The 144,179-nt window shown below is 44.6% G+C and overlaps 2 protein-coding genes across 2 annotated transcripts; one reads left to right on the forward strand and one right to left on the reverse strand.

Annotated features, from left to right (window-relative positions):
- The first annotated feature begins 15,406 nt into the window (after positions 1 to 15,406).
- Positions 15,407 to 20,037, forward strand: LOC147904472 (uncharacterized). The gene is made up of 2 exons (XM_087386734.1): positions 15,407 to 15,553; positions 15,637 to 20,037. The coding sequence occupies exons 1-2, from the start codon at positions 15,515 to 15,517 to the stop codon at positions 19,408 to 19,410; spliced, it is 3,813 nt and encodes a 1,270-aa protein (XP_087242860.1). The 5' UTR covers positions 15,407 to 15,514; the 3' UTR covers positions 19,411 to 20,037.
- Positions 20,038 to 59,109: 39,072 nt separating this feature from the next.
- LOC147904473 (mitochondrial thiamine diphosphate carrier 2-like) lies at positions 59,110 to 118,567 on the reverse strand. The gene is made up of 7 exons (XM_087394467.1): positions 118,331 to 118,567; positions 118,040 to 118,156; positions 95,429 to 95,540; positions 81,716 to 81,843; positions 81,462 to 81,614; positions 60,043 to 60,195; positions 59,110 to 59,736 (listed from the first exon to the last, which is right to left on the reverse strand). The coding sequence occupies exons 1-7, from the start codon at positions 118,484 to 118,486 to the stop codon at positions 59,518 to 59,520; spliced, it is 1,038 nt and encodes a 345-aa protein (XP_087250593.1). The 5' UTR covers positions 118,487 to 118,567; the 3' UTR covers positions 59,110 to 59,517.
- Positions 118,568 to 144,179: the final 25,612 nt, after the last annotated feature.

The following is a 144,179-nucleotide window of genomic DNA, read 5'->3' on the forward strand; positions in this document are numbered from 1 at the left end:
CTCCTCTCTTTTTTGGTTACCAGATTTTTTGTTTCCCACTCTTAGCCAATGGTTTTCTTGTATGCAAAATAGAATTTCCTCTCTAGAGGAGAACATTTTGTCAACTCTTGACATCATTGTACAAATCATATGATTATAATATAATCAACTTATTTTTGGCCCAAAAAATGTTTCACTACGATAGCACAGATTTCAAGTGTAACTGCCATAATGCCGCTAGCTATGTAGCTCTGCTAGACCCAGAAATAGACCCTCTTCTCTTGGCTATGGGCTAGTAGCCTACTTTCCATGTTACCTCAATCTCTCCACCATCACTAGGTTCTTGACAAATTTCCATGATGTGACAAAGATTAGCTTTTTGGATGGTTCCAATGGTAAACAACTACACAAGAGGGTAACCATCGATGGGATCCAAAATGCATTTAGATCTCCCATGATGACAACGCTATTCAAGAAGTACAGAGATATGCAAAAAAAATTAGGGTTTCTTGTCGACTATGGCACAAAGAAGCATAGGGGCGGAACTCCAATTGAAGACATTAAGGATCCTCGAATAGCAAAAGCAGCCTGAGTGGTCAATATTCTCCTCACTGTCAACATGGTGGAGCACCACATCAGTATCAATCCCAACTTCCTCATAGGGCTCCTCAACAACTACTCCCACCACCAGTATGGGGTGGGAAATCCCATACTTTATCAATTGTTGAGATTGATTACTTCTTTGATTGACAACAATTGTATAATAACTACAGACATGCGGAAAAAGTTTGGGACCTCCTCTCTTCCGCAGCCTCAGCCAACACTACACCCCAGTGAAGTATACTCCCACCCCAATACAACAAGATGCAAAGGCCAAAGTAGCCTTAGAAGAAAAGTTGTAGGCAATCGCTCTTGCCGAAGCGAAGGCAAAGTAGGACCATAAATAATAGGTCTAAAGGGAAGAGGAGTTGAAGAAAAGAGCACAAGAAGAGAAGGAATGGCAATAGAGAGGGGACACAAAAGATTTATTAGCACCTCTAAGCCCACCTCCAAAATGTTCCTGTATCAACTCCCACTATACAAACATCCTCCGTCCCAGAACAAGCTAGCCCCCTAACTCAGTAACAATTGCATGCATTCTAGCATTGTACTTGTGAAGGCTACAGTTTGTTGTCCAAGTATATGCAACTTTGCAAGGACAGAGCCGATCTGACAATATGGAGTCACAATTTATCGATATCCTCCCTAACATGGCACAAATTGCAAAAATAATCGTTGCACATAAGATAGAATATGAGGCCCAATTATGGCTAGAAACCTAGGGGGTGCAAATGCAATAGTCCTTGATGAAGTAGGACCTAGAAGCTAAGAAAAAAAAGAGGGTAATGGTCAAGGAAACTATAGAGCTTTTAGTCTCAACGGCAGCAAACTTGCGAGTATCAAGACAAGTTCATTAACATGTAGACCGTTGTTGCCACTGAAATATCTTGAAATGATGCACTTATAGAGTAGTATGCCAAGCTCTAGCAATAGCTAGCTATAGACCACCACAAATATGCAGGCCTTGAAGCTCATTGCTAGGTAGTGGAAGCACAATGAGAGAGATAAGCTAAGTAGATCAAGGACCTCCACAAGCTGCTTTGGGAATAGAAGGCCCTCATCTTGTGCCTCCAAGAACAACTTCAACAACAATTGGACCCATCGAAATACTGCTCTCTAATAGATCCTCATCAACATGCCACCAAACACACATGGCTCATGTCAGCATCCACCCATGCCACATCACTTGCACTCGCACCATGCACATCATCCTCCACATACGACTACTATTTCCATACACTCACCGCCTCCACTGCATAGCACCACCTTGACCTAATAGATGTTCTCACTACTCCTGACTTTCACCTTCTTGAATGCCGCACCCTTGCTAAACTCCATCCCATCCTTGCCATGGCCTACTTTCATGAAGATCTTGTTTCAATGAAAGATTTTGACATTTTGGTCTTATCACTACATCCTATCATCCTAAACTTTCATGCATGGTGCTTACTATTTCGCAATTCTTCAATCTTCACTGAAACACGATACTTTTTGGAATTAGCTAAGCCCACTAATCTGACAGTCATGCCCTATAGTGCACATTCCTTGAGAAACGCTCTTGGGTGGTTGGAGTCACTAGGAAGCTATAGCCATTCGTAATTTTTTGCTCAATCTACAATCTCTCGCATACCACCCTAAAGGTATAGTTAGAATCCATGAGGCTGTGACTAACATGCCACATACTGGATATAGTGCCTTTAATGATAGACCTGTAGCCTATCCTACTTCTATATCCGATGAGGATGGAGAGACAATCAAGGCCATTTTTGCTTCCACACAGCCCTTCTCACAACCGGATTCCATTCCCCCTTCAGATTCCCCCACTCCATGGCCACACACCTCTGCCAACCACACCGGTCCACCCGCATCAGGCACATCAATCCAACATAATTGCCCCTTCGCCAATGTTGGAGATGGAAGGATTTTGAAATAATGCAGCAGTCCAACAAGGACATTAAGTAAATCTTCCCTTAGCTCAACTTTCCAACAGTCACCACCTCCACAGCACTGGTCGATCAAATGTTGTATTTCAACCACACATTTGCTCAAGTTCTTGATCCAGCGGCTGTAGCAACTATGCACTTTTTTAGATTGCTGATTATTTTGTTGTGGGACATTCCTCAACAAGCACCAAGGAAGAGCGAGTCAACAATATCAGGCTCGAGCTCATTTTGACCTCAACATGGGCCCTAGATTTTCTCAAATGGTGCGACTATTTTTGCATGTACAAAATCTGCATGCCCACCACATCCAAACCTTTGAAGACATGCAAGACACACAATTTTGGTCACTGCTCCATCCTTTTCATTGTATATCATAGCGTCTACTCGACTGCCACCAAATTATGAACACAGCCCTAAAGTCCAACTTCATGAGACTAGATGTAGTGATTCAAAACCCCCTTTTTCTCCCTACCAAATTTGCCTAGAAACCTATCCATTTATCTAGTTTGTGCCCTTGAATCTGTCTAGGAACCATTCCCACCTATCTTTCATAGTGACATCAAAAACCCTAGGAATACGTAGGAGTCTTAAGACCTTTCCTTTAGGAATTTACTTGCACCCAAGATGTTTCAAAGTCTCATGATCACTACCATCTAAAGTTGCATACCCTATTTTGGAATGATTAATTATTGATCCAGAAGCCAAACAAAAAGTTTTCAAGGCATTGGGGAACTCCTTGTATATCTTCATGAGTGTTCCAAGCAATGAGGTTTGTGTAATTCGCAAATTTTTTTTAGATGAGTTACTTGTTGCCAAAAGGAAGTTCAATAGTTTATCTTCCCTTTAGCTACATGTTCTTATAAAAGGCAACCCAAATCATCTACAACAATTACAAAAAGAAGAGGGGCTAGAGGGCAACCCTGTCTTATGGATCTCTTAAGAGAGAAGGAGCCAGTCATCTCACCATTAGCATAGATCTCTTGGCTATAGCATTGGTTAAAAGGAGTCAGAAATCTCCCTCCCAAACCTAGATCTTAAAGAGATTGAATCTTAAAATCTCATTCTACATTTTTTGAATCCCAACCACCATCAGTTCAATGAGCAGACTTCGGATTTTTTCAAAGGCATTGACCGATTGATCAGAGGGCAGAGTGCACATTTGTTCATTTTACATGCACATGCCACCATTGTAAAGGCTATTTGGCAATTTTTTGGCATTGTGCACATCATTTTGAGCCTTGTAAAGCCTATTGGCTATTCATGACATCATTTTCCACAAGCCTTGTAACTGATTGGATTATATATTGTAGTATCTTCACCGATAATTTAGATTTCAGTTGATATAGACAGTGTGTTACAATTGATTCAGATAATAATTTTCATAGGTATTTGAGTACTATCGTACACCATGTCTACCACTAGCAAGCTCAATTTGGAGGCATGTACTAAGCTAGACAACTCTAATTACAGCACATGGAAATACCAAATGGAGACCATTCTTGTACTTCAAATACCAAATGGAGACCATTATTGTACTTCTAGACAAATGGGACTATATCGATGAGTCTACACCTAGACCATCAAACAATCTAGCAGTAGCTCCCACCATTGCCGTACCACAAGCAACGGGATCTACACCTGCACCACTATTTTTTGCATCTACAGTAGATCCTACCATTGCCTAAGCACAAGCAGAATAAGACAAGAAAGACAAATATGCATATCATTTGATCAAGAAGAATGTGCAAGATGTCATGCTAGGACAACTCAACACCATGAAGACATCAAAAGAAGCATGTGATATGTTCACAGCTCTTTACGAGTCCAAGAATACATCCAAGATTCTCACACTGAGTAACCGGATCAAATAGAGTTTCCACAACAACAATGAAACTAGTCATGCTTACGTACTCAAGATCAAGGATTACAACAATCAACTCGTAGCAGTAGGAGAGACTATGAATCCTATGGAAATGGTTCAAGTCATCTTGAATGAACTAGGAGAGGGATACGAGCATCTAGTCCAAAGTATTTCCATTGAATGATGAATTCCAACATTGGAAGAGCTATAGTATGTGTTACATGATGAAGAATTCAGGACTCAGACCATTCACACACACAAAGGTCATTCCAATGATCAAGCATTCACAACTTCAGATAGAAGCAAAGGTAGAGGCAGAGGCAAAGGTAGAACATTTTAGCAAAGTGGTCATCATCAGCAACAAAGTCAAATCGAAGTCAGCAGCATTAGCTTCAGCAACAACCAAGAGGAGATCATTCCAATAGAGGAAGATTCCAAGGACAAGGGAATGCATCCACCAACATGTCAAACATTTAGTGCAACTACTGTCATAAGTTTGGACACTATGAAAGAGATTTCCGTAAGAAGAAGTATGACCAAAGAGGTCAATCTAGCAGCAATTGAGGGAATTTCTAAGGAAGAGGAAATCATCACAATGGACATTCAGGTCACATTCATTATGCCAATGGACCTGAGAATATGTTTCTTGCAAGTGAGGATATGCAAAAGACTAAAACAGTGTATGTTGACATAGATTGCAATTCAAAAGCGGAATGTAGTTATCAAGTCGATCAAGTAGATCAAGATCCTTGGTACATCAATAGCAGTGCATCATATCATGTGACAAAGCATCAGGAATGGTTCATAGAGATGAAACCATTAGAAGGACAAAAGAATGTCATCTACATGGTAGATAACACACCAAATCTAGTTCAAGAGAAAGGCCTTGTCCCTATGAAAAATTTCATTGGACAAAAGGATTGGTGAAAGATGTACACTATGTTCCAAAGCTCAACAAAGACCAATGACGAAACACAACTACCGAGTCATTTTGGATGGAGATGAATGCATGATCAGAGACAAATTCAGAGGATATCAATTAGTAGGAAAAGTAGTCAAGGAAGGATGCTTGTTTAAAATGCTAGCTTCAGTTCTAGATTTGCATGCCATGTCAGCTCAACCACAACAAATGCCACTTTCCTCATCAGTATGGCATAAGAGATATGGACATGTCAATTTCAAAAGCTTGATACAGCTCAAATATAGAAATATAGCAATTGGAATTCCTAAGCTTCAGTTTCTCTAAAAAGTTTGCGAAGCATGTTGCTTCGATAAAAAAAGGAGAACCAACTTTGATAGAAGCACCTCTCGAGCAAGAGGTATTCTTGATTTGATTCATACAGACGTATGGGGCTATGCATAGAGCAGCAGCATCAATGGTTCACTTTACTACCTGACTACCATTGATGACAACTATAGTAGATATTGTTGGGTCTACTTTCTAAAAGAGAAATATAAAGTCTTTTCTAGATTTCAAGAATTCAAAGCCATGGTTGAGAACCAGACAGGCAGAAATATCAAAGCCATGAGATCAGACAGAGGAGGTGAATACATTTCTTCTGCATTCATGAACTTTTGGAAAAGTAATGGCATTTGAAGACAATTTACTTGTGCAGATACTCCTCAGCAAAATGCAAGAGTTGAAAAGAAGAATTCTACTTTAGCAATAAGCAGTGCTAGAGCAATGCTTAGTGAGAAGCATCTTTTGAATCAGTATTGGCCAGAAGCAATTGCCACTGCAAACTACTTGCTTAACGACCAAACCGATTCAAGGTATGACACCTTAGGAAGCATTCACTGGACACAAGCCACACATTGGGCATCTATGCATATTTGGTTACATAGCATATGCCCACATACATGATGATCATCGATGAAAGTTGAATGTGAAGTCATGCAAATTCATCATGGTTGGCTATAGCGAAGAAAACAAAGCATACAAGCAATATGATCCCATCAACTGCAAGGTCATTATCTCCATAGAAGTAATCTTCGATGAGGAATCATAATTGACAAACATCCAAATTCTCAAGAGATCAACATGCAGATTACTCGGTCACCTACAGAAAAGGTTGATGAAGAAGAGCAAGAATTGCCAGAGACACCCTGAGAAGAGCAACAACTTAGATGGTCTACTAGGGAAAGCAAGCCACTAGCCAGATTGACATATGTTCAAAAAGGAAAAGCAATACAAGGATGATGTGTGTTTCACTTTAGGAACTATGGGAGCAATTCAAGAGGCGAAAGAGCAGATGGCAATAGGTATTTTTGAAGACAAAAACTTATGTACAATCCACATCATAAGAGTAGTAGTGATGGACAAGGACCTTGCACTCACCAAGTGCATCCGCTTTGATCCCTCCCTTAGGCCCATAGATGTTGTTTAGGTTCACTTGGTGTAATCTGAATCATTGTGTAAATCTCTTCCCTTTGAGGCCAATTAATGAAATATATTTTTATGTTCTATTATTACTCCCATGTCATTATACATGTTATGCGATGCTTTCCATCACTTTATGCAAGTTCAATGTGAATTTGAGTGGTAAAATGAAGTTTTTTTTACATGGCACAGAAGGGAAAAGTGCTCAGCATCATGTGGGGAGCTCAAAAATGCAAAAACCTACCACAACACACATGGAGCATGTTTGACCGACCAAGTCAAATAGTGTCCATACGTGCTATTGTAAGTTTTTGCATTTTGTGCAATGGTGAACACTTTTCCCTTTTGTGCCAAGGTGAGATTCTTGCTGGATTGCTAAAAAATGACCATTATAGTGTAAAAAGTTATCTGACAACATGCTTTTAAATAGAATGATGAATGAAAATATAAATGCTAACAACAATTAAAGTTACATAATACACTGACAACATAAAAGAAAATTTGTAAAAGAATACAAAATGGGACACTATAGAAAAATGATATTTGTATTCATATAGAATAAAAATTATGTACAATAAGCTTCACAGCATGTCTCTCTTCCCTAGAACATTGAGAATATTGGGCTTTGAGTTCCCGAATAGATTCCTAGCTCTAACCCAGTTGATAGACTATCAAGGTTGTTATCGTTTGCTGGCTAAGGACATGGCCACTACCATCAATGCCATACCTTGAAAGCTGGTTCCAAAAGCATTGAGGGTATCCATGCGGTTCACCAAAATAACCTTGTCAGCATTTTGATTGATGTTATCATGACCAATCACTTGTGACAAGGCCACGGCACTTCAAGAGGTCCTTAGTGCCTCAAGGAAAAAAATTTTTGTCGATAAACACAAAGTGCCCTTCTTCTCTCGGCCAAGGTATTGTGCCAGTGAGTGATCTCGACCAAAGCTACTACAAACAAGACGTTGCCGAGATGAGAAGAGGTCGACCTCAAATGCCCCTTGCAATAATCCAACATTACATTAGAAGGTCGATAAAGCAAAATTACACCAAAAGAAGAAATTCTTTATTCAATCGTTGGCTCTGATCCTCCTCTAGTGCAAGATTATGATGATCGGTTTTGCGAATATTTCTAGAACCGACTTCTACTATGCTCGAGTTGTATGAATGAGATTTGCTTCAACGCCCCTTCACCGAATTTGAATTGAGATACGTGGTTTCCACCATGGCATGAGGGAAAGCTCCTGGTCCGAGATGGGATTCCAATTGATTTTTATCAGTACTTTTGGTCTTTGGTTGGTAAGGATCTAACGGCTTTCTTGAATCATTGTTGTGCACTAGGTTCTCTACCGGCCTCGCTGAATCTAGGGGTTATCAAGCTAATTCCTAAGTCTGTAAAAGGATGTTGCCCTCTAATTGGCACCTCTGACCATGCTAAATGGAAAGCTCATAGTTTCTTATTGCTATGGAGTCATCATACTTGATCCCTTCCTCTTTGTCGATGAGGATGGATCTAGGGATCTCCTACTATCCGGGTGAGATGTGGAGGCTTCTTCTGGCACATCAGGTGGTCAGAGTAGACTGATTTGTCTACATCTTTGACTGTTGCTAGTGTGAAAGCAAGAACCTCTTTCTATTGAATCATCTGCTCCCAAACACCTAGGTTCTTGCATAGTGGTGTCCACCTTGTATCGACATAGGACACCAAGAGCTTCATCCTCCTGTAGACCAAAATAACCTCGATGTCGTTGAGAAAGAGATATTGTTCTCCATCAATAAGAAGGGGAGCAAGAAACCATATCTCTATTGCAAAGTCAATAGAGGTGGTGCCCAGGGTAGATGGAATTTTTGATGTGGAAGAGGGTTTAGGAGGTCTCTAGAGCACTTCCAGGGCTAACACAGCTTCCCACTCCTCAACTTCTCTTATCAATGGACTCTTCATTGTAGATGTTGGGCTCATCTACAGAAACAAGAGGATTGGCAAGGGAAGGGGTAGGGTCAGAGCTTGAGGTTGAAGCCTCCTCTTCCATTTGTCCCTCTTGGAGAAGGAAAATAAAGGTCATTTCCAAGGATAGGAACCTATTTCCTATGTTTTCGATGACTCCGCATGCTAGGAGGTCATCAGTGTCCACGTCCCTAAACCCTTGAGGTGTGAGTTGGGCTCAAAAGCGATCTAAATGCTTCACAAACTTGGGTTCTTGGTTGAGTAGGTACTTCCAAGTAATCAATTGGGACCCATCTTTTTGTAGACTCATCAAGTTGATATGCAAAACTCGCAATGTGGTCTTGCATATTCTTGATGAGGTCTTCAAAATCATCTCAAGCTCCCAACTAGGTGCCTAGGACATCTATTCTCTTATCAAAGGCTAAAAATAACTCCTCCTCCCTATCAAACTAACAGAGTACGGGAGATGAAACCATGGAAGGTAGAGCTAGCAAAATCCATGGTAGTTTGGTAGCTAGAAGAATTATGGCTATGATAGTGAAACTTTGAAACTAAAGTAACTTTATAACCTATATATACCCAAATGTTCTAAATCTAAATAATAATATAAATTCCATTTCTTGGGAAAATTTTGACATTAACATGAAATAAACATCAAAATACATTGCACCACTATGTATTGGAAAATGTCAAATCCAAATTGTTCCACCCCACATTATTTACCATCTTTAGTATTGCAGGATGGATAAAAGTGGCACTCTTGTGCTTCTCTACACCCTTGCCTACCTTTTCACCATTTAAGGTAAAATGGAAGGACTTAGACATGCCATCCTCCATGACCAATAGGTGTTCCTGCATGTCCCTGAGAGTCCATTGTGATGTGATGGTCACATTCTTGACATCTCCTAAATGAGAATCAATACATAAACTTACCCCTATATTATCATCATTGTTAGAGTCAAGGGGAGCCAATTGCCACCTGTTTTCTTCCAACACCTATATTGGAAATGTAAATATAACATTTGGTGGGAGATGTGGTACTTGACCACCACATTACCCTTACATACATGTTACTGAAACAGATCACCCTTTTGTTCACTTGACCTGCTTTCCCAATTCACCCCAAGAAATTCCTCAAGGGCATTCTCATGTAGGCGCTTGCATGACCACATGGTTTTTGTTTTGTGCATTTAGATATTCTGAAAACAACAAGCAAAAATGTCCACAGGCATAAACCAAGATAATCTTTCCCATTTAGAGCCAAATGTAAACTTCATGGTCATCCTTTGCAATCTTTTCCTTGTACGATTTCATTGTTCTTGTGTCCACCATGCTGCAATCCATGTTTTCAAGTTGTGGTGGTGCAATGCATTGAAGATGGCCATAGCCTGATGCCATCCTTGGAGTAATGTATGTGGCATTATACCAATAGATATTTCTCTATTTCAAAGCAGAGGACTTCTCTCTAGCATGCATTTTCCTTCCTCAATCCTCATGAATGTTAGTAAACTTACCTAAGAAGCAGTCGACTGGTTTCCACTCCTCAAAGTATAAAGGAAATACATCTGCTATGCATAAGTGCTATTTCAAAATACAATTTCAAAACAATCTTACACAAAATGCAAACTTACAATGTGATAGTACTGCTGATTGGTTGCTTGATGGAGCAAGGCACACATCCTTCCCCATGTAGACCTCTCTTGCTTTTGGGAAGTTTATGTGGACCTTTGTCAGATCCTCTCATGACTATCCAATCATTCAAGCTATAGGTGCAAGGCACCCATTCACCCAATGCATTTTTGCTCCTGTGGGACATAGAGGACGGGTATGGTCTCCTCACCATGCTTGTAGAGAGGTCACAATAGCAAGAGTGGACCTGAAAGTGCATCTTGGAGGGAGAGAGAAGCTCTAATAGAGGGGGAGAGAGAAGCTCCAATGGAGGGAGAGAGAAGCTCTAATAGAGGGGGAGAGAGGGAGCGGGGTGGGTATAGAGGGTGCAACTGAAGGTGGAGAGCAGCTCCAAGAGGTGTTGTAGCTAGGAATGGAGGGAGAAAGAGCAGAGGGGGATGAGAAGCTACTGCAAGAGGTGTTGTAGCTAGGAATGGAGGGAGAAAGAGCAGAGGGGGATGAGCCGCTGTTGCAGGAGGTGTTGTAGCTAGGAATGGAGGGAGAAAGAGTAGAGGGGGATGAGCAACTACTGAAGGAGTGCTATAGCTAGGAATTAAGAGAGAAAGAGTTGGACTAGAGTAGAGGGGGATGAGCAACTCTGGGAGGTGCACATGGGAGGAGGGTCAAGCATGGAATGAGGGGGGGGGGAGATGGTTTGAGTGGTCCCCCATGGAAGAGGAGTAGCCAATAGGGGTTGTTTGTAGGTCTGCCCACCCTCCACCTCAATAGGGCATTGCCCCACAAAAACGAGCACTCTCATTGGTACACCTCACTAATCCCTTGAAATTAGGAATCACTAATTGGAGCCCCTTTGGAGACCCCAATTCTCCACTGATGTTTAGGAAGGAAACAAATGCAAAAAAAAAAGCATACCTCTAGACTCCCTAGTAGCGGCACCAAAAATGTGTAGTCGGTGGTGACTCACGTGTCATGGGGACTTTGAAGAATGCCATCAAAGACGCCTCTCCCAAACTACTCCTTGTGGGAACCTTGCAATGTGGATGCCGTCATTAGTGTCACTCTAGTGTCTACCGAATTGTGACCACTTGATGTTCAATTGGGTTGTGGTAGAATTTTTTGTGTTCACAATTTTTTGTGCATGCCTATGCAAGATGAATTCCCACATTAATGAACCTTCATCAAGTGCATGTTCAATTGGGTTGTGGTAGAATTTTTTGTGTTCACAATTCAAGAGTGAATGGTAATGAGGTCGTGAAGGTATTATTTCTACATAGGTCAAATGATAACGTTTAAGGATGATCGAATCTCTTCTTGGATGCTAATGATCTATGTTGAGAAACATTGTCTTTAACATATTTGATTTAGGGAGAAAAAAACATACACATGTTTCATACTTTAAGACAAACTACAAGATGGACTATGGGGTTGAATTGGGAGAAGAGCACAAAAGGGTGCACTTACAAGCTCTCATATAGAGACGATGAACAAAAGTGTCATAGATTTGAGATGATCATTGATTCCATATACAGTGTTGCAAGAACAAAACTCGTTTTTATGTGGCAACAATTAAGGGGGAAAGGCTGTAAACAAATGTGAATGAGAGGATGCATAATGCTAAACAACCAACCAATTATTTTAGCTTTGAATAATAGATATGGGTGCAAATGTTATGAGAATTGGAATTACTTATAATTATTATAATTAATTAAATCCTTCATTATTCGGATTTGATTACATGGTTGAGGCATTTGTGCTCGCCGATTGGTAGTGATGCATGTGTGCTCCTACATGGTTGGATATATAGTTGCAGCTGTATGAGTGGTGTGGAATTAAGTGCACCACTTTTGTGATGAGTGTGTGGCATCATGTGCACCACTTATGTGATGGCGGTAGCATGTTTGCACCATCCCCATCTATGTGATATTATGATGTGTAGCACTTGTGCACCATCTGATGGTATGTGTTGTATGTGTGCACCATCCATCCATGATTATATATATGTGTTGCATGTGTGCACCGTCCACCCATGATTGATATTATGCCATGTGCAATTATTATTGATAATTGATTTGGTGATTCAATTAATTAATTGCTACTAACAAGGTCATATGCTTGAGTTCAAGTGACGAAAATGCATGATGAGGATGGACGGCCATGCAAGGATACTGCTCGAGGTGTTGGTTGCATGCCAAATTTTGTATTAAATTGATATCATAAGCCATGGGCAATAATTAGTGGTAGAAGGCTTTATGGCTTGAATAGCAAAAGGCTATATGTGCATCCCATTATTGGACAAGGGATAATTTTGTATATGCTATTTTTGGCTCAAAAGGCATTAATAGAATATGTTAAATACTCTAGGTGAGGGAGCTTGAGCTAACTCACCTAGGGGGGGAAGATTGCACCCAATTTGCATCACCATCTTTACTCTTGTGCTTGCATCAATTTCTGGTATTTGGTAGCTTGTGGGTTATAATAGTTTTGGGTTAACATTACAACAAAAGTGGCATTCGTGGGATAGACTCTAATACTGGCACAATCAAGCAATGTCTCATGCAAGAAATACATGCCTTTTCAAGCACTTTGATTTGCCTAGATCTTTGGCCAATCAAGTTTGCTTATGTTTTTGAATTCAAGCGCCACCAAGATCTTGAGGTGGACTAGGTCCTTAACATGAATCTCAAGTTTGGCATGCTAGCTTTTGTTTATTACTCCTTCAAATGACATATTTCATCCCTTCATGTCCTTTACTCATATGTGCCATTTGAAGCCTTCCGTCTACTTGCATGTTTCCTCCTCTTGCTTTGCTGTAGAATCTTTTTATGCATTCCTAGCTTGCATGTTCTTGATGTATTGTTCATAAGTTAAAAGGGAGTTTGTGTGATTCATGAGGAACTGCATGTGCTCTCTCACGTTGACCTCTTTCCTAGGCACCTTGAATGTTGACAAGATAGGATCGATGTCAATTGCTATGGCTAGTTTGTGCAGAAGGTACTTAAAGTATTGTTGTGTATGAAGTCATTGGGTGTGTGCCATCATCTACAACCTCTCTCTTCTCGCCATTGAACATAGACACCCCTCTTGCCCCTAACTCACGTACATGGCTTGCTTGAATCCTACATGCCCACAACCTGTAAGCATAGGTTCCTGACGTGAGGGGAGGGCAAGGATATCTCATTTGAGGTTATGAGAAGGTTATGCTCTGGTTGCTAGAGAAAAAATTAAGGGTGATTTTAGCCCAATGGCTAATTTAGACTCTTCTCCAAGTTGGATGGGGTAATATTTATAGCTTCAAATTTCATAAATTTGCCCAAAAAATACAATTGGGCTAACATTTAAGCCTCAAACATGATAGATTTACCCTAAAAACGGTAGGAGGGCTAATACTTGAAACTCTTTATGGTTAAAGATTCACCCATTGACCTACATACTTCCATAAATGTGTTCCCCCCTTATTTGTTACCATGGCTCAGAAAATAGTTCATAGCACTCACCCTAGGTGGAAGAGGTGTGAGTAGGAGGGTTGGGTAGGTTAATGAGGATGGGAAAGACGTTAAAACTAGCATTTTGTTCCTCTCCTTTCTTCATTTCAAAGATGAATGCTTCTGTTGTCAACTTCTTGTTGTTGTTCCACACCACATTTCAATGGCTTCTGCCTGCTCCTCTTGCATGTAAGGATAACTCATTTGAGGTTATGCATGTAACGATACCTCATTTGAGGTTATGAGAAGGGTTTCATAGGTATAAGTGAAAAATAGCGATTACACTAGTAGAGCTGTAACCCCAATGACACGTGGCTGGTCTCCCAACTCACCTTGATGGCTGGGAAGGGCCATGTGTCGGCCATCACAGTTAGAAGCAACCCGGATTCCCTTTATTTTTTGGGACAAAGAATCAAGCCAAATTTTGGCTCTAGGCCTAACAATTGGTCGTCGAAATGTAGCTGGATTCCTCTCGGGAATGGCCTCCCCATGGCTCCCTCCCCTTCGTTGTAAAGATCTGCAGTCTGCTCAGATCTAATATGGCCTCCCAACTTTTGATGTACTAGGGGTAGTTTATGTTGCAAATTAGGCACTGCACGTGCACCGTTTGATCACAGATCAAATCGCACGATGCAAGAAATGATTGCACAAGCGTTGTTCGATGAAGCCATCCAATGATCCATCGCATACACATGGCATGTACTGACGCCTCCCCATGGCCCTCCATATGGGGGGAATTGGTGGACATATTTTAGCCCATTCCCCTATACTTATTTTCTTCTTCTCACATCTATATCATCACCACATTCATTGTCTTATGTCTCCCCCTCCTCCATCGCCAAAATAAGTTCCTCCTTACTCCACGTCCATCGCCATCCCTAGCTCCTCACCATTCCATCGCCAACCCCCATCCGTTGATGACCGTAAATTTGTGTTGGGTGGCTGTTACTAATGAAATCGGCTCCCGCGATCGAGAGTCGGTTTCATTGGTTTCCAACTGGTAATGGCCACCTGGTGGCTATTCCCTCCTCACATCTATATCATCGTCATCTCCTCTTTCCAATTGGTAATGGCTGGTCACTGGTTTCCGTTGGTAACAACCATTGTGTGCCCATTTCCTCCTCCTCCTCCTCCATCTATATCACCACCGCATTCCCTCCATTGTCATAATGAGTTGCTCCTCCTCCTTCCTTTGCATTCCATTGCCAACCATTGCTTCCTCTCCTCCTCCACCTTGCATCGCCATTATTAGCTCCTCCTCTAGCTCCTCTCCTGGTGCTGTGATGACGGTAGTGAATCTGCACCGAGTGGCCATTACCGATGAAACAGACTCCCACGGTTGAGAGGAGGCGAGAGCATCGACTGCTGATTAGAAAAGTGCATCCGACGTTGATTCCCTACTCCGTCCTCAACTTCTCAAATCATCGTCTCTGTTGAGGGCGAGTTAGAGATGTCCGACCGGGAAAGGCCACGCGGGGTCGATTCCCTACTCCTACTTCTTCTCACGTCTCACATGTACATAATATATATAATATAATATGATAATATGAAGAGGGCTAGTGTAGCCTTGTCCGTAGCTTTGTCCATGGTCAGTATGAGCTCCTTCTTCTTCTTCTTCTTCCTCTCCATTCAATCGCCAGCCATCGCTTCCTCTCCTCTGCTCAAATCATCCCATGCCTGAGCACCTTCATCGCCATGATCCAAGATCCTTCCCTTCATCGGCCTCCTTTCCAGGTACCCTCCCTTTCCTCTTTTTCTCGTTCGCATTTGTATTTACTTCCCCTTTTCCTTGCCTTTATCCCCCCCTTGCCATGCAGGAGCTCGAGGCCCATCCCCCTCTGCTCGACTCTCCAATTTCCACCAAATGCGTCAAAGGCCGGATCATCAACGATGCTCGGCGAGACCTTGACGGCTTGCGCTTCCAATTGGGGGACATGGTTTGGGCTAAGGTCAAATCGCATCCCTGGTGGCCTGGCCAGATATATGATCCGGCTTTAGCTTCATCCCTTGCGCGGAAGTCGAAGCGAGAATCGCATAGACTGGTTGCTTTCTTCGGAGACAGTACCTTCGGATGGTTTCCGGAGTCGGAGCTCATTCCTTTCGAGCCTAACTTTGCGCAAAAGTCTAAGCAGACTACGGCCAGTAATTTTTTGGAAGCTGTTGGAGATGCTTTGGACGAGATCCGTCGAAGAGTCAAGTTAGGGTTGAGTTGTCCGTGCCGCATTTCAGTTGAGACAGACGAAAGAAGGCGTAAAGCGGCAGGGCTTAATCTTGAGAGACAAGTCGGAGAAGTTAAGAAATCCTTTGAACCGTCGAAGATGATTTCGTTTGTCAAGGAACTTGCCTGCTCCCCCTTTTCATCTGCTCGGCATGTACTGTCGACAAATGTGGCCGAAGCTCAAGCACATGCATTTAGAGTCGCTTCTTTTTCCGCTCGCAATCCCCAGTATGAGGAATTTTTCAGATGTTTTCTGCAAGGCAGGGGTGGCGCAAAAACTCGTAGGGCGGACATGCGATCCGATGTGGAAATGCTAGATACAGACGTCCAAGCGTTTCCGGAAGATAAGCTGGAATCACAGAAACCGGAGGAAACAGACGGTAAGGCCTTATTCGATTCGTCTCTTAATTTGCGTAGGTTTCCTTTGGAGAATTCCTCAATCAATAACTCCATTCGAGTTGAGGGAAAGCTTGGTTCAGAAAACTTGCCAAAAGAAGTGGTTGCTCATTCAAATTCACAAGCGAAGGAAAGGGACAGAGTTTCAAACAAGCTCCATGGCAAGGCAAAAGTACGTGGTAAAAGCACTAGTATATGTCAGACAAGCAAGATCAAGAGAAGCACTTTGGAGGAGAAAGCTCAGGGATCGCCTGAATGTATCATAGCTGGGATAGAAGGTAGAATGGGTACGAAGGGGACCGGTCTGCCAAGTGGAGGCAGGACAGAAACAGGAACTGGAACAGTCAGAAGCAAGAAGGTGAAGGGGACCGGTTCGAACAGCAAGGGTGCTCTGCCAAGTGGAGGCAGGGCGGAAAAAGGAACTGGAACAGTCAGAAGCAAGAAGGTCAGCACGGCATATGCCAAGGAGGCTTTTCCTGACAAGGCTGGAAGTGACCTTGGCCAAACAGGGAACTCTGAATCTGAAAATGATCTTAGCCGTTTAGAAAAGTCGAAGGATGTAGTGCATGGCACAGAATGCCCTAAGTTGCAAGTCATAGACAAAAAAACTAAGGGATTTAAGAGGTTGGTAAAAAAGTTCAAGCCAGATGTGCAGTCTGCAGATGTGGAGCGGAGCATGGAAATTGGGGTTGCTGGTGCGAGCAGGTCAGAGGCCCATGAGAGGAAGATCAAGTTACATGAAAATAAAAGGGAGAGGAAATCATCAACACAATCGGAACGTGTGGATGAGAGGAAGAAGTCAAATGAGAAAAAAAGGGAGAGGAAATCACCACCACAGTCTGAACATCTGCCTGATACTGATAGGCCTTCAAAACGGAAGATCATGCCTTCTGTTACACAAGTTTCAAAACCTACTGTGAGCTTGCAGCAATTGGCAGAAGAGGTTCCTGCTGATATGAGTGTAGTTGGTGGTTTCAGAGCTCAAAACGTTGAGCAATTGGTCTCCGTTGCTGGGGAAACTGAAGGGGTTGCTTTGGGAGGCAGCCAGGAAAAACAAGTACACAGCATAGAAATTGACCATTTTGACAGAGGAGAAATGAAATTTGAGGAATCAAATTTCCCACATACTGAGGATAGTGAAAGGTTGCTGTTGGCTCCTGATGGTGTTCGTGTGCAACCTGCAGGAAGGATTGACAATTTGGAGGGGTTGGAAGACAGTAGCCAAACTCAGAAGGTCTTGTGTCCTCCGCCAACGGTGGTTCCGGAAGAGATGGAGTCAAATGAAAAGATCAGTGAAGCGGGAACTATGAAGAGTCTTCTCAAGAAAAGAGGCTTTGCAAAAGTGGATGCCACTCAAAAAGATTCTCAGCCGAAGAAGAAAAGGTTGAAAATGGTTTCTTCAGGGGAGACGTCCAAATTTCTTCAACATGCTAATGGAGGTAGAAATACTGGTCTTCATGCAAGACCAACTTCTTTGAAGAAAAAAGTGTGGAGCAGGTCAGTTGATATTGATGTCCACAAATTTGATGAAGACAAGTTGGATGGAGAAGGGTATGTTAAGAGGTCTGAAGATGGTGTAAAAGTCCAGGAACTGTATAAATATCTGATGTCTCTTGCTGCTAACCCACTTGATACAAGAAAGGGAGAATTTTTTTGCGCAGTGCAGAGAGCACTCACAAAGTTTAGGCAGGCTGTGTTTCAGTCAGATCATGGTTCTTTCTCACCTTTAGAACATGCCCAAATTTTTGTTTCTGTGTTATCTGAAGCAACGCAAGAGGGCAGACAACCTCAAGGAAGCAAAGATTGCTCATTTGTAACCAATACAAATGAGCAAGCTGTTTCAACTGCAGGTACAGGTGTTGTATCTCCTGAGGTTGAAGGTTTGAATGTTGGAGATGCCAGGCCTAAAGTACGCGAGGGACAAGATACAGAATTAGAATGTCGGAAGCGAACAATGGAAGAAAGCTTCGTCAACCCTGTACAAAAGGTGAAAAAGTCAGCTTCATCTATGTTTTCAAAAAAGGTTTCACTTAGTTCTGTCTCTTTGAGGCCTACGGTTGATGCCAAACTTCAAGTGCGCAGTCCGAGGGATGTCTCAAATCATTTTGGTCCTGTCAATCAACGTGTGCGCAGCTCTATCACTGAGAGAGATGTGAATACTTCTAAGGTTAATAGGTTATCCCAAGAAACTGCTCTTCTGATGAAATTCCCTCAGGGCTTTGCTCTGCCATCAGAGGCTCAACTGAGAGCAACCTTTATTCGTTTTGGACAGTTGAAATACTCTGGAACGAGAATATACCGCACTAGTGGGAGTGCTCAGGTTGTATATGAACATGCATGTGATGCAGAGGCAGCTTTAAAGTATGTGAAAGAAAATCCAATGTTTGGACAAGCACCTGTAAGTTTCAGGCTTAGACAATTTCATCAGACAAGGGATATGGATGTGGCACAGAATCCTTGTAATCTTAAAGAATCCAAGTCTATTGGAAATGAAGAGAGACCACCTTTGTTAACTGTAGCTCAACGAGACACAAACATTGCTTTTGAGGAAGGAACTTTGATGTGTAGGGGAAATCATATTATCTCTGATAACCACCCGCAAATTGAGAGGAGTCCCCTGCCCCTCAAATCGTGCCTAAAGAAAGCAGATGAGCCAATGTTCAACACCGCAAAGAATGGTGCACGTGTAACTTTTCACTTGAATTGTGCAATTGATAATACACAGTCAATGGCAAGCAACATTATTGCAGGAAATCTTCTGATCACAGATCAACTGGCTGCCAACACAAGTTGTGAAAAGCTTTCTGGCATGCTGATTGATCCAAATTCATGTGTTGATTCAGATGCTTCACCTCATTTTCCTGTCCTTGATCAAAGACCTTTTGGTTTATCTGTTTCTACTGATATAAGTGACCGGATGATGTCTTTACTGCATCAAGTGAGTGACCTTGTTGGCTCTTCAGCCATTGTAATATAGCTGTCATGCAGAAGCATTACTTTCCTGGCATTACTAATGTCACTTGTCCCTTATCTAGGTTCTTGCATATGGAAAGAGGGAGTACATATTTTTGTGTAATACTTTGTGCAGTGCTTGGGCTTCCAAGCCCACCTTAAGAACATCTCTGAGCTTTATGATCAAGAGTAGCCCAGTTTAGATTGCGTCGGAGTATGGCAAAGCCCTCTTCTGTGTTTTCAAGGTGTATTTGGAGAGGGAATGTCCAACATGTATTAATCAAGTGCTTTGATTTGGAGGCGTAGCATACAATTGAGCTCAATCTCCATCTTGTACAGAAGGCGGCAAGGCACAATTTTTGAGTGAAGGGCGGTTGCCTCACACCAACAGCAAGAAGCATTTTGGAATTACTGCTGCCCAAAATTTCATTTGAGGGGAGAGGATTCTGCAGTAGGGAGTCTCTTCTGGTGAATCATGGCACTGACATGCCTTTTGACAGGTTGTTGACGCTGAAGTTGAGGATTGAAAACTTATCTAGTCCACCTTGCCCGGTCTAATGGATACTGTGTGACTGCCATTGTTTGTAGCTGGTCAATATAAAACTCTCTATAAAAATGATGCAGTTGGATTCAAGTATCTAAGGTCTGCGTTATTTGGCCCACTTTCTCTTTTACTGCTTGACTAGTTTTAGCTGCTTGTCTAGTTTGTTGTCTTCATACAATTTTGTATCTTTTAAAGATTCATAGTTCTACATTTTGATTTTTGCCTGGTGGCTGGCGTTATGCACTTGGCTCTGTAGGCAGTGTTACAGCCCCCAATTGTTGTGAAACCATGGTGTAATTCACCTGTTGGAATCTACCACAGATCATCTTTCATGGTGGTTCTGTCCAAATTGTTCACCAGTGGCTGGCTTTATGCGCTTGGTTCTAGAGGCAGTGTTACGGCCCCCAATTGTTGTCAAACCATTGCATATCCACACTTTACACATGCCTCCCGGCTGCTTCTCACACCCATGTCTCTCTCTTGGAAATACAGCCTAGAAGCAAGCTCGAGCAGTGAACTACAGCATAAATGTTCCCACGTGAAAGATAGTGTGAGTGTAATTCCAACAGGGATTTTTTTACTGCAACAATGAGAACTTTGCGATTTTCATCTCCCATTAGTTTAATGAAAATTTTAGGAGTTATACAAGATCTTCGATATTAATAAAATAAATTCTCTCTGTGTGAGTTTTGGTGGCATGTCTAAACTGCAGCCACTGTGTGACTCACATGAGATAGTCGTGATACAGTGCGGACCTGGAGGGGGTGGTTTTGCTACATTTGTGAGAGGACTTGATTTCAAATAAATTCATTTATAAATAACACATTCCTTTTGATATATGAGACACTGCTTTTCAGGACTTAACCTGGAAATAAGATAAAGGCTGTCTTTGATGCCGGAGTTACGGCCTGCTGGTATTGCGATAATTCTTTCTATCTTAAATGGTGCGTTGCCCTATCAGCTAGATTTAGATGCTCGTTTGGGAGAGACTAATATGAAATCGTTTAGACTTCACAAGCAGTTGTAGCTTGAATGAAGAGAATTTGGACTACTTTTGGATTAGCCTTCTCCCTTTAGTGTTAGCCTTCGTCATGGAGTTTGCCCTTCACCTCTGGAGTGCTGATAGAAACTCAGTACGAAGACTTTGTATAAATGGATGCTCAAGTATGTGTGGGTGTGTGGATGTGTATGTGTGAGAGCATATTTTTATACTATGGTCTACACCCACTGTTGGGCACTGATGACGTCAGTGGGGATGCCATAGTAGCTAGTCCTTGGTATGCGTGATGGAGTTTATGGTTTTCAATCTTATATGAGTGACTATCGTGAGATTGAAACTGCACTATGTTGTGTTTTTAAAGGATGAGTTCGGGAATGTTCTTGGATTCATCTAGGTATATGTCTTTGATGCCGGAAACATGTAAAACATGGCCGAACTTACGGGGAAATTCCTTAACTCAAGAATCAAATCCAAAGTGGGTAGCTTCGAAGCCCATTTCTTTTTAGTGCTTATGCTGGATTGTTTTTGGATGTTGATAGGCCCCCCTCCCCCCCAAAAAACTTGAGTTTGTGTTGTTTTTTTTTCTGGTTTGTTGTGGTTGCACTGTTTTGTCTTTGTGTCCTTGTTAGCATTGGTGTGTGTTGGTTTTACTAAATAACCTCTCTCTCTCTCTCTCTCTCTCTCTCTCTCTCTCTCTCTCTCTCTCTCTCTTATTTCTTTGTCTACTCTTCTTGTTGTCTTCCTTTTTGATGTAGGAGTTTGTTGACTAAGCCGAGTGCTGCACTCAAGAAACTCAAAAACTTTTGAAACCTAGATGGCGGATGAGAACTCAAACATAGTTTTGCTTACTCCTCTTTTTTACTTTGTTTTGTTTATCCATCTCTCTTTCTCTCTGCTGGTTCTTTCGCTCATTTCTAAAAAATGTTCAATTTGTAAGATTGGATATATTCTCGTCTTATGTAGGCTAGTACGACCGAGGAAAACGATCATGTGCATTGCCATTGTGAATGTGAGATCTATACTACGGATTGCAAGGCTGATTCAGTTCTATAGTCAATGCTTTTACATCAAAGTGATCATGTGCATTGTAATAAATTATGTTGCCAACAATCTGTAACGTCTTATGACAATGTCACAACCTATGAATGAAGTAGTTGATTTGTTGAAAGTTGGTGTTCCATTTGGCATGCAAATTGAATATTTGTTGTGGATGATTTTAGATGAACTCATATTCAATTTCAGCTCATGCTTCAAATCTCTCTCTCTCTCTCTCTCTCTCTCTCATACTCTTTTTCAACCTTGGCACATTTAGTGCCCTCTAACCCCACTTTTCATCCTAATGGTATTGGTGACTCAATATTGTTGCCTAATTACCACTAATTGTTACGGCTTTCTTTAGTTGGTCAAAAGTAGTCCTCATGCCTTGATTCATTGTTAGTTATAAAAAAGAGAAGAGGCAACTTACATAGCTTGTTATACTCCTTTTTTTGGCCCTATATTTTGGTTGATTGGTTCCCAAGCACTATTTTCACCAAGGCATCTATTCATTCCAGGAAATCTATTTTACCAATAGGTTGAAGATTGCTTATAGCTAAATTGATGTATAATGCTCCCTTCTCCCTCGTGAGCCCATCAGTTATAAATTATTTTTTGGATTATTTTTTAAGCGAGTTAGGAGGCTTAAATGTTCAACTAAGCTTAGTGTTTTTGGTTGAACACTTTAAATACATTGTCCTTGGGCTTAGAATTTTTTATATCATATTCACATAGCCCAAGGGCTTGATTGATGTTACTTTGAGGTGACCCCATACTTGGGTAACAATCAATCCTTGCTTAATGATTCTAGTTTCACCTAGATGTTAATATTATTCTATAAGAGAGAACTTGGGTGGTTATGAGTCCCTTCACTGTTACTTTGCTTTTGCCTAAAACTTATTAGGGAGTTCTAACACTACACTTTGGCGCATGTTTGCTTAGTAGACAAGTGTAAGTGCTTGGCCCTTGTGTAGTACATTAGCCTTGTTGAAATTTTTTACATGGGAGAATATGCCCTATTTCCACTATGAATTTCGATGGCTCGTAGGAGATGGAAAGTTGGCACATGCTTCCAACTTGCCTTGGTCCTTTGAGAATCTACTCTTGCTTACTCTGCTCATTGCCTTCAACGGTTGTAAACAACAAAAGTATAGCAAATTCTTGCCCGTTTTACATTTTATTTCCTACAAATAGTCGAATTTAGCATCATCTTGACTACTCTTTAGACTCGTACTTGAAGTCCTTGATGTTGATGCTAATGAAGATCACATTGATTATCCTAAGCCAACCCCAAACTAAGCTGGCACTTCTACTAAGCATGACAAGGTTCCAAGTCAAGTAGCTTGACCATTACTCTTTTTGAGCTAACAAGCATGCATTTTTGTATGCTCAAGACCTACCAGTAGGATATTGACTCTATGTTATCGATGACCAATGGTATTGTTTTCTCTTAAATCAAGTTATTGTTTTATGCCATGGTAGATTTCGTACTTCTCAATGGATGGACTTTTTTGCTTATTAAGGTAGCCATTCTTCTTTGTTGGTTGTATCTTTGGGTGGTGGTGTTATTTGCCTTGCTGGACAACCTCCTCCTACAACTCATCACCTCTGTCTTTAGCCCATGCAACCTACTGATTAGTGAACTATGCAAGAGAACAGCCGTTTGTAGTCCTTTGGTTAAAAATGCTATGGTCGTCATACAAGAATTGTTAGCCCATATATGTGGTTTCAACGCGATGGTTGTTTTGCGGTTCGTTACTGCTCGCACCTCAAACCTTATCTGCTCACAGCCCGATTAGCAGGGTTGGGATGGAACACGTGCATGGAAATGCGAGCCTAGCCCTAAGGGTCATGGTCAATGCTCAAAAGCATATTACAAAGCGTTAAGCAGTTTCACTTGCCCCGGTTTCATTCTGTTTCGCATTTGCATGCACGTGGTAAATAGTTGAAGACCAATGCTTGTCAAACGGCCTAGTCTCATTGAGGTGATTATCAAGATACATGTTGATTAGCTGCCTCAACTAGAGAAATCTCTTATAGCTCTCAACAAGCAAGACTATTAGTATGGGTGAAGCTAAGGAGCCAACTCCGATTGAAACATAGACGAAGTAGCCATCGAACTTTTGAATCAAGTGGCCCAACAACTTAAGGGACGATTGGTAAGAGAAGGCCCTAGCAATCCTCACCTATTTCCTAGGAGAGGGAGGATTGGTAAGAGAAGGCCCTAGAAATCCTCACCTATTTCCTAGGAGAGACAATTTGTGGTGCAGACTATGCATGGGCAACCATGCCATGAATGAGTGCCCACACCTTAGGGCTAGGTTGGCACTCTACTGTGCCCATTGTGCCAGATGGGGGAATCATGAAACCTCCCAATGTCGATTTTGGAAGGTCAACAATCCCCAACGGATGTAGCAACAGAGACCACTGCTTGCTCCCACCTAACCAGTTTAATCAAGGTCAACTAGCAATACAAGGGGCCCCTTCTGCAACCAAGGGCAATATAGGGCTCAAAACCTCCCATTGCTACCACCTGTCTCAGCCCTCAAATCACTCCCATGAGCCAGTTGATTATTGAGGAACCCCCAAGCGAGTGGTAGGAACCGCATTATGCCCCATCGGCAAGTGACTTTGGCCCATACAAGATTCTTTATACCAACCTAGCTAGATAAGTCACTACATTTTGCAAGATGAACAGTACATTCCGGTGTACCAAATGGCTCCTATCTCTCAATGGGCTGGGGACATGAACACCTTGACGCGAAGGCCCACATAAGGCCAGTGAGTGTCCCTACAAGAATCAAGCCAACCGGCCGGTCTCCTGCTTTAAGTGTCAAGGAACTCACTTCCTATGGGACTACCCCAAAAAGTGTCAAGGAACTCACTTCCTATGTGACTACCCCAATAAGGAGGACCAACCCTTACCCTAGCAAACCACTTCTAACAGGAATGCTCCGTTGTGCTCAAGTTGTGGGGTGGATCACCTCTTCAATGCCCAATGAGGTGAGCCCAAAAATGACCCCAAATCTCAAGACCAGCATTAACCTGCTGAGTATCGAGTGGGGCCAAGTCTCTTCAGTATCGTTGAATGTGATCAATAGGGCCTAGGCTAAGGCCATGAGCAAGGAACTTAGAAAATAGGATCGGTGGGATAAAGCAAATTTGACACAGTCTAAAGACAAAATCTGTTCAAGTGCAATTAAAATAGGGAAGGGATCGGATAATGAGAACAGTGCCACTGTATCCACTTCCACCTTTATGATTCCAAGGTGTTAAAGGATGACCAGGGGGTACGGAAGGTGAAGACAGATCTTCACTGGTTGAGATATGTGGGTGTTTTTATTGCACACCATGAGTTCTCAAACTAATTGGGGAGCCAAGCTGGATAGAATCAAGGCTCCCCTAGGATCCCTCAAAGAAGAGGGGACCCCTATAGCTATGACTAAGCCCCCCAGAAGTTAATCCATCATAGAAAGGCAAGGCTCCAAAAGCCAAATCCTCCAAGACTTCTCCTAGGGAGAAGTAGCCTATCTCGAAAGTTTTGTAAGCAATCGAAACGAGTTGTAGAAGAAGGGACACATTAGGGGTATGATGCTCCGCCATCCAAGGTCAAGGAGGTGGACCTTGCATCAGACGACGAAGACCCTAAGCCGGTCTATATAGCCAATGACCTCCCCCCCAAGCAAGAAGAGGCTCTAATTACCCTCCTACAGGAGTGTCAATATTGCTTTGCTTGGAAGTATACCAATATGAAGGGCGTGCCACCCGAGGTCGTACAACACACCATCATAGGTGATGGATGATATTGCACTGATGCAACAGAGATGCTACCCAATGAATCCAAAGTATGCGACGATTGTACAAGAAGAGATACAGAAATTAATCGACATAGAGTTCATCTATGAGATCGAGCATACGTACTGGGTATCCCCCATCGTCATAGTGCTAAAAAACAATGGCAAGATTAGAGTATGCATAGATCTCAAAAAGTTAAACACCATGACTCGTAAAGACCACTGCCCACCACTACCTTTTATGGAGCATGTGTTGGAACTAGTTGTTGGAAAGGAGGCTTACAGCTTCCTAGACGGGTTCTCTGGATATAATTAAGTATCCATAGTGCTAGAGGATCAACACCAAACTACCTTTGCCATGGAATGAGGAGTTTATGCTTCAAAGGTAACGCTCTTTGGCCTCACCAATGCTCCCACAACATCCCAAACTCTAATGATCACTGCCTTCAAAGAATATCGAAGGGATTTCCTAGAGGTTTTCCTAGATAACCTGTGTGTTCATTCCAAATGGGATGATCACCTTAATAAGTAACTGAGACTTGTCTTTGAGAGATGCCATCTCTATCAGATCTCCCTCAACCTTTAAAATGCCAATTCTAGGTCGAACACGGGGTCATCCTTGGACATGTGTCCAAAAATGGAATCTCCACAGATTATAATATAATAAAACTTACCATGGAGCTACCCCCCCCCAATGCAAAGGGTGTACAAAGGTTCAGTGGGCACATGGGCTGTTATCGTAGATTTATCTACAATTATGTTGAGATCACCCACCCATTGTATGGCTTATTGATCATTTTCCATTGGGTTGAGGAGTGCCAACTTTCTTATGAAACCCTCAAACTTGTTTTGGTTTCATCCCTAATTTTGTGAGCACCTAACTGGGACTTGATATTTCATGTCCACATTGATGCCTCTAAGTTCACAATAAGGTGTGTCTTGGTGTAGCCAAGCAAACGCAACTTCGATTACTTGATATATTTTGCAAGCTGCCAACTGAATGATGCAGAAACGAACTATACCATGACTGACAGGAGGGACTTACCATGGTATACACTGTAAAAAATGTTTAGGCATTGTTTGTTGGCAAACAAGATTGTCTTCTTTGTAGATTACCAGGCCCTCCTCTATTTAGTCAATAAACCATGTATGACGAGACGCATCACACGGTGGATGTCAATTCTTCTAGAGTTTGACTTCACCATCGCTATAAGGAAAGAACACACCCACTTTATAGCTGACCACATGTCCCATATTCCCAATGGAGAACCAGCAACAACATGAGTCGAAGATGATCTTATAGATGCCCCACTATTCCTTGTAAATCTAATTCTGGAATGGGCTCAGATATCGAACACTTTTTAGTCAATGGATTCCCTCAGGACAAGGCCCTCAATAAAAATAGGGCTAGGAAACTCATTAAGATGCATCACCAATCGCATGGGCAAGGACACCATAATGCATCGATGTGTCCATGAGGATGAATATAAAATCCATCACATGGAAAAAGTCACATACTTTGTTATCTACTTTTTAAAAAACACAATAAATGCCTTTTGGGCTTCAACAAACCATCATTTAATTTAAGCAATTTACCTGCACATGTTAAATGAAAACGTCAATATAGTTATGCCTTGGATATCTAAAGCTATCAAAGACATGGAACTCTCTTGGTAGGATTTGCAACTCTCTATCAATTTTACCACATAATGTCCATATTCTTTTGCCTTATATTTGCCTAGAATATGAAGGGCAAGCATAATATGTCTCCACTTTATCATCAACCATGGGGGGAGTGTTGTAATTCAAAACAACTACCAGCCATGTTGAAAAGCATTATCCATAAAGATTCACAACATCCATGATAAGGGTAAGATGCGAGTTATGTGGCTCCTCTATAACTGTGACCATATGTCATCTATGTGCTTCCATGTGGCACAATCTAGAAGAATATATAGAGCGCCATTAATGGAATGATTCTAAGCATGACATGTCATTGATTTTGCCATGGACCTAAACTTGAACATATGTTATATCATGTCAATGATCAAATAGTATCTCAAGACCCCTTTTGGTACATTCTTGCCTTGCAATCCTACCTATATTGAAGTATTTTTTTGGCTAATGGAATCCCCAAACTTATGCAACCATTAAAATGTGGATGGTATCATAGTCCATGCACTTGTAAATGTCTTCTTTGATTCGTCCCTTATGCAAGCATGGTTTTTTGTTCTAGCAACATCTTTTGAAGCAATCTACACAAAAACCATATGCACAAGGCTTAACATTAGAAATATCTTAAAACATATTGCTAAATTAGTTTCCAAAAGTGATAAACTAAACAACAATGAGACACATGTCCTACCATCCATAATTCATTTGTAAATTTAGGTTCAAAAGACAACCTCATAGCTTTGACATAAACATGTTACCATAAAGGGGTGTTTACTGCAATTCCCTAATCAGACTCTTTGACTAAAACATGGCATGTACATGCTCGACCATGCCTTTGAAAATTGCATCCATCATGTCATCAATCCTTGATCTCATACATCTGACAAATCCTCTAGGTCCTAATACTATCTTTCTCCAAGCATGCGCTCCTCCCCCTACCCCCCCCTCTCTCTCTCTCTCCCCCTCTCTCTCTCCCTCTCTCTCTCCCTCTCCAGCTCTTTCTCCCTCTCTCTCTTGCTCTCTCTCTCTCTCTCTCTCTCTCTCTCTCTCTCTCTCTCTCTCAGACACATGTATGTGCTGCTTGTTCACAATACATTTCATTATTTCACGAATGTAGACAAAGAAACCACATGCAAGCACTGTACATAAGTCCATGCTACTTGCTTTTAAACAAAAAATTTAGTACTTCGAGTCTCAAATAATATTAATTTTACTGACATTTCAAAGTAGCATTACAATTCTATTTATTCTTCATGGGCAGCACATGGAAGGGGTTTTTGGACACAAAATCCTCAACTATCCCAGCATGGTTTGCTAATCTGTGTAGATAGGGCAAGAGACTTGATTGGAGATATGTATCCATACAATCCCCCATAAAAGTGGGTGGCACTATGTATGTGTTTGCAGGATTTTGATCCATCTTCTCCACATCATCATCCACAAACAACGTTTCCAAAGGGTCAAAGTGTTGCCAATCAATGTCGGCCAAGCATTTCCCAAATTTGGGCTTCGCATGCCCCTATCCTCTTCCTACATATCTTTGGCCTGTGTGGTACATCTATCCTAGCTGTACTCAAACACAAAGAAGGGCGTGTAGTGAGTGGCATTCTCCCTTTAGTAGGTCCAACAATCTCTGCAGATTGTCATGTTGTACTGAGCTTCAAATAGCCACATCAAACTGCCTCCCCACCTCATGTAAGAACTCGGCCACACCGGGCCTTAATAGGACCCAAGTGGCTCCCCAGCTCTAACACCTTGGCCAGCAAGGCACTCTAAGTCTTTAGCCTCCTATGCAGCAACACCCCATTCAAATAAATAATCACTAGCTTCCTCGAAGCTAGGGGCAACTGTTCATAGCCACAAGCTCGATGAGATTACAAAAGTGCAATATTGCATAAAAGAAAAACCAAATTGTATGTAGTTGAATTTTAACAAACATTCATGTAGATGTCAAATTCGAATCCATACTCTGCGTCTTAGAAATCATGTTTCCCCTCCCTATATGGTGAGGCACAAGACTCTTTGCCCCTCTTGCACTGTGGGTTTTGCCAACTCTCCGCACCCTACATTGTAGTTGAGAAGCATGTCTCCATGTTCTGAGAAGGCCTACAAAAACCTCGTCCAAAACAATCGTCTGCGTTGCATGCCACCAACCATAACATTAAAAATCAATCCAATCCTAGTTATGTTTCGAACTTTGCCAAAGTTAATACACAATTGCTAAGCAATACCTCGCACGAGGATATCATTCACATCATGCACCCATTCTATGGCGGTGATGATCCCATCCTTCATGGAGTCATCCAAGGGGGTGTCCCTATGCTCCTTACCTTGGCGCACGCACACCATTACATGCATCACATGGACCTGCATACAACACATACACGAACAAAAAAGAATACATGTAACATATGCACCACATGATCATGTCTTCAAAAACCCTTTCATGATTACAGCATGTACCTCTCTCTTTCGCTCCACACATATTGTGGTTTCTGAGTGCACCACTTGTGAACAAAAAAACCTCCACTACTAGCATCATGTTGCTTCACGCAGATGACTATACGAAAAGGGACTCCAATCATTTCATTGTCCTTGTGAATATAAGGACACCATTGTTTGCAAAAGCACTCGATCTACAAGATCGAATGCATTGCAAGCATTCTCTTCAAAACTGTTCCACCACTAAATGGCATCCCCCAGTCCAAATATCGGCAATGCATTAAGGAGGCGAACCACCATGATTTTGCATGAGTTTTTTATGCTCTAACCATCTACCTTTGAGCACTTCCCATGGTTATTGGAGTTCTCGTATTTCCACTCGTTCTGTAGCAAACTTCCTACTTGGAATGGATTGCATATAACAACCCGCCATTTTGGTGGCATGTGGTTGATGGATGTCTCCATGTATGTAGACATCTCACATGCAACATTAAGATGCCTCTCTCGGACCTCCTTGCCCCTAGCTGTGTTCAAGAAACTCACGGTTACAAGTGCCTCAACAACGGATTATTGATTTGCATGGATCTTGTTGCTTCTAGACCCTCTTACAAGTGGATTTTTCGCACTCTCTTGGCAGGTCCTCCTCGTTCTCTTTGCGTCCACCTGATGCTTGTATGTTTGCATTTGTGCCCACGTCAACTGTGGCTGTAGTAGCTAATGAAAATTATGTTTTAGAATGTTGTTTAGGACAATAATTAAAAAACAAAGGAGCATGCTACTTGCCTGTTTGGGTTGGATGTGTGGACACGATTGTACCCCCACCTACACTGTTGGATTGAGGGCCAACTGGCAGTGGTCCCACTTAACTACTTTGTGTCGGTAATTTGTTAAGCACCTGCCTTGCTGCATCTAAGAATTCTGCCACATGAAGCTCATCCTCACATTGATCTCCACATTGAGCTTCTCCCCCTATAGCTCCTATTTGGGTGCTTCCAACTTGTGCGGCCACTGGCTCTATTTTTGCAGAAGATAATACATTGCCAATTATTTGAGGCCCTCTAAAAAATAAAAAACGTCCATGCGACTCTTAATCCAACTCAATTTTTATCACAATCTTGTCTCGTACCTTTAGGTGCAGGACTGTCCATGAAAAAACCCAAAACCTCTCCTCCTTTCTCACCTTCAGTGAGTCACCTTCCTCCAATCTCTTCCCCACACTCCTCACCCTTACCTAGCCCCTCTCCCAACACTTGTGCTCCCTCTTCTCCCTTCTCCCTCTCTACTTGCGTGAAATGTCATTTCCCAAGGTGTGTCTATTTAAACAATGTAGGTTTTTTTCTTCCCCCATTTCATTTTGTGAGTATTGAAGCATGTTTTTCCTTGCATTGCTAAGCTTATGTGCTCATTTTCATGTTTTATTTTTAGAGTTGAAGGATAAAAAACGAGATTTGGTGAAGGAAAGAAGGCTCACCTCTTCTGTTTTTGGTATTTCTCTTGCTTTCCCTTGCTTTGCTTGCTTTGTGTGTTGTTTTGCATCTCCTTTGCTTCTCCTTTGCTCTCCTTGTCTCTCCTTTGTTCTCACGGAATGGTTTATTGCCCTTTTTCCTTGATTTTGTAAGACTAAAAGGAAACTGGCCAACCCTCAATCCTAAACTTTCAAGTAAGTCATCTCACCCCTTTCGTTTGTAATTTTTCATTTTGTTTTTCCGCGGGATTCTTCGTGAGGCATTTGGGTTTGCAGGTACCATCCAATCACTCTTAAGCATTGCCCTCTTCCCCTATCCTATCACTCATAAGCTTGCCCTTGCCTAAGCATATGCTTGCCTTGCTCTCTTCCCCTATCCTGTCACTCCTAAGCATTTGCCCTCTTTGCATTGCTTATGCCCTCTTCCCTAATTCCCCTACCCTCTCACACTCATAAGCATATGCAAATGATTATGCTTATGCATGAGAATATGCTCATATGCTCATGCATATATATATATAAGCCTAAGCATAATCATATGCTTTCCCTCTCCCCTATTTCACTCATAAGCTCTCTTTCCCTATACTATCACTCCTAAGCATTTGCTTATGCCCTCTTCCCTAATTCCCCTACCCTCTCACACTCATAAGGATATGCAAATGCTTATGCTTATGCATGAGCATATGCTCATTTGCTCATGCATATGAATATGCATATAACCATAAGCATAATCATATGCTTTCCCTCTCCCCTATTTCAGACATAAGCTCTCTTTCCCTATCCTATCACTCCTAAGCATTTGCTTATGTCCTCTTTGCCTTGCTTATGCCCTCTTCCCTAATTCTCCTACCCTCTCACACTCATAAGCATATGCATTTGCGTATGCAAATGCTTATGCTAATGCATGAGCATCTGCTCATATGCTCATGCATATGCATATAAGCATAAGCATAATCATATGCTTTCCCTCTCCCCTATTTCACTCATACACTCTCTTCCCCTATCCTATCACTCCTCAGCATTTGCTTATGCCCTCTTTGCCTTGCTTATGCCCTCTTCCCTAATTCCCCTACCCTCTCACAGTCATAAGCATATGCATTTGCATATGCAAATGCTGAGGCAGTTAATGAGCCACCATTTCAAGAACGGCATAACACTTGACTGGTGGCTCTAGGATAACGACAAGAAGGATGCAATCTTGCAAGAATTGAGAAGACAATTCCCTAACCCACCCACCCCCCCCCCGAGTACGGATTCGATGAGCACTACATGCGAGAGCGCATGTGTGGTGTCTTGAAGCATCACAGGTGGAAGCTGCGAGATGCCATCGTGGCGAAGAAGCCTAAACCCAGCTGGGCAGATAAAGGTGTCTGGAAGCTTTTGAAGAAGGAGCTGAGGGACACACCCATAAAGTTCGACAATCAGAAGAAGGCTGCGAGGAGAAGGCTGGACACCGTAGGTGCTTCGTACCTCGGTAGTGGCGGACAGGCCGCATTTGAGGCATGGGTGGTAAGTCTACTTCTCATTTAATTTATTGTTCTATTTGTTTTATTACATATTGCATACACTTTATCTAACTCTCATAATTTGGATCCACAGCAATCTATGATTGGTCATCGTCCCATAGACGAAGAGCAAAAACACGCATTCCACATAGGAGCGAGAAAGTGGTTCTTTGAGATGGAGGCACAGGGAGTGGTTGTCGATTGGGCTGCGGTGGCTGCTCGTGGGGTATAAGTCTACTCCAATTTGTAATCTCACTTTTTAAATTGTTTTATTCTTTAAGTTCCAATCTAATTTCAAATTAAAATGGTTTCACTCTTAGGGTGCAATATCAAGCGTCCCATCAATGAAGGCGAGCGGTGATGACGAAAATGTAGTTCTCATGAGATTTAGCATAGACGTCGACAAGAGACAAGGATCAGACAGAGGTCACGAGGGCCAGGGATCAGACACACCTGTATACAAGGAGGGCGAGGACGACGACGACGATGACAAGTCAGATGAGCAGCAGCAGTAGTAGTAGTATTAGTGGTAGTTTGTATATACTTCAGCATGTATATGCTTTTGTTTATCGGCTCATTTGAGCGATTTTGTATCACTCTTTTTGAAAGTGAAATTTTATACAAACAAGGTTGTATATACTTCGGCATGCCAAACAAGGTTGTATATACTCTGGCATGTATATGCTTTTGTCTGTCGGCTCATTTGAGCGATTTTGTATCACCTTTTTCGAAAGAGAAATTTTGTAACAAACAAGGTTTGAGAGTTTTATCTCGCATGTTTTCTTGCAAATATTCTTTTGTGATGCAAAAAAAAAAACATTAGTGGGGCAAAATGGGGCTACAGCAGGCCCTGTTTTGCCCCATAAAATTTTTTTGGTGTTATGTTAAAGGTAGGTGTATACCGACGGTTATTTAATACAGAGTCGATATATAGCGACCTTTACTGACACCACCAACATCGATATATACCAACGCACATTTTTCGACACTAATCCCGACGTAATTACTGACCTTTTTACCATTTAATTAAAAAAACTTAGTGTAAAAATGGCTGGTAGTTGTATCGAAAAATGGCCTATACCTTGTAGTGAGCTTCAATTTGATCAAGTGAAGTTGGTCAAGAGAGTTATTGAAGATCATGATTGCTTCACTGAGTCTTTCCTGTTCCTGGACCACCAAGATTTAAAGCCATTTCTGGATTAGTATGGACATGATTGAATATAAAATTACATCTAGATATCCATATCAACCAAAAGCATGAGCTCTAATTAGCATCCCCCAATAAAATTGACTTCCAATTTAGAGGTTCCCCTATATTTATTTGAATATACTTCTAGACTGGCCTTGCTTGTGGGCATGCAACAAAAAGGTAAAAAAGGTCTTGCTTATAGCTACTGCACCTCTTGCAGATTCCACCTCTCTTTCCTATGAGAAGACTCTTAGCATCAGCCCACACTGCCATGTAACAAGGTGAGCCAAAGAAGGGTGGAGTGTTTCTCAGGAATGGTCTTATTCCAAATTTTGTCAAACCTAGTCTTCCATTTTTCTCTACTGTCTTGTAGTTTCCACCTGCCATTCAAGGCCCAAAAGATCTCCCCAATAGAGGAAGAGGGTATAGGTATAGGCAAAAATTGTCAAATCTAGTCTTCCATTTTTCTCTACTGTCATGTAGCTTCCACCTACCATTCAAGACTGTATAGATCTTCCCAATAGAGGAGGAGGGTGTAGGTGTAGGGAAAATATGGGGCCTACCTATCCATCTAAACTCCTTACTATAGTTGGGGGGGGGTCTTAGGTGTAGGGAAAATATGGGGCCTACCTATCCATCTAAACTCCTTACTATAGTTGGGGGAAGACCCCCCTTTGGCACTTCTTGCTTTTGTGTTTATCTATAATCATTGGCATGTAAGAGGATCCCTTCTTACTTTTGAGTTTCTCTAACATATTCAGTGCTACTTGAATTTTGTTGATCTATAAGCACTAGTGTGTAGGAGAAACCCTTATTGATTTTGTATTTCTCTAATATAGTTAGTGTTGCTTACTTTTTGTTTATTTATAATCACTAGTGTGTAGGGGGAGAAGGGGTCCTTTTGTTGGCCCTCAATGAGGCAATGCTTTGAAGGTAGTGGTGAGTCAAGGCATCTAGAGATAGATGGAGAAGAGACAAGTCAAGCAATTGCAAATGAGAACAAAAGAGATATTCATGACAGAGAAGAGATAGAATTGTGAGTTGAGGAGATGATGGAAGCAATAGCAAATGACCCAAAATGCAAAGACTCTAGGATTTCTTATACATGAATCTCTAACATTTGTGGTGGGTTCTACCCCTCATATTTACAACCCTTTGCACCTATATATTAGAGGGGATAGGTGCCATTACATTGTTTTGGACCTTCTGACATTTGTGGATCCCATGTCCATCATCTAACTCTTCTCTCAGGCTCAAGTTTTAGATGGTCCGTGCCATCCTCATTTGACTCTTTCTCTATTACTGCAATAGGATCAGTTGAGTTTGATGGTTAGGATCTGTCACTACCTTGCCTTGTCATGTCGCAGCATGTTGCCTTGTCCAATAGAGTTGCCCATGGATACACAATATTGATTGTGGGTAAGAGCTTCTTCCCACTTTGCCTTGGCCTTTAACTAATTACTCTTTGGTTGTTACCTTGGCTTGCTCGTTTTGCCCTTCAATCAAAGCATTCATTTTGATTTGATTCAATCCTCAAAATGTCTAGGGCTCAACAATTTACAAACTCTTCTCAAGCCATGTTCCCATTGCTTGGATTTCGTGTCATTGCTCTCATGAAATTGAAGATGCATACTGATTGCCAATACAGCTATCAAGGTGGTTGGCACATTCACAAAGGATGTTGAAAATCTATATTTTCTCATGCTTCAAGATGCAATGCATCTTGCAATATTAGCATTTTTTCATGTTTAAGCCAACGATCAAGTCATGTGTTCCCCATGAGTTGACAAGAGTTGTGCAAGATTGTCCAGTAGAGTGTTTCAGTGATTTGTTGCCACCTCTCAAATCTTATTTTCCTTGTTGATGTGTAATTTGATTGCTCGATGTCATGCTTGCTTGGTGCTAAGTAGAATGGATAGAGAGATTGGGAAGATGCATCCAAAGGTTTGGACTTTGCTCTTAGCTAGCGAGTGCACTGTGAGAATCATTTGCTATCATGTCCTTGGTGCAATCATTTGTGGCAGCTAGAGTTCTAGTGTTGATTCGATGAGTTACTCCTTTGGGGACACCCTAACTTCTTCTCACTGGCAAATCTTGTTCTTCCTATGGTTGCTCAGCTTCATGGATCACTTGGTGCTTTACTCCACGGGCTACTTGGCTCATTGCTTCTTGGGCTACTTGGTGCTCCTTTGTAGCTCCTAACCCCCACCTTCATTTAGTTTTGTACTTGGTGTTTTGTCCATGGGGATCATCATCGAAGATGCTCCCAAGGTTGTAGAGGCCGATTCTCCAATAGTGTAACTATTGAACGTGCCCCTCTATTCATTTTGCTTGTTCAATCAACCTTTCTTCTCTTTCTTTAAAGCCATAAAGACTATCTTCCATGATTCTTCCACCTCCCATTGGCAAAGCATATCCATCTACTTGAGGGTATTGTGGGCTCACCGATCTCCTCATCCTCTAATCCTTCGTCCTATAAGGGGCTTTTGGGTTGCACTCCCATCTCTACATGGCATCGAAAGAGATTTTGTAACAAGCTAAGAACCTCCATTAGAATATAGGATTCATGATTGTAATAATCTTGCCCTGATGGATGGGGTGTGGAAAGTGCAACTTCCTCTCTCTGAAACTAGCATGGAGAGGGTAATCCAAGTTCATCAATGGGTGGAGCTAAAGACAACCTTGCCAAACCTTCCTTGGTTGAGTCTCCTTATTTTCAAAATAATCCTCTTCATCAACATTAATTATTACTATTAGCCCTCTCAATGTAAAAAGCCCAACTAATGTTGGCAACCCTTAGTTAGATTGTCCTTCACCTTGTGCTTCATGACCGCCTTGCTAAGTCTCGAGGAGCCAAGAAAAACTTGGTACTAGAGGACATGTAAAAGCATCTCTAATCCATAGATGTTGTAATGCATTAGCCTTTGAGACTTGATTGTATCTTATGATGTATCATTGTAAATTTCCTATAGATACTTGCAAAGACCAAGCTTATTCATATGTTCATGGCTTTCTAGTTTGCATAACATTTAGTTCTATCAAACCTTTTGTTGCTATTGGTGCATGCACCTCTAAAGCCATCTTGTAAGTGCAACTTGGATGGCCTTCACCCTAATATATGTCAACCATCCCAAAACCTTTGATTAATAAAAGCTATGAGGTTCTAGTGGAATACATTATTCTAGCCTCTTTTTTGTTGGACCATGCCACCCAAGTCTGCTATATTTGGCACCCATTCCATGTAATAGATTAAAGATTGATCTAGTAGCCTATATGTTAATTTATCATACATTCCCATGGAGACACTATTCTTTATGATATCAAACACGCATGCAAAGAATAGCTAGAATTGGATTGAAATCAAGCCAAGGAATTTCTTTTTTATTGTTGAGTCATATGCACTAGGGGATAGTCAAACAGAAGCAACTCGCTTGTAAAATTTCAAATCAAGGGAAATCCACAACAGCGAGCTCTTTGGAAATGATTTTATCCATAAGATTCACCATAGCTCAAAGGAACCTTGAGAGTAGAGAAAACTAACTGAAGTTGTGGGAGCTAGAAGAATCCAACAATTTTTGGATGTAGTGCATAAATAGTGAAGGCAATGACTTGGTTGATGTAGAGAGGGCATAGGTCAGGCAGGGGTCTAATAACAAAGCAACATCCCTTACCGATTTATTGTACCCATCTAGAATGGGGTCATTGGATAGCTGATGGATGATGGGCACAATAAACACTAGACTTCCGATCTTTCCCCCTTGCGTACAGATGCCAACCAGCTCCTTGTAGAAGAAATTTGCCCAGTTTGTCTCCTCTAATTGGTGGAGGCGGGCCAATATATTAGGCAATGCACACTGTGATGATGCTCTGTCAACTATATCTATTTGAGAAGTGTGGCTGCACGAGCTACTTTTGCCAATGGTACATTTTGAATCAAATTGATAAGGACGCCACCCCTATGTACCTTTGTGTTAAAATTAACCACCACTACCAGCTTCTTTTCCATAGTACGTAACTTTGCAAATGGTTGGCAGACAATGGGAAGGTTGAAGGCACATCAGACTATTTCCACCATGAAATGGTAATGGTGGTACTCATTGTCTGCATGTAGCAAGCTTGTAGTGCTTGTGGATTGATTGTACCTATCCATGAATTCAATGACCTACCCCCCATAGATTAAGGTGGCAAGGGAACGTACTTTCCAATGTGTGTAATCCAACTTCTCAGAGCAAGGATACTAGCTCAAGGTCCTAAGGAGAATGCTAGGCATTGGCATTGTGGTAGTACAGTCGGTAGGTGTTACATTTATACTGAGAATGAATGACGATCCCAGGTAGTTGTTCCAGCCAATCTTGTCTGAGTGGAGAGAAGCGGGTAACCTGTACCGCATGTTCTGAGAAGTTATGCACATACTCCATATCTAGGATACATTGTTTGTGGAGTGTGCATGTAGTAGATCATAGTGCCGATGTCTCTAGCTCATATGTAACTTGTTGAGCAGAAAGATCCTGCTCCATTTGATTGGGAAGGGGAATGGGGAAGAAGATGGAGTAGTGGAGGGGGGAAATGTCAATGAGGCTTTGTTGGTGAGTTCCTCAATGGAGAAGAGTTCACGTGCACTGGAAGAATGTGAGGATGTGGTGGACATGAAGCGTCAACAAAAGCAGGAGTGGTTTAGGAGTATTTGGAGGCTATGAAAATTCAAGAAAAATTTTGGTAGAGTTTTGGTACCATGCCAAGTGAGGTCCTACAAAATGAGGCTGGTTGTTTAAATAAGGGACCTGGGCTTGTGCCTTGCTAGGTGCACCACCTATGCACCTTGGTGATCATGCTGTGCACACCGCCCACCTTGTATACACTTCCACCGTGTGGATGCACCTTGGTGATCATGCTGTGCACACCACCCACCTTGTATACACTTCCACATTGTTGGGCCACCATTGGCCAGCTTGCCTACCATGTCACCGCTTTGTGCCCCCGTTGATATCATTCCCACCACCCTAGGGCATCATGCCAACACTGTTGCCTTCGCAAGTCACCCATCACCCCATGCTCTATAGTATCTTGCCTGCCCCCACCACATGCTAATTGTATCAATGGTCCCTTCTGTTGCATGCACACCTTTGAACTCCCTACTCCACCACAACCTTATTGTACCCTAGAGCATCGGGCCACTCCATGTACACTAGGCCATGTAACCCTGCCAGTGGGCCACACACATGTGTAGCATCGTTGTCTTCAGGCCATGCATCCACACCCATGCCACCAAGTAGCCACCACCATCACCTCCACCCTTGACTAACTCCACCATCCCCTCATTTAATCTATCGACCTACTTGCTAACACCACCATGGTTTTTGGCACTTGGTCAAGCCACAAAATCAACATGGCCATTGCTTGGGGCATGGCACCTAGCCTCCACTACCCGTAGCACCTATGGCATCCCCTCCACACTCCGTTCCACCACCCATCAACTCCCTACTCTACTACCCTATCATCCACTGCCCCTGAAACACTCCTTCATCTAACCTAGCTAGCTAATCCCTAGTCCCAATGCTCCACAATTTCTCAAAAATTCCATATCCATAGCAATTGCCAAGAGCACCAAATCTCCCTCCTCGAGCAATTTTAGTACAACAACTTCAAGCCAAGGAACTGGATCCACAATTTGAATATGAGATTGAGTACCCAATGTACTATGTAGAAGGAATACAAGGCTTGATCCCTATCTATGGGAATCAAGTTTGGCCAAACACATATAGGGAACCAATCAAGTGCTATGGTTATGGAGAGAACCATCAAAGATTTTCCCCATCATAGTAGCGTCACTACTTTCCAACCACTCTCTACAGAGATTGTGGCACTGGCCATGTTTGTATGGATTTTCGCCTCAAGCCCAAACCGCCGCAACAAAATGAGTCTAATGTGATGTTCCATTAGGCATTATTATGGTTTATGAACAAAGGGTAGGGCACAAATGCATTCTACCACAACCTATAAATGTCATCACGTGGCAACAAAAAGAGGCAGCCAAGCAACATTCAATTCTTGCTTAAGCAAAAAAGGCCTCTATAGAAGAAAACACAAGTGCCAGTTCCTCCACCAAGTAAAGAAGAGCCAAGTACATCAACCTCTAATTTAGATCTACATGTCAAAGAAGCTCCATACCCTGATTTTGAATTGGAGAAGGCTTGATTTCAAGTACTTCGATAATAGGCGAAAAGAGATCAAACCCAATCTGCTCACACTCTAGGAGACCACCTCTGAAATGTGCACCTAAACAGAATCTTGGGTTGCCAAAACCTGCAGGGACCCCTCCTCAAGCGCCGATAAAAATAAGAGGTCAACTCTATGAGAGTGCTCTCAACGAAAGCAAGAACGGAAGAAGGAGAGAGAGAAATAGAGAGCCACACAAGTTTTGGTGGGTGTAGAACCACCCTAATCTTCTTTTTCATTCATTTATATATGTGTTTGAGTATTATACATAACCGGGGTAAAGGCACAGTGACCTTTAACCCCCACAACCTCCCACTTAAAGGACAATGTGCCTTTAAGGGAGAACAAGCAGTGAGCATACTATCCAATGCCCATCAATACACGACAATACTCAAACCGCTGACTAGGTAGACTCTTCGTCAGCAAATCTACAGGGTTATCATCTGTATGAAACTTGACAAGCTCTATGCGCTTGTCCTCAAGTACCTCCCTGATGAAATGGTACCTGACCTCAATGTGTTTGGTCTTTGCATGAAAGACCGGATTCCGTGCTAGCTGAATAGCACTCATGGAATCACTATGCAATGTCGGTACACCTGTATGAATCCCCAAATCTCCCACTAGCCAATCAAGCCATATAGCCTCCTTGCAACCCTCTGTGGCTGCAACATACTCAGCCTCTGTGGTAGACAAAGCAACGCACTTCTGTGCGTGAGACATCCACGACACTGCACCACCTGCAAAGGTGAACACATAACCAGAAGTGGATCTCCTACTATCCACATGCCCTGCATAGTCTGAATCTCTGTACCCAAGTACACGCATGTCTCCTCTACCAAAGCAGATGCATATCTCCTTGGTACCCTTCATGTACCTCATGATGCACTTAACTGCCTCCCAATGCCTCTTTCCTGGATTAGCCATATACCGGCTAACAACTCCCACTGCAAATGCAATGTCTGGTCTAGTAGCTATCATAGCATACATAAGACTCCCAACTGCTGATGCATAAGGAACCTTGGCCATCATGGCCCTTTCCTCATTTGATTTGGGACTATCTGTATGACTCAGTTTCACATATGGAGGCAATGGAGTACTCACTGCCTTCCCCCCCTCCATATTGAAATGCTGCAATACTTTTGTAACGTACTCTTTTTGTGAAAGCCAAAGGAGTTTCCTACTCTGATCACGCGTGATGCATATACCAAGAATATGACCTGCAAATCCCAAATCCTTCATATCAAAGGCCTCATGTAACTTGGCCTTTAATGCATCTAGCTCATAAGTATTCTTGCTAGCCAATAGCATATCATCCACATATAGTGCCAAGATTATCAGGCTATTATCCTTAGCCCTTTTAGTGTAGAGGCAGTGATCAATTTCACTCCTTCTAAAACCCTGAGACCGAATGAAAGCATCAAACTTCTGATACCATTCTCTAGGTGCTTGCTTAAGACCATAGAGACTCTTCTTCAGCTTGCAAACTAAATGCTCTTTGCCCTTTTCTTCAAAGCCTTTCGACTGCACCATGTAAATTTCCTCATGCAAATCCCCATGCAAGAAAGCTGTCTTGACATCCATCTGCATAAGCTCCATATCCTCTAATGCCACTAGTCCAAGCATGCATCTAAGTGTGGTCATCTTCACAACCAGAGAAAATATCTCATCAAAGTCCACACCCTTCTCTTGCTTGAACCCTTTAGCGACCAAACAGGCCTTGTACCTAGGCACATCATCACCTGTGACCTTCATTTTGTAGACCCATTTACATGGCAATGGTTTCTTTCCATGTGGCAAAGAAACCAAGTCCCAAGTTTTATTCTTCATAAGTGAACTCATCTCTGATTGCATAGCATACTCCCACTTGTGTTGATCCTCGTGCATCATAGCCTCTTTGTAGCAAGAAGGCTCCCCGCAATCAGTAAGCATCACATAGTCTACCCCTGGAACAAACTTATCAGGTGGTCTAGACACTCTAGAAGATTTTCTCAAGGGCATTTCAGCTTGTTGTCCCACCTGCATATCAGCCACATTTGGCTCATCATTTCGACCAATAGATGATCCATCATCTACCCTTGATTGTATACCTGTGGGAGTACTTGGTGGTACCCTTTCTTGCACATTTGGTGCATGGACAGCTTGCTATCTATCAACACATGCAGGTGGATTCACATCCTGGAAAGTGATTCTCCTCATTTCCACATCCCTCATGGGTGACTTATGCATCTTCTTCTCATTGAAGACCACATCATGGCTGCATATGATCTTCTTTGCTTCTGGATCCCAGAGACAATAGCCCATCTCTCCACTTTCACCATAACCCAGAAAGATGCATTTCCTAGACTTAGGATCTAGCTTCTTTCGAAGCTCTTTTGGCACATGTGCATATGCCTCACACCCAAATATATGAAAATGAGAGTAAGAGGGCTTCTTGCCACTCCATGCCTCTTTAGGAATACCACCATTCAAACTCTTACTAGGTGATCTATTGATCACATGTACTGCAGTCTTCATTGCCTCAGCCCGAAAACCACCAGAAAGACTTGCATTGGAAAGCATGCATTGCAGCCTTTCTTGAATGGTACAGTTCATCTTTTCTGCAACTGGATTTTGCTCTGGAGTATGAGGGGATGTGAGCTCCCTCTTAATCCCACGTGTATCATAGAAATGCTGAAAGTCATGAGAGAGATACTCTCCACCATTGTCAGTCCGTAGGCATTTAAGTGTTCTACCTGACTGATTCTCAACCAAGGCCAGCCATTTCTGAAATACCTGGAATACATCACTCTTCCGAGCTATAGCATAAGCCCACACTTTCCTAGTTGCATCATCAATAAATGTCACATAGTATTCAGCCCCGCCTAATGACCGTGTAGGCATGGGACCACATACATCTGAATGCACCAAATCAAGCTTTTCAAACTCTTTCTTTCCCCTTCTTTTATGGGCTGATTTAGTCTGCTTCCCATAGAGACAATGCTCACAAAATTCAAAATCAGAGAAACTCAAATGCAGTACATAACCCAAACAGCATAAGAGTTTCATTCCATTCTGGCTCATGTGCCCCAACCTGCAATGCCACAAAGAAGTGCTTGGCTGCTCGGTTATTGCAACAACATGATCAAATACCCCTGATACATGTAAGGGATACAAAGTCCCACACTTGGCACCCCTGGCCAAAAGCATAGAGCCCTTCTGAATTTTCCAACTCTGAAAGCCAAAAGTGGTGTGAAAGCTAGCATCATCTAGCTAACCCACTGAAATAAGACTCTTGGTCAGCTTAGGCACATGTCTCACATGTTTCAAAATAAATGTAGACCCATTTGCAAAAGAAAACTTTATGTCACCTGCTCCCACTATGTCACATGCATAGTCATTTCCAAGATGCACACAACCTGTCTTTCCACTGTCATAAGTGGAGAACCATTCCCTATGGGGAGTAACATGGAATGAAGCACCAGAATCCAAAATCCAATCCTGGGAATATGCATCATCTAAAGTGGTAAGCAACTCTGCAGATAAACTAGACATGAAGAGAACGTCATTGTCACTATCATGTGTGACTGCATTGATCTCCTTCATCTTCACTTTTCCTTTGTCCTCCCTTGGACTCTCTTCCTTTTGATTTGCACCCCAATTTGCATTCTTTTTCTTATCCTTTTGCTCTCTTTTTAGCTTGTAGCAATCCTTTTTCATATGGCCCTTCTTGCCACAGTGGTAACACTCAATGTTCCATGCCCTGGATTTGCTACAAGACTTCCCTCTTTCTTGGGACTTCCCCCTGAACTGTGATCTGCCCCTTTGCACATTTAAGGCTGCATCCTACTTGTTGCCATCCATAGACTTTCGTCTAATCTCCTCGGCCAACAAGCTACCCACAACATCATCAAATTTCAGTACTCCACCAGGTGCAGAGTTACTGACAACTATACGGAAGGTATCCCATGAGGATGGCAATGAACATAAGAGAAATATTGCCTTAGTCTCCACATCAAAATTCATCTTCTGAGCCTGAAGCTGGCTGAAAATAATATTGAATTCATTCAAGTGAGAAGCAATGGAGACCCCTTCCTTCATCTGCAGCTCAAACAACCTCTTCATGAGGTAAACTTTATTAGAGGTAGTTTCCTTCTCATAAGTGGCACACAGTTTCTTCACAAATCTTCCATAGTCTGCTCATTTACTACTGTGAAATAAACTGACTCTGCAAGATGAAGTCTAATAGTAGACTTTGCTAATGCATCCAACTCATTCCAATCATCCTCAGACATATTTGCAGGCTTAGCTTCAATCCCTGCCAAGGGTTTAATCTGCTTCTTTTGAATAAGCACATCCCTTATTTGTTCTTTCCACAAAGAAAAGTTTGTCCCATCAAACTTTTTAATGTTGAAAAACTCCTTTTTAGACATGGAAGAGGATGCCATGATGCAAATGAAACAAAATCCCAAATGCTAGCGCCTGCAAGAGAGAATCATACCAAATACCAAGTGCACCCAAATGTGTATGCCAGAATAGAGTGAAATATCACCAAAACTCAAAGCTCAAAGCATCAAAAGATGCATCTGACTCATGTGCATATACTATGCATCCATATGAGCAAATCTAGCCCAAAAGAAAATGCCAATAAGTGCCAAATGACTCAAGCATAAACACCGTCCACTGGCATATGCATCAATAATATCTCATCCAAGAGAGCATAGCACTATCAATGCATCACCTGCAATGTGTCGAAGCTGTCCCTTAGCATAAAATAGCATCCATGTGCAAAGCATCCATAAAAATAGCATCCCACAAGGCAATTTGGGCCTATCAGCGCATCCAATAAGGACCGCAATGCATCCAAATGGCCTATAAATCATCCATTGCAACCCAATGCATACCACGAATGAGCGCACACTGCTCAAACTACAACCAGAGTGATCTGCATAAGGTATGCTCAAGAAATCATAGTCCCATGGTAATGACCGCTACTGAAAATAGAACCTGAGATGCCTCAAAACATGGGCGCGATTGCATAATCGGACTCAGCAAGAAAATATGCAGATATCTCTCTTCTACCAGAACTCCAAAATCCCAACCGATGAGTGAGAAATGGGAGTCAATACTTATCCACTGCCATGTGGCATAAATCTAAGGTTTCAAAACCTTAGAATGAAAAATGCATAACAGAGAGACGAAATCAAATACACAAAGATCTATAACTCTAAAAATCCTCCACCGAATCGTGCAAGAACTGATAGGTAGGGGTTTTTGGGCTTCCGAAACGCAATGGGATAGACAGTTTTGGAAACCGTGGTCTCAATCACTGGGTCCAACACACGGACTGAAAAACGTTTTTGGAAACAGAGCTGTTTGTAAACAAAATCGGAGTACGAATGATGAGCAACATAGAAGTTTTAGGACCTCCTGAGAACACTGGAATTGACAGATCTACAAATGGTTGCTCTAAACTTGAGTTCCAACACCCGGGCAAAAAACGCAGAAACTGGCACAGTGAGTCAGAAATCCAATTAAATGATCCCAGATTCAAGAATGAAGGTGTTTCCAAGCTCCTGAAGCTACCAAGAGACCTAGAGAACTCTGGTTCCCTCTAGGGGGCCCAACCACAAATCAAGAAAATGAACTGCTCCCAAGTGCTTTTCAAATCAGGCATCTCGGAATAAGAAGCACCCTTGTCCTTGTTCTCCTCAAACTCGAGATTGTTGAAATCACCTCCAACAATCCATGAGTCCACATCCGGGAGGGACTCCATCAACCGCCTCCAGAAGGTGGGTTGCTATCTACAAGCTAGGGCATACACATTAAGAACCCCAATCCTGGATTCCCCAACCCTCAAACCCATCCAAACTCCTCTGCCTGGGATAAGCTCGCCCTGATCGTACACATCCGCTCCAACGGACTCGGACACCGAAATGTAGACCCCCCCACTCCTGCTAATCGCAAGGGACCATACCTCAGGGCCTCTCCCTAGAAGGAGGTGTTGTCTACATTGAACATCTACAGCTGAAAACATATGCTCCTCGATCAAGAGGAAGTTCACTGTCCACCCAACCATTGCCCTCTGCAACTCCTGTCAAAGTAACAGAGGCTACGGCTTTCTGACGCGTGTGGTCATGGAGCGTGCACATTCCAACTCACCATGGTCCAACTCATGAGGAGGTTGGGGGAGTGGAGAATAGAGCTCTCCAATGAGTGGGAGCCTGTACTAAAACTTGAGACCTCTGGGACTTTGCTCTAAGTTTAGATGGGGAGTAATCTGTGTCAATACGACGTCACACCAAGGGCATAACTGGCTCAATGCCTACCTTGGTGGCCCACTACCTCAAAAATGAGGAATAAAACCCTAATCTATCTGCCCAATGTTGTAGAGTCCAATACATGTCTTGCTTCAGCTGAACCTCGGGTCCCAAGTGAAGCACACAGATTGCAACACCCATCTCCTGACGATCAACTGAGAAGCCAAGCTCAAAAGCGGCGGTGTGACCATGGGTGACCCACATCTCCCTCTCCTAGGGCCCAAGCCACTCCTGCATCATGTCAAACATCTACTGCTGCATTATAAGGTCGAACAGTGTGGGAGTCCACTGCTCCTCTCCAGACACCGTGAAGAGAAACCCCCAAAAAGGGCGCGACTGCGAGTCAAACACTCCAATAGAGCCCCCTCGGGGCTGCAAAATCAGGATAGACACCTCTAGAGCCATTAGATATCTATTAGGGGTCTAAAGATAATTTCATGGTCCTAGCCGCTAGAACTCTTACTGCATGAACATCCGTATTGGGCTATTTTCCCTGAATCTACGACCGGGACACTTCTGCCACATCTATCTCAAAAATTGGAACCACCGATGGGTTAGCATCTAGGAATTTATGTTCTCATCATCGTTAATTTTTGTGCCCATGTTCACCCCTTGCGCCATGATGGGTCGTTCTATTTTCTTCAAGACTATTCTTGGAATCATGTGCATCTTGAGCTTATTTTTGCCACTCCATACTGTAATCATTGAGGAACCCCAATACTGATTTACTCTAGCAAATTTGAACCATGGCCTACCCAATAGCATAGGGTAGTGTACATCTTATTCCACCATCTCAAGTACCACAAAACTTATGTAGAACACCATTTCGTGCATGTGAATCACTTGGTTACGTATATTGCCAATCGACTAAATTCTTCTTTGATCTACCATACGGACTTGAAACTGGGTGTGGGACCAGAGTAGGTCTGCTTTTATCCTTTTCTTGACCTCGGGGACCTTTCAAAATAGGTGCTCTACTGGGATCTTCACCTTTTCCTTCCTCAAAGCTATCAACAACCCTTCTAAAGAAAATTTCCAATGCAAGACTTTTATCCTCAACATGAACCATAGGACTTACCTACATTTCCTTTTGTGGTGTTGAACTGGTTCCATAAGAATTTGGTACAACTTCCTGTAACTTAGGTATTTCCATTCCTCCCTCGTATTTCTTGTCAAGTCTTTGCATCTTCTTGATCTGTCATTCAAACCTCTTCTTGGTCCTTCCACTTCAAAAACTTTTCTTTCTTTGGTAGTGCCCCACTATAGCTTTACGGGTGGGACCCTTAGATATGTACATTAATCTTCTTCAGCTAGGTATACTGCACCTCCTTTTTGATAGTGAATGTCCAACATTTGCACTGTTGCAACTCATATAGGTGAGCTTATTGACTTGATCTGACATATGGATGTGTCCCTCCATTCTTCAATCAGCACTGTATTCATTTGCGCTAATCGCTACTCCTGTTGAGGTGGTTTGCATCTCAGTGTGACCAAAACCTAACTTCCAATCCTCGTTCTATTCTATGTTTGCACCACAATGGGCAATCTGGCCTTGGCAATGCTCATTTTCCAAACAATACTTTCAATCTTTATCCACTTCAAAATTCTGGCCCCATACTATTTGTGGATTCCAATTACCTCTCTGATTCTAGTTGTTTCACTCATTCCAATTATTCCTCTATTGAATCTATGCCACATTTTGTGCTGCTGCTTGATCAATCACTTGATTGGCTCCTGTGGGTTGGCGTGTGGGGTACTTGTTGTGTCGAATTCATTTAGGCATTCATATTATACAAGCACACCTGGTTGGATGGTTTTTTGTTAAATCACACACCTTATATGAGCTACTATCTTAGTCGCTCACAATCTCTTCATTTTTTCTTCCAGTAATCTCTCCATTTCACTAGTCTTCTTCTTGTATCCATTTTGGATTTCTTTGACTCTTTCTTGTTTGATTTTTGCTTCTTGTGTTTCCTCCTTTTCTTTGACCTACTATATTCATCCTTTGAATCACTATCGAATATCTTCATCACTATTTGATTCCATGTCATCATCCATATCATTGCTACCAGATTCATATGCATCTAAGTCTGACCCGCTATAAGAGTCATCCTCCTTGGATCTACTTTTGAAGGACCCACACTTTCTTTTTGCTCTTTTTGCAACATCCACTAGGTCATTAAGACCATTCTAACCACATATTTTGAATCTGCTTACTACACTACATATTTCTTTTCATAATTCCTTACAAAAGCACTCTTCCAATGTCTCATGTGTGGGTCTGTTCGCCACATCTAAATGTGCATTGAGATTTTGGTACTTTCGCATGTAATCTTCCACTAGCAATTTTTTCTAACGCATCTCTCATAACTTCCTATGAATGTCATTTGGAGTTTTCTGCTTACAAAACCTATGTAGGAATGTTGTATTCAATCCCTCATAGTCTGCAAACTGTGCTAATCCATACAAGCTGAACCAGATCATGGTCTTACCACAACATACCTGCAAATCGATGTAGCTTTTCTAGATCGCCAAACATATTACAAAACCACACGCCTCCCATCGGGTTTCAAACTACACCACATGGCTATCTAGATTGTCCTTCTTCTAGCCCTTTATTTTTGTGAACTTACACTTCAGACTCACTGCATTCGAATTCATTGGGTTCGATGGTGGAATCGGTGGTACCGGTGATGATACTGGTGGAACTTTCGGAGCGGGTGGAACTTTCGGGCATTACTTGATTCACTACGGGTTCTTTAGCATTTACTTTAGAATTGCAAATTTTCCACCTATCAGGATCTTCTACGTCAAGCCTTTTCCTTTTTGAAGATTTTTATTTAGGAGATCCTTGGTAAACTCTCTTTTCTGAATCTAAGCTGTTCATGTTTATCAACATCAACCAAAATTCTAGGATAGATGATCCCACATAATAGTGAAGTCGTTTTTTCTCCTCAAAGAGTACATTTCTGGGGCTTGGCCAAAAATGGAAAGTGCTAATTGTTTCTCCAAAAGAATAGCTTTTCTAAATTCCCCCTCATGGGATAACCCCCCAAGATATTTGGACAGTGTCTTGAGTACAAACAGAGGAAACGTTGCATTGTTCTTTGAATACTTCTTGTGAAATATACTCACCTCTAGAAATTTCATCCACTTGAAATGTCCTAATGAAGATTCCTTTCCCAAGCCGCAAACATGGTAGCCCTTACCATGATTGATGAAATCATCTTTGTATGCAACTAGCTAAAGCACAATGAAATCATCTCTGTATGCAACTAGCTAAAGCACAATGACAAATATTAAGTACACTAGTAGTAATATATCAACAACAAACATTACAAAAATGTTTATAATCACTCACACCCCTTTTAATTTTTGTCAAAAACATATGACAATGAGACTATAAGTGACCTCATAGCTCAAAACATCATTTTTTAGTAATTTATTGGGTGTTGTGGCTTCAAAGCACATACCATTGACATCGTTTTCTAGCCAAGAATGGCATAATCCTAGACTAGACATGCTAGAGACCATTGGTTTCATTAGCTCTGATTTCATGGCTATTAGGTAGTGTTTTAATATAAGCACGTTCTTTGCTTGCAACCTTGTATCCATCTACTCTACATGAATGGCAGAGTGTAGAGTGTTTAGGTGGAAGATGAATGTTTCTCATGTAGAGATAGGTGCTTTATTCTATGTCAACAAGAATACAAGTGAGTTGGTAGCTCATATTAGTGGTATGAGCTCGCAATGAGCAATGGCATCTCATACCAGTGGCAACATTGTATACACAAGAATGGTGCTATCCTAACCTAGACTCTCTCTCTCTCTCTCTCTCTCTCTCTCTCTCTCTCTCTCACACACACACACACACACACCCCACCTATGCATGTGTGCCTGTGTGCGTGCATGCATGTGTTCGTGTGTGTGTGCATGCATGCGTGCGTGCGTGCATGCGTGTGTGTGTGTGTGTTTATATATATATATATATATATATATACACACACACACATCTCAATATAGTTATAGACATAAAAAATCATTGATTGATCCACAAAGTCTAACATGTAGATAGTCACTTGTTTCTATCCATTCCAGTCGTACTATTAGATAAAATGCTTCTGTAACAGAATTCTGATTGTTATCCATCATCTTCTCCCGAGAATATCAACCTTATTGATAACTTTGGTCTTGGAGTTGGTGGGGTACACGAATAGCAAGATCAGTGTTTTGGGGTTCATCTGGAACCCTCAAAAGTATTCCAGATAGGAATCTCTAAAAGATCTCATCACTCAAAAAGCAGGGAAAGACTAATGAGCATATCATAAACTTCTTGCAACAGTGCATCAAATCGATAGCATTGGCAAAATAGTACTTATTGTAATAAACGGTATCATTCAAATACAATTCAAGTAACTACAAAACTACATAATCATGAAGAACAAAACTACAAAGCTTCAAATACAATTCACATAACTACAAAACTACATAATCATGAAGAATAGTAAAGATGTAAACAGAGATATCAGAGGCAATAGTCATTCCATAGAATGCTCTCTCTCTTACGGCAAAATCACATCTCTCTAATCACATATACTCACACGTCTCAAATACGTGGATATGAAGGGATACCCCCGACAATTGGTGTCCCTTGCTATCTGAAAGCAACTAACATGCTTATATGGAAATAAGAAAAATACTATCTGGATGTGTATATGCATATATCTATGTATCAGTATTATTGGAAAAACCTAGAAGCACAAGTCAACACAACTTGGGACAAGGTTGAAAAAATATAAAGAGGGGAGAGGAGAAGAGTGGAGATGAGGAGAGAGGGCACACCTAGAGAGCACACCACAAATGACTAATTGTACACCAAATTTAGTTGAAAATGTAGAATATATACAAACCCATTTAGGGTTAGGGTTAGGGTTAGGGTATCTAACCCTTTCCTTTATAGCACTCTATTGGGTTAGTGCTATGGACATATGATCAGATGATAGTGCTATGCACACATGATCACATGATGTTGAACGTGAACTCTCAACACCTTCCCTCAAGATCAACATCATGAAGTAGGCCTTTCCTCAAGATGATGCTTCTGGGGAATCGAAGAAGGACTGAGCATTACATTCCATCACACCCCTTTAATGGGAATGTCCTTCCTCTGCGTCAAACCAAGATCTAATTGGTGTTTCTTGAAAATCTCTTTATCGAGTGGTTTGGTAAAGATGTTTGCAACATTCTCCTTACTATCACAATGCTGCAGTGTGATGTCACCAAGTAATACTCTTTCTCTGATGAAGCGCTCTCTGACATCAATGTGCTTTGTCCTGGAATGATATACTAGATTCTTGGCCAATGCTTGAGCCGATTGGTTATCACAGTATATTGTTGTTGGCTTTGACTCATCAAAGTAATCATTTCTGACAATAGTCTTCTGAGCCATATAGCTTCACATGCACCTGTAGTGAGTGCTCTATATTATGCTTCAGTCGAGGACAAAGAAACAGTTGGCAGTTTGTTTGACAACCATGATATAGTACCTTCACCAAGGAAAAATGCATATCCCTGTGTCGATCTCTTGGTCTCATGATCTCCGGCATAGTCACTATCACAGTATCCATGCAACCTTGGATGACTTCATTTATGTTCTATCCCAAACTGTCTTGTACCTCTGATGTATCTCAAGACTCTTTTGGCTGCATTCCAGTGATACTATTTTGGATTTGCCATAAATTGTGTAAGTGAACTTACTGCATAACAAATATCTGACCGTGTGATAGTCAGATATATAAGAGATGCGATGAGCTTCCTATAGTATCCGTCATTGACTGTAGACTCTTCTGAATCTTTAGTAAGTTTCAAACTTTGTTCCATGGGAGTGGCTGCAATCTTGCAATCTGCCATATGAAACTTCTTCAGGAGACTGTCAACATACTTGAGATGACTCATGAATGTGCTATCTGAATCTCTCCAAAACTCAATTCCAAGACAATAGTGCATAAGTCCAAGATCTTTCATGTCGAACTCTATAGATAAGTCTTGTTTTGGTTTTCTCATAAAGCTATCCTTGCTTCCTGTCACAATTAGATAATCTACATACAAAAGTGCAAAAGTAATGTCTTCCCCTTGAACTTTGTAGTAGAGAGTATGATCTGCATTGGACTTCATGTATCCCAGATCAGTCTCTAGAGATAATGACTTTACGGTTGATAGGATCATACAACTTGTATGCTTTGCTTTCTTCACTGTAGCCCACCATGATGCATTTGCGTGATTTTGCATCCAATTTCCTACGATGATCGTCATGTATGTGGGCATATGCTATGCAACCAAATATGCAGAGATGCCCAATGTGTGGCTTATGTCCAGTGAATGCTTCATAAGGTGTCATACCCTGTATCGGTTTCGTAGAAAGCCGATTAAGCAAGTAGTTCGCTATGGCTATTGCTTCTATCCAATACTGATTCGGAAGATGCTTTTCACTAAGCATTGCTCTAGCACTCTCTGCTAAAGTTCAATTCTTCCTTTCAGCTCTTACATTCTGCTAAGGAGTATCTGCACATGTGAATTGTCTTCGAATGCCGTGACTTCTGCAAAAGTTCATGAATGCTGAAGACATGTAGTCACCTCCTCTATCTAATCTCATGAATTTGATCTTTCTGCCTGCTAGTTTTCTACCATGGCTTTGAATTCTTGAAATCTGGAAAACACTTCAGACTTCTCTTTTAGAAAGTAGACCCAACAATATCTTCTGTAGTCATCGATGAAAGTCAAGTAGTAAAGTGAACCATTGGTGATGCAGGTGTGGGCATAACCCCATACATCTGTATGAATCAAATCAAAAATACCTCGTGCTCGAGAGGTACTTCTGCCAAAGCTTTCCAAGAAACTATAGCTTTGGAATCCCAATTGCCATATTTTGATTCCTAAGATCTAACAAGTACTTGAATTAACATGATCATATCTCTTGTGCCATTTTGCAGATAGTGGCATCTGTTGCAGTTGAGCTGACATTGCATGCTTATTTGGTACTGTAGCGAGCATTCTATACAATCATCCTTCCTTGACACCTTTTGCTACTAGCTAACATCTTTTGGATTTGTCTCCGATAGTGCATTCATCTCCGTTGAAGATGACTCAGTAGTTGTGTTCCATCATTTGACCTATGACAAAAGGTTCTTGCTGAGCTACGGAACATAGAGTACATCTTTCACCAATCCTTTTGTACCAGTGAAATTGTTCATAATCATATGCCCATGAGGTCACCACAAAGGGGCATAGCTCATATCAGATGATATATGATGACATCATGAAGTTTTGTAGGCAAGGGGTATTAGGTGACTTCGATGCACAAATGGGCAACAGAAAAGTTAACTTGCTTGACTTCAAAGATGAGCCTCTTAGAGTACTGGAGATTGACCCATCAAAACTGAGGATATTGAGACATACATAGGATGCACTTAGTGACACCTACTAGAGCATAACCTAATCATATTTAACGGCCTTCTTAGATGTCCATCATCTAGAGGGCACACTTGCTTCCCACATGGATGGGGGACGTGGGAGTAGTTCATAGCCTAATCATATTTAACGGCTTTCTTAGATGGCCATCATCTAGAGGGCACACTTGCTTCCCACATGGACGGGGGATGAGCACAGTGGATTACCTGATGGGCTCCCTAGCCTTTGTGACACATGCACATGATCTCACGGTCCCTCCACCTCCACTTGATGCAGACCATTCCTATTTTTCATACAACATATCAACCATCACGCCAGGAGTAAGACAAGACCAGCTGGCTTAACTCTATTTGAATACACTTTGACCATGCCTTGGATGTAGTATATATGAGCCACTTGTCGTGTGAACTACCAACCCACCTAGGAGATGACGTAGACTTTGCACATGCTTTAGACACTTCGGTCATGATCCAGGATGCTGCCACTAGGTTTTTTCCCATGGCTCATTGTACAACCCGCCCCCCATCTAGGAAGATGCCCCAAAATCCATGGTTTGATGTGACGAGTCCCTAGAGATCAGATCTCACCTTATACAAGAGCATACTTTGGGATGCTTGATAAGCAGAGAGACAGACCTAACAGCCAACCTTGGCAAGACCAAGTTTATGATCTTCAAGACCTCATGGGTAGTACTTCACCGACACAACTTCACCTATCAAGAGGGGATAGTGGAGATTGTATAGGTGCACACTTACCTAGGAACACTCTTGCAGGTCTAATCTTCATGATGACCATGCAGCAAGGGCATGACTAACACAAGGGCAGGGAGATGTGGCTCAACAGAGAGACTATGCTTTCAGGCACATTTTCAAGAGCCCCTGTCGAAGTGATGGCGATTCAACACATTAGTGAGACCAACGTCCATGTATGTAGCACCCTTCCAGGGAGGTAAACTATCACCAACAAGGACTGAGTGGCGGCGCTTCGAGAGGTTACAAGTGACTATGGGATCTAGGATGATTCGAGCAAGCCCTCAGTCCCCCATCAGATCATATAAGCAAAGCTTGGCATGACACCGCTCCAAGTTGATGCCACATTCCTAACGGTCACTTATCACCACAAGGTCTGGGCCTTATCGGGAGGGGGATTGCCGAGATTGGCACTAGAGCCATCTATGCGACTAGCTAAGAGGGGGTTAGCATGGCTTGGCATCATGGATGTTTTTATCGAATCTATATTTATATATTAGTATAAAAACCTGGCAAAAGTTTATCAAGCTAGTTTTTTTAGTTTCACAATATTGATAGAACATGGTAGAATCTTATATATTTCTTTTGAAGTTTAAAGTAAAAGATGTAAATCTTGACGAAACTTTACATTTTTTCTCATAAAAGTTTTAAATCCTGGTGCATATTTCAAATGTTTTTTTAATTAGAACATACAAACTTTTGACACCGATATAAAAGTTTTACTTTTTAGCAAAACTAACATGAAAAAATCATCCTTGCTTGGCATGCACACATATCCAAATGGTTTCGTAGCCAAGGCATCTATATGAACTGTCTCCCCCCGCCCCTCCTTTAGTACAGCTTAGATGCCCCTGATCCTTTGATCCCATAGGATGAGGTCAACCGTATTATAGGGTTGGACCTACTCTAGCTTTATACGTCACAGGGGGATCAAGAGTTTCCCACCAAGCTCCAATTCTACTGTGATCACTTCCTAAGAGTGTCAACAGATGGAGTGATTATCAGACCCCGTACCTTGAGGATAAACAAGTTTCATAGGCCCTGAGGATTGCCATCAGACAAATACAGGTCTCCTCCCATCAACTGAGGATTGAGGCAAGGAGAGCCTAAGGTATATCCAAAGAGCAACGAATCTGTAGACTATGCACATTGGAGGAGGTGTAGACAGAGGAGCACTTCCAGTGTACTTGCCCTATATATTATGAGATCCGAGGACAATATCATTGCTTATTTCAAGAGGGAAATGGGTTTCCCGGCTAATTGTTTCCAAGATTAGGTTTGCATTGGTCTCTATCTCATGGAGATGCGACGGCATAGAGAGACAGTGACACATGAGACCGACCTAGATCGAGAGAGAGCAGAAGGAGACGGTGACACATGAGACTGAGCTAGATCAATCACAGTGACATTTCACAGAGAGCAGCAGGAGAGTAGGAGACAGTGACACATGAGACGGTACCACATGAGACCGAGCTAGATCAAGCCCAGTGAGATGTATCAGAGATCAAGAGGAGACATTGACGCATGAGACCAAGCTAGATCAAGTTCAATGACGTGATAGATTTTCATACATTTAAGTTTGTCCTCGGACATAGTAGAGTCGAGGAGGAGATAGATTATCTCTAATATTAGGGCAATCTATTTCTCAATTAAAATGTTCCACCTACCATCCCAAGTATCTTGTTGTCTACTCCTAAGGAATCCAATGGAAGCCGAGGTCACCCCCCCAAACTTGAACCTCCTCAAACTTTGTCATTTTAAGTTACTTATTCCCATTAATCTTGGCACCCAATGCCACAATATGCATCAAGGAGAAGTTGAACCCTCTCTAGACGCTCAGATGAACCCTCCACGTATAGGGCCATATTATCTACAAACTCTTAAGTCCAACAACTCCTCTTGTCAGGCCAAGATTCATGTCCCGATCAAGCCAACCGCTTGTGATTATAGAAATACCACAGTGTCTCGGCCACAAAAGAAATCCTCTATGTACCTCCTAATGAAAACCTGGCTGAGTTGCTTCCATATAAGGTAAAGATCCTCAATCTCCCCATGGTGCCCTCCAAGAAAATCCAATCCACCCTCTCATAAGACTCGTTAAAATTCGAATAGGAGAATACCAAGAGGATAGGCCTACTTCTATCCCTATCAATGACCTCCCAAAAGTCAAGATGTTCTCTGAATGCTTCTCGATGATGTCGAGGAGGTGGGGATGCAACGCAAGATCAATCCCTTGGCTAAGATCTTCTCTCCTAAACAATGTTTGGGTATCCTGGATGATGTCGAGGAGGTGGGGATGCAGCACAAGATCAATCCCTTGGCTAAGATCTTGCAGGCTATGTCTAGTAATATGATCAAGCACCATTGGTGAATGTCAACTCGATCCCACCCTTTGTAGATCAAGCAAATCCAACCACGAACAAGAGACTAGGAAAGCAACCTTGAGTCAAAAATCTCCTAAAAGGCAAACACTAGAGAGTTCAAAAATCTCCCGAAAATTCCAAACAACCACCATCCTCTCCAAAGCATTTCTTTACCGAGAGAACCTTGAGGGCTTCCAAAAGCTGATCATTCATGAAAGGAACCTCCAACTGTGCAATAATGCTCGAGGTGACTACTGTATTGAGACAAAGGCCTAGACCTCCTCTAGGGGTTGGCAAGGTCTCAAAGTGCCGGTTGCAGAAGATTTTTCTTTTTACATAAAATTATTAGCTCCCTTAGAAAACTGATTTGTATGGTGTTCTTCAAGCAATAATAGAAAGTTCATTTCTCTAGAAAAAAAAGGGATGAAAAAAATCGTATTAGAACCGAGGTACCGTAGGCTCTGCTCCTCCAATCCCTCAAATGTCCAGGAAGCTAAGCTGAATAAGTAGAACACCCTTCCCATAGATGGTGACATCCTGAAGGTGATCATCTTCTAGGGCTAAGCTCCTTGGAGAAAAGCTTAGACTTATCCCGGGGTGGGGGTAAGCGCTAAGCTCGCCAAAACCCAATCTCGTCCCACCACTCCTCGATCTAGAAGGGAGAGAATATATTTCAGCTATTCTACACCTATTGTTCGTCCTGTAGGAATCTGGATGGCTAAGGGTGTCAAGGTTGCATGTGAGCCGCCCTATCCAAACCAAGTGGTCACCTCTTGAATCCAAGACCCTTGGTCAAACAAGAAAACATCACCTACTAGCTTGAAAAGGAAAGGGAGGGCAAGGCAAAGGGGAAGGGACGAAGGGGGGATGCAAAAGGAGGGATGGAAAGAGTGAAAAGGTGGGTCTGAAGCGTACGAGCATCCCAAAGACCCCCCTAGCTGTCAAGGGGAGCTTAAAGGGGTTCCAAAAACAGGGTGCAGAGGGGGGCTGGAAGTGCCATTTGCAGAAAAATAGGGGGGTCATGAACAGCTTGCCAAAGCTGGAAGAGCCCATGGGAACATCAGAAAGAGCTTAGACGCCCTTCAAAGGCATATGGGAGCCAGAATGTCTCCGAAGTGGCACCGCCAGACAATCGGCCTATGCTGGTTAAAACACCAGCCAAAGACAAGCTGCCTACCAGACCAAGACTGGCGCAAAGCCCATGAGCAGACACCCCCAACAAGGGTGTTGAATGCCCACAAAACAGGCTGTAACAAGCCCGCAACAGGCCGGCGAGGGAGAGAACCAAAGCATTAAAGAGGGCGGACAGGAAAGAAGGAAGGGGAAGAGGCAGAGCAAGCTAGGAGGCGGCGGATCAGGGAGAAGCCTTAAGGTGAGTCAATAAACAAGTCCACACACAAACACACTTATGCTGGAGCATCCATTTATACAAAGGTATTTGTAATGGGTGAAAGGTAAATCAGCCATGAGAAAGGCTAGCACTAAAGGACGAGAGTAATCAAAAAGTAGTCCACATTCTCTTCATTCAGGGTGAGTCGATAAACAAGTCCACACACAAACACACTTATGCTGGAGCATCCATTTATACAAAGGTATTTGTAATGGGTGAAAGGTAAATCAGCCATGAGAAAGGCTAGCACTAAAGGACGAGAGTAATCAAAAAGTAGTCCACATTCTCTTCATTCAGGTTACAACTGCTTGCGAAGGCTATATAGGGCAACACACCACTTAGTATCATACTTGATCCACAGTCCACCAAACACTTGTTTTGTAGAACTCTATACATAGAACTCTAAAGAAAAAGTTCAAGTACTTTTCAGTATATAACTGGGAAATCAAGACGGACAAAAAGACTGCACGTGAAGACAATAGCCACCACCACAAAGAAACGAGCAAAAGGATTTACATTTGAACACACTAACCACGAAAACACAGAAATGAGCTTGATGTTTTAAGTTACAGAACTTTCATTATTCCACATAGCTTTGCATCCACGGGCTCAACCAGATATCAAGGAGACATTGTTGCTATAAATTTAGCTTCCTCATTCCATTTCACAGTAGAATCACGGGCTGTCTTTCAGACCTCTTGCACCTAACAAAATCAACATGCAGGCCCAATTGCAAAACTGTCAACTTTTAAGAAATCTGGCACAGATAAATTGCTTTTCTGTAGAAAGGGTCGGCCATTTTAAAAACGCATCAGTGGGACTGTCTGGAAATCTCACATTGCAGAAACTAAGCTTAGCTTTGGAGTTCTGTAAGCTTACTAGCAGCCTCCTGACAACCCCCCACTGCCTTGTGTATTTTTTGATTGCCTTATTTAGGGTCAATATCACCCCAATGAATGATTTACAAATGATTATAATGCAACCCAGAAAGAATCAATTAACCTTACGCAAGAAAAGACTGCAACCAGTCTGACACAGTTTCATAAACCACAAATGTAATAGCAGCTGCAGGAGCAGCTTTCACAAGAGATGGAACTAAGCCCTTGTACAGCCCTGCAATTCCCTCCACTTCAACGATTCTTTTGATTGCATCCCACACATTTTTGTATGTGCTTTCGTCGATCCTTGCACCATAGCGCGGATGACGTCTCAGTCCCTCCACCTGTTTATGGAAAGGATAAATAAGGAGAAAAAAGTGAAGAAACAGGACCCCCCTCCCCAAAACCCCCCTGGCTCACCCATATGCCTTACCGCCTGCCCATGCACACCCCTTCAGTGTAGGGCCCCAAAACCCACCTCTCTTTCACAAAACCCCCCTCTTCCTCTTTCCTTGAAGGGACAGGTAGTCATAATCCCTTGTTTTTTCCGTTAGCAAAAATGAATACCATTTAAAAGATAAACCCAGAGCATGGACATGGCAACTGATACCTCGTACAAGAATAGCCTTGATTACAAGACATTATCTTACCTGAAACCTTTTCTTGACAACATCAAGGGGGTGACACAAAACTTTTGCCGTGGTGCCGGCTTCAAGGCCACATATGAAAACCTGCACCTTTGTTAGTGATCCACTGGTATTACCACCGAAATCTTGAGGTCCAGGACGCCTTTGATTCCAAGCCTGAACAATTTCATAAAACCTGTTTAGAAGCATGATTCCACCAATAGAGAACTAAATATCTAGGAAAAGACAAGCCTCATAGTGAAGGTGATACCTATTAAACATCTTACCATGCAATCCACATTAAAATTGTAAACAAAACAGTGGAAGTTTAGGTAGAAGAAACAAGGAGCTATTGGACATTAGCATCAGTAGTAAGTTTCATGCAGATACAAGTTCTGGAATGTTGGTATATCTGACAGCAAGCATCTAAATTCCTTTTCTTGGTTTTCAGAGACTCTCTCTCTCTCTCTCTCTCTCTCTCTCTCTCTCTCTCCATTCCCCGCAATACAATGCACAACATGACACCATCCACACACACTAAATATCATGACATCCACTTTGATCATAGCCTCTTCCTTGAGTACTCTGCACGCCTTTCCACATTGCTCACAAATCTCGAGGACAACACACTCCTAGAAGATCGAGCTGCTTTGGTCACACGCTCCCTCCATGAGGCCACACTACACATTTTCGCACACACCACCTGCTCCACTCACCCACCACCCCTTGGCTCAATGCCCTACAATAGCCGGTAAAATTATGAGTGTAAGGCTTTACACTGCCATCATAGATTCGAGACCAACCAGAGGTTGAGGAGCTGGATGAGATCCTAGTTCCAGAGTAGATCTTGGTAGAGTTTCCTGCCGCTACTTAGTGAAATTTAGGAACTATTCATCATTGCATGCAAAGTGGCTGGAAGAGGATGATCATGCAGATACACCTCATTTGTTACAGCTCTACCTGGAAGCATTTCAGCTTGAGCCAACTTTGGTTGTGGCTCCTTCAGGCTCAGTAAAGCCTAGGTCTAGAGCATTGCCGATGCTCAAGAGAGGGGTAGTACCTCCAAGCTCCATTGCTTCTATATAGACACGATTAGATATACAGAGGTCGCTTGGTGACATTGTATGTTCAGCCAAGGTACTGCTTGCTGACAGTATATCTGCCTTGAGACTTCTATGATCACTGTACTAGTCACTATGAGAGTTTTTGCAGTGTATATGGATTGCTATCCTAGGCAATGAACAAACATATATGCTATGTTAGTTGGCAATACATGCTTCTATGATGGTATATCCATATGTATTTCAGTTATTGCATATCCTTGTAACATCCAGATGCAATCGAGGACGCTTACCATGTTTCAAGAGGGGTATGTCACAAGGGCATGATATGAAGTTACATGTGGGCAGGACCCTAGAAAACTAAAGGGCAGGGCCATGTTATGTGGCTGTGCAAATTCCCCCTAGGGATCGGTGCCTTGGGGGTGAATTAGTGAATAGGCCCAAAGAGGGGGCAAAAGGGCCTTAGGGTTCTCAAGTTGAGCCATGGGTATGGATTTAAAATTGCGCCACTAGGGGGGGTGTGGGGAAAATCATTGTTTGGTCTTAAAATTGCCCCACTAGAGGGGACAATCGGGGGCCAAATGAAGAGGGGGATGCCACGTGGCATCTCCTATGCCACAATGGAATTAGCAAGGTTACGTCCATCGTTACGAGCTGCTGCAAGCACATAGGGAGAGAAGCACCGATGGAAGAGAGAGGGATCAAGAATTCCATACGACAAAATGACCTAGGGCTGCATGTACAGATTCCAGGCGTGTACGGATTCTTGCCCAAGGGCTGCATGTGCTAATACGGCTGTATGGGGTGCTCTTTTTGGAGTACGGTGTGATGTACGGAAAGTCTCCTAGCTGCAGTACGGACGTCTACTTTTGTACGAGCAATACAACCTCACTGACTAGCACGAGGGTGCTATACAGAAAGCTTGCGTATGGGCTGAGCAGACTGAAACGTACGATCAGCCATACAGAACGTACGGGCTGTTTGTGATTGCCTTGGGCTTGTGTGCTCGGGCACATGAGCTAAGGTTGCACGGGCAGCTAGCTATGTGGCAGTGTGAATAGGATGCTCTCCGAGGGGTATGCATTAGCTCGTGAATGAGCTTGGTTTGAGCTCTGGGCTGCTTAAGAGTTCACACAAGCCTCAGAGTGATTACTTTTGGCTGTGAGGTGTGTTGGAGAGGCCTAGTTGGCAGGGTGGTCAACCCTGGATGCTTCCAGTTCAAGTTCTTGCTTCCAAGGTTGTGGACAAACCAGTTATGCTCTCACCCATTGTTTGGGTATTTCAGTGAATCCGTGGACACCTTTGGCAGTGAGGGGAGTTGTGTGACCCTGCATGGGCAGCAACAACTCCAAGACGAATGCAAGTGTTCGAACAGAGATGGATGCCTATTGCCACTGGGGTGTGAGAGCAGATCCTAGCAGGGTTATTGCTTGGGATACTGATGCCTACTGAGAGTGGGAAATGCATTGAATGCAAGTGAGATTGAATTCACGGCGTAACTTATTTGCTGGTTTCTCCAATTCATAAAGAAATACACCAAGGGTTTGGGCCAATCTGTGTCCTTGAGCAGGAGCACTCTAGCTCCCAACTTGAGTTTGAAAAGGTCACTCCCCCAAAAAGGTGTTGCATACATGGCAATCGGTCTCACGAGAGTGTCAAAAAGCCAGCCCTTCGTCGGTGGATCCTGGAAATGTGCCTGGAAGCATTGTCTATCTAATCGAGCTAGGGCAGCCTTCACTCATGTGAGTCGTGCTCTAGCGGCATGGGTCATCGTGAAGACTGGTCCCGTGAATACTACCAGGTACGTGTGGGACTGCACTTGTAGGCCATCTTCTCCCGGTTTTGCCCTATGGGCCCTGGTATGTGCCTTGTAGGCACAGTAATAGGCACTCTAGTATTATAGTGCCTTTTATGCCACATAGGACATTTAGTCCTATGTGACACCTAGGACACTTAGTCCTAGGGTCTACCTTCAAGTACATTGTACTTTCTTTTCTCTAAACTAGTTGACGTGACGGCTTATCTCCATCGACTCCTGTACTTGCTCTTTTTGCTCATCGCTAGAGTGGGTATTGCTTTTGTCTTCCAGCTCCCCTCAGCCCCCCGAGTCCTCCATTGCTCCTTGGGAGTCTGCTGCTCTGCTGGTCGTCACGTTTCCAGCCTGTTCGAGGCTCTTCAACTACGGTCTAAGGCTTCTAGAGCCATTTTGTCGCCACAACTTACCTCATTGCCGCTTTACAGCAGAGGCGACTACTTCTAGGCCCTGCTGCAGCCTTTACGAGGTCTCCTACAGCCCCCGTGGCCATCAGTCGCCATTTTTGTGCTGCAGATCCAAGCGCCCAGCTCCCACAACCTCAACCAGACTCAGATCTAGGCGCCTAGATCCCGCGACCTCTCCAGAGCCATCAGCAGGAGGCGTCCTGCTGTCGCGACCTGTCTAGAGCCCTCCACAGGAGACATTTGCAGCCACGCTCACATTTCGAGGTGTCTGAGGGCTGCTCCAGCCGCTTTTTGCACTTCAACCTGCTGCAGCAGCTCCGTGGTCTGTCATATTCTACCTACAGAGGTCATTTGGGTCTCAGCCTTCAGTTCAGGGGGCCAGAAGCTGATTTACAACCAACATTTGCTGTCTCTCACTGTTTTTTGACAGTTTTTACTGTCAAACCCTAATTTCCAACAGGAAAATTTAGGGCTTTTGACATTTGGACCTTCAACCTGTCAATACAACACTTTGGACAAGGTTGACAACTGAAATCCTTCCAAAAATTGAAGTTTTCAGTAAAATTCAGGTTCAAGACTGTCACATTGTGCCACGTCATCACTCAGGCCAACAAAATTTGGGGCTTTTGTGTGGGGAGTTTAATTTCAGCTGGTAACTCTGTTCCTATACCTTGCTGCACATATTTTCAGTCTATTTGCTCTCTCTATTTTATCATCTGAGAAAGATAAGCACCGTGAAGCCTTGAGGCCCAGTGCAGCCTCCTGGAAATCTCTATTGTTGGCTCACAGGTATTTGGGACAGTAAGACATATTTTTGCAGTTTAAAGCCTTGAGGCTATCCTTTGGTCACTTTGTCAGTGCATTTCTATCAGTACTATTTACAATGGCTGGGAACAATCACGACTTATTTGGCATTCTTCGTGAGGATGATAAATTGGATGGGACCAACTATCCGATGTGGTCTTATCTCATGAAACATATTCTTGTTGCAAGGCACTTTTGGAATATTGTTTCTAGGGTTGATCTGAGGCCAGCCAATGCTTCAGTGGCGGCCTCTACTGCTGGTCCCTCTGCAATGGGCACTCCTCTTGATGCCTTATCCTCTAGCACCCTTGCTGCTAGGAACAATCAAGATGGGATGCAAGAGATGCAAATGCACATTCCTGTATTGCTTTATAATGCAAGAGAATCGTTATTCCACACATCCGGTCTTGCAGGGCAGCAAAGAATGCTTGGAACAAATTGGCTTCTCTTTATCAAATTCGCAATGAGGCACGTGTTGCATATTTAAGAAGGCAGTTGCAGGAAGTCAGTATGAAAATTCTCAGCTTGTCAGTACCACATTGAATGGACTACCAGATACATATCAAGGGTTTGCCACAACCCTTCGATTAGTGGCCATGGGTAATCCAGATCACTACTCTTTTGATCAGCTTGTCACTTTGCTTTTGCAGGAAGAGCAAAGTCGAGCCAATAGACAAGCTATTATTCCTGACCATGCATTTGCTTCACAGCAGACAGGAAGAGGCAAGGCTTCCAAGCCTATGGGCAAGCCTAAAAATGGGCCTAACAGTGCCAATTCCTCCAATGCATCTAAAATACAGCATATAAGTCAAAGAAGAAAACATGCAACTATTGTCGCAAGCCTGGGCATGAAATTTCAGAATGCAGGAAGCGCGTTGCTTCGGAGAAAAAGAAAGCAGGATTGGCAATTAATGCCTCACATGCAATTGAATCCCACAAGCCAGCAGATGCCTCACATGCGCATGCCCTCCAGGATGATTGGGCATGGGCTGTCCACTGCTCCTTTGATCCCTCCCAAGTTGATGCATTCTTTACTGCTAATGATGCTCAATCTTGGTATTTTGATAGTGGTGCATCCAAGCACGTCACATCTTGCAGACAATTGTTTCATTCCTTAGTTGATGCACCTCGTGGGGGAACTGTCACATGCGCTAACAATGCCTCCTATGCTGTAAAAGGAATTGGAGATGTGCAGCACTTGATTTCAATTTCAAAAATTGCCACTTCAGGTTTCAGATGGATACAGATGCCTAGTATATGATCTTCGTGATGATAATGCCATAGTTCTCACTGGCACTTTCAAAAAGGGGATTTATCACCTTGATGATCACTCGGCTGCACTCTCTATTGAAGCATTTGCTATTTCAGATTCACAGCTTGCTGAAACTCATCTTTGGCATGAGAGAATGGGTCATCTCAACTATAGAGCTCTTGCCAAGCTACATTCATAGGACATGGCAAATGATGTACCTCAAACTCACACAGTTTCCAAACATGTATGTGAGGGTTGTCTTTTGGGTAAGATGCATCGGTTTCCTTTTCAAAAGAATTGTTCAAAACTCTCACAAAGGAAATTGCAGCTAGTGCACAGTGATGTCTGTGGCCCAATGAGGACAAATGCCATTGGGGGGTACAAATATTTCATGACTCTCATTGATGACTTCACAAGATAATGCTGGGTATATGCTTTAAAAGCCAAATCTTAAGTGTTCTCATGCTTTCAGAGGTGGCTGAATATGGTTGAGAATGAATCAAGATGCAAGCTTGTCACCCTCAACACAGATAGGGGGGGAGAGTATATGTCAAAGGAGTTTGATGCATTTTTGTCTTCAAGGGGCATTGTTCACTCATGCACTACTCCTTACACTCCTCGGCATAATCCTGTTCCTGAGAGGAAGAACAAGTCCACTATGGAGATGGCCAGGTGCATGCTTAAGGCCAAATCCTTGCCCAATAAATTCTGGCTTGATGCAGTGATGTGTGCCAACCATGTGCTCAATAGATCACCTACAAGGGCATTGAAGACTGTTACACCTTATGAAGCATGGAAAGGCAGGAAGCCTTCACTTTCACACATGATAGTTTTTGGGTCTCTTGCATATGTTCAGGTACCATCTCAGCTGAGACATAAGCTTGATGACAAGGCAATCAAATGCATATTTATTGGTTACAGCCAAGAGAGCAGAGGGTATAGGTTATACCAACCAAATACTGGGAAGATTATTGTCAGTAGAGATGTAATCTTTGCTGAACATTCAGCTTCTCCTCTTGTGGATTGCAAAGCTAAACCAGAAGTTGACATGTTTGATGCCTTTGACTCTTGGTTACCTCTTCTTTCCTCAGAGGGGGACTTTGACTAGCAACATGAGCCTCCTGCAGGCCCTCCAACAAGCAACGATCAGTCTATACCCCATGCTGATTTGCAGGTTTCTCTTCCAGCACAAAATGATCCCACTATTCATGATGCAGTGATTGAAGAAAGAGCTGTCAATAGACAGCAAAGGCAAGTTCCCAGATGGCTTCTTGATACATTGAGGGACAGCAAACAAGATCAGCCTTTTGCTTCGCGGACAAATGCATGGTCACTTTCTTGAGTTTGCACTCCTTGCTACAGCTTGCAATGAAGAGCCTTTGTGCCATAAAGATGCTTTTGACAGCAAAGAGTGGATGGATGCAATGAGAGCTGAGTTACAATCCATTGCCAAAAATGACACATGGGAATTAGTAGATCTCCCTCCCGGCAAGCATGCCATTGGTACTTGGTGGGTCTACAAATTAAAAAGGAAATCTGATGGCAATATAGATCGACACAAAGCCCGTCTTATTGCAAAAGGGTATGCCCAACAACAAGGCATTGACTTTGAGGAGACCTTTTCTCCCACATCCAGGATTACTACTATTAGATGTGTCATTGCCATTGCAGCCCATCACCATTGGCAAGTGCACCAGCTTGACATCAAGACTGCTTTTCTTCATGGGGATCTGCAAGAAGAAGTTTATGTAACACAACCTCCTGGCTTTGAGGTTGTTAATTCTGAAAACAAGGTATGCCGGCTTAGAAAAGCCCTTTATGATTTGAAGCAGGCACCCAGGGCATGGTATGCCAAAATTCATGCACTTACTATCCCTTGGTTTTCTGAATAGCCCCACAGAGCCCACTCTTTATGTCCGTGGGAGTGGATCTGATTTTTTAGTGCTGATTTTATATGTGGATGATATGCTAATCACGGGCCCAGATACTCAGCATATTGCAGCTTTCAAGGCTGATTTGCAGCACACTTTTGAAATGTTAGACATGGGACAGCTACACTTGTGACACCTAGGACACTTAGTCCTAGGTCTAGGTACAAGTACCTTGTACTTGTATCTTTTCATTATCTAAGATTTGATGGCAGACTCTATCAACTCTTTGCTACCTGCACTCTCTCTCTCTTTCATTCGATCCTACAGTGGTATCAGAGCCACGGATCTGCTCCCTATCCCCGCACAGTCCGTACCAATTGCCCGTAAATTTCTGTATCAGATGTCCGTACATCCGTCGTACCTGCAATCAGTACACCCGCTGTACATCCGTACTGCTATCCGTACCTGTCCATTCAAGGATATCGTACTGTGCTTCGCCGTACAGTTACGTACTTCAGTCACCAAACAGTTCCTTCAGTACTTGCGCCGCCATACAACCTGCTCAGTACTACGTCCGTACCACTTTGCGTACCTGTGCTGCCGTACATCGTAAAACCACGTACTAGCGTACTGATCCATACACCCACGTACTTGCATCATACACCGTGCAGCCAGCATACTTGTGTACAGTACATTTGTACAGGCACGTATTGCTCCATAAAACGTACACAATACCTCTTCCGTACGATCGTACATCCGTACACCGTACATTGTGCGGTGTACTTGATCTGGTACTTGAGCTGTCCGTACAGCTAGTACTTATCTCGAGGTCTCCGTACAAGTGTTGCACGTACAAGGTCACATTCAGGACATTGGTATTTTTTGGGGCTTTCAGTTCATTTCACCTTCTTTGGTTGCAATTTCTTGCAAGAACATTGGGGCTTTGGGATTTGGTCTGCAATCTCTTGTTGTTTGCAATACATTGGGACAGATTGGAGAACATTGAGTCACATTTGCTAGACATTGAGTCAGATTTTCAGACATTGAGTCTTTTCTGCAAGATATTGAGTCAGATTTGCATACATTGGGTCACATTTGCAAAAAAAAATTCAGCAAAATTTGGGGCTTTTCTGCATTTGCACTCTTTTTGGCCTATTTGCCCTCAATAAATTTGGGGCTTTTGCCAGATTTGCTGTTTTTGCAGTCAACATTGCCTGTCACAGTCACATTTGGGTCAAATCTGCATTTGCCCTTTGATTTGGGTCAGATATTTGCAGATATTTGCTGTCATTTTTGGACAGTCAGCTTTTTGCAGTGATAGCCTTGGGGCTTTTGGGTTTTCAGGTCTTTTTCAGGGTATCACATTTGCTATGGCTGGGAACAATCAAGATTTATTTGAAGTTCTTCGTGAAGATGATAAGTTGGATGGCACCAACTATCCGATGTGGTCTTATCTCATGAAACATATTCTTGTTGCAAAGCATTTGTGGAATATTGTTTCTGGGGCTGATCTGAGGCCAACCAATGCTACAGTGGTTGCTTCTACTGCTGGTCCTTCTGCAGGGGGTACTCCTCTTGATGCCTCCTCCTCTAGCACTCCTGCTGCTGCTCTTCCAACTCAAGAACAGTCAAGATGGGATGCAAGAGATGCAAATGCACATTCATGCATTGCTTTATCATGCAAGAGAATCATTATTCCACACATCCAGTCTTGCAGGACAGCAAAGGATGCTTGGGAGAAATTGGCTTCTCTCTATCAGATTCGCAATGAAGCTCGTGTTGCATATTTGAGAAGGCAATTATAGGAAGTCAGTATGAATGAAGGTGAGTCAATGGATGCATACTTGACAGAGGTCAAGGACCTCATGGAACAGCTTGCCAACATTGATGAGGTGGTGCCAAATTCACAGCTTGTCAGTACCACATTGAATGGACTGCCAGATACATATCAAGGGTTTGCTACAACCCTTCGACTAGTGGCCATGGGTAATCCACACCACTATTCTTTTGATCAGCTAGTTACTTTGCTTTTGCAGGACGAGCAAAGTAGAGCTAACAGACAAGCCATTAATCCTGATCATGCATTTGCTTCACAGCAGACAGGAAGAGGCAAGGCTTCCAAGCCTATGGGCAAGCCAAAATCTGCGCATAGCAGCTGCAATTCCTCCCATGCATCTAAAAATACAGCAGATAAGGTGAAGAAGAAAAGATGCAACTATTGTCGCAAGCCTGGACATGACATTTCAAAATGCAGGAAGCACATTGCTTCGGAGAAAAAGAAAGCAGGATTGACAGTTAATGCCTCTCATGCTATTGAATCCCATGAGCCAGAAGATGCTTCACATGCACATGCTCTTCAGGATAATTGGGCATGGGCTGTCCATTGCTCATTTGATCCCTCCAAAGCTGATGCACTCTTTACTGCTAATGATGCTTAGTCCTGGTACTTTGATAGTGGTGCTTCCAAGCATGTCACATCTTGCAGACAGTTGTTCCATTCTTTAGCTGATGCACCTCAAGGGGGGACTGTTACATGTGCTAATAATGCTTCATATGATGTAAAAGAAGTTGGAGATGTGCAGCTCACATCCATTTCAAGCCATCCTGTCACTCTGACAAATGTTCTTTTTGTGCCTGGCATTGAAGTCAACTTGATTTCAATTTCAGCAATTCCTACTTCAGATTTCAGAGTAATTTTTTATGGCTACAGATGTCTAGTTTATGATCTTCGTGATGACAATGCCATAGTTCTCACTAGCTTTTTGCAAAAAGGGCTTTATCACCTTGATCATCATTCAGCTGCACTTTCTATTGAAGCATTGGCTATTTCAGATTCACAACTTGCTGAAAGTCATCTTTGGCATGAGAGAATGGGCCATCTCAATTATAGAGCTCTTGCAAAGCTACATTCACAGCAGATGGCAAATGATGTACCTGAGACTCGCACAGTTTCCAAACATGTGTGTGAGGGTTGTCTTTTGGGTAAGATGCATCGATTTCCTTTTCAAAAGAATTGTTCAAAACTCTCACAAAGGAAATTGCAGCTAGTACACAGTGATGTCTGTGGCCCAATGAGGACAAATGCCATTGGGGGGTATAAGTATTTCATGACTCTCATTCATGATTTCACAAGATATTGCTGGGTATATCCTTTAAAGGCCAAATCTGAAGTTTTCTTATGCTTTCAGAGATGGCTGAATATGGTTGAGAATGAATCAGGATGCAAGCTTGTCACCCTCAACACAGATAGGGGGGGAGGGTATATGTCAAAGGAGTTTGATGCATTTCCGTCTTCACGGGGCATCATTCACTCATGCACTACTCCTTACACTCCTCAGCAGAATCCTGTTTCTAAAAGGAAAAACAGGTCCACAATGGAGATGGCCAGATGCATGCTTAAGGCCAAGTCTTTGCCCAATAAATTTTGGCTTGATGCAGTAATGTGTGCCAACAATGTGCTGAATAGATCACCTACACAGGCATTGAAGACTATTACACCTTATGAAGCATGGAAAGGTAGGAAGCCTTCACTTTCACACATGAGAGTTTTTGGGTCTCTTGCATATGTTCATGTACCATCTCAGCTCAGACATAAGCTTGATGACAAGGCAATCAAATGCATATTTATTGGTTACAGCCAGGAGAGCAGAGGGTATCGGTTATATCAACCAAATACTGGGAAGATTATTGTCAGTAGAGATGTAATCTTTGCTGAACATTCAGCTTCTCCTCTTGTGGACTACAAAGCAAAGCCAGATGTTGACATGTTTGATGCCTTTGAATCTTGGTTACCTTTGCCATCATCAGAAGAGGATTTCGACCAGCAACATGAGCCTCCTGCAGGCCCTCCACTAAGCAATAATCAGCCACAACCTCATGCTGATTTGCAGGTTTCTCTTCCGGCACAAAATGATCCCACTACTCATGGTGCAGTCATTTAAGAAAGAGCTGTCAATAGACAGCAAAGGCAAGTTCCCAGATGGCTTCTTGATACATTGAGGGACAGCAAACAAGATCAGCCTTTTGCTGCCCGGACAAGATCAGGGAACAGACAGCATGGTCACTTTCTTGAGTTTGCACTTCTTGCTACAGCTTGCAATGAAGAGCCTCTGTGCCATAAAGATGCTTTTGACAGCAAAGAGTGGATGGATGCAATGAGAGCTGAGTTACAATCTATTGCCAAAAATGACACATGGGAATTAGTAGAACTCCCTCCCAGCAAGCATGCCATTGGAACGCGGTGGGTCTACAAATTAAAAAGGAAATCTGATGGCAGCATAGATCGATACAAAGCCCGTCTTGTTGCAAAAGGGTATGCCCAACAACAAGGCATTGACTTTGAGGAGACATTTGCTCCCACATCCAAGATTACTACCATTAGATGTGTCATTGCCATTGCAGCCCATCATCATTGGTGGCAAGTGCACCAACTTGACATCAAGACCGCTTTTCTTCATGGGGATCTGCAGGAAGAAGTCTATGTCACACAACCTCCTGGCTTTGAGGTTGTTAATTCTGAAAATAAGGTATGCCGGCTTAGAAAAGCCCTTTATGGTTTGAAGCAGGCACCCAGGGCATGGTATGCCAAAATTCATGCACACTTACTATCCCTTGGTTTTCATAATAGTCCCATAGAACCCACTCTTTATGTCCGTGGGAGTGGATCTGATTTTTTAGTGCTGATTTCATATGTGGATGATATGCTCATCACGGGCCCAGATACTCAGCAAATTGCAGCTTTCCAGGCTGATTTGCAGCAGATTTTTGACATGTCAGACATGGGACGGCTCCATTATTATTTGGGCATTCAGTTTGCTCATGTTGAGGGGGGTATCATGATGTCTCAGTCCAAGTATATTGGACAGCTCCTTGATCGTTTTCAGTTTGAGGATTGCAAGCCAATCTCTACTCCAGTGGACCCTGGCTTCAAATTCTCAGCTCATGATGGGAGTGGAAGCAGGCCGTACAGAGATGCAAGCAGAGCTGGCACATGGCACAGCATGGCAGGGCAAAAGGCGCCTGCATAGGGCAGGCTTTGGGCCTGCATATAGGCCTTATAGGCAGCCAACCAGGCAGACCACAAGTCGGCTGGTTAGGACTGCAGGTTGGCCACTGAAGTGAGGGCCTTTGGCCCAGTTTTGAGAGCCCTTAAGGGCGGGACCTGTAGCAGACTGGTCAGCCAGTCTGCTCGGCCAGAATGAGGCTGACTGGTCAGTTTTTTTGGGGCCCTATGAAAGGAGGGCCTATGCGCCCTCATAACTCATCTTCTGGAGCAGCCTTCACACAAGCAGCAAGGAGCAGACTTCCACCCATCTTGGAACCTATACCCTGGAGGACCAAGAGACCTGGAGGAGCTGCAGAGTAAGCTAGAAGGGTTGCCCACCTAGGCTGATCTATAGGCAGCAAGGTGGACAAGATCATTCTGGATAGAGAATCTACTACACTCGAGGTGGAGCACGCGGGCTCAATGTTCTAGAGATATCCGGCAGATATAGAAGTACCTTGTGGTAAGATCAAAGGACCACGCTCTGGTGGGACTTTGGATCTCTCTCTTTTATATTGTGACCATAGCTTTGGACGGAAATATATTCTTTTGGTGTTTTCTATATCTGGCTGGATCATTGTCTATTTACTAGTCTGCACATCTATTTGATGCACATAAGTTTAAGAAGTTTGTGATTCCACTCCCCACACACACTCTGTCAGCTCCTGGGCTATCCTATCAGTCTTTTGTTGTGCGTACCCTCTGTTGGTTGATTTCTAACATGTATCAAAGCCCAAGTAGGAGGCTCACAGGTGTGGGAGCCTGAAGGCAAGGACCTTGCTAAAGAATGACCTTGATTCAGAAGCTCTTGGGAATCGACTTCCACGACTGGAGGACAGTGCCCTTGCGAGAAGGAGGGTGACTCAGGTTCCGTCAGGTGCATACAGAGCTTTGACCTACGGAAGGTTGAGTTTGTTCGGCTGACATATGCAATCAGTGAATGCATTGGATATCACCAGATAATTCCTTCATGACATCTCATGACTCACCTGGTGATTGCTCATGAGGATAAAGGCGCTCATGTGGATTTTAAAGATGGTGGGGATGAATTCCTCAATGTTGATGACGAAGAAGCTGGAACCAGTGAGGCAAGATTCGCATGAAAGTGCTTTTGTGTGGGTAAGCCAAAAGCTTGAACAGGGGGATAGGGAAAGGAAGCAATTGTTTAGCGGCAGAGCTGTCAATCTCAGAAGCCTCTTCAGCCACTTCTCTCCCTTCCGCCTCCCCTAGATTTCTTTCTTTCACTATCCCTAACTTTGGAGAGTCTGGGAGACTGGATGGGACAAATTACCCTTTCTGGAAGGCAAAGATCCGGAGTCATTTAGTGGCTCAGAAGCTGTGGAAACTGACAACGAGAGTGGAGGCGAAGCTGAAGGATATGGTGGACAACAAGGGGAAGATACTCATACCAGTAGAAGGAGAGGAACTCAAAGCTTGGGAAGATAGAGATGCCCACGCCCTGGCATTGATCATAGGGACAACGACGGACTCTATGCTTCCTCACATCAGATGGCCGACATGTCAATAGAGGCGTGGGCCATTCTGAAGGATCTGTACCAGACAGATAACACATCCCGGATCTTGCTTCTTCAGTATCAGCTCTACAACTTGGATATGGATGAGGGAAATTCGGTACATGACGACTTGACGAAGGTCAAGGTGGTAAGGGATCAACTAGCCTGGGTTGGTCAAAAGGTGAACTCGTGCCAATTGGCCTTGATGGTACTGAGAAGGCTACCTCGGAGTTTCAAAAGCTTCGTTACGACTGTGACGACAAAGAACCAAACCTCTAACTTTTGAGGAGTTGGGTCCATTACTGCTCTAGGAAGAAGCTAGGGAGAAGCTCTACAACAACGACAAAAATGACAAGAAGTTGTTGGCAAAGGAAAGGGCAAGCCTAACGGTGGCAAGTCCAAAAAGGATGACTCTGATGACGAGGACACTTCCCAAAAGAGGAAGCAGAAGAAGAATTGCTTCTATTGTGACACGCCAGGCCATTTTGCTGAGGATTTCAGAAAGAAGAAGGCGGATCCAAAAAACAAGGAGGAGTCCGACTCAGATTCAAAGGGCAACACAAAAGCCAAAGCTAATGTGGTAATCAAAGAGCTATTCTTGGTGACATCTCTGTGTCTTACTGAAGTCAGATATGCCAACCTAGAAGCCACAGTGAAGATGTCTGACATTGAGATGTGGGTCGACGAGGAGTCAGAAACCTTTGTGAAGGTGAAGGACAGCATGGAGTGCTTGGTATCTTCCACGTGCAAAGCTGTTAATACTGACATGAGGGTGGATTCCATGGAGTGCGCTAGGGTTTCATGTTCAGATGGTTGCTGTCATTCAAAAGGGGGCAGTTCAGGATTACACTGGTTATTGGTATGTGCCTCGATGAGGTGCATGGTTTGCTTTCAGAGCAAGCACACAGGCAGTACGACGATCTGGTATGTACTTGATATTCTTAATTTGAGCCTTTATAGCATGCTGTGGAGAGAATCTACTCTTCAAATGTCTCAGGTAATGCGAGATTGGAAGGAATGGGCCTTCTTCGAAGGCAGAAGGGGAAGTGTGGGTGGTTCTTCAAATCTCGAACACAATCTCGAACACAAATTGCTGGAAGGTGATGGACAAGGTGTACTGAAGCCAAAAGAGTACGTGCTTGAGAGCTCAATGAGAGTTCATGGTCCAAGTTATCTGGAGATATTCTTGAGATTTCATTTCTCAAGATGGTTCTTTTGTTGCGGACCTTGCCAAAGGAAGGATGGGTTGAAACAAACCCTCAGAGCATGACGTCTCCAGGTTGTTCACTCGTTATGAAGGGGACAAGTGGAAGATCATGGCGTCTAGATTGCTCAAGTTCGAAGGTGGGAACGTGACTGAAGGTGGTGGTGCCAAGAGGTGCTACCAAAGATGGACCTGTGTACCAGGATGGTGTGTGGAAGCAGAACCAAACCTAGTGGAGCAGGAGCCACTGGATGAAAAGCCAAGAAAAGATTTCAACATCAAAATGTTCCAGAGGACTACGACTAGGGGGTTACTGGAGCATCGTCACCGACGTGTTGGCATTGGGGCGAGATGTGTCGGTGAGAGGGGGTGTTGGGAAGGTCACCTCCCCATTTGTAAGCCCCCATATGAGGAGAACATGGGGGAGGGAGACCTGGGGCATTTGCCCAAAGGAAAAAGCCTGGAGAGGGGGTTGCCACATGGGCAACACCTCACAACAAAGAAAAGAGAGAGAGAAGGGCTGCCACATGGGGCAGCAAACAGGCTGCCATGTGGGCAGCATATTCATGGACTTACTTGATCAAGAGTGGAGCCTCTGGTGGAGTAATCATGTACGAGGTAGCCACATGGCTGGAGCAGACAGGTCGCAGCAGTTCAGGACTGGTTCGGGGCTGTTTGGAGCTCCAGACAAAGGCGGACAGAGGCGAGCAGGTACATCTGCAGTACGGCAGCAAGGCAAGGGCTATAGGCAGGGTCGAGGCCTTCATATGACCCTAGAAGCAGGCCGTACAGAGACGCAATTAGAGTTGGCACATGGTCCAGCATGGCAGAGCAAAAGGCACCTGCATAGGGCAGGCTTTGGGCCTGCATATAGGCCTTATAGGCAGCCAACCAGGCAGACCACAAGTCGGCTGGTTAGGGCTGCAGGGTGGCCAACTGAAGTGAGGGCCTTTGGCCCAGTTTTGAGAGCCCATAAGGGCAGGACCTGCAGCAGACTGGTTGGCCAGTCTGGTCAGAATGAGGCTGACTGGTCCTTATTTTGCCAGCCCCTTGGGGGCCTATAAAAGGAGGGCCTTTGTGCCCTCATAACTCATCTTCTGGAGCAGCCTTCACACAAGCAGCAAGAAGCAGTTCCACCCATCTTGGAGCCTATACCCTGGAGGACCAAGAGACCTGGAGGAGCTGCAGACTAAGCTAGAAGGGTTGCCCACCTAGGCTGATCTATAGGCAGCAAGGTGGAGAGGATCATTCTGGACAGAGAGTCTACTACACTCGAGGCGGAGCACCCGGGCTCAGTGTTCTAGAGATATCTGGCAGATAGTAGAAGTACCTTGTAGTAAGATCAAAGGACCACACTCTAGTGGGACTTTGGATCTCTCTCTTTTGTATTGTGTCCATAGCTTTGGACATAAATATATTATTTTGATGATTTCTATATCTGGCTGGATTATTGTCTATTTACTAGTCTGCACATCTATTTGATGCACATAAGTTTAAGAAGTTTGTGATTCCACTCCCCACACACACTCTGTGAGCTCCTGGGCTATTCTATCAGTCTTCCACGGTGCATACCCTCTGTTGGTTGATTGCTAACAGAGGCTTCAAAATGGAGCCTGATTGGGCTGTGGAAGGCCCTGAGAAGAGGCTGAAAAAACAGACTTTCTTGCCCTCTTATTTTTTTTCCTTTTTTTCCTTTTTTTTGTGGGGTGGGGGGTTCCCTATGTCACTTAGGACTGTTAGGACAGCACTAACCTAAGACCTCTGTGACAGTTAGTACACTGAGTTAGTCTAACCTAACCCTCCCTTTAACCCTGGTTAGCAATAAACTAACCTAGGAACAAACTAACTAAACCTACACCTAACCCACTAACTAAACTAACCCTGGTTAAAATCTAACCTAAGAATTAGAACTTTGTAGGCTAAGGTTTGCAGCAGGCAACGGGCGAGGCAAAGGCGGCGCTCGGCGTGGATGGTGGAGTCGCGACGGTCGTAGACTGGAGGCGTGGGCGGAGCCGGAAGGCACTTGCAACGGTGCATGGCGTCGGTAGCTAACGGTGACGGGCGGCGCAAGGTATCCACGAGGGAGTGTGGGCGTAGCGACGTCGAGCGTGGCGGCAGTCAAGGGAACCAAATAGCTAGTTGGAACTTCAAGTCGGCAGGTCCTTCGACTTTGAGGTCGGGCTACCAAATAGCCCGTCATGGGGCTATTTGTCTTCATGGTCTAAGAACCAAATAACCCATCTCGATGGACTTGTCATGGGGATGTCGGATAGCAAGGTATGAGCAAGGGGCTCTCGAATAGCCCGTCCACCTCCTTCCTCTACGTCAAATCGCCAAGGTTTGGGGTTGTCAACAACTTGAAATCGATGCACTTTCCTGGCTGCTCACGTGGACCTGCTCGTTGGATACCACACATAGCAATGTATCCCTGCTCTTTTGAATAGCAGGCCCAAGAAAGGGCTCTAATACCAATTCAATGAAGGGGGCAAGGACTCGATTGGTGAAGGGCCAAAGATGGGAGGAAAGCGGAAAGAGGAGAGGGGAGAGGAAAGAGGAGAGAGAGAGAAATAGGAGGGAAAGGGGTAGAGGGAGAGGAAGAGAGAGAAAAGGAGTGAGGAAGAGAGTGAGGAAGAGAGATAGAGAGAGATTGGGAGAGAGAGTGTAGGCAGCATGTAGGAGGAAGGAGGTGGGAGAAGATAGGACTAGATGTCACATCAAAAGGTGTCCTTGTACATGAGAGGATAGTACTTATATAGTACCTCCTTAGCCCTTTAGACCCCTCTATCTTGCAAACACCCCAAATACTAATTATCCTAACCCCCACTAACTTGACCCACTTTTGGCCTTCATTACAAGGGAGTTGTGTAGGAAACTGGAGGAGCCTTTCATGGATGAGGAGCTTGGGAAGCCCTCAAGGCCCTCCCGACCTAGAAGTGTCTTGGCGAAGATGGTTTGACTCCGGCCTTCTTTCGTAACTTCTAGGAGATCATTGCCAGCCCTTTCCACTCAGCCTGCCAGGAGATTTTCAACACCGGTTCCCTTCCTCAGTCCTTGAGCAAGGGGTGGATTTGTTTGATCCCGAAAGGGGGAGATATGTCAGACATCTGGCAATGGAGACCGATCACCCTGCTGGACACTGCATACAAGATCCTTGCTAAGGTCTTGAGTTCGCGGTTGCGGCCTCATCTCACCAACATCATCCATGATACATAGACTGGCTTTGTACAGGAGCATAGCATCCTAGACAACATTTTGGGAGACAGTGGATTGGGCCAGGGAGGAGTCACAACCTTTGGCCATCCTTCTCTTGGATTTTGAGAAGGCTTACGACAGGGTGGAGTGGTCTTTCCTGGAGGGCACTATGCAGAGGTTGGGTTTCTTAGATAGATGGATTAGAGAAGTCTCTGCACTCTATGTGAGGAGCCCTAGTCAGCGCAAGGCCTTCTCTCTCTCGCGCTCGGTCCACCAGGGCTGTCCCCCACCTCCCTTTCTCTTCCTTTTTGGGACGGAGGCATTGGGCTACTACTTGAGAGCGTAGGTGGCGGGCCTCACAGGGTTAAGGCTCCCAATCAAACACGAGGACGAGCTGTTGGATTCCAAGTTTGCAGATGACACAGCCTTGTATGTAGAGGGCACCACAGTGAGCTTGGAGAAAGAAAGAAAGAAATTTTATTAGAGTCTTCGGAAGACCGATGGGTCTATGAGACTGAAAGAAAACCTGATACAAATCACAGTAAGAGTGGAGCTACTCAAACGAGCATCATCACCCGTGCTAAATCCTAAGTCTGATCGTACATAATCAAATACATCTGGATGTAACAATGAAAAGAAAAGGACTAGAGCGGAGCGGAATCCTCCGTATGTCATGTCGCCCTGGCTGGTGCATAGCCGGTGATGGGGCGTTGGCGCCCGTCAAGGGGTGCCGTGCGTCTCGGTCTCCTGGACGAGGCTCGATGCAAGACCAGAGCCACCATGACTCTTGTGGGACGTATCCCGAGTCTAAACAATGACGGGAAGTCCCCCAGAGTGATCTGTGTGTCCCCTCGATGTCTCGTGTGTCGTGTTGCGGTCGTCGAGTCAGGGTCTCTGTCACGTCGAAGAGAGAGTCAAGGGAGCCCTGGCTATTTATTGTGAGGCCTCTGGTACACGGATCAACTGGACAAAATCCATCAGTTTCTTCACAAGCTATGAGGAGACATAGGAGATTGGACAGTGGCGGAGTGCCTTTGGCTTGCACTGGATCCCACGGGGCCAGATAGCGGGGTACCTTGGGTGCCAACTGGGTATTGATATTACAGCAGAGCAGTAGATTGCCTCGGTTCTTGAGAGTGTTCAGCGCAAGCTTCTCTACTGAAGCTCAACCAAACTCTCCCTAACAGGCCATGCCTTAGTAGCAAACCAGGTCCTTGCCACGGCCTAGTACATTGTCTCCTACTGGTGCTTTCACAGAGGGTGCATTGGACAGCTCCAATGCTTGGTTCAGAATTTCCTTTGGGCAGGTTCGGATGACGCAAGGAACACCAAAGCCCGGATCACCTGGCAGACGGTGATTATGCCGCAGGCATTGGGAGGCTTGGGTATCATTGATCCGGAGATGCAGAGCAGAGCCCTCTTGGGCAAGTTGGTGGTGATCAAGGACTCTGCTGAAATTCGTAGGCAGTGGTCTCCATAGAAGCTGAGCTTCACAGGGAGCTCATGAGGTACCAACCAAGTCCCAAATGTGTGTAACTATAAGAGATCCTCTCGGATGACCTAGTTCACTCCGTGATATGTAAGCGGGATGGAGGGGGCCTCAACATTGTACTAGAAGGGAGGTAGCATGTCTGTGTCGAGCCCCAGAGTCTCAAACCATCTGCATGTGCATGCATACCAACACCTCTCGTCACCCTCCACCGCTAGTGCCATGGAGGATAAAGCCAACCAAGGAAGCCTAAGTCGCCATGTGGTGCAAGACCCATACTGTCTAATGCGGTAGAGATATGTGATGACCTGAAACGCTGCATCGACTTGTAGTGGAGATGCCCCAAACTCGGCCAAGACTATATGATGTGAGACTGAAGGCTCACTATAAATCATCGTGAAAGCATGAGGACTTGAAGCCTCTCAACTCGAGCCCACTCTGTTTCTGATAGGTCGGGCCCCCAACAAGGGCTGCCATACATACAAGAGAGAGAGAGAGAGAGAGAGAGAGAGAGAGAGAGAGATGCTAATAAATTAATCCAACAACATTTTGTCCATTAATGAGCAGCCAATGAGATAGTTATGGTGGTAGATAGAATATTGTCAAGAGAAACAACCCAACTCTGGAAATTTTATACCATCTGAAACATAAGCATTGCAACATGAACGCTAATGCAAATACTTTTTTTATTTAAGGAGTTCTTAAACAAGCTGCAACCAGATGATTTCAGGATATAGCCATAACTTCAAAAAATACAGGAATTTTATGGATGGGGTGGCCAACTTCATTGGAGGCCAGCACAGAAAAGAGGTCATTTCTCAAAATGTGTGCAATGAAGGGGAGCATCAATCAAGAACAGCATAATGAATTTGGGAGAGTTTAACCTAAACCAGCCAAAATCCCTGCCACTTCAACAACCAGGTTACCCTGCCCCAGCAAGGCAACATCTTTTCTCGGGCAAACAATAGGAAACCTAGCCACATTGATGTTTTAGCGTTCGGAAATAGTAACATAACAGCCAGTGTCATGCAGCTGTCCATGTTATCCCGACAGAAGAACGAAATATCTGGCTAAGTTCAGCATTTTAGGACTACATATCACAAATCATGTCGCCACCTTAATCAAAACAGCCAATGGATATGTTCAAGCACAAAAAACTACAAGATGTCACATGCGGAGCTTTGCAGCACTGACAGCTGCACAGTTCTCTGCCGTTGTCAGGGCTGCAAGCTCAGAGAAGTGGGACCTAATCCTGTTGGTTTGCTTAGTTTGCCTTCTCAGAATCACTCATAATTCCTTGAGGCTGTGATACTCAATGGTAAGCCAGATATGCTTTCTTCCTAAATTCAACCCCCTGTTCCCTTCAGTTAGCTGACACGTGTGACTGCCTAACCTCTCACCATATCGATTGCACCTTCCCTTATTTTGTTGCTTATTTCTAATTCCTACCATTCCATAATCAAAGATGTTTCCTATTTTGTCCATAAAAAAGAAATTCCTGCATTATCTTCATTTGCTTTTAGACTATTCGCAAGATAAAAGAATAGCTAAGCACCTTTGTCGTTCATTGACATATCCTTTAAACATTATGTGTGAAGCAATAATATTAGGACTGCTATGGACTTCTTTTTCAGATGATCACTGGTGTACAGTTGTCTGCCCGTTAAACACAAATGCACCATAATCATAGCACAATATTGTAAACAAGACAGAAGCCTCACAGAATATTGTTATTGTGCAGTAAGCATAACAGTGTGCCCTTCCAGATATTTATTCCAAGCTATGTCCATACCATTGCCCAACGCTTAAAGGTGTCATAAGAGCCAAACTGTACGCCAGCATATGGAATTATCTCAATTAAAGTTGGAGTTAATCCTGAATAAAGTCCTCGAAATCCTCTAGATCGCAAAATGCCCACAAAAGCAGACCTCAAATTGGGGTAAACCTGTAACGTACCACCACACCAAAGGTCTCAGAGAATTAAGCACACTTCTGAAAATTGCAAAGACACTACCAACAAATCGACCCACTACAGTGAAACCTTGCCTTTGGCTCGCCCTGTGATGCTAGAACTGTACGAAGAAGGTCAAAAGGGTACGTTCCGATAGTTGCGGCACACCCTGCCAGAGCTCCACTTATATACGATAATGCTGGGTTCATCTGAATGTGATCATCTGTTCAAAAAAACCCTAACTGAATGAGCCATTTAGTTTGCCAAGTCCTTATAGGGTAGATTCACTATTGAATTATTGCAAATGCACGCAAAGTATAATGTTAGGCTTCTCTTCATGAACACCAACATGATATGGTAACTACTGAAACTTTTGGCCAGCCTGACATACAAATATTTCAATCATGCAGCAGAACTGGACTTGTAAATATACAAGGTACCCTGGTCTGTAAGAGGAAATTCAGAACAAGTCCGTGATGGGAAACAAGCACTCCTGTCCAATTGCAAACCAAATGACAAATACAGACGCTATTCTGAGAAATGGTGGCAGAGGCTATTAGAGACAAGGAGGCTCATGCTAAGGAAACAGGAATGAAGCTAAGTAGCCCTTGCTAGGTGAAATGGCCAAGAGTAGGACTCTGGCTATGTCGAGCACTCCTGGTAGAGTTATGGGCTCCATAGTGTTAGTGGTTGAGCTAGTGAGCCCCCACAATGCACAGTGGTAGGGCATGTAAGCTCCCACCTGTAAGCTGCAAGCCTAACATGACGATACAAAGTAGCCAAAACATGAAGTGTATGGGTGGTGTCTAGCTTGGTGCAAGTTGGTATCCAAAGAAAGTACAAGAAAGTATGAGCGAATGTTTTGGCACTAAGCGTTAAATATTTGTCGCCACATTGCTCTCAACGATCCATATTGCTCTTAGATATTCATCACTATTCTTTATCCACATAGATACTGCCCCGGCCCAAGGCCCTAAATCCCAATCTGCATGCAGCAATCTACAAACTACAGTACCCTATCTCAATCTTGCATAAGGTATGAATCTAAGGGTCCAAGGCAATCTACCCTGGTAACTTTAGTAGCTACCTACCTATCTATTTGGGTCTTGCAACAGATAGACGACAAAGGCAAATTGTCAGTGATGCAAGCAACATATGCGGTAAGTGCATAATAATTTCCATTTTATGGCAATTGATTTGAAGATTGTCTGTTTCACAATTTCAAGCTTCATTTGATACAGGTCGCATAATCCACAGTGCAAGCAATTGTGATTGCCTATAGTTACTAGTTACAGTTATTGTATCTACTACTACAGTTTAAGTTAAAGGCGATGCTCAATCCCCTTGGTGGAAGGAGGTTGATATGGAGAATGCCCAAGAGCAACTTGCAGGAGGATCAAGTTATGGGCAACCCAAGACAGGCAGTTCCATTAGAGTACAAGCTGATCTGTCGGGAGTTCAAGGCAAAGGCTTTGGTGTTTGCCCTTCAGTGCCTAAGACCATTGATGGATGCACCACCTTCAAGAGGCCGCATCATTTCAATGCAAGTACTCGTTTAGGTACTTTTTCATCTTCATTTGATATCACTACACCGGGCTTTGAGAGAGCAGATTCCACAAGTATGCCAATCTCGAAGTTGGGGGTTTTGTATCTTCTACCCTTCCTGTAGGAGGCAAGAGACGGGCTACCTTGGCAGCAACATGGCACCCTAGTAGGAAAGCAGAAGTGGAACCTTGCTAAGAAAAATCTATTGAAGTATTCTGCTTACAACTTCATCACATTCAAGCATCTCCAAGAGGTTAAAACAGCCCTAGAACACCTTTCTTTTTGTCATGAGTGGGAGGCATGGCGAGACTCCAACTCCACAGCTGCGAATAAATGCAAGTCCATTTGTCTATCTGATGCTTTTTGGGAGGATGTCAACAACGTGATTCAAGTGGTGATGCCTATTATTGTATTGATGAGGCTTATGGAAAGTGATGGGCCTTGCATTGACAAGATTTATGAGGGGATGGACAAAATGAGTGAAGGAGGTGGTAACTGACCCTGCTAAAAAGTTAGAGTCACTGGACTTATAAGTAGATTGGTGTGCTGGAAAGGTCACCTCCCCATCTGTAAGCCCCCAAATGAGGAGAGCGTGGGGAAGGGAGACCTAGGGCAGGATGTGCCCAAAGAGAGATTACCTGGATGTGTGGATCTGGGACACAGATCTGGAGGATTCATGGTTGGCGGGGTATCCCGAGGTACAGAAGCCAACATGGAGAGCTATTGAGCAAGGTTTGTGGGCAGGCACATCGCCTGCAACATGCTCTGGATATGGCGCAATGAAGCCAGGTGTGCAGCAGCAGGGTCGGCCTGTGTAGATAGGCTGATTGGACTGGGTATAGCCAGCCAGACAGGCCTGGTTATGGGCTGGCCAGTGGAATGCCCCCTGCATAAGCAAATAAGGCAGTACCCTGCCCTTTATATAGGGCTCGCAGGCTGGTCGGCTGGCCAATCAAAGTCGGCCAGCACACAGCCCCCATAAATGGGGAGCTGTGGGGTCGGTTGATGGACAGACAAAGTCGGCCAAGAAGCCCCTTCAAGTTGGTCAGTTTTGAGCCCCTTTGGGGCCTATAAAAGGAGCCCTTTGGCAGGGCATTCAATATCCAGCATAGCCAGCAGTTCCAGGGCAGAAAGGAGCAGCAGGAGGCCTACTCTTTGGGCCTATCTACAGGAGGTGAGAGAGTGCAACAAGTGCTGCAAACTTAGCCAGGAAGAGGCTGGACCTTGGCTGTCTTCTAGGGCAGCAAAATGCTGAGATCATCATCTTCTAGAGCAGCCATTCACAAGCAGGTTGGAGCGGTGGAACAGTTATCTTAGAGCCTACATTCAGGAGGACCAAGGGGACCTGTGTGCTTCAGACAAAGCTTGGCAGGGGCTGCCCACCTAGGCTGATTCACAGGCAGTAAGGTGGAGAAGAACACACTGGACGGAAAGTCTACAAACGCTCGAGGTGAAGCACGCGGACTCGAGTCTAGAGATAGCCAGCAGTAGGAGAAGGATCTTGTGGTAAGATCAGAGGACCACATCATTGGTGGGACTCTGGATCTATCTATTTTTGTATTGTGTCCATAGTTTTGAACGGAAATATATATTTTGGTGGTTTCTCTATCTGGCTAGTTCATTGTCTATTGATGAGTCTACACATCTATGTGATGCACATTAAGTAAAGAAGTTTGTGATTCCACACCCACACTACACTGTGTGAGCTCCTGGGCATTACTATAAGTCTTCCACTGTCCGTACCCTCTGCTGGGTATTTTCTAACATGGTATCAGAGCCCAAGTAGGAGGCTCACAGGTGTGGGAGCCTGAAGGCAAGGACCTTGCTGAAGGACGACCTGATTCAGAAGCTCTTGGGAATCGACTTCCACGATTGGAGGATTGTGCCCTTGCGAGAAGGAGGGTGACTCAGTTTCAGTCAGGTGCGTTTAAAGTTCACGGTCCAGGTTATCTGGAGATGTACTTTTGTTGCAGACCTTGCCAAAGGAAGGACCGGTTGAAACAGACCCTCAGAGCATGGTGCTTGGAAGACTCCAGGTTGTTCACTCATTATGAGGGGGCAACTCGAAGATCATGACGCTCGATTACTCGAGTTCAAAGGCGGGAACGTAAATGAAAGAGGTGGTGCCAGGAGGTGGTACCAAAGATGGACCTGTGTACCAGGATGGTGTGCGGAAGCGGAACCAGACCTGGTGGAGCAAGAGCCACTGGATGAAAAGCCACGAAAATATTTTGACACCAAAATGTTCCAGAGGACTACGACCAGGGAGTTACTGGAGCATCTTCATCGACGTGTTGGCATTGGGCCTGGATGTGTCGGTGAGAGGGGGTGTTGGAAAGGTCACCTCCCCATCTATAAGCCCCCAAATGAGGAGAGCATGGGGGAGGGAGACCTAGGGCAGGATGTTCCCAAAGAGAGATTACCTGGATGTGTGGATCTGGAACAGATCTGGAGCATTCATGGTTGGCGGGATATCCCAAGGTACGAAAGCCTACATGGAGAGCTATTGAGCAAGGTTTGTGGGCAGGCACATCACCTGCAACATGCTCTGGATATGGCGCAATGAAGCCAGGTGTGCAGCAGCAGGGTCAGCCTGTGTAGATAGGCTGATTGGACTGGGTATAGCCAGCCAGACAGGCCTGGTTATGGGCTGGCCAGTGGAATGCCCCCTGCATAAGCAAATAAGGCAGTACCCTGCCCTTTATATAGGGCTCGCAGGCTGGTCGGCTGGCCAATCAAAGTCGGCCAGCACACAGCCCCAAAAGGGAAGCCCACAGCCCATAAATGGGGAGCTGTGGGGTTGGTTGATGGACAGACAAAGTCGGCCAGGAAGCCCCTTCAAGTCCGTCAGTTTTGAGCCCCTTTGGGGCCTATAAAAGGAGCCCTTTGGCAGGGCATTCAATATCCAGCATAGCCAGCAGTTCCAGGGCAGAAAGGAGCAGCAGGAAGCCTACTCTCTGGGCCTATCTACAGGAGGTGAGAGAGTGCAACAAGTGCTGTAGACTTAGCCAGGAAGAGGCTGGACCTTGGCTGTCTTCTAGGGCAGCAAGGTGCTGAGATCATCATCTTCTGGAGCAGCCATTCACAAGCAGGTTGGAGCAGTGGAGCAGTTATCTTGGAGCCTACATTCAGGAGGACCAAGGGGACCTATGTGCTGCAGACAAAGCTTGGCAGGGGCTGCCCACCTAGGCTAATTCACAGGCAATAAGGTGGAGAAGAACACACTGGACAGAAAGTCTACAAACGCTCAAGGTAGAGCACGCGGACTCGAATCTAGAGATAGCCAGTAGTAGGAGAAGGACCTTGTGGTAAGATCAGAGGACCACATCATTGGTGGGACTCTGGATCTATCTATTTTGTATTGTGTCCATAGTTTTAGACGGAAATATATATTTTGGTGGTTTCTCTATCTGGCTGGTTCATTGTCTATTGATGAGTCTGCACATCTATGTGATGCACATTAAGTAAAGAAGTTTGTGATTCCACACCCACACTACACTGTGTGAGCTCCTGGGCATTACTATAAGTCTTCCGCTGTGCGTACCCTCTGTTGGGTATTTTCTAACATGGTGGACCTCTTATCATTCACCCTTGCATCAGCAGCTTGTGTTTTGGACTGAGTTTCAAGGGGCTAGGCGAAGGGCTAACAAATGGCGTGATGCCAGGATGGGAAAGAATATTGACGCAACTAGTGCCTGATCCACTAAAGCAAAGACAAGTGAAGGATAAGTAAGCCCTTTATAGGATGAAATATAGACTATTTGGTTCCGAGGATACACAATAAGACAGATACGAGATTAGGGGCAGGCTTATGGTTGGAGATTATGGAGCGGAAAGTCCTTTGTTGCAGAATTTGGTGGTCCGTATCTTGAGTCAGGGAGCTAGTTTTTCTCCTTGTGAGCGAGTACGGAGCACCTTGGGACACATAGCATCAAAAAAGAGGAACAAACTCAGGACATAAAGAGCCAATGATATGGTATTTCTGCATGCCAAGTTCCACCTGCTTGAGAAGGTCAATGGTGGCTTCAATTATGTGGTGAGACTTCTTGCAGGCCACTCTAATGTCCACTCGTGCTGCTCTTGCAGTGCAACTTCTAGCACGCCGCTCCTACTACATGGAGAGACTTGCGACTACTAGCATGCCACTAAGTCTCATGCCTTAGCAACTACCCAAGCATCTCGTGTGTCCAACAACTATCAGCTGCTTTGCCACGCTTAGCCACACGCTGAATGGCCAACTTAACTGATAGATAGTTGAGGTTACTTATTAAGTCAAGCTTCCTTCAACTTGCCAGTATGCAAACAACAGTGGTACCAGTCCCTGACTGACACCACAAACCTCTCCTAACAATCAAGGTGATAAGTCTTGATTTCCAAACGCACAAGTCATCCAGATTTGTCATCTGGGTGTCAACAAGTTTACTTGTCATCTGGGTCGCACCTAGGAGTCATGCTTTTCCAAACCATGTCCAGGTTATCTATCTCCAGATTCCCTACCGAAATTTAGTCCGGTTTCCCGAACCGAATTCTTCCATCCCTTGCCTCCTCGTCCGCCTCGTATGGGGACTCGCATGTGAGGCAATGGTCGTCCAACTCCACCTCTCACTAACTCAATGTTGTCGTATGAGGTGCTCCATCTGCTCATGAGACAAAGCCTTGGTAAAGATACCGACAGTTTCTCCTCTGTTGGGCAATAGACAACTCTATCAACCTATCCTCAATCAGCTCCATCATTTGCATCTGATGCACTCTGGATCAGGCCAATTCTTCCAAAGTAATCATTGATCTGCTAGTACCATGCTTGTAGGGCCTGTTTCAACCCGTAGTGTACCTTCTAGAGTCTGCACACCTTGTCACCCTGGATCTGGACTCCAAGTGGCTGCTCCATGGAAGATGCACCACTCCCATTGGGCCACCAATGTGATCACCATCCAAATCATCTCCATTCGTGCATGGAAGAAAACGTCTTGTTGTTGTAGTGCACTGGTATGGAGTTAATCACATATTCAGATACTTGCACTGGTATGGAGTTAAGCGCATATTCAGATACTTGCAATGCACTAAGCATCTCGAGCTGTTCTATGCCAGGGGGGTGACTTTCAATTTCATGCATTCAGTGATTCAAATTGGGCTGGTCACTATGATGGTAGCCAGTCCACAGGCAAAAACTGTTTCTTCCTTGGTAGCTCATGAAGTTTGCAAGGACCACTCCTATTCTCACTAAACCTTAGAGTCCTAGTGCAGTAGCACAGAATCCTGTGTTTCACACTAGCACAAAACGCATTGAGATACATTATCCCTATGTCAGAGAGAGATTACATGCAGGAAAGATCAGCCTGATCTGTTGTGCTACACATGACAATGTTGCAAATCTTTTAAAGCTTGATTCCTTATTGTGTGCGGTGTGAACATCCCTTGGGACACTTTTAGGGTCCAATTAGGAGGTTTTTTCCCATTAGGGTTAGGTTTTTATGTTAGAGATATATAGCCTCATTTTGCAGTTGTACTCCTGAACCTTTTGATTTCGTAGTAGCACTTCAGCTTTCTTGTAGGGTGGGTGTCCCTCGATAGGACCACGACTCTCCACGACTCTTTTGTTCTACTCCACTTTATATCTTTCACTACCCCAAAACTTTACACTCCAAGCATAGTGAGTGCTGCATTTTCATCCTTCAAAAAATCCAATGTCTTGGAATCTAGTGCTTCCAGGTTGCTCTCCTTAACCTCTTGCATATCAAGCTGAAGGGCTCTGATTGCTGAAGCTTGATCCTCCAATTTGTTTTTTAGACACTCATTCTTCTTTTGATTGCCTCCACTGCATCCTCTTGAGTGTCCATTCTTTGTATGTAGTGAAGGGGTAAGGGGCAGATTTGGAGATGCGGATAGAATAGCAGAAGGAAGGGAGGAGAAGAGAGGGGAAGGGGAAAGAGAGAGAAAGAGAGAGAAGGATGAGGGGATAGAGAGATAGAGAAAGGGAGGAGAGAGAGAGTGTGAGCGTAGGCAGCAAGAAGCAAGAAGGAGGAGGGAGAGTAGTTAGGATTAGATGTCACATCCAAAAGGTACATAGTAGGGGGTGGATGGAGACTTATATAGTCCCTCGACATTGATGGAGACTTATATAGTCCCTTGACATTTTCCACCTAAAGGGCCTCTAACTTGGCCTCTTTTTCCCCTTCATTACAGCCATCCCTTCCCATAGAATTTTGCCCTCAAAATTTCATATGTGGGCTGTTAAATAGGTGCAGCAAACAGCAAATAATAATTAGCCCGGTAGAAGATAGGGGTTGTCCTTGACAATGCTCTCTGGCTGTCATGAGTTCTCATCCTCACGGAGTCCCTGCCACTTGATAAGATACTCGGTGTAGACTTTGTTTCGGAGTACGTGATCCCTGAAACCCATGATGCGCTCCGGAACATAGAGTATGTGGCCCTCCTCATCCATAGGTTGTAGCTCAGGAAGGACTTGGACATGCTGTCCGACATGTGGCTTCAGCAAGGATACATGGAAAACATTATGAATCCTGGAGGTCCTAGGTAGCTCCAACTCATATGCCACCTTGCCAACTTTGCGGATGATCTTGTAGGGACCGTAATACCTGTGAGCAAGCTTCATGTTGGTGTTACCCTTCAACGAGGCATAACAGTTCTTATGGAGGCGTAAGTGCACATAATCCCCTTCTTCAAAAGAGAGATACCTCCTGCGTTCATCCGCATACTTCTTCAGCTTGGCTTGGGCATCCTACAAATGGGAGATGCAGTCATTCAACATCCATTGATTGCTTCTCTTTACCATACTTCTCCTCAGAAATTGGATGCCATATTCTTTTTAGTAGCCAATTGCAGAAGGGCATCCATACTCTCCAAGTCATTTCTTGCTTGCTGATTTTTCACAGCCATGTCTGCAACTAAAGATGGCATACCCACTGTGCATCCATACATAGCCTTGAACGGGCTCATGCCAATAGAGATGTGCTTGGTACTGTTGTAACAAAATTCAGCAAGTGCCAACCACTTATCCCAAGACTTCTGTGTGTCATGACAAAAATGCCTCAAATACTCCTCCAGCCATTTGTTCACCCTTTCTGACTATCCATCCGCCTCAGGGTGGTAAGCAGTGCTAGGTGTAAGAGAAGTACCCACTGCTGTGAATAATTCCTACCAAAAGTGACCCATAAATTTTGCATCTCTGACAACTCCCGAGGGAAACCATGATGCTTAAAAACATGCTCGATGAACTGCCAAGCAACCTGTGATGCTGAATAACGGGTCTTAGTGGGTATGAAATGGGCCTGCTTGCTTTGTCATTCTGTCAACCACCACAAAAATGCTATCCCATCCCCGCTCTGTGGAAGGCAACCCTGTGATGAAATCCATAGCAATGTGAGTCCATTTGCCTTCTGGAATAGGCAATCTGCAAACTCTGAGAGCAATCTCTGCATATCACAATCATCAACATGGGGAATGCCACCCTCTTTAGTTACTGACAAATTTAATGCATATATGGCGCTGCCCCCTCTTGAGCTCTCTGGCCAATTGCCTTGCTGAAATGACCTGTAATTTAGGAGCTGCAACACCATGCAATGTAACTGATCCATCCTTGTGGACAAAGCTGAGTGTTAAGGCATTGAAATCCATGCTGATTTTGCCTAGTGATTGCAACCAATCACAGCCCAGGACAACATCTATTGGGTCCATGTCAAGTGCCAAGAGATCACCTGCAAAAGTATAGTCATCAGAGGAACTTAATCCTTGCATCTTGGCAACAAGATCTACTGATCATATGCTGTCCATTGGCCACTTCTACTCTCAGCCCATGGTCTATCTCAGTAGCAATCAGTCCAACCCTCTGTAAGGTCTTGCAGTTAACAAAACTCTGGGTGCTACCGCTGTCCACCAACACATGCACAATCCTGCCATTAATCATCCCTGCTAATCTGATAGTATCAGCACTTTTGGCACCCATCAGGGCATGCATGGAAATAGTATAAAGTGTTGGCTGGGCATCCCAATAAACCTCATCCTCGTTCACGGGAGCATTACCACCTGCATCTTCACGTGCATAAAAAGGTACCTGATGCTCCACAGAAAAGAGTGTTGGCCTACGGCCTCTCATGCCACCAGTGGGCAGAATCTCATACGAATGTGAAGCATGAGTGTCATGCGCAGTAGCACCAAACAGGATCAAAAGGAAAGTCGGTGCCCTTCGTGGCTCCAGTGTCAGGAGCCTCATCTGCATCATAAGTATTTGCCATGTCATCTTGAGACGTATCCAAAGAACCTGGGGCATCAAAAAATTCCTCGTCATCTGAGAGGTCAATGATCATGCTGAGCTTGGCAGTACCACTGTTGCGCATCTTGCACACATTCCTGTGTTCAGGAGTCCATTTCACGCCACATTTAAAACATAAGTTGGCCTTCTTTCTGCTGTCCATTATTGCCTGTGTATGCTGTTTTATCTCAGCCTGCTCATTTCCAGCAGTAGGCTTGCCTCCAAGCTTGGCATCACGATACCTGTAAGGCCTGGCATACGGCATCTTACTACGAGACAGTAAGAAAGCGAGGAAATGGTGCTGCTGCAGATTTCTTGTCAGTCCACTCAGCAAACTTAGGCTTCGACTCAACGTCAGACCCCGTAGCATGCAAGCTGCCCATGGCATTTATGTGCTTGCCAGCATATTTAGGCTCAAATACTTCTGCAAGCTGAGCTGCCCTCTCAATTGTTTGAGGGTTATGTGCCTTCACGTCTGCAGCGAGAGAAGAATTAACCCATGGATGAAACGCAACATCTTTCCCTTTTCAGATACGTCCTGCACAAACAGGGAAAGCCTCCAAAAGCATTGCAAGTACACTTGGACCGTACTGGTCTGTGACAAGGCATAAAATTCAGCCAAGTATTGATCCAATACAAGTGGAGATACAAATGTAGTGACCATCAATTCTTTGAAACCCCTCCAAGTGGTTGGTCTCTCAACCGAATCTCGCATGTATCGCCACCATGTGTGGGCATATTCCTGCATATGCATACCTGCAAAAATGATGCGCTCCACCTCAGACTTGGGGTAGAAGCGGAAATAGTCTTCCAGCTTCGTGAGCCACTCCTCCAACTCATTGGGAGTGCGAGTGTCCCCTTTAAACTTATGCACTATGAGTTTGTCCTTCATATCCTTGGCTGCATAATTCTTGTGTGTGTAACCTCCAGAAGTGCGGGCATCATCACGCTTGAGGTTCACATAATCGGAGAAGGGCATCTCAAGTTTTATGGCCTCAGGTAGGGCCCTATATGAATGCAAAGAATCTGCCAACATGTCATCAAAAGTGGCTTGCTGCCCACCACCAGCCCCCTACTGCGTAGAAGCTACTGCCATCTGATGCACTGGCTGCGTCTGGCTATATGTGCTCGCTTGCGGAGCGATAGGTGCATGAATGGGTCTCTCTGCCAAATGCATCTCTCCGAAATGATGGCATACCAAAGGGCTGAGAAGAGGACTGACCAGTGACCTCTCTCCCAGGGGTGTGGGCTGCCATATAAACCCAATGTAGGATGTAGTCGTCCTCATGAGGAGTAGACTTGACTTCAAGGTTAATTAGAGTGGTAAAAAAGACAAGGTGCCATGTGGCACTATTCCATGCAACTCTCTACGTGGTCATTGATAGCAGCTTTATCTCGACCCTTCGCGTTACTGGGAGGCTTCGCTATTGATGGTGTGGAGCTTCTCCATGAGAGTCGGGGGTCGTGACTATTGGCAGCTATGAGGAGGTTACTTGGAGAAGAGGCACGACAACTTACGGTCACCTCTCGGGTCGGTTCTCTCTGCCTGCGTCAGCCGTACCTGCATCGCCATCTGTCCGTACATCCGTACAGCTGCGCCAGCCTTCCGTACGGTGCCTGTGTCAGCTGTACTTGCATCGCCAGCCATCCGTACAGACGCCGTACAGCCACGTCAGCTGCTGTACGGCCTCCGCCAGCTACTGTACGGCCTCCGCCAGCTACTGTACGGCCTGCGTCAGCAACCGTACAGCCACGTCAGCAAACCGTACGGCCTGCATCAGCAGCCGTACAGCCACATCAGCAGTCTGTACGCTGCAGGATTCCGTACGTTGCATCCGGTAGCGGGATTTCAGGATTCGTGGGCTTTGTTTCCAGCATCTCCGTCCGACAGCATCTCTTGGGACGGTTTTCCTCTGCTCCATTCTCCTTTTCGCTTCGGTTCAGTCAGTTCAGCAATAACCTAAGACTCCTAAGGCAGTTAGGACTGTTGGTTAGTCTAACCTAACCAACCCATGAGGTACTCAACCCTAGTTAGTTTGACCGAACCTAACCAGACCAAACTAACTAAACCTAAACAAAGTAATTCAACCCACTAACTAGCTAGACCTAACCAAACCTAAACTAGCCTAACCAAGTAACTAACCTAGCCCAACCTAAACCCCAACTAGCTGAACCTTAGCAATTGCTAAGGTCTCCAACGGCACAGCACGACAAAAGGGCGGCGTCAACAGGCGCAACGTGGGCGGAGCCGGCGTGGGCAGAGAAGGCACAGGTGCCAGTATGGCGACGGGTTGCAGGCACGGCGACGGGATGGCAGGCTATGGCGGCTGATGGGCTGAGCGCCTGAGCGGCAGATGGGCTGCAGATCAAGACCGTTGGGTAAACCTTGCAGAGCAGCTCCTGAACAGACGGGCTGCTCACGATCGATTTGTCTGGCAGTCGCGTACTTTCTTGGGAACAAGAAGCCCTTTTTGAGCTCACGAAAGCGTGTGTTTTGATGCTGTTTTCGTGAGATCCAGTTGTAGAGTGGCTTGGCAAATGCTATCTCCTGCCATAGCTTGATGATTCTGAAGCCCTTGGCGATGCTGGCGTCAAAGCTTGCTGGCCTGATTTGTCGATTGCATGCCTAGCGTTACACAGCCACACCTTGTGCGCTCAATTCTCAAGTTCTTACTCTAGGCTATAGGTTGTGTGACTGGCGTGTGCCCTGCTTGTTTGCTAGCTTAGCACACAAGTCTTTTATTGCACATAAGTCGGTCGTTGTTACAGCCCTGTCTGAGTGTTATCGGTTGGTGGTGGCATAGTATTGGGATTTGGAATGAAGGATGAAGGGGAAGCGAAGGTGCCAGAGATCGGGGCTCTGATACCAATGTAGTGAAGGGGTAAGGGGCAGATTTGGAAATGGGGATAGAATAGCAGAAGGAAGGGAGGAGAAGAGAGGGGAAGGGGAGAGAGAGAGGAAGAGAGAGAAGGATGAGGGGATAGAGAGATAGAGAGAGGGAGGAGAGAGAGAGTGTGAGCATAGGCAGCAGGAAGCACGAAGGAGGAGGGAGTAGATAGGATTAGATGTCACATCCAAAAGGTACATAGTAGGGGGTGGATGGAGACTTATATAGTCTGTCCACATTTTCCAACTAAAGGGCCTCTAACTTGGCCTCTTTTTCCCCTTCATTACATTGTAGGCACGTGGCCAAGCTTTCTTTCAACTTGCTGCTGAAATCATGCACTTCTCTAGGCTTCGCATCAAAGAAGGGGAGAGAGGGGGCGGGGAGGGGGGGCGGGAGAGATTGGCTGAAAAAAGCAAAGCGCTCAAGTAGATTGAGGAATTCAGATGTCAAATCAAATCTTGAGTAGAAATGAGAGAGGATGAGGAGTATCTAGTCCTCCTTTTTAGCTCTCTCTTACTAAAATGATAGTCAAAGTCAACACAAACCTCCAATGCTTTGCACTCCTACAAGTAGTTCTGACAACAGTGTGAGAATGACAGCAGAGGGAGGAGGCAAAAGGCATCCAAATTAGCTACAGGACAAGCAACTCCAGCCAATGGCCTGAGCCAGAATAGGTACAGAATGTTAGAACCCATCAATGAGTGAGAATGCAAGAAAAAGTGGGAATTCACATCAATTTTGTATAGTAAAGTGGAAAGAACAACCACTAGATCTTTATCACCAGATGGCCTGCAATGGACATAACCAAATTTCTAAACATATTGGGGATGTGTTTCAAATAAAGTTATTGACAGCGTCAATGCAGTACAAGACTACTTCGATCTGTTGTCACAAATAACATTAGCTTTTTGTGTGGAGGATAAGTTCACAGGAATCTCAGAATGGAATCAAAGGAAATTTCCACAGCCACAGGACTCAAAACCAAGATGCCTTAACTCAAGCCCGTCTATTGAGTCAGGTTACAAAGGGCAAAATGAAGACCTCATACAGCAAAAAGCTCCAACTCTTCTTAAATGTCTTTGCAGAGGCCTGGTGAAGAAGCAGACCTCCCCTAGTTGAGCCTGCAGCAAAAGACTTCACTTGGTGCAATACTGCAAATTGGATTGCTGTATAGGGCATGACCATCAGTAATGCTGGAACATTACCTCTCCATAACCCCTGCACAACACTGCAAAAAAAATCAGCTTCTACATCATAAGAGTGTCCATCACCAAATGCCAGCATGTGACTCAACAGATTTCTTGTTGTCTGCAAAGACCATTATATGAAGCAAGTTTGGCAGTGCCCAGACATTTTAGACACGTAAAATTCTTAATAACATGAGTTGCTTTCCTTTCATCCTTCCAAAAAAATGATAATCTGTCTATCAAGAAAAGATGTACATGCAGTATGAAATACCAGGGCAGTTAGGATTTCAAATGTGGATCCAAATTTACTAGAAAACAGCAGATGGATTTATTTCACCTTTGTAAATAGACATATACATGTAGAATGAGGTACCAGATCACTTGAAATTCAAATGTGATCCACATTAAACAAATATAAGGTTTTGAAGTGAACGAGAAAGCTATGTTTTCTCTTAAACTTGGTACCAACCTCAATTGAATTGTGCTTAGTCTCAAAGATTCAAAAGCTAAACACATCACGCACAAGACTGTAACAACTACAGGTTATGACACCCCAATCCCAACATTAGCACCCCAAGGTTCAAAAGATGTAACGGCACCATGAAAATCAAGGGCATCTGCTTCCATATAAAATCAAAGAAAATCCACCTCGAAGTACTTCCAAAATCCACATCTAAAAATCATTGTGCATACCATCTACCCATATGCCCAGGATATAGATGAAAAAGGGAGTTTAATTGGCCCTCAGCCAAGAAAGTATTGCATATCTGAAAAGCACTGTTATCTCTCTAAATTTGTTACACAAACCCAAACAAAGAGCACACAGCCTTGATGTACTTGTGTCTACTCTCAAGGCTTTGAAAGAAAAATACCACCATGAAGGCAAGAAGCTGTATGATGAAATCAAATCAAGAAAACAACCTATGAATAGATGAAGACAACATATCTGAAACTTCTGAATTTATTATAGGCTATGATACTCCAAGCATAGGGATGAACAAGGCAAATCGGTGTCATGGGCAGATGCAGCCCCATGGCCATGCTGGTGTGGCTGTGCAGCTGGCAGCCTTCCGGCTCTCACGACTGCTGCCACATGGCATCCAGCCACGTGGCAATCAGCTGCCAGGTTGGCTGCCAACCAATCGGTGGCAGCCTGGTCAGCCAAGACCCAACTCAGGGTTAGCCAGTCAGCTGGCCTGATCGGGACATTCCAGGCCCTGGGCAGTCCCATGGCAGTGAATCCTCAGCCAGCAGCAGTACAGACGCACAGGATCAGGCCTGGCAGAGCAGCAGCAGAGTCCAGAACAGCTCCTCTTCAGTGCCATCTACAGGACTTCCGTCAGGTCCAAGCATCAGCACCTGACAGCAGCAGCAGGGCAGCTTCATCGCAACCCCCTTTCTCCATCAGTTCAGAGTCTTCTACAGGAGGGATCAATACCCTCTATACAGTACTTTTCCCTTCTTTACTACAGTTGTATTCAGCCCCTTGGGTGGACATAAATGAAGATTTATTCCCGTCTTCCGAGGACCCCAATTCCCCCCCTCAGTCTAGCACTCACCTCACCGCTTCTACTTGTATTATGAGTGCATCTTCTCTCTATTTCTATCTCTATTTCAGTCAGCAGTTACTAGGGGAGAGAGTGAGTTAGACTTCTCCCTACTACATTGGTATCAGAGCTTCAGTTTTTTTTTTCCTGAGATAGTGACATTCAGTCAGGGACAGCCACTGGTTTATGGTACTGACAAGATCCGGCAAAGACACCTTGAGTGTAATGTTAGAATTATAGATGTAATTCAGCAGTGACCAATGTAATTTAATAAGCTAGTTAGGGGCACTTTTCCCTCTTTAAGAGGTTTTTCCCCCTAACCGCAGTTAGTCCACTAACTATGGTTAGTGACTACTAAGGTTTTGTCACTAGGACAAAACCTTATCTCTCACTCTTTCAGTTGTACTCTTACACTCTTCTATTGCAACTAAGCTTTCAAGCTTTCAGCTCTTAGCTCACTCTCTTGCTCTCTCTCTCCCCCAAAATCTTACATTTGGTATCAGAGCAGATCGTGCTCTAGGACCTGCTCTAAGCTCCTGCGAGCTCTCTTTGCTGCTCGTACCTTCGTCAGCTGCAGTCTTGTCGTCAGTACCTACCGTACCTGCTCGCATCTGCCATAAGTGCTGCATTCGTACCTGCTTGTACATGCTGTACCGTACGTACTTGCTGCTTCCGTACCTTCCGTACAGTCTTGCCGTACCTGCTCGAATCTACTGTTCGTTGTCTGTACCTGCGCTTCTTTCCTGATCGCTCCGTACGTTCATCGTACAACTTCGCTGTCCGTACTGTAGTACCCGTACTGTACCTGCAGCAGCGCCATACCAGCCATACCTGCGCTGATGCCCATACCAGCATACCTGCAAACTCGACGTCCATACCTGCGATTGTACTATTCCCCGTCCGTACCTACGACCGTACAATTAGTCGCCGTACATGTTGTACCTGCTATACCTACGCGTACCTGCCGTACGGTCCTGCTTCAGTACAGCTCATCATACGTAACTACACCGTACATCTGTACTTCTCCGTACATCCTGAATCTGCTCATCCGTACTCACCGTACCAGCAGATCTGGTGGTATTTGTACATACATTTGCAGTCTTTTGCAGTCATTTGGGTATCTTCGGGTTCATTGTTGCTTGTGAAGCAGACATTGCAGGCAGATTCAGAGGTTTAGCCCAAAAATTTGGGGCTTTCTGCTGAAATTGCAAAATTTGGGGCTTTCTGTGCTTTTGCCCCTTTCTGGTTTCAATTTTAAGCTCGAAATTTGGGTGGTGAATATCATTGGAAGAAACCTCATCAATAAAGAATACTTGGGTTTATCCCAGCTTTGGGGGCTTTTGCAGACAGAGCGCAATTCTTGCAACATTTGGGGCTTTTGATCAATTTGCCCCTTTCTGGTTGCAATTTCAGGTCTATTTTGGGGCTTTTGTGTTGGGAGAGCAATTTGGAGTTGATAGGGCTTCTGCTTCAGGAAGAGCAGACCAGGAAAAACTTGGCTTCACGTGCACGTGAACAAGCTATGCTCTCAAAGTTCAAGTCAAAAACAAAGGGACAGGCAAAGACATCAGTAAATCAGCCTTCCAATGGGTCACGACAGCCTTCACAAAAGGCTAAAAATGATGCAAGTAAGCCCAAGAAGAAGGGTTTTTGTCATTACTACAAAAAGCCAAGTCATCACATTGCAGAATGCAGGAAAAGGCTTGCAAAAGAGAAGAAAAACAGCTCCGGTACGGCTGTTTCAGATTCAGCTCCTCATGCATCTGACAATGGGGATGTTGCAGCCAACTTTGTTGGATAGGATTATGCCTTTTTATCTTGCATTTCAAATTCTAGGCTGGCTGTTCCAGATGCTCGGGATAGTACAGCCACTTGTAATGATGATACATATGCCTTTTTGACTTGCAGTTATGATCCTTCCACGGATGCATCAGCTTTCAGTGTCAATGAAACACTGAATACTAGGTATTTTGACAGCGGTGCATCCAAGCATATCACTTCTAGGAAGTGTCTCTTTACTTCCTTGCATCCACCTCCCGTTGGTAAGAAAGTCACTTGTGCCAACAACTCGTCATATTCAGTACGTGGTACAATAGAAGTTGAGCTTACTGCCATTGATGGCTCAACTTTCAGACTTTCAGATGTCTTGTATGTGCCTGGTATCACCAAGAATCTCCTTTCAGTGTCCACTCTTAACAGGGCTGGATTTCAGGTCATCTTTGAGGATGACAAATGTGCTGTCCGAGACAGGGAAAATGATTATGCCTTGAGATTATCTGGTACTCTGCTACGTGGGCTTTTTCAGCTTGATCTTTTTGAGAAAAAAGCAGCCCATGCTCTTGCAGTTTCTACTCCTACTGCTGCCATGCAGAATGCAGCATTATGGCATGCCCGATATGGCCACATGCATTACAACAACTTGATGACACTTCAGAAGCACTCTATGGTTGATGCATTGCCACCTCTTGCGATACCTCCTCCACATGCCTGTGAAGGGTGCATTTTAGGCAAGATGCATAGATTCCCCTTCAAAAAGGATGGTTCAGTTAAAGCTGTCCGGAAATTACAGCTTATACACAGTGATGTCTGTGGTCCCATGAGGACTCCATCATTGGGTGGTCATCTCTACTTTGTTACTTTTATTGATGATTACTCCAATTTCACTTGGGTCTTTGGGCTGAAGCGCAAATCAGAAGTGTTCATGGTGTTTAAACACTTTTCAGCCATGGTTGAAAATGAAATTGGACTCAAGATACAGACATTGCGCACAGATAGAGGTGGGGAATACTTGTCTGCAATTTTGATGCTTTTCTGAAAGGCAAGGATATTGTGCATCAGCTCACAGTGAGGCTGACCCCTCAGCAAAATGGCAAAGCTGAGAGGAAAAATAGAACTCTTATGGAGATGGACAGATGTATGCTGAAAAGCAAACACATGCCTCACAAATTCTGGCTTGAAGGTCTAATGTGTGCCAACTACATCTTAAATCGGGCTCCCACTAAGGCTTTGAAAACAAAAACTCCCTATGAGGTCTGGAATGGAAGAAAGCCTTCAATGGATCATTTCCGAGTCTTTGGATGCCTTGCATATGCTCATGTGCCAGTTGAATTTCGGCATAAGTTGTCAGATAAGGCAATTAAGTGCATATTTGTTGGGTATAGTGCAAAAAGCAAGGGATACACTCTCTACAATCTTGCTACACGCAAGATCATTGTCAGTAGAGATGTGATATTTGCAGAAAATTCAGCTCACACTCAAGCTGAATTTCATTTGCCTTCTTCTTCAAAGGATGTTTTTGAGGGGTTGCTACCCATTGCCTTGGGTTCCCCTGCTGATATTTCTGATGCAAATCAGAATTTACAGCCACCTCCCGATGCTCCAGTTCAGCCACAGGATGTCTTGCCACCTCCACAGGCAGTGGAACAGGTAGTTCAGCAAGAAATTGCAGACATACATGCAGCAAAAACAGTCCCAAACTGGCTGTTACAGACTCTCAGGGAGAGTAAGATTGATGCTCCATTACCTGGCAGGACTCGCAGTGCAGCAAGGCACATGGAAGGTGCTAATTCAGTTGAATCAGCATATGCAGGTACTCTTCTCGATGAGGAGGAGCCTGCAACATTCGAAGAAGCAAAGGACAATGTGCATTGGATGAATGCCATGCACGATGAGTTGCAGTCCATTAAGAAAAATCAGACTTGGGATGTCGTAGACTTGCCACCAGGTAAACATGCCATTGGTACACGATGGGTTTTCAAGGTGAAACGGAAGCCAGATGGCTCCATTGACAGATACCGGGCAAGGCTGGTTGCTAAAGGCTATGCTCAGAAAAAGGGCATAGATTATGAGGAGACTTTTGCTCCTACATCCCGGATGACCACCATCCGATCTGTTATTGCAATGGCTGCACATTTTGAGTGGAATGTTCATCAGTTGGACATAAAAACAGCCTTCCTAAACGGAGACTTATTGGAAGAGGTTTATGTCAAACAACCTCCAAGCTTTGAAATTACAACAAATGCACTTCAGGTATGCGAGCTAAACAAAGCTTTGTATGGGCTGAAACAAGCCCCTCGTGCATGGTATGCCAAGATTCATGCCTTTTTGACCAGCAAGGGGCTGCACAATAGTCCTACTGAGAGCACCCTCTACATCAAAATGGATGGGGGGGAAATTTTAGTCTTCCTTCTTTATGTCGATGACTTACTGCTCACAGGGTCCAATGAAGATAATATTGCAGATTTCAAAGCTGATTTGCAGACCAACTTTGACATGTCAGATTTGGGGCTGCTTCAATTTTATTTGGGGATCCAGTTCTCTCGAGAGAGACGTGGCACTGTTATGTCTCAGTCCAAGTATGTGCAGAAACTCTTGGACAGATTTAACATGCATGATTGTAAGCCCATAGCCACTCCTATGGAGCCGGGGCTGAAACTCACAATGCATGATGCAGGAGAATCAGTTGATGCCACATTTTACAGTCAGGCTGTTGGATGCCTCATATATCTCTGCAACACTAGACCTGATATTCAATTTGCAGTATCTCAGGTGAGCAGGTATATGCACAGCCCAAAAACTATGCATTGGCAGGCAGTTAAGCGCATCTTCCGTTATTTGCAGGGCACGAAGTCTTTTGGCTTTTTATTTCCCAGGGGGGGTGACTTGCAAATGCATGCCTACAGTGATTCAGATTGGGCTGGTGATTATGACACTAGGCAGTCCACTAGTGGCAATTGTTTCTTTTTGGGTAAATCTTGCATTTCCTGGCCGAGCAAGAAACAATCTACAGTGGCTACCTCATCATGTGAAGCTGAGTACAGGGCAGCTTTCACAGCAACAGTTGAATGTGTCTGGCTGCGACGTCTATTTGCTGATCTTCATCTGTCATTGGAGGGTCCTTCTCCAATTCTCACTGATAGTCAGAGTGCCATTGCAGTGGCAAAGAATCCAGTGTTTCATGCTCGCACGAAGCACATTGAGGTTCACTATCACTACGTCAGAGAGAAGTTGCATGCAGGAGAGATCAGTATGATCTTTGTGTCCACACATGACAATGTTGCAGATATTTTCACCAAAGCACTACCACGTGAAAAGTTTGAGGCATTTTGCAGTGCCCTGAACTTATATCCGTTTGGTGATTAATCAGCCTTGTACATGACATTGGCACTGCAGGGGGGTGTTAGAATTATAGATATAATTCAGCAGTGACCAATGTAATTTAATAAGCAAGTTAGGGGCACTTTTCCCTCTTTAAGAGGTTTTTCCCCTAACCGTAGTTAGTCCACTAACTATGGTTGGTGACTACTAAGGTTTTGTCACTAGGACAAAACCTTATCTCTTACTCTTTCAGTTGTACTCTTACACTCTTCTATTGCAACTAAGCTTTCAAGCTTTCAGCTCTTAGCTCACTCTCTTGCTCTCTCTCTCCCCCAAAATCTTACATATAAGTGTGCCACATCCAACCCTGGAGTGGAGAAGGAAGCAAATTCCACAGCCCGTCCACCACCCCCTATACCCCCAGTCGCAGAGGCCCTGGTCACAGCTTCCACCATGGTAGCCATGATGCAGATGCAGACGCAGCAATCAAAGAGCCTCTTCACATGTATGCTACAGCTCCACAAGATGCAAGAGGACTGTGAAGACGACACCAGAGAGTGCGATTGCGCAGCTCAGGAAGCCAAGGAAGAGCATGATTGTGAGGCTCAAGAGGCCAGGGAGCTGAGAGAGCGCACAGCTTGGGAGGTGAAGGAAGAACGGGATGCTCAAAAATTGAAGTTCGACTGGAAGGGCTTGGATATCATTTTGGGAGCACGATGGTGTCGCCAAATTGAAGTTTGACTAGAAGGGCTTGGATATCATTTTAGGAGCACGATGGTGGTGCCAAATTGAAGTTCGACTGGAAGGGCTTGGATCTCAAAATCCCAAGCCATTGGGGGAAGTTCATTCCTGGCTCCGAGATACTCTTCCTCGACCATTGATTTCAGCAGTACAGATGTCTTGAGAGAGACGTTAAATCTTTTTTCTTTCCAGAAAAAAGAAACTTCTATTAATGCTTGACAATAAAAACCCTGGCGCTTTCAGCCCACATAAGGAGCTGAAAAACCGGTAATTACAATGGAAAGGCTGTTAGAAGAAAAACCAGCCTGCTCCCAGAGCGCCAGCTCACTGCCTAGGTTGCCTCTAGAGCAGGGTTTAACAGCCACGGAGGTGGTCTATACATCCAACGGATACCAAGTTGCAGCCTCTAAATATATCTGACGACCAATGCGAGTCGTGTAAGAGAAGAAGGGCACCCCCTCCACTCTGTCTGACTCTCCTACTCGTGCAAGCCAAAACCACTCCCCTGGGTCCCACTGCAAGTATCAAGAGTCCGGCCCTCCCAGAGCCAAAGGCGCCAAACTGCTCCTTCTGGTCCCGAGATAACTGTGTCCAGGTCTATGTGTCAGGCCTTCCTAGTCGTCCTACTACCCTGATCCGCTGCCACTCCAACCCCCACAAGTCTCGCACGTCCTGCCATCAACTCTCCAACTCAGCCTGTAAGAGGCCATCTGGTCCCACCCTATAGAAATAGCGGCAACAAGAAAGGAGAGTCTCCTGGAAGAAGTACTTCTCGAGATGCAGGAGAGAGAAGCTGAGTTGTACGGATCTCTGTACCACCAGTGGATGCACCCACTATGAAAGGCAATTGCTCATCTTGAGTAGCCTCATCACTATCATGCAATGTATCTCGAGGAGCACGCTTGGTGGCATGGTGGCTGTCTAGGAGAAAGAAGCTCGAATGCAGGCAAGGAGATGAAGTGTACTCAGAGAAGGAGACTGCAAAACTCTACTATAATGAGTACCTAATATAGTGTGCGGAACCACTAGAAAGGCTGATGGAGAAGCTCGAGAGAAAGATCGATGGAGAGGCTTCAAAATGAAGTCGAAATGACTCCAAACGGGGCTATGAAAGGCCCCTAAAAGAGGCTGCAAATTTGACCTTTTTTTTTTTAAAGGAGGGGCGGGGGGGGGGGTTGCCTATGTCACCTAAGACTGCTTGGACAGCACTAACCTAAGACCTCTATGACAGTTAGTACACTGACTTAGTCTAACCCCACCTAACCTACTAACTAAACCCTAGTTAGGTTAACCTAACTGACCAACTAACCTAACCCACCCCAACTAACTAAATCTAGCCAACCTTATCTGATCGACCAGACTAACCCTAGTTAGGACCTTAGACTAAGGTCTAAGGTCAGGAAAAAAAAGGCAGACGACGGCATCGCGGCGGTGGCGTGGGCGGAACAAAAGGGAGCATCAAGTCGGTGGACAAAACTAGTTGGGTCGCGCTGACGAATCCGGGACTAGAAGGAATCTGTTTGGGGCGAATTCATTAGGCGCAGGCTGTAACGCGCACACGAGAGGCGTGATGCATCGCGGACAATTTCTGTGAGGGAAGATGCATCGATGCCAATGTGTCACGGAATGCAAAGGCCGTCACGGGAGTACTAATCCCAATTGCTTGTCACGAAAGGGAAAGCTGATTCGAAATGGCTGGTTCAGGAGGTTCGAGACCTTCTAAATCGTTCGGGACCTTCTGATTGGAAAGGCTGATTTTGGTTCAGTTCCTCTAGTCCGGTCCAGACTGTTTGCAATGCCAACAACCCATCGTTGAAGCTTCTATCGCTATGTATTGGTCCCTTCACGTTGCTGCCATCCGTTGTGCGCTATTCTGTTTTTTTATGCGTTCCTTGTCTTGCTTGACTCGCTCTTTGTTGTTCCTTGAGCGCTTGAAGAGTCGTGATGTCGCTGTGTACTGGTCACTACAAAAGGAGCAGGGAAATAAAGGTGCCAGAACCATACTCTGATATAGTCCCTCCACATTTCGCACCTAAGAGGCCTCTAAAGGTCCTCTAAATTGTCCCTTTTTTCCCTTCGTTATAGTGAGAAAGCGTTTGTGCCCTGGTTGATGCCTCACGCGGGAGCCGCCTCAAGACCTCAAAAGACCTCATCGGACCGCTGTCCCACTATGCCCACCCAATGTGTGTCCGTTGTCCTAGCATACGCCCTTCCGAATCTCGGACCTCTGGGTGCCACATAAGTGGCTGACGCTCAAACTCCTCCCTACAGGACGGGCTGGCCCGAATAAGACCACTGGAAAGGCGCTGCCAAACTCTAAAAAGGCTCCTCATCAAAAGGGAGCCCTTCCCTGTGGAGGGGGCCTCAAAAAATTTCCATTTGTGTGATTGCTGCCACTTCCCACCGTGCGGGGGGTATTCCCAAGGAGCCCACACTGTAGGAGGAGTTCCACGGCTTTGCGCCACGGCTTTGCGCCAGGGGTGAGACCCCTAAGAGGGCTTTGCTCTGCATCTCCGAGTCAATGATACCCTATACCCCTCGTGACTGAGGTAGAATCACTATCTGCCATGTGACTCTAGCTCTGGTGTTCCTTGTGCCATCCGATCCTGCCCAAAGAAAATTCTGCACCAAGCGACGCAGCTGCCCCATGCAGCCTCAATGGAAGCACCAACGAGAGGCAATGTACCAAGCCGTGGCGAGGAGGACCTGGTTAACTACCTGTGAGAGAGAGTTTGGCTGAGCTCCAGTACAAGAGCTTTCACCGCACACTCTCTAGCACCGGGGCAATCTGCTGCTCTGCTGTAATATCTATCCCAACTTGGCAGCCAAGGTACCTCACAGTCTGCCCCTATGGGATCCATCGAAAGCCAAAGTCTGAACCTCAATCTCGAGCCTCCTGGACTGCCTCTGAGCCAATGAAAAAGCCAATGGATTCGGTCCAGTTGATTCAAGACCCAGACGCTTCGCAATAGATGGCTAGAGCGCACCGTCTCTAGGCTCGCTGTGGTACCCTCAACAAAAAGGGTTGTGTCGTCTGCAAACTATGAGTCTAGAAGCTCCTCCTTCTGTTTGATGGAGAGCCGCATCCTGTGAGACCTATTGTCTTGGAACGCAGGAAATATCCTAGAGCATCTGCTACAAAGAGAGTGAGAGGGCAGCCCTACAGAACCGACCGAGAAAGAGAAAAGGTATGCCCCGTATGGCTGCACCTGCTAGGATGCCTATGAAGCTCCCCTTGTATAACGCCCAATCCCCAACATAAAATTCGTCAAAGCGCTATAAAAGTCCATCATGTCTCCTCTGACCAAAGGAGAACTGCAGACTGCCCCTGACTCTCATAAACTCTGCCTCTCACAAAGAGTCCCTACCCATGATCGCAAGATGAACTGCTCCGAAGTGCTCATCTCTGTTGCAGACATCTCAAAGGAGGCTCCTCCCTGCTTGTCCTCCGCACGCTCTAGGTTGTTGAAGTCACCTCCAACAATCCAAGAGTCAACCTTTGGAAGACACGTTGCTAGCATCTCCAAAAAGCAGGGCGGTGCTGTCGACGATCCTGGACTCCCTTGGCTGAATGCTCATCCAGAATGCACAACCTACTATGAGCCCCCTCATCGAAAACCATCAGGGTCACTACCTACGAGGCTGAAATTCAGACCCCTCCGTTGCTGCCCTGTGCTGGGGACCAAACCTCCGAGCCTCTGCCTAGCAAGAGGTGATGGCAACGTCTAATGTCCGCTGCTGAAACATGTGCTCCTAAATCTAAAGGATATCCACTGTCCAACCTACCACTGCCCTCTGCAACTCCTGGCAGAGTATTAGATATTGTGGCCGGCTCCGTGCACGATCACGTAGCCCGTGCACATTCCAACTCACCGTGGTCCAACTCATGGGGAGGGGCGAGTAGAAAACAAGGCCCGCCTATGCTTGGGCACCTGTTCCAGGAAAACCGCCTTCTACAACTTCGAGGGGCCTTTGGAGAGCGAATAGTCCGTGTCTGTCCACCGACGTACCAAAGTGGCTACCGGCTCAATGCCTACCTTCCGTGCCCACTGCAACATGAATGAGACATCTACCCCAAACATCTTAGCACACTTTTGGATCGGCCAGTAGTCTGCAAAATCGAGCTTTACCTCGGTTGGGAGTCGAATCACTCCTATTGCCAGGTCGTAGATCGGCTGTTCCCAAGTAAAACCCAATTAAAAATGTACTGCAGCACCATGGTCGGAGCCGTAAGTCCAAGCCCTGAGGACCCATCCACTTGTCCATCATGCGCAATAATTGGTCGCTCAACATGGCGTCAAACATCTCTAAAGTCCACTTCTCAACCCTTGGAAAAGCGAACTGGAAGCCCCAAACAAGATGCGTGCGGGAGCCCACCACACTGATCGAGCCCCCTTTCTGGGGCTGCAAGGTTAGTAGCGAAAGCTCCAATGGCAAGGGATAGGAATCTAGTATCTCGAGGTAGTTCCAGGGCCCCAATCTCCAGAAATCTCTCGACAGAGGGCACCCTAACTGAAGTTGAGTAACTGAGGATGATAAGGGGCTAACGCTCAAACTCCTATCTGCATCTGAGCGGAGCACGAATGAGACCCCTTGCCAGTCTCTACCAGACCCTGTGGAGGCTCCTCATGAAGAGGGAACCCTTCCCCGTAAGGGAGGCCTCTGAGAAGATCCATCTGTGGGAAGGCTGCCACTGTTCCCCAGTGCATGGGGTGTTCCTTAGAAGCCCTCGTTGTAAGAGGAGCTTCCAAGGCTCTGCACCTGGGGTGAGGCCGCGAAGAACCAACTTGCCCAGGAGGGCTTTGCTCTGCATCTCCCAATCAATGATACCCAAGCCTCCCAGTGCCAGCGGCCTCCCAAACTACCCGGGCTCTAGTGTTCCTCGTGCCGTCCAAACCTGCCCAAAGGAAGTTCCGAACCAACCGTCGGAGCTGCCCAATGCATCCTCTGTGAAAGCACCACAGGAGGCGATATACCAAGCCGTGGCAAGAAGGACCTGGTTTGCCACTAAGGCGCGCCCTGCTAGAGAGAGTTTGGCCGAGCTCCAGTAGAGAAGCTTCCGCCGAACACTCTCAAGGACCGGGGCGATCTGTTGCTCTACTGTAATGTCAATACCAACCTAGCATCCGAGGTATCTCACTGTCTGAACCCGCGGTATCCATCTGAAGCCAAAGTCACTCCCCCACTCACGAATCTCATGCGTCTCCTCAAAGCCTGTGAAGAAACCGATGGATTTTGTCCAATTGATCCGTGCACCCGAGGCCTCGCAGTAGATAGCCAGGGCGCCCCTGACTCTCTCCAAACTCACTGTGGTGCCCTCAACATACGCCGTATCATCTGCAAACTCTGAGTCAAGCAACTCCTCCTCCTGTTTGATTGGGAGCCTGTGAGGCCCACCACCTGTGATCTCAAGTAATAGCCCAAAGCCTCCACCACAAACAAGAAGAGGAAAGGAGCGAGTGGGCAGCCCTCGCAGACCGAGCGAGAGAGAGGAAAGGCCTCGCCCGTGTATCCTCCGATAAGCATCTGACTAGAGCTCCCCGCATAAAGCGCAGAAACTCCTCTGACCCATCTGTTTGAGAAACCCAATCTCCGCATAGTACCCTCCGGGAAGGACCACTCCACCCTATCGTAGGCCTTCTCAAAATTCAAGAGAAGGACGGCCAGCCGCTATGACTCCTCCCTGGACCAATCCACTGCCTCCCATAAAGTGAAGATGTTGTCCAAGATGTTGCGCTCCTGGACAAACCCGGTCTGTGTGTCGTGGATGATGTCGGTAAGATGGGGCCGTAACCGCAAGCTCAAGACCTTGGCGAGGATGTTGTATGCAGTATCAAGCAAAGTCGGTCTCCACTGTCGAATGTTTGACCTATCTCCCCCTTTCGGAATCAAACAAATCTAGCCCCTGCTCAAGGACTGAGGGAGGGAGCCTGTGTCAAATATCTCTTGGCAAGCTAATCAGAAAGGGGTGGAGATAATCTCACAGAAGTTCTAGAAGAAGGCCGGAGTCAAGCCATCCTCACCCACACCCTTCTGGATCAGGAGAGCCCTGAGGGCTTCCTAGAGCTCCTCATCTGTGAAAGGCTCCTCCAACCTGCTGCATAATCCTGCGAGACTATTGTCGGAACGTAATTCCAAACTACCTCTCGGGCCACAAGACCAGCTGGGCTCATCCTCTCCGTCTGAAAGAGCTGGCTGTAAAAACATATGGTCAAGTCTAAAATCTCTTGCGAGTCAGTGTGCATGATGCCCTGCGAATCACAGAGACGCTGCAGCTGTGTGCCTGCCAAACGAGACCCAGTGGTCTGAAAAAATTGCTTCATCATCATGTCCCCCTGCTGCACCCATCGGGCCCGGGAGGAGTGATAGGAGAGCTCAGCCTGCCAAATCTCCGTGTCCTAAAGCTCAAGGCGAGCGCTCTCGAACCTGTCGCTAAGCCACTGAGAACCTGGGTCTTGCTCCCTGAGCCGCTCTATGGAGGCGAGGTCTCTCCTCACTACTACTCTGAATCGCATCGGCCACCCACGCAGCCCAGCCCTCGCACGGTGTCGTCTCTGACTGCTCCCAAATCCCTGCCATGACCTGCTGGATCTCCTCGTCCTGCTGGATCTCCTCGTCTTGCAGGAGGTCCCCTGGAATGCGGACCCCGTTCTGGGGGAGACCTCGACGAGGCTGATCTAAGTGAAGTACTACTGGAGAGTGGTCTGACATCGTGGTACCTTCTAGAATCCCGGTAGAGCCGCCTCTGTGCAGTGCCTAATCCCCAACATAGAAACGGTCTAGTCTCTCGAGCAGTCCATCATGTCTCCTCTGTCCGAAGGAGAAGAGGAGGCTGCCAGGTGTCCTGCTGAAATCTGGCTCTCTCCACAGGTCTCTACCACTGATCATGAAAATGAACTGCTCCCATGTCCTACGCTCTACTGCTGGCATCTCAGAGAAGGAGGTGCCGCCCTGCTTGTCTTCCCCAAACTCCAGGTTGTTGAAGTCCCCTCCAACAATCCAGGAGTCTACATCCGGAAGACACTCTGATAGCCTTCTCCAAAAGGCCGGGCGGTGATGTCTACATGCAAGGGCATACACGTTCAGGATCCCAATCCTCGACTATCCCGTCCGAACTCCCATCCAAACTGCCCGTCCTAAGATGAGCTCGCCCTGATCGTAGACCTCTGGAGCCAAAGTTTGTGAGACTGAGATGCGAACCCCTCCGCTCCATCCTACTGCGGGGGACCACTCCTCTAGACCTCTCCCGGGGAGGTGGTGGTGCCGTCGTCTGATGTCTGATGCTGAAAACATGTGCTCCTGAATCAAAAGGATGTCCACTATCTGCTTTACCACTACCCTCTGCAACTCCTATCGCAGTATCAGGTACTACAGTAGGCTACGAGCACGGTCATGGAGACCGTGCACATTCCAACTCACTATGGTCCGCCGAGAACAAGGCTCTCCAATGGGTGGGTGCATGTTCCAGAAAGACTGCCTTGTGTGACTTTGCCGGGGGTTTGGAGGGCGAATAGTCCGTGTCTGTGCGACGACGTACTAGGGTGGATACCGACTCAATACCGATCTTCCGTGCCCACTTCATCATGAAGGAGACTTCCACCCCGAACCGCTCCGCACACTTCTGAAGGGGCCAGTAGTATGCATGATCCACCGTTGCCGCAAGCGGCAATCTGATAACTCCTACTGCCAAACCACACATTGGCTCCTCTCACGTGAAGCTCAACTAGAAATTCACCTCCGCACCATGGACGTACCAAAGATCCAATCCCCGTGCTCCCATCCACTCGTCCATCATGCGTGAAATCTTGTCTCCCATTATGGCATCAAACACCTCTGGGGTCCACTCCTCCAACCCTGTGGAGGCAAACTGGAAACTCCAAACAGGGTGTGTCTGAGAGCCCACTGCGCTGATCGAACCCCCCTTCCGTGGCTGCAGGATCATAAGCATTACGTCCAATGGTAAAGGATAGGAGTCCGAGACCTCCAGGTAATTCCAAGGTCCCAACCTCCAGAAGTCCCACGGTAAGGGGCGCCCAGGCTGGAGGTGGGGGACGGCTAACCTAGAGGACATACACAAGGGCCAAGAAATACATGCTGCACTTGCCAATCAGGAATTGGAAACAAACCCTGTTGTTGGCAGCGCTTTGGTTGACATGTATGCCAAATGTGGCTTGCTTGCAAAAGCACAGGAAGTGTTCAACAAGCTGCTAGTTCGAACTGTGTGCTCATGGATTGCACTAATTGCAGGCTATGCTGAACATGGGCTTGGTGAGGAAGCATTGAATTGTTTAACATAGATGCAACTTGAGGGTGTCTGTCCAAATGCTGTCACATTTGTTTGCAGCTTGAAAGCTTGTGGCAGCATAGGAGCCATAGATAAGGGCCAAGAAATACATGCTAAGATTGCCAAGCAGGATTTGGAGAGAGATCCTTTTGTTGGCAACACCTTGGTCGACATGTATACCAAATGTGGCTTGCTTGCAAAAGCATGTGAAGTGTTTGACAAGCCCCACCTGAATGGGCCTGCTGCTGCATTGAGGGAGCAGGAGGAGACGTCGTCTTACCCTTGCCTGCTAGCATGGGTGTCAAAGCAGGGGAGGGGAGGGAGGCTCAAGAACCTGCTACGGAGGTGGAAAGGGGGGTAGCGGGGGCAGGAGGAGGTGCGGGGACAGAGAGAAGGGTGCTGGTGGTGAGAGTGATCACAACAGGGGGGGTGGGGGGGGGGAGGAGGGGGCGAGGGGAACCCAGGGGGGGAAGGGGGGTGGAGGGGAAAGGGGGGAGGAATCTTGGGGGGGGGGGGGAGGGGAAGGGAGGCTCCCCCTGCTGATCAGGCTCGCCGAGGCTTTGGATCCAGTCCTGCTCAACCGTTGTCTGGCTATCGTTCGACATTGCCACATCAAGAACTCCTAGGGCTCGCTGCTGATGCGAGGGTGGATGCGGACGCTGAACCTCTGCCACGTGAGGAACATCTGGCTAGGCGGTGGCCCCTTCCGCTGAGGAAGGTGGATCCCCACGCAAAGGCTCCTGCTGCTGCTCCTCCTCAGGTGCCTTGCAGACAACCTTGTCTCTCTCTCTCTACGTTGGCCCTCTACCTGCGGCGCTTGCGAGTCTGTTTGCTTGGTTTCTTTTTCTTTTTAACCTAGGTCCAGTCCCCTTCTGAAGGGGTCACCCAGGGGGTCTGAGACTCCTGTTGCTCCTGTCTGAGGGGGCACGAGACTCTGGTCTACTGGCTCTGCCTACTCTGCAGGGGAGGGGGGGGAGGCGCTCGGCCAAGGCCACAAGGGCAATCTCTGGCTAGGTGACCCATCTGTCTGCACCGAAGACATTGGCCTGGTAAGCCCAGAAATCTGCACACGCTGGCGAAGTGTGCCCCCTTCAAGGGTCTCTAACAGGATCAACTCTGGGAGGGACTCTAGGCTCTCAACCACCAGTCTAATCCTGGGGACCCCATCATCTGCTACAACTGAGGCGGCCGACTCTGACGGGGACTCGAGCACAGTGCCAAATGCCTGACCAATGGATGGGAGGATGGCTCGATACTCCTTGGGGAGCCCTAGGAAGCGGAGCGTAACTGAAAAATGGGACACATGGTGTGCCGTGTCCTTGTCCTCCACTGTAAACTTATGATACCACGGAAAGAGGTAAACTAGATGCGGGCCAAAAATAATGGGGCTCTACTCCACGAGTAACGAGGCAGTGTCGAGGGAGCTCAGCTAGATGAGGAAAACGCCTCTTCCATAGATAGTAACCTCCTGGATGTGGTCGCCCTCTAATGTCAAGCTCGCATGGATCCACTCTCGCACATGTCTCCGTGTAGGCATGAGGCCCACAATTCTGCCCACAAGCGCCTTGTCCTGGAGGGACTGAACTGCCTATTGTACCTGTTGCTTGTCAGCTAGGGAAAGAAGAAGAACCTTAACAGCTGTGGGAGTCGAGGGTGCTGTCATAGAGCCCCTCTGGCCAGACCAAGGGTCACCACCGAAATGTTCTTTCACCTTAACAAGCACAAATGCTCCCGCTGCAGGGAGGAAGATGAGAAAAAAGGGGAGAGGAAGAAGGGCGTCCGAGGGGGAGGCGAGGCGAGGCGAAGAGGTGGAGAGGGCGGAAGGGAAGGTAGAAGGGAGAAGGGGAAGGAGAGGAAAGAAGAAGAGAAGGAGAGAAGGAGGGAGTGAAGGAGTGGAAGGAAGGTGGGGGAAGAGCCTGCAGGGGGAGGAAGAGGGGCGAAGAAGAGGGCGGGAGAGGCACGGGAGGCGGAGGGGAGAAATGGAGGGGGAGGCGAAATGGCGGGGGGAGGCAGGAGGGAGGGCGGGGGGAGGTGCGAGGGCGGAAGGGATAGAAGGCGGGAAGGCGAGATGGCAGGGAGGAGGAAGGGCGGAGCGGGGGCAGAAGAGCAACGCGGGAGGGTGGCTGCGAGGCGGAAGGAGCGGCGGGGGTGAGGCGGAAGGAGCAGCAGGGGAGAGGCGGAGCGGGGGAAGAGGAGCAGCGCGGTAGAGGCAACAAGGTGGAGAGGGGGCGGGCCGGAGGAGCAGCGGGCAGCAGGGCAGACAAGCCGCCACGGATGGAGGGGGGGCTCACCCACTCAGCTCTTGTAGTAGGCGGTTTGGACAGCACTTGATATTTTCATGCCACCCTCATGCTATTTTGCTACTTTTGGTGGTGTCAGGTTAGCGAAGCTGGACAAGGAAAACTCCTCGTCCGTAGATGGTGACCTCCTGAATATGGTCCCCCTCTAACGCCAAACTTTATATACCTTTGTAAGACTAGAATAAGTCCAATCATACAAATTTAGATTTTTTGTTGTTCTAAAGACCAAAAATCTACACAAAAAATAAAAGGGAAAATGAAAGAGAATAAAAAAGAGGTAATTATGAAAAACAAAAGGAAGACACACTTAGCAAGAAAAGCCACACTTATGTCGTCATCAGTGCCCAAGCATAAGCAGCTATACTGGGTTTCTAAAGACCCGCAGAGTTTCTAACACCAAGCATGGCGGGGGGGGTCAAGGGTGCTGCCATTGAGCCCTTCTAGCGAGACAAGTGTCACAACCAAGATTCCTTTCTCCGAGGCGTAAACAATTAACCCGAAGTTGTGAGAGAAAGAAGAAAAGGGGCGGAAAAGGGAATAAGGGAAGAACACCAAAAGAAAACAGCCGACGCAAAGGGCTGCCCAAAAAGTCTCAAGCGCTGCCAGAAGAGACTTTTGCCAGTGTCCTTAGAAGAAATGGGGCTGAACCCCACAAAAGCTTTGACCCTGGAGGAAAGAAGCGCTGAGCATTGTACGCAGGTTCTTGTGCAAGAAAAAATCTTGGGAGGCGGGCTGGTAGCCGGAATTGAGCTCAGCTGCCAGCCAGCTTGAGCCTTGCTCCGAAGGCACGAAAGGAACCCCACACCTCCTGCGAAATGATGCGAGCAGGGGGGCTGCTGCTTGGTACCATACGGGCTGGAGAAAGGCGCACAAAGAGCTCCTTTGCCCTTCTATGAGCTGGAGCGACCAGGGCGAGCTGCTCCTTGGAGCCATACAGGTTGGAGGAGCCTGTGGAGCAACCGCCTGGGTATACCAAATCAGAAGGAATCGTTTACAGGTTAAGGAAAGCATTGTATGGGCTTAAGCAAGCTCCTCGAGCCTGGAATCAGAAAACTGATAGAGTTTTTCATACGGAAGCGCTTCCGAAGGTCACGTGCTGATCCCAATCTGTACATCTTCCGTCAAGGGGGTCTTCTTTCCCTTATCATCTTGCATGTTGATGATCTGTTCATTACAGGGAGTCATGCTGCTCATATTTCTGAGGCCAAGGTGGCTCTTTCTCAAGCCTTTGAGATGACTGATCTCGGACTGCTGCACTCCTTTCTGGGTTTGAAGATCTCACAGGGGCCGGAAGGTTACTTTGTGTCCCAGAACCGTTATACTCAGGAGCTTCTGGAAGCTCTTCAGATGACGGAGTGTCGTGCCATCTCATCACCCATGGACCCCCGTACCAAAATGTCCAAGTATGACCATAGTGATCCCGTGGATGCAAATCAATATCACGAGTTGATCAGCTCCTTGATTTGGCTACTCAATACCAGATTGGACCTATGTTACTCTGTTGGTCTACTGAGTTCATTCATGCAGACACCTAAGAAGACCCATTGGGATGCTAGTATGCAGATCCTTCGCTCAAGGTTCTCCCAATTGAGGGTTATTTTATAGTCAAGGCAGCATTCTAGGATCCAGCTTTTAGGCTGAAGTCATTCCAATTGGGCAGGAGAGTCAGACACTCGTCGTTCCACCTCTAGGTACTGTTTTACTCTTGCCTCAGCAGCCATCACTTGGAGCAGTAAAAGGCAACCTACTAAGGCCTTGTCTTCGACCGAGGCTGAGTATCGTGCTGCATGTTCCGCGACTTGTGAGGCAGTTTGGCTCCACCGGTTACTCGGGGACATCGGGTTCCCACGGACATCCCCGACAGTCATCCACACCACTATGTCCGGGAGAAGGTGCTCGATGATGTGATCCAGCTTACGTACTGCAAGACAGAGGTGCAAGTCTCGCTTGGTTTTCTCTGTTTTCCAGTTCTTCTCTGTGAGTTGCTTGCTGTTTTCTCTCCATTGTCGCTCAGCACCACTGCACTTCTCACACCTCCACAACTGATTCTGGAGGGATATCATTCTATGCATGTTATATAAGTCTCATACAGGTCCTTCGCAATTGTCCACAGCTCACCAAATGTATCAGCATCCTAAATGTGTGGTATGACCAAATCCGCCGTCGTCCCTATGACCATTGCAAGGGATTGGGCGTCTTTGTCCTCCCACTCTTCAACCTCATAGCTTCTGAAATTATACTCAACAGAAAATAGGGCTTGCTACAGCAACCAAACAAGGGCTCAAACCTTACTTGAATCGGTCGCCTTCAAACTCCTTCCTTCAACGTGAATACAAGAGTTCGACCGATGGCTCTGATACCACGTTAGAAAATAGAGGCCTAATTGCTTGAACCTCTCATGCGGCAGATAGATCTAGGGAACTCTTTCAAAGCACTTAGATATGCACACACAAACTGAAAAACTCACTCAGAGAACGTATAGCAGAGAGAAGAGAAGGAGAACACTGAGTTTATTCATCCATGGATGTGGGAAAACCTGCTCACAAGAGAGCTGAATACATCCACCAGAGGTGCTGGGCAAAAGCAGCAATCAGAGATGATTGCAATGAGGAATTCTCAGAGAACACAAGAGCCCACACACTCTCAGGTCCAGGGTACCTGCTGGAAAAGGTCTTCAGTGTTGTTGTTTGTATGCTTATTTATAGGCACTGGAAGGGCTGCTGGTTCCATACCAAAAGGGCCAACTGGGCCTGTAGATCCACTTGACTGACTTCTGCAGACACCCGACTGGTAAAACTCCACAGACTGCCCCTATTTGTGCTGTGACCTGTTGCAGAGGGAGGTGCCTACTGCTAGGCCTATAAATAGGCCCTGGCAGTGCATTCTACATGCTGACGCTGCCCTGCTGCCCAGTGCCATGCAATCCTGTCCTGATCCATTGTGGCTGTTCCAGGTTCATGTCCACATGGAGCTAGTCCTCCAATGTATTGCTGACAAATGCACAATACCCAACCCAGGTAACCCTTACCCTTCCCTAGTCCCCTGACCGCTTCTCCTCCTCATATGGGGGGTCACAGGTGGGTCAGTGACTTCTAACAAGGACTACTAGGCACTTCTACCATGCCACTCAAAAGTCCTGGGATAAATGGCTTGGATGTGCAGAATTTTGAGAGGGTGAACAAATGGGTGGAGTAGCAGAGGCACTTCTACCATGTGGCTCAAAGGTCCTGGGATACATCGCTTGGATGCACAGAATTCTGTTACCATAGCACCAATATCTATCGAGATGAGTCCTGTTCTAGTAATGTATGGATGCAAAGTTTCCTGACAGGTAGACATGTCTGAAAAATCATCGAGCCAAAGATGATGTGAAAAGGATGGATGCACTTTTGCAATTGGCCTGAATGAACATGCAAAATACAATGCTAAGCTAAAGAAACATGTAAAATGAACATAGGATGTACTAAGAATTTAAAGGGGATTTGGTGCACTTACTGCTCCACAAGAATATATATGCTACCTGGAAGGATAACACCACAGCCCACAGGTATACTGGCCCTAGAAGATTATCTGTGAGGTTGGGAACGTAGAATTATGACCCCGCAACTCCAAGATCCATGACATGTCCCATTACTCAAGATGCATGTGGGTTAGAACGTGCAAGCCTTCTTTGATCTGCCACGTATGGATAACGAGGGCCACATCCTCTATGTCCACAAGGGGATGGATCATGGGCTTCAGATATCGTGTCCTTCGAAATTCTCACCCAATGCCAAAAGATGCATAATCGTAGTAGCCAAAGAGCATCGTGCAGAAGCAACCCCCACCTTTTGGCAGATTAATGGGCAGAATTCACCGTGTGAGACATCTCCTGGTGTGACAGCCACAATGTGGCAAATTCCTCGGGAAGGGATGGCCGGGCTCAAAAGGAAATGTAAGGGAGGCCACATAAGCCTCATTTGTATGGTACGAATTGACTTGACATCTACTACCTTATAATCTAGTAAAGCGCTCTTTGCTCCCCCTTTCACTATCCAGGTCCCTCTCTCCTCTCCACATCCCCTTCCGCTAGTCTATCCTTCTTCTTTCACGTGTGGCCAAGCAGTTCTTACACTGACCAACTGCACTAGTACAGCGGACTTATGGGACAGCCTTCCCCAGGAACAAGCGGAATGGTACCGTGGCTCTGGCTGAGTTTGCCATAATAGCTAGCATGGGACTACCTATGGAATGAAGCTGACTCCTACCCATCCTACGAGTGGTAAATCGTTCAAATGCCCGATTGGTCCAAAAAGCTTTGGACGTAAATTAATCATCTCGCTCTTTCCATGTATCATCCTAGAATTTGAATTTGAAATCCAACAATTGACGCTCCTGTAGTTATCTAAGTATCAAGGTGCGTCACCTTGCACGCCTGCATTTGTATGCGAGCAACACAATTTTGATTGAAACATTGGAGATTCAACAGTTTTTGTCGCCTGCTATACTCTGCCAAATATGAACTCCATGTGCGGGTCACAAACATTTGGAGCTAGCTTGTCAAGGAAAATGAAAATCGTACCAAGATCCCTTCTTCTTTGACAATATCTCTGATAGCCTGTAAAATGCCAGTGTATTTTGAACTTTTATACTGAGGTGCGTGAAGCCAGGTTCGAGTGGTTGTAGGCTCCAATTGCACCTGTCCCCATCCACAAGCAGATATGTTAACCTCTACACAGCTCAATTGGCTCCAACGCACTGAGACGAGATTGCCATGCGCTGCCAGAATGCATAGAGGGTGAATACAACAGGAAAGAGAGGCGATAGTAGCGCGTTGCGAGCGATGATGTGAAATCGTATGATGGGAAAAGACCTGGAAGCGAATTTTGATGAGGTCCAAGGGAGCAGTGAGGGTACGGGAGACACCACCGGCCACAGCTCCAGCGAGGGCTTCCAAGAGAGCTCTGGTCATAGGTCCAGGGTCCTTGTTGGGGCGAGCAAGCTGCTGGGAGCGGGTTCGGAGCTCCATGGAGATGGAAAGAGCAGGCAAGACAGACCAATCTTTTTTTCTGCAACATCAGCCTATCTTCCTCTAGGGGAACGAAAAACACTTAGTCGTGACGCTCCTGCTCCTTTTTATTAGTACCTAGCCTTCGTCAAAGTTCACGCTCATTCTTTTCGCCAACTTCATAAATTCGAAATACCTTAGGGCCTCGGCCGTATCATTACTTAGCCAGCAGTAGGACGTTTTTTCAAATTCTGAAATCCTGTGCTTCCACATGGCACAATATACACCCTTAGATTTTTTAAATTCTGAAAGCCCAAAAGCTTTGAAAGCTTTTGAAAAGCTGCGTAAAAAGCCAAGGCAAAACCTTTAAATATAGGCGAAACGGATGAACGAAATCCTTGCTCACGTTGATCACTTCGTTCCCTTCGGAACCGGCAGTCAACGAGCAGAACACTTAGCAAATTAAGCCCGTCTTCGAAGGTAAACGTCCGTGATCATTGCTTCGATCTTTATCGTTCTTGTGAATTCGGAGCGTGAAGCAGCGCTTCTCATCGGGCATGGGTCTCCAAGAGTAGCTCTGATGCTCCTTCATCGTCACCTGATGCTCCCACCATAGCTTTGCACCTTTGTATGTCTCCGGAAGGCGCTCATTGTTGGCAGGACTGTAGGTGAAGCTGCTCGAGTTCGTGGGTCGACACAAATTCAATCTCCTCGCTAACAGAGGAGTCGCGCTGCTCAGATGGAGCTTGATGGCGCCGTAGAGCTCGTTGTTGGTCTTGAAGCATAATGAAGGGTTTGGAAATGAGCGGAGGTTTTTGGGGGGAGGCTGTGATGGAACGGAGGCTGTAGATTCAGGAGTCTTTGAAGCGAGTCTTTCTGCGGACGATAGAAATCCTTGGAAAGCCCTCCACATCTTTCTTTTGGCGCCGTAGAGCTCGTTGTTGGTCTTGAAGCAACATGAAGGGTTTAGAAATGAGCGGAGGTTTTTGGGGGGAGGCTGTGATGGAACGGAGGCTCTAGATTGAGTGGAGGTTTTTGAAGGGAGGCTATAGATTGAGCGGAGGTTTTTGGAGGTAGACTGTAGATTGAGCGGAGGCTGTGATGTGAACGGGTAGAGGTTCGAACGATGGCTTTCTGCAGCGGCAGGAGTCTTTGAAGCGAGTCTTTCTGCGGACGATAGAAATCCTTGGAAAGCCCTCCACATCTTTCTTTTGGCGCCGTAGAGCTCGTTGTTGGTCTTGAAGCATAATGAAGGGTTTGGAAATGAGCGGAGGTTTTTGGGGGGAGGCTGTGATGGAACGGAGGCTGTAGATTGAGTGGAGGTTTTTGAAGGGAGGCTATAGATTGAGCGGAGGTTTTTGGAGGTAGACTGTAGATTGAGCGGAGGCTGTGATGTGAACGGGTAGAGGTTTGAACGATGGCTTTCTGCAGCGGCAGGAGTCTTTGAAGCGAGTCTTTCTGCGGACGATAGAAATCCTTGGAAAGCCCTCCACATCTTTCTTGGACACTCTTTCGCCTATTCTTGGAGTTGCTGGTTCTCTTCTTGGAGACGTTGGTAGCTAGGGAGTTTCTTGCATCTCTCTTGCTAGGGAGTTTCTTTAAGAAGTCATTTGCGCTCTTCAAACTGAGCGGATTGGAGCTGTTGCTTCGTCGTTTTGCTAGGGAGGCGTTTGGCTATTTCTTCTACTTCATATGGTTCTTTGGCAGCAAATCTATCGTATCCATGATTTCATAATACGTTCTGAAGTATAGGATGAAAGAAATGATCAACGCTCTTTCTTATCGACTCCCCTACTTCAAGGTAATTCTGCCAGAGGGAGTCATGCTCTGTTGCGCCCAACTAGGATCCGAGGAGTCCAGGCGGGAGACTATGAATGGCATTGATGTTGTTTGTTCTACTGCTTCGGCTGTCGATCTCATCTCTTCGATTTGGCCCTCTGGTTCATACACCAAACAACATTCAGACAGGCAGTGCCTTGCTTTCACGGCCCATGTCCTGTTTGCTACATCTTCCGTTGCTGCTGACTCTGACGCTTCTTCACTGCTTTCCTTTGGTGCAGAATTGTTGGTATTTTCCTTATGGTTTTGTTTTTCCACTGTATCTGTTTCCCTGATCTCAATCCCCTGTACGTGATCCCCTTGACGTTCATTACTTTCATCGTTGATGGAACTCGGAAAACATGAGGCGAGAATTCCATCTTTATATCGGAGGGTTCTACAGATCCTTGACATTCATTGCTAAGTTCTTCGTTTCTTTGACGTCCACTGCTTTCTTCGTTAGTGAAACTGGAAAACCGGAGGCCGAGAATTCGGGTGGCACGCGCTTCATAAAAAGCAGCTTGGAACTAACAATGGGTCGCGGAAGGATTGACCTAAAATCTAAGACCAAAAATAGCTTTTAAAAATTCATAAGATTCACACCCTTAGATCTTCATGAAGATGAACGTCTACAGTTTCAACACGTGGCTTCAGGAGGGTTCAAAAAGCTCAAACATCCCTCTAGGCTGCCTACCGTAACCAGTCGATTCGACCTCTAAGAGCAGCTTTAGACAGTACTCAAGTAGCCTCCTGAAAACTCGCCTCCGATATAAAACTAATAGTATTGAGAGATGCTTTCGTCATTCCCACCACGATGGGTTCATAAAACATCGACTTCTTTAATACACGATTCATTCGCTGCGCTTGTGATGATTCAATAAGCTCTCCAGGTGGAAAAACATTAAGAGACCGAAGATATTATCTATGTCAATCTTGACCATATCAGCATCCGCCTGCTTGACTGCTTTGTTACAGCTTGCGTTAGATTTGATGAGGGGCCAGTCAGGATCAAAGTCACAACTTCTGAATACGTTTGATCAGAGATGGGGACGGTGAGCCATCCCTCGGAAATGCAAAGAAGAGAAAGCATGTGAGGCAAGCAAGTTCTTTGGAGGGGACGATGACAAAAAGTAGCCGTTATATGAGAGCGAGCTCAGGAAAAGCTCACCCACACCAATGTGCATGAAAAGTGCGTGGAAATAAATGCATGCAGCAAAGGGAGGAAGATATCGAATGAAAGGGTGAAGAGGAAGACGAGCATGAGTAGAATGCGGATAGGTTTGTGGAGGTGGTCCGCCATAGCCACCATGGTGGAGAAGTGTACTTAGTGAAGGAAGTTCTCCCTTACCTTCTAGTTTGGAAAGAGTGAGGATCGTCTTCGAAAACTCTCCCTAGCTAACATCTTTTACTCAAGATTTTGAACACTTGCATTTTCTTGGTTCCCACATTGAAAAGTTTGCCTTTGTCTTGGTCCTCTTTCTTCACCTCTTGTCTAAGCCTTGGCTTTATGTCTTTTGTGCCTCCCTCGTTTAGGTTGAGTTGTGGCAGCATGGGAATGGTCTAGCTTTATAATGTCATCAATGCCTTTATGTAAACCTGGGCATGCTAAGTGACCTCACCATCATTAAATGATTGTAATCTTGCAAAGGCAAAAATTGTAACTACAACTGCTCGAAGATGTGTGAAGATGATTACCTTGATGGTTCATCTTGAGCACGCACACTTCTTCGCACATTCTGTTTTCGCAAGGGAACATTACATTTGCTTGGTTTGACCAACATACTAATCATGTCTGCAACACTTCTGTTTTTGAGATGTTTGCAGCCTCCAAACGAGTGTCTTCTCCTAAAGGTACGCACAACAAAATGTATTTGCTTGATTCAAGTTATTTTATCAATTCTTTCACCTTCTAAAGATAGAGGTTCAGTCCATTTTGTTTTTCCTGTTGCGTTTAGACAAAACCACGTGAGTGAAATTATAGCAAAGTTTCGGATGGTTTTTATTATTAATCCATGTAGGTGTTTAAACCCGAACATAAGACATCGATTCATGTCACGATGTAGAAATGACCACCGGAAACTCCTTCGAACATGACCATTCGTCAACGCTTAGAGTAGCCAGAGGTCGAGCTATTCAACTTGATATAACATCAAGAAAGATGTCCTTGAGGCCAGCTACATCATCGTGGTTGACCATCGCAGATAGATACAAGCAATGGGTTAGTAATTGCGCAGCTATTTTCTCTAGCCTTCAAATCTGCGGTGTCTGTGACATAACCACGCTACTGTCTGCAAACCAAAGGATCGTTTCTTTGCAAGGCATAGGCATCTCGAGCCACAGCGCCGCACTTGGAAACATGATACTTTTGGATGCCTGCGAGAATATGGGCATGCAAGTGACTTACTGGAAATGCCAAAGCTGCACACGAGATGCCCAGCGGAGCAGATACATTGTGCGGTTGATGCCACTCGGCAGTTGCTTAAAACAGACCACCTGCACACGCAACTGCTAAGCATCATAGATGTATCCATTTCAGTTACCACGACTGCAAATGCGATTGCTCGTGGCACACTCGATCGAAGGTCACTTCTAGACAATCCTCTGATATCTTGGCGAAACGTCCCACTAAGCTCGGCTCAAGAAATCGTGACGAATGAGCTGTCAGCTATGCTCGCATACAACATCGAGAACAATCCAATATTGTGCAAGTACAATTCTTTAGCAGAGCGTGCGGACATCAAGATGGGTATGTGCATCTTGAGTCCTCAAACCATTGCAGGTATCTTGCAACTACATGATGAGACAGCTCCCTTCGAGTTAATGTCAATAGCAATCTCAGCCTGAGCTCCTGCTTTTGCAAAACATGGTGGACCCCGCGAATCGTTGCGCCTTTGATGCAAGGGACAAGCATGAGTTTGCCTCCATACAGCTACGGGGTACAGAAATGCTTTCAAAGAGGGTCGCTTCATTCCACGTCGACGGAGTAGCAGCAACTGGTAGTGCGTGCGTTGACATAACCATGGAGTCAGCAGTGTTCCCCTTCCTATTCCCTTTCGGACGGGGCTACTATGATGGCTGCATACAGTTCAGCAACTATGTGAAAATGAGAATATGCACCTTATTCTCTGTCTACACGCTCTACAAGCCCTACTTGTTGATCATGTTCCAGTTAAAACAGGTAGTGATGATTGCCAATTCAAGCAACTCTACATGCTTGCAACGAGACATCGACCAATATAGGAAAGCCAACCCTGCCACGACCGATGAAGACGCAATGAGACACGTGCTTCGCTACAGCATGCCATCAACAATGCCGGGGTCCCCATCGTGGCATCGACGGCAACTGAAGGACCTCATAATGATGGTCGATGCTTGGGGCCTCCCAGATTTCTTTCTAACATTCACTGCAGACGAGGTCACTGATACACGGTGGCAAGAAATTAATGTGATCGAGAGCATCGCAACACATTATAATGCGCAATTCACTTGGAAGGACTGTCCTGTTGAATGCATGGCACTTTTCCACGCACGCTTCCACATGTTCATGCGCAAGCATTTGCTTTCATCCGACGGTCTGCTTGGCCGAATACAACACCATGTCGTTCGTTATGAGATACAAAACAGGGGCTCCCTACACGCCCATGTCATATTGTGGGTCCACCATGATGACCGTCAGCGAATTGCAAATGAGATTGCGGCTTACGTCCCCAGGGACGAGGCCCTGGATCCTCGAAACACAAGGCTGCGAGAACTAGTTCTCAGGAAGCAGTTGCACGTATGCAGGAAAGCGTGCTACGTCGGACCGTCACACCACAGTTGCAAGCACGGCTTCCCTTTCGCAACACAGCCAGAATATGAACCCATCCTCGACCCTCTGATGCAACATTGGTTGTATTACCGGCCGGGACATGAGCACCGAAACGTCGTCCCTTACCACCCTTTCGTGTTACTGTTGTGGGGTGTGCACATGAACATACAGCGGGTGACAAACTCTTCAATCTCTCACTACCTCCTCAAGTACACGATGAAATCTGAACCAATGGGCAAACTAAACATCCGTTTAGAAGACGCCTCGCGTTTGGGGTTGCAACATCTTGACGAAGTAAAGCTGAAGCTCATCGCCGCGAGCCTTCTATCAAAACCAACCTCTCCAACAGAGGCCGCGCTAAACTGCATGCAGATACCAACAATCACAAGGAGCGAGACCGTTCACTATGTCGACTCCTCCCCACCATCTCTAAGACAACGCATCGTCTCGCGAAACAACAACGTCACCTTGCACCCGGTCGACATATACTACGGGAGACTGAGCGTCATCGAGGATAGCACATTCTACGATTACCATAGGCAATATGTGATCCGAAAGCCCAAGGAAACGCAACGTGGAACGGTCGGTCTTGACCTCTTAGGCAACAGGATCGCAAAATGTGAGCGAGTAGTCAGATTCACTGACTACCACCCTGGACATCAACCAGAGGGGTACTTCTACAACGTGCTCTTGCGAAAACTCAGCTTCAGGAATGAAACGGAGCTCATATCACCTGCCAACACAGCTGGATCCTACTTTGTCGAATGCCAAATGCGTGGCCTCATATTGAGCAACGAGGACCTCGAGATGTATGTGACCGAATACACGCAAAGGAACTTGCTAGCGACTGACCACACGGACCAGTTGATCAATATGATATTGCAAAGGGTTGCGATCATCCGAGACTGCCCGATGGAAGCGCCTAACATCGACCAGCAAACCGTCGAAGGGCCAACATGCGCGAGGATCTTGGAAAAAATGGCCAAGTTTCGCACCGTCGCCAATGCCGCATTGACAGTAGAACAACAAAGAGTCTTCGAAAGCCTAGCTTCAACAAGCTCGGGGCTGCACGTTGTCTGTGGAACACCAGGTAGCGGCAAAAGCTTCTTCATACGGTACTATGTTTTGCATTTGGTAGCGCAAAACAAAATGGCAATACTCTATGCGTCAACAGGGGCGGCTGCGACGTGGCTGAGCGGGATTGCAACCACTGTACACTACCAATTCAAGATCCCTGTGTGCAGCAGTCAGTACCCACTAAACATCCATGAGACGGATGAGCGACACCTCGTAATCAAGGAAGCCAATGCGATCATCATTGACGAAAAGCAATGCGAAGGCAACAAAACCTCCACCAGCAAAGAGGAGGTTCTTCCTAACCACAAAGCAATTCCGGCTAGCAAACAATGCAGGAGAACGTCCGGGAGCTTACATCAACGGCTTCAACACGTATGCGGAACTACGTGACTTCATTGACAACTGCAATAGGCGTTTGCCAGCTAAAAGAGAGCCGGGAGGCTTGAGATTCGCAAATGGTGCGTAATGCTTTCGAAAATTAAAAAAAATCGCAACAATTGAGAAAAAGAATTAACGAGTTGCAAGAACAACAAACTCATCATGGATTGCACTTCTCCTGCAGGACTCCTCAAAGAGATCCTTCTTGACATTGAGTTCGATGAGACCGATAGGATGATGGAAAGTTTGGAGGGGCAGAAGCTACTAGACATGAAGACGAAAGGGATCACAGTGTATGCGTGCGAGCTGCTGCATTACGGATACAACGTATCCTTGGAGTTGCTGAGGGACACGACGTGCGATCAAGGAACGGCTATACTCGAACAATTCATGGAACAATTTGGAGGGACGCACGATGCGACGCACCCGGTGACGACAATGGAGAAGCTTACGTATATTTTCGATAGGGACTTATACGAGGAGCGCTTCGGTATTGGAAACGATCCTTTCACGCCAACAGAGAAAAACCAGGGCAAGTAAATAAATGCATTCTATTGGATTCCGAGTATGCAGATGACACAGCACTGTATGTTCAAGATGATGAGATGATGCTGGAGAGGGTGAGGTTGGCCCTAGAGGTCTTCTGCTCAGCAGCCGGTGCGAAAATCAACTGGAACAAATCAGTTGGTTTTCTCACAATGGGGGAGGTTTTTGGGTTTCAGGTGGATCCCACGGGGACAGACAGCTAGATATCTCGGCTTTCAGTTCGGCTTGGATATCACGCCAGCTCAGTAGTTTCTCCCGGTGCTAGATTCCATTCGACGGAAGCTGGCTTTCTGGAGCACTGCTAAGCTCTCTCTCGTAGGTCGTGCTCTTGTAGTTAACCAGGTTCTCCTAGCCACGGCATGGTATGTGGCTTCTTGTTGGTGTTTCTCGAGATCCAGCGTGGCACAACTTAGGAGGTTGGTCCTCTCCAAAGCTCCCCCCCCCTTTTTTACCCTCCTCTTCAAAATGTTGCTCTTTATCTCCCCTCTTTTGTCTATATTTATTATTTTCCCTTTTAAATCTTAGTGTAATTAACCACTCTCATTATCACTTTATTCCTCGCTTTTCAAATTTTATTCTTAACCACTCTTAAGATTTTATTTTATTATCCAGAAAAAGTTGTTTCTCATAGTCCTTATCCCATCAAAGACCTTACTCTCCCCACCCCCCCTTTTTTTTCATTTTCTTTACCTATATTTTAAAACATTTCATTTTCTTTAATTTTTTATTCTCAAATTACCTTTACTTAGATTAATTTTTTCTAACCCATTCCTTAACCTCCTTTCCCCATTACTTCTATTAATTTGTGGAAAAAATTCCCCCCCCATTTTTTCAAAGGTTCATTATTTTCTCTCAACCTCTAAACTGATCATGCTACCCAAACAATTCTTATATTTACATTTGAAATCGGCTTTGCACTGGATAAGTTTCATAAGACATAGAGAAGCAATTGAAAAGTTATGGACATTTTAGTGGAAGGGGATTAAAACTGTCTGAAAACTTATTTAGTGGAAGGGAATTAAAACTATCTGAAAAATGAACAACCACACATAGAAACTCATAACCTTAGCATGATGAGCCTTGAAGAGATCTTCACACTCATATAAGTTTCGTCAGAATCAGAGCATCGAGCAAGAAGTTATGAGCAAAACATTGACAGGGGATCAAACAGTCATGGAAAACACCTACCTCTTCTACTAATGCCAACTTGGGAGAATACTCCCTCCATGCTCAGAATTTATTAACAATCCAAGTCCCATATAGGTTTCCTAGGAGAGAAGTAATAGCTCCCTTCATGGATCAGGAAACGGATGAACCGTGTATTCACAATGAGTGGCCGAATAGAAAGCACTTTTGAAGACTTTGGAAGAGAGAGAAATAACAAAGCAATGGAAAAAGGGGAGAGACACTCATGAGAGATAACTTGAAGTGACCTTCATTACCAATAGAGTGAGACTCTACTCCAATGCAACTCAAAATACTATAAATGCAAGGGAGAAGAAGAGATTTCATACATACAAGAGGGAGCAGGAGCTCCAAGACTACTCATAGAAAGAGAATGAACTAGAGAGAGATGGACTCAAGAGTCTACATAAGAGGATATCTACAAGAGGGAGAGAGAAGGCTCATTGAAGAGGCTTGAGGAGACTAGAACTACAACATCATGGGTAGAGGCTTGAGGAGACTAGAACTACACATCGCCAAACCTATAAACCCAAGTCGACATATCTAGGTATGAGACCCCAAGCCAAGTAGCCATTGCCTCCGTGGGCCAATATGTGCCATTAAGGAAGGGTGCCATCGACTCTAAGCACAATCAACAACCTACTTGTACCAAACACGTCTATGAAAAAGGTCGACTTGCACTTCACCTTATCCCCATGCATGATCCACATAGTGAACTAATCAAGCTACTAGAAGCAAAACAATTTCAACCACAAAAAAAAAAAGACCGAAAACCTCGATGACTAACGTAATTGTCAATGTTTACGCAGGTACGACATTGAAAGATGCGAGCCTCGAGATGAAGGAGGAGCCTCCACTGAAGTGCCCGCGCAAGGGAATCGTGCGAGCCTCGTTGTCTACTGCATCACGTGCAAGCCCAACAACAGAAAATACATAGGGAGCACAATGGACTTGCTTCAGACGTATGTGGTCCCATGCCTACATGGTCATTAGGCGGGGCTGAATACTATGTGACATTCATTGATGATGCAACTAGGAAAGTGTGGGCTTATGCTATAGCTCGGAAGAGTGATGTGTTCTAGGTATTTCAGAAATGGCTGGCCTTGGTTGAGAATCAGTCAGGTAGAACGCTTAAATGCCTACAGACTGACAATGGTGGAGAGTATCTCTCTCATGACTTTCAGCATTTCTGTGATACACGTGGGATTAAGAGGGAGCTCACATCCCCTCGTACTCCACGGAGGATCAAACAGCACAATAAAAAACCACCGGCAAAAATGAAAGAGGACTTGCAGCGTTACAAGCCCTTCAAAGAAAATTTCGAAATCAAAGTTTTGGAAACAACAGACACTGTAGACAAAGCACGAACTTTAGAGCAGTACTACATAAGGAGCCACAACACAGTAGGTCCATTAGGTTACAACACGCTCGAGGGCCATCCGGCTAGAGCGCGGAAGTACTATTTCCTAAAGCGTAGGAACATAAGGACCCAAAAAATAAACATTTGTGCCTTCGAAAAAAGGGATCCAATGAAGTTGCAAATGGTGCTGGAACTTTTGTCGTACATGCAATGCAGCTTTGGGTTTGGATTTTTTCTGTCAAAGTTGCATGCTTCTGGCTCAATTTGGTTTTGATTTATTATTTATACATTTCTGAAATACATCTCCCCGTCATTCACTCGAAGTGGATTGACAATAGATTTGCTTACAGTGCAAAGAATAGGAATTAGTCTTCCTCCAAAAAAAGAAAAACTGTCGACATGAACAACATCAAGTGCAAGCAGGACTGGATGATAACGAAATCTCTAGAAAAGGTTGCATGCAATTGAACATCAATCTTCTGCATCATTTCTGACAACGTGACTCATGTGAACCTCAACAAGATAGCAAAAGAGAGAAGTATTCATCAAGAGCCCAGCTGGCCAAGCACTCTAGTTCATGCTATGCATATAATTGATTTCCCCCCCCTCCTCATGGGAAGGTCTAATTCAAGGTTCCACTCTAAGAAGCTACCAAGATGAATTTCATTCATGTGGCCTGCCCGAGATAATGCGCGAGAAAGGTGCGAATTTAAAGTTGAAAGAGAGAGAGAAGAAGGACACATAGAGAGACAGATGGGAAGAAGGACAGAGAGAGAGAGAGAGAGAGAGAGAGAGAGATGGGAGGATTTCAAGGGATACAAATAGCAAGTGCAACGAGATGGTGCCGTGAAAAGGGGGCTGAGAAGAGAGAGAAGAAGAAGAAGAAGAAGAAGAGAGAGAGAGAGAGAGAGAGGGGGGGGGGGGAGGGGAATCATAAAAATCCAAATGTGAATTTCAAAAAATCAACATTTCTAGCTTCTCAAAGTCTAACCTCCAATTAGACCTTCCCATGGGCAGGCCAAAAATGTTGATTTTCCACATTCGCATTTGGATTTGTATAATTGGGCTAAGTTGCACACTTAGAGAATGTTAATGTGGCTCATAGTTTAGAATGTAGTTCATTTGGTCAAGTTGACCATGTTAATGGGGTGTTTAGTGTTAGGATTAGTGGTAGTTTAGGCCATTGTAATGAGTTTTGGGTTTAGGTTTTTGTCTCTTTGTGGAGATCCTAAATGACTTTGTCACTTTGTGTGGATTAGGTTTTTGACCTTACATGAGGGGTAGTGAATTATTTGTCATTTAGCTTATATGACATCACCTTGGTTAAAAGGATGTGATATTGTTTAAATGAGGATCTCTTGCAAAAATGGCCATGTCCCCACTCATATTTAATGGTCCATCCCCTCGTAGGAATCGTCTTTTAGTGGATGACGAGGAGAATGTCCCAAGATAGCAGCCTAAGCGCAGGCTGGCTAAAGAATTAAGGAGGTCTGAACCCATAAGAGTCATCGTATTGTGACTCATTAGCAAACTCCCTTTTACAATCAATGTGTTGTGATCCGTCATTGTATATAAATTATCAATGACTTTGGATAGCCTTTGTACAAAGTCCTAGATTCCAATAGATGGAACCGGTAGAAGGTCCAAATATCTCATCATTTCATAGTCCTATAAATTGGACATAACAGTAAAAAATGGATAAATGTCATGGATGGCAATAGATGAGAGTTATCCTCCTTGCTCCATCCCCCATTTGTGTGTGCGGATATTTCAAGACAAACATAATTCATTTCAATCCTTTGAAGATGAGAAGCCACAAGACAAACTTTAGAAGAAGGTTCTTTATATTTTGAATTGGACTTTGCGCTACAAAAATAACACATGACATTGAAGGAGCTCCATTCACCTGCATCCATACACATAAAAGACATGTTAGAACAAGCACTTCTTTTGATGTGGGACTGCAGGCTTCATAGCATAGCTCCACTTGTTATTGATGTCGCAATATCATATGTAATAAATGTTATCCAATTTTAATAACCTCAGCGGGTGGTGTCTTGTCTGGCACCTCAATACTAGATCACACCAAAAATAGCCAAACCTAGCTTTTGTATGGAGAGAGGTGACTAAACAAGACAACATGAGAGTCCATGGCTGAATCTATGCCAAAAAGGTGGTCAAAGGCGTAGCCTTGCAGCTAGAAAATGTAGGTGTGTATGTGTGTGTTCATGCACATGCGCGCGCGCGCACACACACACACACACACACACACACACACACACACACACATGCACGCATGCATGCACACACACACGTGCGGCGTGAGCTAACAATGACATTATTGGTTGATAATGATGGCATTGCTTAAAATGCCAAGCATGGTGCATCGTCGACTAAAGGCTTTGTTGGACCAACCACAGGTTGCATTATTATGCATAAGACAACGGAAACTTAAATCCCATGAGTATATGAAATTGAACATGCTTTAGGGAGTAGATCCTTATCAATATCTTGGACATGGTATACTATGGTGATGGAACATAAATTTTTGATCAACTATCATCAACCATTTCATTCCTAGTTTTGGGCGTTGCAAGATAAATTAAGTGCATTGTAGTCCCCATCCCACTAAACTAAATGGAAGTGAGGACGATCGATTGTGGTCGGCCAAAGTCTATCATTACGTAAACTTTATGGAGCCTCGAAAGTATGCCTCACATTCTCCTCGACTATTAATCGGCCAATTTTCAAGCGTCGTATGGGAGAAATACCTAGCTCTACCCCAACTCAGTCCGTGGATTCAAGACTCTATATACAACTCAACTCGTCTTGTAGATTGTTGCTAGGTAGTCATATACTTAGTGTGTGCTTCTTGGCCACCATCCTAAGAGCCAAAAAGTGCTTGAGATTCTTACGATTACTCATACATGATTTTTTATGAGAATGCTCACATGAAGATGTTTCAATGTAAGAAGGTGAACCGACTGAGTCAGCTTGGGCACAAAATGTCTATAAAAGGCTCCCATGCATAGCTGCTATCTCATAAAGATCTTTTGCCTTCTAAGCTAGTGCACGATTCTAATAGCTACCCATGCACTTCTGTTTGCCACCTTGGCCATATCTGCTTCTCATACATGGTGATCTAGTGGAATAGTCATTGGCTTGGTACCATTGAGAACTATATATACAGCTCCACCTGTCTACTAATAGATCGTTGTCTCGCCAGTACAAGATTTGTGTACTCAGCATGTACTTCTCAGTCACCATCTTAAGAGCCAGGAAGTAGTAGCTAAAGATAGTGCACGGTTGAAGACAAGAAACGATTGCGCCTCTCAAACCCTACTTAGGAGCAATTGTATGCCACGGTTGATAGCACACTCATTGAACACAACTTCGCAAGCTGGTATGTCAACTTGTAAATAATATTATTGCATCTTTTGTAGGGATGCACAAATGTATGCAAAGCTATGAAATTGTATGATACTACGAATTGTGGTTGTGATCACGAGCCTCTATAACTGTCGATTGATTATAAAGAGAAGACATATAATGAGCTATCTACGTGACTTACTCTATAACTGTTATAAAGAGAGCCAAGAAGCAGTAGTTAAACTATGGATGGTTGAAGACTAGTGACGTTTGAACTCCACTCAAGAGAAATTGTGTGCCATGATCAATAGCTGAGCACACACATACACTCGTCCACCAACAACACAACTCTACAAGATGGCAAGTATAAAAAATGGACATACAAAGAGATTTTATCGTGACAACATAAGTGCCACCTGCTGCCACAGTTGAGCTTGCAAAGCCCGACTACCAAGCTAGTTTGGGTAGAAATCATGAGGGTGTGTCACCCCATGTGAGCAATTTGCAAAGGTGGTCACAAACCTCTACCTTACTATATTGTCTTTTTACAAAGAGAGAGTCTTATAGAAGAACTGGCTTGAGGGATATCATCACGTCTTATGGATTTCAATGAAAGCTAATAACCAAAAAAAGGGTTAGCCGCCACGAATACTTGTTGGTGGGGAGTGGAACGATCATACAGGCAACCAATAGTCCATGGTGGTGACTTGGTCAAGTACACTATTGGTAACTTTCTCTACTATGACTTTTCGGAGATATGTCTTATACATATTCTAAAGTCGTGTAAAGGCTTGACTCTCGAGTCCCTAAAATGATGACCTCCTTTTTTAAGAGGTAAAATTGGGATAATGTGTGGATGTTTTTCATGAATGACTTGCTACCACATACATGGCTTAGAAAAACTTTTTCTTAGTAAAATTGCATGTGAAGCTACATGACAGTAGTGAAAAGAAGAAAATTTGGCTTCATATCATGCTAAAGAAGCTTAACATATTGCTTTAGTACACGAGAGAGGATATACGAGCATGCCCCACATACATGGAGCATCTGGAAGCATGTGAATCTGACATTTTGTGGTCGTATTCCTAGATGTCCTTTCTCTTCTGGGCTAATTCATGATTGGTAGCAACTTTTGCATTATGTACACTAGTCTGGTAGAACTTTGCTTGGACAACTCTATTATCCATTATGTGGACTTCAAGTCAATGGCTAAGGAGATTTGGGATCGTCTTGAGACATTGTTTGGTAATAAAATCACCAACTCTAAAGTTCTTTTGAAGCTCGAGTTGTATGATTTGAAAATGGAAGAGAGTGATGAGTTGAGTGATCATCTAGCAAGGTTTCAATCTCTTGTTCAACAACTTTCAACTTTGTAGAGCCCACCTAATGATCAAGATAAGATGGATGTCCTTATGAAGAGTATGCATGGTATATCCTGCTTTGAGCAAACTCTTAAAGTCTTGCGCCTTGCCACTACCACATTTGATGATATGGTGGCACTACTCTTTGAGAAAACTCCTAAAGTCCTTGCCACTACCACATTTGATGATATGGGGGCACTACTCATTGAGAAGGACCATCGCAATAAGGAAGCCTCTCTTGTCTCTCCTAGTGATCAAGCATTTGCTTCCACAAGTAAATGGAAGACCAACAAGAACATTATTTGCAATTTTTGTAAGAGGAAAGGACAAATTGAAGCTCATCGCTTCAAGAAGAAGGAATAGGAACAATAGAAGCACCATGCCAATCTCCTTGCTGAAGAACAAGCTGAACCTGAAGATCCCCCTAAGGAGATACATGTAGCTACAACAGAGGTTCACGGCCCTCTCTCTTGAGGACCCATATGATAGAAACTGGGCATTCTAGACCCTCTAGGCTATGTGTGTTTGTGTTGAGTCAATAAAGGTTCTCAGCCTTGGGTTCAGTTGTCCCTCTAAATTGAATGTATTTGGAGTCACTAAGAGGTACTCTTCCCTAGGTTGTCCCCCAAAAATGAATGCATTGTCTTTTACTTTGGTTTGATGGTACAGTTCAAAGTAATGGGGGGTGACGAGTGATGGTTTGCCCTTGCCAGTTGCAAGCTGACTGTCTTTGCTCTAAATGGGGGTGTTGTAGATATCATAGCCAAAGAGTGTGTGTGAGATGTGATGTGTTGGTGTGTGGTACTAGGAGAACTAGTACTAGTCCTTGTGTGAGTCATGTGTGAGTGCCACGTGTTGCTATGGGACTTATCCCATATGAACTTGGTGCAAGTGTGTGTGTATGTAGCCTATATAAGGCTTGTACTTCACTTGTGTCATTTGATGTGATGATGTATGAATGAAAGCCTTCATGGATTCTACATTTGTCTACCATTTCTTCACTCCCTAGCCCATCTCTTTCTCACACTCACACCATGTTTCTAAATACAAGATGAGTGCCTCCCAAAGATCAATACTGCATCTTGTTTCATGCATATGAGGCTTGCATGAGTCGAGAGATAAAACAAAATTTTCTCATCCTTATCCATTTTATGACATAGATGTAGGAGAGTCTTTTTGCCCACTAGCTTGTTCAAATTGAGAGTGGGTGATGCATGTACATTTTGAGTTGCAATTGTCTACACTAAATCCAAGCTCTTCCTTCAAGATGATCATCTTGTTTTGGTACTCCACCAACACATTCTACAACATTGTGGTGCTTTGTAGCAATATATCTTGTACTAGCTCCTCTATATTTTCAGTGTTTTGATTTGTTTTAGTAACTAGAGTTTCAGCTTAAAATTTTTTCCTTCTAAAATTACAACTCTATGTATTTCTCCCCTTACCAAATGTTGAGGTACAGGCAAGTTGAAGACTCTTGAACTAGTGAGCTACTGTGGTTTGTGTTGTCAATTGATCATCTAATCCTGGTAGCTACATTAGCATCTACGATTGAGCATTGATTTTTACATTGACAGTCATAAGCTGCTCCTTTGATGCTTTCCTAAACTTGGTGTTTACAGTCTTTGAGACTTTTTTGTGCCTTTTATTTCTTGTTCTTTTTGCATCAAAATTTCTCATAATTGCACTGTTTCTTTTTAATGTTCATCACAACAGGCATGCAATTCGTAGAGTGAATGATTTTATCCCATTTTTCATGTTCAAGGCATTTGAAAGCTGCAATTATTGTTGTTATATCATCATTAAGTAATATGTATTTCATCATTCCTACTTCCTTCTAGAGCATTTTGTATAAGATTTTGTTGCTACATCTGATCTTTCATTATTTCTTTGAGTCTTTGTGGGTGATGGAATTTCTATTTCATGTTTTTGCTCTTTTGATGCCATATTTGCAAACTGTTTAGACGATTTTTGAAATTGTTGATTGCCATGCTATATGATAGGGCATTTTATGTATTGGTTATACAATTGGTTATGCAAACCACTTAACATGATTGACCCATGGGGCTTCACATTCAAACAACTATGGTAGCCATTTAGACAGCATTGCCACATTTTTGTTGATCAGCATTTGAGATTCCAAGCCCACCCCCCACCGTAGGAGCGTTCAATGCCTCTCATGTGATATAATACCACCTTTTACTTTGTCCATCCTCCAACCACAAAAAGGCCCTTAAGAGTCTCTCTATCTCCACCTGATGAGATCTCCTATACCTCCAAATAGAAGCCACATAAGTTGTAGAGACATATAAAAATATGCTTCAACACTAAAACCCTAGCATCCCATCCAAGCGTGCCCCCCCTAGTGTTTGAACTTCATCCTAACTTTCTTCTTAAACTAGTCTAAATGTCACCTCTATTCCCAACAAAGTGTCTAGTGCCTAGCAACTTCACCTCTCCCTATCCACATTCCAAGAAATCCATTTATTCATTTTGGCTTTGGCCCTGCATCCATTATCAAAGCAAAATACTTGGGAGAGCTGTACACTGACCCAGATATAGCACAATACTTCTCCATCATCAACTTGACTAAGTCTCTTTGTCTTCCTCAGAGAAGGAGACCATGTCATCCACAAAAAATTGGGAACTAAACTGCTTTCTAGGTGGCAGATTCAACCCCTTAGTCCTACTATCCCTAGCACCCTTCTTAATGGTTGTTATCAAAGGCATAGTTCATTATGCAAATAGGATGGGGGCCTAAGGACACCCTTCTTAATGGTTGTTATCAAAGGCAAACAAGATGGGGGCCAAAGGACACCCTTGGTGCAAGGACCAACAAAGGTCATATCTGCCCCCCGCCCCCGATTGAGGCACAGCACCGCTGATGCATTCCCAAATAACGGTTGGACTGCAAAAACCTTCTCCAAACCCTAATGCCCCAAGGGAGCATGTAGTTATCAAATTGATCATGTTAATCAAGATCCTTAGTACATCAGCGGTGGTGCATCATCTCACATGACAAATCATTAGGAATGGTTTACAGAGATGAAACCATTAGAAGGACCCAAGAATGGTAGCCACATGGCAGATAACACACCAAATCTAGTTCAAAGGAAAGACATTGTCCCTATGAACAATTTTATGAGTACAAAAATATTGGTAAAAGTGTCCTATGTTCCAAAGCCCAGCAAGAACCTTTTGTCAGCTGGACAAATGATGAAACACAACTATAATGTTATCTTTGATGGAGAGAATACATAATCAGAGATAAGTCTAGAGGATATCAACTAATGGAAAAAGCAATCAAGAAAGGATGCTTGTTCAGGATGCCAGCTTCAATACCAAATTTGCATGCCATATCAGCTCAACAGCAATCGATGCCACTTTTTGTAATATGGCACAAGAGATATGGTCATGTGAAAAAGTTTGATGCAATTAAGAAATCAAAATATGGCACTTGGAATTCCAAAACTTCATTGATTTGATTCATACAGATGTATGGAGTTATGCATAGACTATTAATGGTTGATTGTACTACTTTACTTTCATTGATGACTAAAGCAAATATTTTTGGGTCTATTTTTTGAAAGAGAAATCTGAAGTCTTTTCCAGATTTCAAGAATTCAAAGCCCTAGTAGAGAACCAACTAGGAAGAAAGATCAAGATTGTCAGATCAGACAGAGGAGTTGAATATATGTCTTAAGCATTCATGAATTTTTGCAAAAGTAATGACATTCAAAGGCAATTCACATGTGAAGATACTCCTTAGCATAATGTAATTAGTTGAAAGGAAGAATGGGGGGCTTTAGCAAACAATGGTAGAGCAATGCTCTGAGAGAGAGAGAGAGAGAGAGAGAGAGAGAGAGAGAGAGAGAGAGAGAGAGGAGAGAGAGGGGAGGGAGAGAGAGATGGTTGAGGGAGAGAGGGGAAGGAGAGGGAGGGTCATGTTCATGAAAGGAGAGGCAAGAGGGAGAGGGAGAAGGTGAAGAAGGAAAGAGGAAGGAGAGGGAAGGGGATGAGGGAGCGACTTAGGAGGAGGAGGAGGAGGAGGAAGAGGAGGTCAGAGGAGGAGGTCAAGAGCGACAAGGGAGGAAGATTTGAAAATGAGGAGTGAGAATAGAGGAGGAGGAAGATTTGAAAATTAGGAGTGAGAATGAGGAGGGAGTAGGGATTTTAGCGGAGGCAGGATAAAATTAGGTTTAGGGTAGCTTTTTAGTTAGGACAAGCATAAGTACCCAGATCATTAAGCTACATGCGATTTAAGAACACTCCCAGTGTCTCTACCTTGTTTATCTTAGTAGAGCTTGCATGTGATTTAAGAACACTCCCAGTGTCTCTGCCTCGTTTATCTGGAGGTCAAATAGATCTTGCTTTAGGTTGGACTTTGAGTGCTTCATACGAACTCTGGAGAGAGTCTCCAGTGTTTGCCAATTCTTAGCAGCAGCTGCTTCTATTGCTTTCACATCAAGGTGATGGAAATATTTAGGACCTAAGGCTAGACCAAAGTAACCAAGTGCTTTCTCATCCTTTGCCTCCGATGCAAGAATCTTATCGGCATCATGAGAGCGTTCTTTAGGTTTCTTTTTTGATCTAGAGACCACTCCCCAGAGTCCTTTTTGCATGAATAGCAAACGAGTTGCTAACTACCATGATGCAAAGTTCCTGCCATTGAAAGTCGCCACTATAGCACCATGTTTGTTCTTCTTGGATGTGTCCATTATCACAATCTTGCGGGATTGAGAAGAACTTGAAAGCAAGCCTTAGCTAGGATGTCGAGAGAGGATCTCTTCTTGTGGCCTCAATTGCTCCTGTGCCTTCTCACAATCGGGATGTTGAGAAACCATGCTCAACATCATATGTTTAATATTGTGCATAGCACTAACACAAAGAGTGCTATAAAGGAAAGGGTTAGATTCCCTAACCCTAACCCTAACCCCAACCCCAACCCCAACCTTAAATGGGTTTGTATATATTCTATAGTTTCAACTAAATCTAGTGTACAGTTAGTCATTTGTGTGTGCTCTCTAGCTGTGCCCTCTCTCCTCATCTCCACTCTTCTACTCTCCCCTCTTCATATTTTGTCATGGTATTAGAGCTCCCTTGCCTTTCGTTGAGGCATTAAGGTCATCATGTGAGAGTGATATTGATTGAGAGCAATTGAGTGAGCATGATTGAGCATCCATTCTCTTCCATTGAGAGAAAATTCCATCCATTGAGAATTTTTGTCCATTCAATTCCTTTTCGTTCTTACTCATGTGAGAGATTTCCTCGTGAGAGAGATAGAGGTTCATTTTGAGAGATTCGTTGAGAAAGAGAGCCTCATTACTCATGAGAGTCCATTCTATGAGAGAGAGAGAGAGAGAAATAGGGAGTCTAGTACATCTTGTTGACTAAGAGAGCGTGCCCCTTGTTATCCTACTCTATCCTCCTCTATCAAGGCAAGCTTACAAGGACCTCAATAGCAATCAATGACCTTCAAGCAAGTCCAACTACAATGATCCGCTCGAAGGTGGCTCCATTGACTCCACAAGCTTTACAGCCCAACAACGCTTCATCTATCTTCAACAAGCCACCCATGACTTAAGAGCCTTGTGTAACTAAAGGCTTGACTAGCAAAGGCGGCTTCTACACAAATGTATCCGACCATCAACAAAAGACGAGCCCCTAATGAGCTCCAATGAATAGCTACAACACAAAGCTCTTTAGCGCCATCTCTGAAATGGGGCATGCCAACCACCAATGACCATCTACTTGCAACACATCATCCAACTGCATACAGCACCGCCAATGTCAAGTAGTTGTCCTGAACTCAGGACGCAAGCCATTCATGCATGCAAAGGTCATTCCAATGATCAAGCATTCACAGCTTCAGATAGAAGTAGAGGTAAGGCCTGAGGTAGAGGTAGATCTTTTTAGTAGTGGTCATCAGCAGACAAAATCATCAACAAAGTCAGCATCAAAGTCAGAATCAGCATCAACATCATCCTCAATAAATCAGTATCAACAACAAAGAGGAAATCATTCCAATCAAGGAAGATTCCAAGGATGAGGAAATGCATCCACCAATGTGTCAAACATTCAGTGCAACTAATGCAGTCATAAGTTTGGACACTATGAAAGAGATTTCCCCATAAGAAGTAGTATGACCAAGGTGGTCAATCCAATAGCAATTGAGGGAATTTACGAGGAAGAGGAAATCATCGCAGTGGAAATTCAAGTCATAGTCATTATGCAAATGAACTTGAGAATATGTTTCTTGCAAGTGAGGATATGCAGAAGACTAAAATAGTATGTCTAGACATTGATTGCAATTCAAAAGTAGAATTTATTTATCAAGTCGACCAAGTAGATCAAGATCCTTGGTACATCGACAGCGGCGCATCATCTCATATGACAAAACATTAGGAATGGTTCACAGAGATGAAACCATTAGAAGGACAAAAGAATGTCATCTACACGGCATATAACACACTAAATCCAGTTCAAGGGAAAGGCATTGTCCCTATGAACAATTTCACTAGTACAAAAGGATTAGTGAAAGATGTACTCTATATTTCAAAGCTCAGCAAGAACCTCTTATCAATTGGTCAAATGACGGAACACAACTACCAAGTTATCTTCGATGGAGATGAATGCACGATCAGAGACAAATCCAAAGGATATCAGCTACCTAGTAGGAAAAGCAGTCAAGGAAGGATGCTTGTTCAGAATGCTAGCTACAGTACCAGATTTGCATGCCATGTTAGCTCAACCACAAAAGATGCCACTTTCTGCAAAATGGCACAAGAGATATGGACATGTCAATTTCAAAAGCTTGATAGAGCTCAGAAATCAAAATATGGCAATTGGAATTCCAAAGCTTCAGTTTCTTGGAAAAGTTTGTGAAGCATGCTACTTCGGTAAACAAAAGTGAACCAACTTTGGTAGAAGAACCTCTCAAGCAAGATGTATTCTTGATTTGATTCATACAGATGTGTGGAGTTATGCCCAGACCCGCATCATCAATGGTTCACTTTACTACTTGAATTTCATCAACGACTATAGCAGATGTCTTTGGGTCTACTTTCTGAAAGAGAAATATGAAGTCTTTTCCAGATTTCAAGAATTCAAAGCCATTGTAGAGAACCAAACAGGCAGAAAGATCAAAGTCATGAGATCAGATAGAGGAGGTGAATACATGTCTTTGGCATTGATGAACTTTTGCAGAATTCATGGCATTCGAAGACAATTCACATATATATATACTTCTCAATAGAATGCAAGAGCTGAAAGGAAGAATGGTACTTTAGCAAGACAATGCTAGAGCAATGCACAGTGAGAAGCATCTTCCAAATCAGTATTGGGCAGAAGCAATAGCCACTACAAACTACTTACTTAATCGACTTCCGACTAAATGGATTTAGGGTATGACACCTTATGAAGCATTCACTGGACACAAGCCAGACATTGGCATCTCTGCATATTTGGTTGCATAGTGTATGCCCACATACATGATGATCATCGCAAGAAATTGGATGCAAAGTCACATAAATGCATCATCGTTGGCTACAACGAAGAAAGCAAAGCATACAAGTTGTATGATCCCATTAACTGAAAGGTCATTATCTCTAGAGATGTAATCTTTGATGAGGAATCAGAATGGAAAACCTCAAATACATAGGAGATAGACGCACTGATTACACAGTCATCTACAGAAAAGGTTGATGAAGAAGAGCAAAAATTGCTAGAAGTACCTCAAGAAGAGCCACAGCAACTTATACGGTCTACTAGGGAAAGAAGACCACTAGCCAGATTGACATATGCTAAAAAAGGCAAAGCAATTCAAGTTGAAACCACCTACTACACTCTTATGACTACCATCATGGCTACAGAAGAGCCAGTGTAATTTGAAGATGTAGTTGACAAGCCAGAATGGCAAACTGCTATGAATGAAGAAATGAAAGCTTTGTACAAGAGTAATACTTAAGAATTGTGTGACCTTCCACTAGGAAAGAAGGCCATAGCAAACAAATGGGTTTACAAAGTGAAGTACAATCCAGATGGAAGCATTGAAATATACAAAGCTAGACTAGTTGCAAAAGGATTTGCAGAGCAATGAGGTCAAGACTATGACAAAAATTATGCTCTTGTAGCAAAGATGGATTCCATGTGGTTCTTGATATCACTAGCAACAGCATATGGAATGTGTACTAGATCGATGTCAAGAATGCTTTTCTTAATGGTTACCTAGACGAGGAAATCTACATGCAACAACCAACAAGTTTTGTTGAACTAGGGAAAGAGAATCAGGTTTGCCATCTCAAGAAAAGTAGTAAATGAGCAGACTACGGAAGATTTGTGGAAGAAACTGTGTGCCACTTATGAAAAGGAAACTGCCTCTAATAAAGTTTACCTCATGAAGAGGTTGTTTGAGCTGCAGATGAAGGAAGGGGTCTCCATTGCTTCTCATTTGAATGAATTCAATATTATTTTCAGCCAGCTTCAGGCTCAGAAAATGAATTTTGATGCGGAGACTAAGGCAATATTTCTCTTATGTTCATTGCCATCCTCATGGGATACCTTCCGTACAGCTGTCAGTAACTCTGCACCTGGTGGAGTACTGAAATTTGATGATGTTGTGGGTAGCTTATTGGCCAAGGAGATTAGACGGAAGTCTATGGATGGCAACAAGCAGGATGCAGCCTTAAATGTGCAAAGGGGCAGATCACAGTTCAGGGGGAAGTCCCAAGAAAGAGGGAAGTCTCGTAGCAAATCCAGGGCACAGAACATTGAGTGTTACCATTGTGGCAAGAAGGGCCATATGAAAAAGGATTGCTACAAGCTGAAAAGAGAGCAAAAGGATAAGAAAAAGAATGCAAATTGGGGTGCAAATCAAAAGGAAGAGAGTCCAAGGGAGGACAAAGGAAAAGTGAAGATTGAGGAGATCAATGCAGTCACACATGATAGTGACAATGACGTTCTCTTCATGTCTAGCTTATCTATAGAGTTGCTTACCACTTCAGATGATGCATATTCCCAGGATTGGATTTTGGATTCTGGTGCTTCATTCCATGTTACTCCCCATAGGGAATGGTTCTCCACTTATGACAGTGGAAAGACAGGTTGTGTGCATCTTGGAAATGACTATGCATGTGACATAGTGGGAGCAGGTGACATAAAGTTTTCTTTTGCAAATGGGTCTGCATTTGTTTTGAAACATGTGAGACATGTGCCTAAGCTGACCAAGAGTCTTATTTCAGTGGGTCAGCTAGATGATGCTGGTTTTCACACCACTTTTGGCTTTCAGAGTTGGAAAATTCAAAAGGGCTCTATGCTTTTGGCTAGGGGTGCCAAGTGTGGGACTTTGTATCCCTTACATGTATCAGGGGTATTTGATCATGTTGTTGCAATAACCGAGCAGCCAAGCACTTCTTTGTGGCATTGCAAGTTGGGGCACATGAGCCAGAATGGAATGAAACTCTTATGTCGTTTGGGTTATGTACTGCATTTGAGTTTCTCTGATTTTGAATTTTGTGAGCATTGTCTCTATGGGAAGCAGACTAAATCAGCCCATAAAAGAAGGGGAAAGAAAGAGTTTGAAAAGCTTGATTTGGTGCATTCAGACGTATGTGGTCCCATGCCTACACGATCATTAGGCGGGGCTGAATACTATGTGACATTCATTGATGATGCAACTAGGAAAGTGTGGGCTTATGCTATAGCTCGGAAGAGTGATGTGTTCCAGGTATTTCAGAAATGGCTGGCCTTGGTTGAGAATCAGTCAGGTAGAACGCTTAAATGCCTACGGACTGACAATGGTGGAGAGTATCTCTCTCATGACTTTCAGCATTTCTGTGATACACGTGGGATTAAGAGGGAGCTCACATCCCCTCGTACTCCAGAGCAAAATCCAGTTGCAGAAAAGATGAACCATACCATTCAAGAAAGGTTGCAATGCATGCTTTCCAATGCAAGTCTTTCTGGTGGTTTTTGGGCTGAGGCAATGAAGACTGCAGTGCATGTGATCAATAGATCACCTAGTAAGAGTTTGAATGGTGGTATTCCTAAAGAGGCATGGAGTGGCAAGAAGCCCTCTTACTCTCATTTGCGTATATTTGGGTGTGAGGCATATGCACATGTGCCAAAAGAGCTTCGAAAGAAGCTAGATCCTAAGTCTAGGAAATGCATCTTTCTAGGTTATGGTGAAAGTGGAGAGATGGGCTATCGTCTCTGGGATCCAGAAGCAAAGAAGATCATACGCAGCCATGATGTGGTCTTCAATGAGAAAAAGATGCATAAGGCACCCATGAGGGATGTGGAAATGAGGAGAATCACTTTCCAGGATGTGAATCCACCTGCATATGTTGATAGACAGCAAGCTGTCCATGCACCAAATGTGCAAGAAATGGTACCACCAAGTACTCCCACAGGTATACAATCAAGGGTAGATGATGGATCATCTCTTGGTGGAAATGATGAGCCAAATGTGGCTGATATGAAAGTGGGACAGCAAGCTGAAATGCCCTTGAGAAGATCATCTAGAGTGTCTAGACCACCTGATAGGTTTGTTCCAGGGGTAGACTATGTGATGCTTACTGATTGCGGGGAGCCTTCTTGCTACAAAGAGGCTATGATGCATGAGGATCAACGCAAGTGGGAGTATGTTAGAGTTAGCTCAAATGTCCACCTCTCATGTAACCCACCAATATTCTGTGTACCCAATGTTGTAAGGCCCCCATATGAGGAGAAGCCATGATGGGTATCAGATATTGGGAGGGATCCCCAGTTTAGACACTGGAAGGGGTCTTAGAGTAGACCAGATGGTTATGAGAC

Source organism: Dipteris shenzhenensis, chromosome 2 (genome assembly GCF_047967505.1).
Source record: "Dipteris shenzhenensis isolate YYH24624 ecotype China chromosome 2, Dip_SZ_1.0, whole genome shotgun sequence".
Taxonomy (NCBI): domain Eukaryota; kingdom Viridiplantae; phylum Streptophyta; class Polypodiopsida; order Gleicheniales; family Dipteridaceae; genus Dipteris; species Dipteris shenzhenensis.

Coding starts and splice junctions, on each gene's coding strand:
- LOC147904472 (XM_087386734.1), top strand. CDS start 15,515: ATGATCCAAGATCCTTCCCTTCATCGGCCTCCTTTCCAG. Junction 15,554..15,636: donor TTCATCGGCCTCCTTTCCAG/GTACCCTCCCTT, acceptor CTTGCCATGCAG/GAGCTCGAGGCCCATCCCCC.
- LOC147904473 (XM_087394467.1), bottom strand. CDS start 118,486: ATGGAGCTCCGAACCCGCTCCCAGCAGCTTGCTCGCCCCAACAAGGAC. Junction 118,157..118,330: donor TCATCAAAATTCGCTTCCAG/GTCTTTTCCCAT, acceptor GGATGGGGACAG/GTGCAATTGGAGCCTACAAC. Junction 81,844..95,428: donor TGCAGGCTCAACTAGGGGAG/GTCTGCTTCTTC, acceptor TTTTTTGAACAG/ATGATCACATTCAGATGAAC.